This window comes from Juglans microcarpa x Juglans regia, chromosome 6S (genome assembly GCF_004785595.1).
Source record: "Juglans microcarpa x Juglans regia isolate MS1-56 chromosome 6S, Jm3101_v1.0, whole genome shotgun sequence".
Taxonomy (NCBI): Eukaryota; Viridiplantae; Streptophyta; class Magnoliopsida; order Fagales; family Juglandaceae; genus Juglans; species Juglans microcarpa x Juglans regia.
In genome coordinates this window covers 22,059,817-22,171,869 of record NC_054605.1, presented here as the reverse complement: position 1 = coordinate 22,171,869, position 112,053 = coordinate 22,059,817, and the positions used below count along the sequence as shown (strand labels likewise).

Below are 112,053 nucleotides of genomic sequence, written 5' to 3'. Positions count from 1 at the left end.
ATTAAAAAAATACTATATAAAAAAATTTTAAAATAGTCTGGCAGAGCCCAGTAGTAGGTGTAGACCCACCTTTTGGATTTGGGAGAGCAGCTACAGGAAAAGCTATTGTCTCGTTTGGAGAGTGGAGTGTTTTGAGAATATTTTATTATTTTTTTTATTTTATTTTTTTTATATTTTTAATTATTTTTTCTTATTATTTATTATTTTTTAATATTTTTTAATCATTAACAAAATATATTGAATCACACTGTTTAAATGCGACGAAGGCTTCATTTGGATCATTAATCCATCTCAACTCATTCTAATTTATCATTATAATTTTTTCAAATTTTAACACAAAATATAATAAATAATTCAATTTTTTTAAATTTTAAAATAATAATAATATTAAAAAATAATATTCTAACAATATTTTATCATCTCAATTCAACTTATTTTAACATCTAAATACAGCCGAAGAAGACTTTCAAAGGAAAAAATAATTCTCGAGACTTTTTTGGTTTTTGTGACTTAAATTATGAATTATTATAATTTTATAAAAAAAAAAAATTGGATACTCCAGACATTATTTGTTTGTCTCTTGCATCTAAAATTAATTCCACCTTTTAAAAGTATTGAGGTTCTTATATGTTTCTTTACTATTTTTAATTTCGTGATTTTATTCAAAGTTGTGTCTTCATAATCTAATAAATAATTCAATTTTTATTCTATTATTTACAAATATTTTTAATTCATCTCTTAATTCAAATTATTCCTTACTTTAGTTTTTACTCTTTTATGTCATGGTAGAGGATATTAATTAGAAAGATAAATAATAATTCTTTTTAAAACATGAATTATTTTTATAAGTCGGACTGACGCGATATTGTCTAATTATTTTCTCTTTTTTTTTTTTTCTTTTCTTGTTTTGAAAAAAGAAAAAAGAAAATAATTGGTATTGTAACTATTGTTTGCATTTTTGTGGTATTGTAAGTTGTAATTATTGTTGGTCCACTTCTGGACTGGACTATTGCACTGCATAGTTTTATGTTAGGGAGAAGCTACAGGCCGGTCGAGTGAACTTTTTAGTTTCACACCCATTAATAAGAATTTGACACATAAGAGACCCAATTCTCCTCTATGGCCTTTCCCCCAACCCCCAAAAAAAAAAACCCAATCTCTCACCACCCCTCCCGTCACTCGTCACTCGTCATCCTCCTTCTTAGAGTTACTCGTCGTCGCTCGTAATTTCTGTAAATAATGAAAATATTACATGAATATGATGATTTTAAACTGGACTGAGTGTATTTGTTGCTCTGTAATGGCAGAGGCTGGGGTTGTAGTTGATGCCAACGTGGATATATTTGCTCTATATTTGCAATTGTGGGTGTATTTACTTTGTATTGACAGAAGCGATGTTTAGAAAAAATAGAGAAATTAATCAATCTGATTTGCGTTACTTTGACTTCCATTTTTCGCGGTTGTATTGTCCAACATCTCAATATCTTTTTTTAAGAAGACTATTTACAAAATCCTGAAGGATTCCAAGTGTTCAAAGATACCCCTTATCCTTCTAACATGTTCATCCAGGCAAAATATTTGTAGTATCAAATATATGGTTCCAGCCCATGAACATTTTTTGTGACTGTATTGTTCAAAATCATAATATCTTTTTATTTTTTATTTTTAATGAGCAAAAAGAGTAAATAAGCTTTTACATTTTATGAATTATTTTGTTTTATTAAATAAAAAGGCAGAAAACCATATATCTACTATCAAGGAATAATTAAATAGTATATCTATTGGATTTGAAACAATATTCCCCGAGTTTACAATTATGAGAAATATATTGGTTTTACCTAAGACAATTGCATTAACCTTCAGGATTGGTTTCCAATATATTGGTTGTACAGCTCAATCGCATTAACCTTCAATAGCACTCTCACTTTAGCCACCACATTTTAAAGTTAAAGCAACTTCTCTAAAGTTATCATCTGTGACAAATGATCAAATCAGGATAAAAGAATGATTGCCCTTTGGTCCTATTTATTTTCTTGTTCTTTAATTTCAATTCATATCAAATAAGGACAAATGATCGAAGAGTCTCATTTATTTTTAGAGATGAGATGAGTTGAGATTAAAATTAAAAAGTTGAATAAAATATTGTTAGAATATATTTTTTAATATTATTTTTCTTTTGGAACTTGAAAAAGTTAAATTGTTTATTTTATTTTATATGAAAATTTGATAAAATTGTAATAATGAGATGTGAGATTTTCAAATTTTTGAGTTTTAGTCTTAAAAATAAACCAGGTTAGAACCGCATTGTGCTCTTATCCCTTGAGGTTTACCAATCAAATAGCATATTGTTAATTGGCAATCAAAATTGACCATGTTTGCTCCACTGGTAAGCTGAGTTACAAGTAACTCCAGCTAAAATTAATTAGTTGCTGTAAAGTTTTCCCAGCTAAAGGCTTGAAGCCAATGAATTTATGTTGCTTAACGCATGGTATCATAGAAGTCTAAAGTTGGATTGGCTTCAGAATTTCAAATCAATCTGTTTCATATGACTAAGAGCATTGGTAATGGACTAGCTAAATGTCAATGCAAGTCTAAACTTTAGCTAGATGTGAGAAAAAGCTTTCACATTGGACTAGCCAATGATCCAAAGCTTAAGACTTGAATTACAGTAAATCTTAAGTCCTCTCCAAACATGACTAGCTACTATTCAAAATAGAAAGCAATATTTTATTATTTCATCACTTTCCTCTCTCTTTGAATGGTAAAACATGCATGATATGTACATTATTTATTCTACCGATTGCGAATATTGATAGAGTAGACATATTATTTCTACAAAGTATGAAGATCTAGGAAATATATGAATTGTATTTGCAAAAAAAAAATATTATTATATTATTATTTTAACTTTATAATGGCTAATCTAATGTGAACTCACCTAGTCAAAAGTTGATATTATAGCCAATGCTCTAACTCTCTCATTTATTGCTAGTCAATAGGCCACGTGGCATCCACTCTTTCTTTAGATTTTCTGCTAAAGGTTTATCCCCTTCCTTCGATGCTCTTTAATGGAAAGTCGCGAGGGAATACACATATTATTATCCAACCTATTAAAGCACCATTGTGGCATTCTCTCTGGGCAGAACAAATTAGAAAATTGGGTACTCTCTTCCTCATCTCCAAAAACGGATAAAAAAAGGGACCAACAGAGACCAACGAACAAACAAAAAATCAGACATAACCAGAACTAACTCTTACAAAAATGTCATATCCACTAATTTTTCCCATCAATACCATAAGATTATTCAATACAGACCAAGCTTTATATATATTCTAAATAATACAAACATTAATCTTACCAGACAATATTTTAACAAGAAGATTGCAATAGAAAAAAGAGACTTACAGGTTTAGGTGGTTCAATGTGATTCAGTGAGTTCGACTGGGGAGTGGGTTCCAGAGATGGGATGGGATAGGTTCGATAGAGCTCCAGTGAAGTTTTCGACGAGTTGAGACCATTGGGTTGAGACGAGGGAGATTTTCGGGATTGAGAAGACAATGGGTTGTGGGGGAGAAGAGGATGGGTTGAGAAGAGGGAGATTAGTGAGGGAGAAGACGATGAGTTGAGAAGAGGGTTTACACTGGGCTCACACTTACAGTAAAATCTCATGAGTTATTACGTGTCTTAATTTCATTGGCGGGGTGTGAAACAAGCAAAGTCACCCATCCGATTTGAAGTTTTTCTCTTTATGTTATTATTTGTATGGTAATTGATAAAAGAGCGCATGTTGCCAACTCCTAATGCTACATACAATGTCGAGTGTAACCGTCACGTAATTATTTTGAAAAATAGTGGGATATATTATTAAAAAAAATTAAATTTTTTTTTATGTGGATACCGTATTTACTCATTTTTTTTCAAAAAAATTGTGTAACGCTTGCGCACTTTACAATTGTAAATACCATTTCAACCCATAAAATCCTCTACATTGTTTCCCAAAAAATAAAAGCTGTGCATTGAGTCAACCAAATCTTATAGCACACACATACTCACACTTGGCTACGTTTGAATGTTGAGATATAAATAGTAGTATTTTATGGGTTCTATTGAGATGGGTTTATCTTTTTTAGATTGATATGAGTTTAATTTTTTAAGTTGAAATATATAAACTGATTGAGATGAGTTTAAATTTGTTATGTAAAATTAAAAAAGTAGTAAGTTCCATAAATAATTATTTTGAAATGAATTGAATTTGATTTAACAACCAAACAAATCCCACACTTGGAGCCTAGAGTGCTGAAAAAATAAACCACAGACCACACCACACTACTCCTCAACACACCCATTTAAGGCGTTACTACATGACACTATTAGTTACAGTATTACACTCGTAGTTAACATTCTCCCAAACACACCCATTTGGCTTTCTGAATGTTTCATTATCTGAGATCGGTATTTATTATATTGATATATTTATAGGATAGATATGTTCCAAATTTAGCAAAAGTCCTTAAAATAAATGAAAACATATACACAGATTTTCAAAAGCATCAGACACTAGAGACAAGTGCTTAAATGGTATAAAATTTATATATATATACACACATATATACTTGCACTAGCACTGTTTAAAAAGACCCTGTAGTTTTTGGATGTGACTAATAATGTGCTTCAACACCCATAGTGCATGTATTAGCATAAATCATTATGTTGTGAATATTTCACCAATCACATTAGTATATTCTAGAAGATAACTTATTCTTTTTATTATTTTCTATTTGTAACTGAAAGATTTCCTTGTCGTGTGTATAAAAGGATACTTACTCATGCAATACAATGATATAAAATTCTAGAAATGTGCCTCTCTAATATGGTATAAGAGCTGCTTGACTAGCAGTCTTCTTAATCCATGGCTACACACACGTCTCCCTCCTTTGCTCAACCAAATTCCTCCATTATTTCATCCTTCTCCATGTTGTTACTATCAAGCTAACAACAAACAATTTTCTTTAATGGAAAGTTTAAATATCAGCTTACCTTAAAGGACAAGATCTCTATTGCTATTTTGATGGCACACTTCCATGTCCTCCTCAATTTCTATCTACTGTTTCTTATGGTCCACAAAAAAAAAAAAAAAAAATCCAAATTTTCTCTCTTGGACACGAACTAATCAATTGGTTCTTAGTGTCCTCTTTTCATTTATTTCCGAATCGATTATTGGACATGTGCTCTCTGTTGTTACAACAAGAGAATTGTGGCTTTCTCTAGCCTCCATGTTTGCCTCTCATTCACAAGCAAAGGAGTTTCAAATTAGGTTTCAGCTTACTAACCTCTCTCACGGAGATCAATCTACCTCTGATTACTTTAGGAAGGTTACGTCACTTACTGATATATTAGCTTCTACTAGGAACCCTATCTCAGACAAGGAATTTGTTATCTATTTGCTTACTGGCTTAGGTTCAGCTTATGAGTCCTTTGTGACTTTTGTTACTACTAGATTCGAACCACTTTATTCCCATGAACTCTATCAGCTACTGCTTATACATGATAGCCGTATAACTCACTCTTCCAAAAATATTTTTGAACCCTCTGTTAATTATAGTGCTAGTAGAGGAAGATATCAACGCGAAAGAACTTTTTCTCGTGGTGGCAGACAAGGCTGAGGCAGAGGTCGATCTAATGGTCGTGGTGGCAGGTACACTCTCACTTTCTCAGGAACTTTTCAACAAATACACGGTAGCCCTTGACTCAAATGCCAAGTATGCAATAAATTTAGGCATGTTACCCACCAATGTTGACACCGTTTTGATCATTCAAACCAAAAAGATGCACCGAGATCCTTCTCAACCAACTATACCACACCCATATTCTTCACCGACACCTCTTGGTACTCTGACTCAGCTACCACTCACCATATCGCCAACGACCTGAGCAACTTGAATTTATCATCTGAACAGTACAATGGTAGTGAGGCAATTCACATTGGAGATGGAGCATGCCTACCTATTCAACATCTCGGTGGCTCTACTCTCTCCTCAAACTCCTCCTCATATTTTTTTACATAATTTACTTCATGTACCAAACATCACCAAAAATCGATTCTCACTGTTGGTGACACTCCACTGGACTCGATGGGGGCGTATTGGCATAGACCATTCTGTTGTGAATATTTCAACAGAGTCACATTAGTATATTCTAGAAGAGGACTTATTCTTTTTATTCTTTTCTATTTGTAACAGAAAGATTCCCTTGTTATGTGCATAAAATGATACTTATGCAATATAATAATATAGAATTATGGAAATGTGCTTATCTTTCAACCTGATCTATACACGAATCGCCAAATACATTAAATTGCCATTACATAACATAAATTGCCTTAATTGCAAAACTGCACTGCTAAACCTAAAGCAGCAATATTATGTATGACACCCTACCATGTCATGATATCTATGACGTGCAACAACAACATCAGGAATTGTGCATTTGTCATAGGTCATGATTGTTTCTTTCGCTAAAATCAATCAATCCATCCATCCATCCATCAAAAGAATGTAAGAAAAAAACTAAGTACGGTGGCATCATGTACCATTTCCAATAGACCAGGAATCCCAGTTCCCTTTGCCATGATCTTGTAATCAGATAATTAACGAAAAACTTGGATCTAAATCCAAACAATAAACTAATTGAGAAAAAGATTAATCTATTTCTTATAAAAAGGTGAATTTTTTTCTTTAGATAAGAAAAAGGGCACGTGGATCGACTTTCAGGGGCAATCTAGATATATTTAAAAAAAAATGGATAGATGCTTACTTACTAGGGTTGGTTTTGTGTGTTTGGGGATTGCTGTTGATTTATTAGCTTGATTTAGATGAGATGAGATGAGTTGAGATTAGAATTAAAAGTTGAATAAAATATTATTAGAATATATATTTTAATACTATTTTTATTTTAAAATTTTAAAAAGTTAAATTATTTATTTTCTTTTATGTAAAAATCTAAAAAAATATAATAATAAGATAAGATAATCATAAAAATAAACGAGTTTATTCATGGTCATCACTCACAACTAGCCGATGGTTTGCCTAAATTACTCTTTAATGGTTTCAACATAACAATCTTTCACCAAATAAAAAAGAAATAAAAAGTAAAAAGTAAAAAAATTAGAGATTGCGACGGTTTTAAATGAATGAAGTACTCTGCAATATTTTAATTTAGAAAAATGCTTGTTGCAAGTGCTTGGTGTAAATGGCGTGTAAATGTGATTGACGTGGAGATACTTGATGAGAGAGAGACCGAGCTGATGAGAGAGAAAGATCGATCTTATGAGAGAGACCTAGCTGATGAGAGAGGAAAAATTTATTTTAAATATGATATGATATACACGATTACACGCTGATTATATTTATCGATTATATATAAAAGAACTGTTTAATTTATCACCAGACTGGAGAGAAGCAAAGCAATGTTATTTTCCTAACTGGACTCAACTGGTCGCTGACAGTAAACTCAATTCTTAATTCAACACAACGACTTCTTCAGAACTCTATCCGACTTCCCACTTCCACAATAACTATACAAAAACCTCGTGGGCTACGAAACCTCCAACCCTTTCCCTTTTCTTTTTTCTTTTTCTTTGTCCGGTCCCATATTTCCAAAGTACGGCGCTAATTCCTATAAAATACAGACGCACAGATTCACGGGGAGAAGTCAGATCCAATCCTATAACCAAGAGAGCGAACAAGATGAAGATCACTGTAATGACCGCAGACGAGCAGATCATTACCGTCGACGTCGATCCTCACGAAACCGTAACTCCAAAATCCTGTCTTTTTACACACGCATACATACCTGTACGCGTAATTATATGTATCTCCTTAACTGATACTCATTCATTAATTCCGGCCTTTTTTCTTCTTGAATTTGGTTTTTGGCTATAGGTTGAAAACGTGAAAGCGTTGCTTGAAGTGGAGGTAAGATCTATTTAATACGCTCTTTCTATGTTTTGGGTCTTGTGCTGTGTTTGATTGCTGATAAAATATTGGGGTGGAAGTTTGTGGCTTCGAGTTTTCGATCTTCCACTACTTTTTCAGTATCGCTTACTTAGCGTCAAGTTCAATATAATTGAAAAATACACGCGGATTGTGAAATAAGCAACCGCAATATGGATGTATATTTATTTATGTATGGTTGATCACCGGTTACTTGTTTTTCTAGAAAACCAAAGGGGGTTATTGGGGTGAGGGAAAGCTGCTTTTAGTTCTTGGTTTTATTTTCCAAAATGCTAATTTGATCTCAATTTGCATATGAGCAGATAAGTGTGCCACTTAAGCAACAACAGTTGCTGTATAATGGGAAGGAGATGAGGAATTTTGAGAAATTGAGTGCATTAGGTGTGAAAGATGACGATTTGGTGATGATGGTCTCCACTGCTGCATCTACGTATGTATATATTTTCATTCTTTATGCTACATTGCGTTACTCCCTTAGGCTTCGAATGTTTTGGCAACCCACACGACCAAGAGTAATAAAATATTTGTTTTGGTTTTTATTTTGATGAAGTTACAGGCAGCCAGAACTACAGTAGGATAGCTACAAAAGATGTTAGATTGATATTATTTGTATAGAAGTTCCACTTATCCTCTGTCAACGGTTTAATTCAAATGTAACATGAAATCTCCGTCTCATGAAGCACACTAATGTTTCATTTTGGCTTAATAGATGGCATCTTTTGTACATTATTTTAGGAAATCTTGTAAATTACTTCACTAGTATATTATTGTAAACTTTTCCCCTTTTTTTGCTATTGGGTCCTTGTATTCAAATAAATGTTATGTATTGAATCAGAGTCTAAAGCTTTATTCTATCCAACTCTTACAATTTAATGTTATTTCAGTCCGTCTACGAATAATTTGGGCTTCAATCCAGATGGATCTGCTGTGAACCCTGGTGCTTTCCAGCAGCATGTTCGAAGTGACTCAAACATTATGGCTCAGTTGTTTCAGGTAAAATGCTGATCTTTTTTCTCCAGATTATTCTTTGCTTTTTCAAATTGGGATTTGCTGCATGTAATATTTCTCAATTCTGACGATATTGCTGAATTTATGGATTTTTGTTCTTCTTTTATCCATTAAAGGGATAATTTCTTGTATACAGCTTGTGTACTAGGGTTGTGTGTCTGTGATCTTCAATGAAATGGATTTACTTATTAAAAAAAAAATTTATTTGAAGAGAAGAAATCTGCAATCAGATCATGTATGGGAGCTTAAGTCCCGGCTTGGTCCTTATTTTATTTGCACTTTAACTCATTGTGCATTTGTTTTCTTCAATGAGAAGGAACACTTATATTGCTGTTGATTTTCCCAATTAATTTCTGAGTTATGTTCTGAACTTATAATTTCTGACAATCTAAATTGTATATCAAACTTACAGAGTGATCCTGAATTAGCGCAAGTTGTTCTAGGGAATGATCTCAATAGATTGCAAGAACTTTTACGAGAGCGTCATCGCCAGAGATCTAAATTACGAATTCAACAAGAAGAAGAGCTTGTAAGTTGCTTATCGGGGGGCTCTAACTCATCTTCTTCTTTGTTGGCCTTTATTGTCTATGTCACATTGTTAATCATTATGGCATTTAGGTTCTTGGGATTTCTATATGTCTATGTACTTACTATTTTTTCTTTTTTTTTGATAATTAAAATATATTCATAAAATGCAATAGGCGAAGCCCAAGTACACAGGAAGTATACAAAAGAAACACTTAAATACATTCTAATACTAGAAAAACGAGGACAAAAACTCATTGACAGCCCCTCCATTGAGTACAATAGCTGAAAACCAACTAAACAAGGAACACATAAAAAGTTCCCAGAGTTCTTCTACATTGCGTTCCCTATTATTAAAACACCTCTCATTCCTTTACTATTTGTTAAATCATTATGGAATTTAAAACAAATCTATATATCTATGTACTTACTATATGCTAATAAGATGTGGTTAAATTATAATTATAGTTAAAGGGAGGGCATTATGAATACATTCTCGTAGAGGGAGTTTCAGGTGGAGTATTAGTCTTACGGGAAACAAGGGGTTGGGGAGGTGTGTTCTATTCCAATTCGGACTTGGTGTGTTTTGGGTAGTTTTTCACGTGCTTTTTGGGTTATTAGAAGCTCTCTAGTATGGGTTAGGTGTTTTCTTGAATACGTCCAGTGTACTTAGTTACTCCTATTGATATATGAATAATATTTTTACTTATCAAAAAATAAAATTTGTAAGTTCTAACAAGAGCAATTTAAGTTGTTGGCGATTAGTAGATGGAGAAGCTTATAGAAATCCTTGAAGTTTTTATTTTCAGTAGTTTTTTTATAGGTAAGAAACTGATATATATGTCCGTTTTATTTTGTGATATAGGCCCTTCTTTATGCAGATCCTTTTGATGTTGAAGCACAAAAGAAAATTGAAGCTGCCATTCTCCAGGTCAGTTTTATTATTTCAACATATGTGATAGTTTTTCTAGTGACAATGCATAAAATGCTTCCTCTCAACTGATTCGTTGGTGTGGTTGGTGGCGTGTGACTTTTGTTTGTACTCTTGCAATCTGCATCTTTTTCATACTATTGAGATGTTTAGGTCATTATGATTGTTGAAATTATAATAATTAAGTTTTCTATTGCACAACTACTCTAGGAGTAATTGCTGAAGAATTTTTATGCCTTTAGATTCTTTTGTTAATTTAAAATTTTACTATGTGTCTACAGACATCAGTTTTCTGCAAACAGTGTTAACATTGATTCAACATTCTAGAAGTCATGATTTGTAATTCAGTGCCATGTAGGATAAATTTGAGTAAATTTTAAGAAAAGGAATATGATATTCATGGTACCAACTAATATCTGTTTTTTAGAATAATGATATCTTTACAATTTTTACCATATTGATTCATAATGTTCTTATAAAAGCTTGTTTTTTAAGTGATTACATGAACTAATTATTGCTTGAAACTCTGTAATTTCGTTCATTCTTCATACTTTTGGAATATATCCTTTTATGTAATTATGTACATCTAATACACTCGCATATAATATTTTTGTGGACTGTATCCTTTTATGTAATTATGTATTCTCATATAATGTTTTGGCTTTCCACAAAACAGTGGATGCATAGTGCGGATATTTACCCCATTTTTTTAACTTCTTTTCAGAAAGGAATCGATGAAAACTGGCAAGCTGCCCTTGAACATAACCCTGAAGCTTTTGCGAGGGTGGTGCGTATTGTCTTGGACCTCCTGTTTCTCCTAATAATTTCCTTTTTAATTAATTTTAAATATTCTTGTTCAACTTTTCAGGTTATGTTGTATGTTGACATGGAGGTTAATGGTGTCCCATTGAAGGTAACTAGGGTGAAAAATATCTCAGGATGAACTTATTCAATTCATTGTTTGGGTTGCTTGGTCACTTTTCTTTACTTTTAAACATCTTACATTATTGGACTCCCCTACTTTCAGATGTGTTTCGATGAGATTTACGCCAGAATCTGATATGCAATGGAATTATATTGGAGTCATTTTGAATTATGCATTCCCCTTCAAATTCTCTTGTTAATCCCACCCTTCATTGACTGGGCAAAGCACTTTATCTGAAAACTTCTTTTCATTATGTTTCAGGCATTTGTTGACAGTGGAGCCCAATCAACAATAATATCGAAAAGCTGTGCCGAGCGCTGTGGGTATGTGCTTTTGTATATCCAATTGCTGTTATTTGCTTTACACTGGCAGTGATAATATCATCTTTTAGTATAAGAGTTAGTGGGCACGGTTAAAGTCATTGTCATCTTTCATTATACGAGTTAGGGGGCATGGTAAACAGGCTTTATATCTGATTCTCCGATTTTGATCTATCATTTTCTTATAGAATACCTGGTTTTGTTCTCATGTATACTTCCTGTGTACTTGGACTTGGCCTTCTCTTATGAATAAAACTTCTTGATTACCTTAAAAATAAAAAACCTGGTTCTGTAATGCTAGCTAATGGGGTAAATTGAAAACACATGAAATCAAACTTGCTCTGCTCCATATAAAATCTAATTCTTCTAAGTGTGATCTTTTGTTTCATAGAATATTTATATTTTCAAGCCTACTTATTAGCACCTATGAATCAATTGTAGAAAGGAATTCATTAGCATTTTTACCATCATTTTAACCTGGAAACTAGTTATATAACTGAATCCAAGTGTGAGATTTTCATTTCCCACGGTTTGCCCCAATGTCCATCTAATATGGTGAGATTGAATTCAAGCAGCATAGAATTTTTTGTATCGGTAAATAACAACTTTATTGATGGTAGAAAGTAGGCATAGCCAATCAGCATAGAATATGCTACTATCTGACACCTTGTAGAAGTAGAATTTATGCCACAAGAAGAGTTTGAAATTGAAAAGCCTGTTTTTGTGGCCATGGTGTTTTCCAGATTGTTGAGGCTTTTAGATCAACGTTATAAGGGCATTGCTCATGGAGTTGGTCAATCAGAGATATTGGGCCGTATACATGTTGCTCCAATCAAGGTAATGTATCTATTAGTCTTCTATTAATACTTTATGCTGCTTATTTTTGGTACTGTGCCAGAATATCTTTGTGCATTCTAGGTACTAGGGGTGCTTTGTCTCTCTCCCTTTCTCTTTCCGCTTGTGTGTTCATGTGCTGTGGTGCACATGTATGTTCATAGGTGTATACATATGCTTTTATGCATGCAGTTGCCTTGGGACTTTCCAGTCTCGTATTCTACTAGTAGAGAATTATCTTTTTTTTTTTTTTTTAATTGAGGATTCTAATTCAATCTCTTGACTATTAATTCAATCGCTAGGTTAGTTAAAGTTTTCTTTGACAAAACAATCTATTAATCATCCTCAATGCTGAGTCTAACTTTTTTCCCCTGTTCACTTTGTTCCTGTAGATTGGCAATATATTTTACCCTTGCTCATTCACGGTACTGGATGCTCCCAATATGGAGTTCCTCTTCGGGCTGGATATGCTCCGCAAGCACCAGGTAGCATCCTCAGTCTAATATCTTATGTACCTGCCCTCCATTTCCTTGGTTCCATTTTAAGAAGTTATCCGTGTTTATTATTCTTTTCTGACTCGGGCTAATGCCTGTAGTGCATTATAGACTTAAAGGAGAATCTTTTGAGAGTTGGAGGTGGAGAAGTTTCTGTACCATTTTTGCAAGGTTGGTCTTCTTAAATAGCACAACCAATTTCTGCGAATATGCTTGATTGCTTTTATTTACAACTCACAAAGACTCAACTATATTTTATGGTCAACCTCTCTGACAAAAATAAAATAAAATAAATCATACATTATTTTCAGAAAAAGATATCCCATCACGTTTTCTTGATGAAGAAAGGTACTCCAAACAAGCATCTAGCTCAGTAGCCCCGGTGAGTTTACTTTCAATCGCATGCTTTTCCTGAGAAAGTTACCATTGATGATGTACTTTTGATTGATGATTTGGATCATTGTACTGTAGGTAAAAATCTGGTTTTTTACACAGTAAAAATCTGGTTTTTTACACAGTAAACATTTTTTTTTTTTTATAAGTAATAAATTATTTCATTGATAAAGAAAGTAGGCATAGCCCAGGTACACTGGGTGTATACATGTGAATACACCTATTTAAGAACTAGAAACAGTTACAAGGAAATCATGGAAGCTGAGGCCATTCAAATCTAGAGCAATGGCCCACAAAAATAAAGTCTTCCAGAAAAAATTCCTAAACTCTTCCATGGAGCGCTCATGATCCTCAAAAAGCCTCTCGTTTCTTTCACAACAAATACACCAAAACATACAAATGGGAGTCATCTTCCACACAACCTTGATCTGTGGTGTTCCAGTGATCCCTCTCCAGCTTGCTAACAGTTCCACCACCCTACCCAGCATTACCCAAGCTATTCCCATTTTGCTGAAGAAATAACTCCAAATATCTCGAGTAAAATCACAATGTAAGAGTAGATGGTCCGTCGTTTCACCACTATTTCTGCACAAACAGCACCAGTGATGATAAGGTCACGACGTCTAAGATTATCTATGGTCATAATCTTCCCTAGAGCTGCTGTCCAAACAAAATGCTGCCTTGGTTGGTGCTTTACTCCTCCATATGGTCTTCCATGGAAAATTATGCCTTTGTTGCATAGTAATAGAGTCATAGAAGGAGCGTACCGAGAACTTCCCTTTCCTAGAGGGTCTCCATTCCAGCAAATCTTCAGTTGTGGCCGCAATAGGAGTGCTGTACAGCAAGTTCAGAAACTCCACCAAACTAGTCACTTCCCAATCATGAGCATCCCGAGTAAGGCTAATATTCCACTCTTGTGAACTTTGATTAATTATCCGCAAATCAGCCACCGTAGCTTCCTTCTCCCTTGCAATACTGAAAATTGTGGGATAAGCCTCCTTCAAGGCCGTGTCTCCCACCCACACATCCTTCCAAAAGCTGATCCTACTCCCATCCCCCAAACACAACCGAGTATTACTAGCAAAGGAGCACCAACCTTTCCGTATATACTTCCATAGCCCCACACCATAAGACCCCCTACCTTCTTTAGAAACCCAACCCCCTCGATCACGACCATACTTCAAGTCAATCACCCATTTCCATAAGGCTCTCCTCTCATTGTTATAACGCCACAACCATTTACCTAACAAGGCCTTATTAAAATCCCTCACATTCCTAACCCCCAAGCCACCATCTCTCAAAGGAGAACATACCTTGTCCCACCCAACCAAGTGGAATTTAAATTCATCTCCTATTCCACTCCATAAAAAGTCTCGTTGAATTTTCTCCATTCTAGTTGCAATGCTTACAGGAAGAGGAAATAAAGATAAGTAGTATGTGGGAAGGTTGGATAAAGTACTTTTGATAAGAGTGATACGCCCTCCTTTAGATAAATACAATCTTTTCCACCCGGCCAGCCTCCGCTCAAATTTTTCCAGCACCACCTCCCAAATTGTCTTAGCTTTGAAGGAAGCCCCCAACGGAAGTCCAAGGTACTTCATTGGCAATGAAGAAACCACACAACCCAATATGTCAGCCAACCCTCTGATATTGTTTACATCACCAACCGCAACCATCTTCGTCTTAGCAAGATTAATCTTCAACTCTGATTCCGCTTCGAAACAAAGTAGGATGGCCTTCAAAGATTGAATATACCCTACATTTGCCTCACAAAATTGCAAGGTGTCATCTGCAAACAAAAGGTGAGAAATAATGGTAAGAGCCGTGGATATCTCCTACTGAGAATCCAGAGAAAAAACCTCCCTCTACTGTAGCCGACACCATTCTACTTAGCGCCTCCATAACTAGAACAAACAAGAGGGGTGACAATAGATTACCTTGACGTAGTCCTCGCGAACTATTGAAGAACCCCACGGGGTCCCCATTTACCAATACTGAGAAGCGAGCCGTAGACACACAATACCTCATCCATTTCCTCCATCTTTCCCCAAAACCACATCTCCCCAACATATAAATCAGGAAATCCCAATTAACATGATCATAGGCCTTTTCCATATCTAATTTGCATATAATATCTGGAACTCCCGACTTGATCCTGCTGTCCAAACATTCATTAGCTATAAGGACCGAGTCCAAAATTTGTCTCCCTTTCACAAAGGCATTTTGTGACTTAGAAATGATCTTCGTCATGATTGAACTCATCCTAATAGCAAGGACTTTTGAAAGTATCTTATAGACACTACCCACAAGACTAATCGGCCTATAATCTTGTACCTCTATTGCACCAGCCTTTTTAGGAACTAGAGCAATAAAAGTAGCATTTAAGCTTTTCTCAAATTTGCCATAAGTGAAGAATTCCTGAAAAACCAACATTACATCCTCCCTCACCACTTCCCAACAAGATTGGAAAAAAGCCATAGTGAAACCATCCGGACCTGGAGTTTTATCTTTATTCATTTTTCTGATTACTTGTTGTACCACTTCCTCTTCAAAAGGTCTTTCCAACCAGGCCGAACTATTTTGATCAATGGCTTCAAAGGCTAAAACATCTACAGTAGGCCTTCAGGTCTGAGATTCCGACAACAGATGTTCGAAATGGCCAGCCACATACTCCTTTATCACAACCTGATCTGAGGATGCACCACCATCTATGTTCAGGGACTCAATGGAATTGAACCTCCTATGTGCATTAGCAACTTGGTGAAAAAATTGTGCATTTATCCCCCTCCCGAAGCCACAATGCCCTTGACTTTTGCCTCCACGAGATCTCCTCCATTAGAGTCAGATGTTCAAGTTCAGAAACTACTTGATCTTTTCGGTTGTTCACATCTTCTACACCCTCCAAGCTTTGTAATTCTTGAAATAAGCTCTTCTTCTGTATAGTTACATCACCAAATACCTATTCATTCCATGTCTTCAAATCCTTCTTCAAAGCTTTCAACTTCCCAACCAATACATTGCTTGGATTACCCTCAAAGCAGTATGAATTCCACCATTGTCTAATCAAATCCACAAACCCCTCCGTTTTTAACCACATATTCTCAAACTTGAACGGCCTTCTACCCCCTTGAATGCCACCACAATCTAACAAGACAGGGAAATGATCTGAACATATCCTTGGGAGTCTTTTCTGGCTTAAGTCTGGATATTGTAGCTCCCACAAGGGAGAAATGAGGAATCTATCTAATCTTGACCAAGCTTGATAATTCGACCAAGTATAATCACCTCCCATAAGAGGTATATCCATCAAATCTAACTCAAAAATGAAGTCCGAGAAGTCCACCATAGCTTGATTTTGTCTTCCCCCCCTGATCTTTCGTTGGGAAATCTTGTTACATTAAAATCCCCACCAATACACCAAGGAGCCTCCCACCAAGAGCATAAGCCAGCTAGCTCATCCCAAAGCAACCTCCTCGCACTATTTAAGTTAGGGCCATATACCCCAGCAAAAGCCCATACGAAGCCATCCTCAATATTTTTATAAAAACACCCCACCGAATATTCTCCCACAAACACATCAATGCTCTCCACCACCCTCTTATCCCACATCACCAACACTCCACCCGAGGCCCTTTCGAAGGTAAGTATGCCCAATCTACAAATTGACAACTCCAAATACTCCGAATAATTCTTCTATTGATAAGCTTCAACTTTGTTTCCTGCAAGCAAATGATGTCCAACTTCCATTGCCTTAATAAGGCTCTTATTCGAAGGCGTTTATTAATCTCATTCAGTCCCCTAACATTCCAACTCAGAATTTTTGGCTTCATTTATCAACTATTCCAGCCCTCCCCTTGTTTCTACCACGACTTGCACTTCCCTCATTTCCATCGTAATTAATGGACCACTTCAACCTCTTCAACTCCCTCTCCCTTTTTGACCCTGCACCTTGATGTCCTGCCTCCATGGCTATAATCAATGCCTTGAACTGCTCTTCATAGCCCTCACACGAAATTCCCATACAACTTTGCAATTTCAACACCCAGTCAGAGGACACACTAGGAGGGATCATACTTATAGGGGTAGGATCCTCTCCTGCTGACTCCTCCCCCTCTTTTGAGTTTACACAAGGATCATAAAGCATCAACTACTGCCCTTCATCTAACTCCCCCTTATCCGACGTACCCCCACACACCATAGTCTCACCGTGAGTCATATCTGCCCCCCCACACTCCAGAGCAGCAGAATGACCTTCTCGGACTCCCTCGAGAGGCTCACCATGAGCCATATTTGCCCCCACCACCTTAGTTGTACCTGACCCAAGGGAATCGACCGGTCAAGGTTTGTGACAAGGCTCGCCGGAATAGTCTGAGACAACCCACCCGACGACGGCCCTCCCTGAGCACCTCCTGAGCCTTCCACTTCAACAATACACAGTTCCTCTGCAACAATTTCCCCCACCTCCACTTCTGGCGGCCTTAAGACCACCGACAGACCACCACCCGAGTCGCCTGAAGTGGTCGGCCCTTTCTGTGTCAGACTCGACTCATCACTCGGGCCCGGAGTAGGAGTATCGGGTACCACTAGTTCACCTGATACACTGCCCGAAATCGGGCCTCTCTGCTTCCAGACCTTACGTGGGCCTCTACTTGGGCCCGGCCCATGAGCAACCTTCTTCCCCTTCCAGTCTTCTTCATGGCCCACGAAATTCTTCTTTCCAAACTGATCCCAACAAAAGACTTCTTCCCGTATGCTAGCTTCTTCCCCTGCTGGAACAAATTTCCTCTTATCATCACTTGGACCACAGCCCACTCCCAGTCCCAAGCCCATTCGTCTTTTCTCCTTTGCACACTGTAACAATCCATTGATATTCCGTTGCAACAAATCTATCTGACATTTCATCTCCTGTAGTGCACGCAACTCCTTTTCCTCAAACAAACCGACAACCACTCTATCACCTTTCTCTCGAGCCTGCACTCCCTCATAAGTGGCGACCCTCCTTTGCAGGCCTGCTCCACCTCTTGAGCATGTCAAGGTGTCAGAACTATGGCCTCCCCTTGTACTGCCTTTGTGTAGCAGTGCCTCTCGGTATGACCGAAATGGTGGTTGTTGTGGTGGCTGGGGCACAGGACCACCTGTCCATGCAACCTCCCTCATAGTCTCCCCCAGCTTCCTCCACCCCTTCCCTCCCTATCTTCTGGTATGAATAAGAAGTTTCGATACCCACCACTGCCATATTCCATCACTGCCATGAAGGAACCTCTTGAGTTGTGATGCCTCTGTGCAACATAGCCCCTATCTCCTTCCCTATGTGCAGAATAAAAGTCCTTCCTCACAGTCTTCAAGCAATCCTCCAACGCTTTGATGAACCACCATGCCGTGCCTAACCCCAGTCTAATCTCTTTCACCACCTTCCATCCTTTCTCAATCAAATAAACAAACCTCCCATCCCTTAATACCTCAAAAACTTTAGATTCAATGAGAATCTGCTTCACAGTACCCATAACTCACTACAATCAATCACTAACTACCACTACATACACCAGAAAATCACCAGAAGAAAAAACTAGGATTTTCCTTCATTAGAGTTTTTGGATGTACGGAGAGAAAAAGAGCCATTCATCCGTATCCCTTTTTAAAGCCGTGACAATTACACAGTAAACATTGAATGCACATTCAATTTTGATTAGGGGGAATGGTAATATGGGGCTATGCATTACGCAAAACTTTTTAAACGCAGCTGGAATTTTTATTAGCTCACTAAAGTGTGGACTTTACAGTTCAATTTGTGCAAAGAGGAAAAATGCATTCACATTCAATTTGTGCAAGTGGTAATATAGATTCAAGAAAAGTGAAATTGGCTGAATCTTTGTCGCCTTTCGGCGGCAATTTATTGGCTCAGTAAAGTGTGAACTTTACACAGATTCCCCCAAGGCGTTTAAATTGAAAGTAGTTGGTCTTGTCGATACAAGCCCACACCAAGATAGGAGTTAATTTTGGGTTTAAAATCTTTAGAATGACAGATCTTCGCAAATTAAGGAAGGCACTTGACCTTGGACATGTATTTCCTGAATCAGAGGAGAAGTCCTTGGGCAATTTGAAAGTCATGTTCACCTTAACAAGTTCCTTAATTTTGGGCTAGGATATTTATTGGAAAAAAAAAAAAAAAAACAATGGGGCAAATGATGTTTCAGAAAAATAAAATAAATATCATTATTGTCATTTCAAGCACAGCTACTGGAAATTATGCTTTAATTTTTCTTGTTTTCGTGGAAGATGGCTCCTTTATGTATTCTTTGCTGCATTTGGTGTGAAAGAAACGATAGACATTTTGAGGATCATGAACGCTCCTTGGAAGAGTTTAGGAGTTTTTTTTTGGAAGACTTTATTTATGTGGGCCATTGCTCTAGATTTGAATGGTCTCAGCTTCCATGACTTCCTTGTAACTGTTTCTAGTTCCTAAATAGGTGTATTCACATGTATACTTCCAGTGTACTTGGGCTATGCCTACTTTCTGATCCATAAAATATCTTATTACTTGTAAAAAAAAAAAAAATTCTCGTTTTCTAATGTACATTTGGTGATGTATAGTAGCAATGAGTAAAATACCATTTTGGTCTCTAACTATTGTTTTCATCTACTGCTCTTCAGGGGACATCAGGAACAACAGTTAGGAGCAATAATGTTGTCCCGGTAGGAGGTCAATCTTCTGGTTAGTCACGGTGTATAATAAAATATTTGCTATAGGATACTAAATTATGCATTTCTTGTTTGACCATGCAATAATTTTATTCATAGTCTTTTGTTGGTCATCTTTTGCGTACAGGCGGGTCTCGTGATGATGTGGCCCAGGTAAACTTGCTATCAAGAATTTTTCCAACCATACTGCATGCGGAATTAATTTGTGTTGGTTGTTATATGTTATTGCATGGTTAATCGCTGCAACTATCTATAGGAGAACATTAGCAGCAGCAGGGTTTGCAAATCCTATTGAATTTTGATTGTTGACCTCGATATGGTCTTGCTAACCAAGGGCTTACATTGATTGATGAACTTAATTTAGTAATTAATTTGGTGATAAATATGATATGATTTATATGGGTGCTGCAGGGACCTGTTTTTGAAGACAAAGTGGCAAAGCTTGTTGAGCTTGGGTTTGGAAGAGATGCAGTCATACAAGCCCTTAAATTGTTTGATGGTAATGAAGAGCAGGCAGCAGGCTTTCTTTTTGGTGGCTGACGACAACCTTCATTCATTTTTAGACTTCAATTTTTTTTTTTTTTTGGGGTCTTGCGGGTGATATTTGGTTTCAATAATTCAATTTCTGATTACAAATTCAAAAGATTCTGAACCGATAATCTTCTTCTAAGCTATTTAAACCCATTGACGAGTGGTACAATTCAAAAGGAGAAGTAGACTAATTTGTGCTACTCTATACGTGGTGTGCTTCTCACTGGCTTTTTTTGTTTTTTTTTTTCTTCTTCTTCTCTCTCTCTCTCTCTCTCTCTCTCTCTTTTTAATTTTAATTTTATTTCAATTCACTTCTTCTTGCTACAAGTACTTTTTTAATTTTGGATCTACCTATATATGATTACAGAAATGAGTTGTTGTTTTTTTTTTTATTATTATTCCCCGAGGTTTTATCTTTTTTGCTTTTCTAGAAGAAACAGGGGAAGAGAAGAATCCACTAAAAGTCGTATACTCGAATACCCAAAAAAATAACAAATAAAAATAATCATAATCATAACTTATGAATGAATACAAAGACGCCTATTTCATTTGTTATTCAGAAACAATGCATGCATATTGCATGCATAGCTAAGTACTTATAAATAATTTAATTTTGATGAAGAGGTAGCAAATAATTTAATAAATTAAATTCATGACGGCCTAGCTAATCTTTATTTGATCGCCAGTGGAGCTGACTGCAATAGGACTCCTGACGACGTGTTTGCCATCTGACCACACCAACTGTCCAAATACAAAATCTTCAATCTTAGATGAGGTCTTGAGTTTGAAAGTAGCCTTGAAGCTCTTCTTTTCACCGATTGATTTAAAATCCAGTGAAGTAGGTTCAACTGACACCATAACCCCTGCCGGTTCCTTCACACTAACCTTGTACGCACCACCGTTCGCAGAACCAACATTGGTTACTGTTCTCGTAACAGTCACGGGGTTTGCAATGAGATTAGGAACAGTGATCGAAGGGTAATTGAAATTTTCCAGGCGGAAAGACTTGGGACATTCATATGGCTTATCCGAAAATAATCGCATCAAGGTCTTGTTATAGCCCCGAGCACATAAAAAGTTGAAGTAGTCATCCACAGTGAGATCATAAACCAGTCCCGGGTCCATTGCACGGTTTGGTTGCACATGTCCTGCACCATAATCCAGTGGCGTGGCTTTCAGATTGGACGAGTCCCGAATTGGCTGCATGTTGTTATCACGGGTTTTTGCTGCAGCATGCATGCAAGCAAAATTAACAAGTCATTATCAATATTATAATAAATTAATTGATATTTTCATGCATGAAACTACGTGCATGAGAGATCATGATCAGATATTAATGGAGTAAGATGTTTCCACCGGTGGTCATGATTGCCGATTTGATAGCTGCTGGACTCCAGCTAGGATGGACCGATTTAATGAGGCCAACAATGCCAGAAACATGAGGGCAGGACATGGAAGTGCCAGAGACCGAATTGAAAGGAACACGGCGTTTATCAAATTCTATATCGGTTGGGCTTACTGCTTCGCTGTAGGCAGCCATTACACTCACCCCAGGTGCAGTTATATCAGGCTGAAATTTTAGTACCAAAAAGAAAAATATATAATATGTATAGTAAAAATCACAAAAAGTAAAAGAAAATCTATCGACCGAGATGATTGACTGTTATGCTTAAATATTAGCCAGACCTTGAGGATTGCTGGTTCAACGAGATTGGGTCCCACTGATGAGAATGAAGCCATTATTGGAGCTGGCTTTGTGTCTAGTTGTGTCATTACAGGAGTTATGGAAGCTACTGGGTTCCTACATATATGATACACATGATCGATCCATACATAAAATTAATTGTCGACTGGTATATATTGTCGATGGAGTTTCAAAAAGATGATGATGAGTTGTAAAAATGGCGAAAGACAGGGAAGGACAAAGTCGTATATAGCGCGTACTTGGTACTGCGAATGTAAGCCAAGACATGTTGGCCGTCAGTGTAACTAATATGTGAAGCAGGGAGCAAATGAGCATCTGCTAGAATTCCATTCCCATCGCTCACATTATTAGCCAATATCATACCCACAGCACCTGCTAAATAAGCCTGATACCCCTTGTCAACTCTTGCATTCACCCTCGAATACACACCAAAATCTTGCCTTTCACCTTCGTGGGATCAAGAGCTCCAGCCTGACACAGTAGACTGCATGCATGCAAGGGAATTTTAATCAAAATAATTCCTAGTTTAGTGATATAAGGAAGACAGGAGCATTAAATATTATTTGTGCTTACGCATCATCAGCGGATGCATTAGCAGCTTTAGCATCTGCAGCACTGGTCAATGGAAATAATTTATCAGACGGCAGGGCTGTAACAGAAAGGCTTGATCCCTAGAAATTAATTAAACGACCATTTGGATCAAATATGTCAGTAAAATTGCAGTTTCTCTTATGAATATATATGAAAGGCTAGCTAGCTAGCCGATATTTTGACGGAAAAAAAAAAATACCTTGATATGCATCTTGTTGCCAAGAGAAACATAACTAGTGAAATCTCGGTCCATGGTACTAGCTCCAACCGTGAGCATCCATGGCGCGATATTTGTAACAGTCCCAGGACCAGGCCCATCGTTGCCAGCGGAGGTAACCACAGTGATGCCATTTTTAATAGCATGGAAGGAGGCTAATGCTATCCCATCTCCAAAAAATTCCTGAGGGCCGCTACCCAGAGATAATGACATCACATCAACGCCATCGGCTATTGCAGCATCAATGGCAGCCATGATATCCGCGTCAAAACACTCACCGCCATCGACCGGTGGCCAGCAGACCTTGTAGGCAGCCACACGGGCCTTGGGCGATCCACCCTTGGCGGTGCCATTACCATATCCTAAGACATTAGCTCCCGGTACAAAGCTACCGCCTGCCGTAGATAAGGTATGGGTTCCATGTCCGCTGTGGTCTCGAGCTGTGAAGGTGGAGGCGTTCAGTTGAATATTGCGATTGGCTGCATATGCAGCATAACCTTTGTTGAAGTACCTTACGCCGATCAGCTTCCTGCATGCATGCATACATACATACATATATACATAGCTGTTCATTAATGTTTGGTTGGAGACACTAAAACAAAAGGCAAAAAACAAAAAAATTATATAAAATGACCTGTTGCAACGAACTCCATCATTGTTTTCACTTTGACAGACGCCGCGCCACTTCGACGGGATGGGACCCATCCCTTCATCGTTGAAGCTTTCCGATTCCGGCCAAACACCTACGTGTGTGTATATATATATATCACATGAACCCCGGCCATTAATAAGAATACATACACACAAAAAGAAAAAGTCCCCCAAGATTGTGTGCAAATTGACAAATAACAACAGCTAGGATTTTATATATAATCTTATTGATCTAGTCGAGAAGAATATATAACTCACCGGTGTCGAAGTTTCCAATTATTGTATTTTCCCCGAACTTGGCAATGTTCCATGCTGAATCGGCTGGAATTGCTCCATTTCTCTCAAGTCCCATAAAATCCCATGACCTTGTTGTGTGCAGTTTTCTTCCTTGGTTTAATAAAACTGATACTACATTTGGATCCTCTGCAATTGACAAAAACAAATCCGTTCTCACATATTGTGTTTAACTGTCTTAAATTCATTTATACTGCAGCAGAGACGCGACCACAAAAAAAAAAAAAAAAAAAAAAAAAAACAGAGCAAATTTGTGTCATCAATCCTCTTTCTTTCTTTTTTAAAAAAATTAAAAATATACACAGCAACGTATAAAACTGTATTGCTCACTTGCAATCTCTGCTGCTTCTTCCTCCTCGAGGTTTGCTGCAAATCCATTAATATATCTTTGGTACGAGTAAAACATTGCATCCTGAGCCTTCTGAGGGCTGTGCAACAAATTTACAAGCATCAAAACTGACATTCCTCTTCAATATGAAGAAAAAAACAGACTATTATTCACAACATGCTATCACATGATTTTATACCTTCCTAATAGTGATCCAAGAAGCTCGTAATGAGAATTCGTTATAGCTTTAACGTCAGCAAACGAAGACTCCAGGACAGTTGAATGTCCTCCCATGTACACTATATAAGACTGCATCGAAAGCATAAAAAAAGTAGGGTCATTGATGGAAGACTTAAGAACACAGATTCAATGGAACATACAGATGAATCACCCACATGTGCGCAGACATTCAAAACTTACTTACTCATAAAGCAAAAGCTTTAGAACCATCATATGAATCAAAAAATCAAAATGTAGTTACCTTTTTAACGGCAAGGGCAGGCGTTTGAAACATACAGAAAAGAACAAATGGAAGAAGTAAAGGGCGAATTAAAACACCCATTTTTATTTTTTATTTTTTTCCCCTTCGAATATAACTTAAGAATAGAGGTTAATACAGTTTCTTCTTTCCCCTGTGTTTTAAAGTAAAAAACTGCTCTTCTTTTTATAACCGGAAACCGCAGGATTTTTAATTTTTGTTTTTGCACTTGAAGGGAAAAAATTTGTGGTGTATGGTGATTTTGAGAGAATAACTTCCCATTAAAATCGTTCAAAATGATAGCGGAAATAGTCATTAGGTTGGAAACGATCCATTTGTAAGTTGATGGCAGAGTCAATGTCCTCGACAGGTGGGAGGGGGGGAATGGAGAAAAGAGTCTTTCCATATCATGTGTTGATAATGTAGACCCGGTAAACATAATCGCGATGACTCACTTGGGTCTTTACTAAATGTGGATTTAAAAATAATAGTTTCGATCTGGTGCATGGAAGGCTTAATTTTTTTTTTTTTTTTCTGTGGACTCAATTTTGTTAATTTATATTAACGAGATTACAGATTTCTTATCATCATCAGAAAGAAGAAGAAATATAACGCTTGAGATCCTCCTTCTATCTTTGGATCTCATATTTTGTATTTTCACCTTGAGAAGTGATTGGTCCAATCTAAAGAATTGATGTAATGCCCCATAACTGGATGGGTCTGAAAATTACTACATGTCACTTATAAACATGTCTTCCAACATATCTAAAATCTCCAAAGATCTAATAAGCAATAATCAATTTCATATTTTCTAAGTAAACACATTATAAACTTCACAAAGTCATTACTGCAATAATAATAAACCAAGAGGTCCACAATCTCCCAGTAGTCATAACATACCAAATTGATAAATCCATAAGTCCTACTAAACCAAAAACATAATTAAATCTAAACGATATCAAATTTAAAAGACATCAGAAATCCTTCTTTTAACAGTACTACCCTAGGGTACTCGACATCCTCTCCTCAGCTTAGTCATGCTCACAATTCCTAATCATGGTCCTCAGTTGGACTCTCCACATCATTTGAAAATATTATGAAGATAAGTGGGTGAGTTATCAACAACTCAATAAGCAGAGAACATATACTAACATATAAATATAAACATTTACAAAGTATAGTATGCAAAACAAAATGTTTTTTAGAGTTATCATGCAGCACAAAACATGTTTTTGAACGTAACAGAGCGATGATTTTAAGTAACATAAAACCCAGAGTACTTTGGCATAACATAACCTGAGCATCATCATCACATCAAAACAGAGCATCTCACAGAGTAGAGGCCATGTCTCCCGTGGTAGGATTGTACTAACCCTGGTGGCCAAACCAAGCAGAGACAGAGGTGAAATCTTTCCCTTATTACTCTCGGAACCCTGAGTGTGCACACATGAAAGACCACATAAAAATCATTTTTTTTTCTAAAGTGGGTGCACTCAGAGACAGAGAAGTTGGTACCAACCCAAACAAAGCAGAGCATAGCATAACAGAGCAGAGACAGAGTCAGATACAAAATCAGTATACCATGCCAAAGGTTTTCAGATGCCATATCAAAACAAAACAAAGTACCAAAACATATTCAAATCATACTCACATATTGAAAACAAAAGCCAGAGAATCTTTGTAAATCAATGCATAATATTTGAGATTTTCAATATCGCTCTTTTTCAGATTTCAGAAACAACATGACAAAATATAGCTCATGTCTACACAATGCATGCCAGAAATATTTTCTCTTCTTCATACAAATTTCATGAGTAATGCAAATACCTAGGACTGTTCATTCGGGCCGGGAAAAAACCCGGCCAGGTCCGGAACCTGGAAAACCGGGTTCCGGTTCCGGGTTTCGGCCCGGACCAAACACGGGCCGAAACCCGGGTTTGAAAACCCGGACCAACCCAGTCCGGGTACGGGTTTAACCCGGTACCCGGATTTTTATTTATTTTTAATAAAAACCGGTATCAAAACGACACCATTTTGATATCGGTTATATACTTCTTCCCCGCCCCTGTCTCTCTCGCTCGCTCTCTCTTGCTGTCTCGTTACGCTGAGAAGTGCGAAAACACAGAAACCCTAAGCCCCTGCCTCTATCACCGTGACTACGTGAGCCGTGACCCCATAACCGTTCGCCGCTCGTCCTCGCCCCATCTCGATCGCTGCATCTCGTACTCTCTCTCTCTCTCTCTCTCTCCCCTCCCTGTAACTATGATTCTGGACCTCCATTGGATGGGATAATCACTTAGTTGAGTAGAGTACTAGACCTCCATTGGATTTCTGGGTTTGGTTTTAATTGTTAGGGGAATACCCAACTTGATTTTATTTGTTGGGTTTGCTTGTTCTAACTAGCTTGATGTGTTTTAGGGGAATACGGCTATGGTCCACGGCTAATTAATATTGGTCTTCTTTTTAACTGAATTTAATTCAAATTTCTACTATAGGAAATTAATTAAGTGAATGCATATATATATATATATATATATATATAGTACGTAGGTACTAATTAACTCAGTGGAAACTTTGCACAGAATTCATATACTTTGAGTAGCTTTTTAAAAATAAAAAAGTAAAAAATAAAAATTCCAATAATAGAGAAATTGACAGTGTCACGCCTAAATAGTGTGTGGCCCAGAGGATTGTGAAGATTGGCTTTCCCTTTATGCTTTTGTATGGACACTTCAACCTGGATATTGATTTTTGTATAGACACTTCTATTATAAATTTTTTCTCTATGATCAACATGTTGCCCGAGTTACAACACTAGAAGATTCTTTGATGCATTCTATTGGGAATGATGTTGTTGTCAGAAAACTTTGGTCCTATAGTTTCAGCTTTCTATATTGATCTGACTCGTATTCAATAAACCTGTTTATCTCTTTGTTTTTGTCCCTTTTTGCCCTGCTATCCAGTCAACTTGGAAAGATTCATTGTTTTTTTTAACTGAAATGGCTCTGTTTGTATTCTCGATCTGAGACTTGGTTGCATTTTAAAGATTATAATATTAAGAGGTCGGTCTAATTGATCATTGAGTTCAAGTATATATAGTCATGCACTGAAGTTCAATTACTCATGAAAGTTCAGTTTGAATATTGTAAAATAATAAACAACCATTTAGTGTTTATTATATTTGATTATTAGTGTTATAATTTTATCTCTCTCTCTCTCTGTGTTATATTTTATTATTAGTGTTTGATTATTTATTATATTGTGTTTGGTGGTTTTTATTACTCAATAACAGATGGAAGAAGATTCTGTAAGTTGTAATGTCGGTACAACCCAAGGGGTTGGTGGTGACTCCTCGTCTATTCCAGTGGATGTAGAGGAGCATGGGAGTATTCCAACCCTTTCATCCACATATACACAACAACCTACCCATTTCATCCCACATTTACCCAAACAATAAAAAAAAACACCTAGTAACCAATCAGTGGTTTGGGAACACTTTACTAAAGTGCAACCTATTGACCAAAATAACCCAAAAGCTCAGTGCAATTATTGCGCTAAGCTATACAGTTGCCACTACAAGAATGACACTTCATCTATGATACACCACCTCCAGAATGCATGTAAAATTTCCCCTCTTAGATTTAAAGGAGTTGGAAAAAGTTAGTCATCTGGTGTTAAGAGGGATGCCGAGGGAAGAGTATGTAGCCCACAAAGTCTAGTAAAGTATGATGCAGAAAAACTTAGGGTATCAACTGCTAAGTTTTTATTAGGTGTGAATTGCCTTTTAGGCTTGTGGAGAACCCAGGGTTTGTTGAGTACGTGGCTGATTTAGAGTCTCGATTTACTTTACCATCCCGAATTACTTTAAAAATGGATTGTATTAAACTGTATAACGAAGAAAAGATACAGGTAAAAAAATTGTTGGATGGTCAAAGAATCTCTCTAACCACCGATACCTGGACATCGGTGTAAAATATAAACTACATGTGCATTACTGCACATTTTATTGATTGTAACTAGAAATTGCACAAAAAAATAATAAAGTTTTGCCAAATTCCCAACCATAGGGGCGAAACTATTGGGAGGGTGTTAGACTTGGGGTTGCATGATTGGGAGATTAATAAGATCTTGACTATCACATTTGATAACGCCTCCTCTAATGATGTTGCTGTTGATTACATGAGGAGGAGAATAAAGGATAGTGATTGTACCATATTGGGTGGTGAGTTTCTTCACATGCGGTGTGCTACCCATATATTGAATTTGGTTGTTATGGACAGCTTGAGAGATGTTTATGAGTTTGTAACAAGAATTAAAGATGCCGTTAGATATGTGAAGTCTTCACTGTCGAGGTTTGCCAAGTTCAAGGCTTGTGCGGTAAAGAAAAATATTAGTAGGAGGATGATTTGCTTGGATATTCCTACTAGATGGAACTCCATATATTTGATGTTGAGTGCCGCTGAAAAACACAAACAAGCCTTTAAACACTATTATATGTGTGTGGATAGTGAATTCGTGAACCCCACTGTTGATGATTGGAAAAAAGCACATATTTTTGTAGAGTTACTGAAAGTATTTTATGACGTTATATTGAACATTTATGGTTCTTTGTATGTGACGGCTAATGTATACTTCCAAGAACTTTGCACAATTGAAGATACATTAAATGATATGTGCAATAGTCATGATATTATCACTAGCACCATGGGCATAAATATGAAAAGTAAGTATGAAAAATATTGGGGCAGCACATATAGGTTCAACTTGATGATATATGTTGTTTTTGTGCTTGATCCACGATATAAAATGATAGCAATGAAGTTTTGGTTGAGTCAGTGCAAAAGGGATGAGTTGGCGGATAGAATAGAGGCCAAGGTTAAACTCTTGTTAAGCCGCTTGATTGAGCAGTATAACAAATTTCGTGTGGGTAGTGGAAGGAGTTCTAATGTGGCTCAAGGGAGGCCAAGCACTACTTCTACTTCTACTTCTACTACTATCTCGACTAAATTTGATATCAGGTTAGAAAAATTTCTTCTGGAGCAAGGGTTTATGGAGTTTAGATCAGAACTAGATCTGTATTTGTCTGAGGGGTGTGCACAAAAATCACCCAGTTTTGATATTTTGGATTGGTGGAGAGTTAATTCCACCAATTATCTTGTTCTTGCTGAGGTAGCACGTGATGTGTTAGCTACCCTCATTTCCACTGTTGCCTCGGAGTCCACATTTAGTACTGGAGGACGCATCTTGGATCCTTTTAGGAGTTCATTGTCTCCAGAGACCGTTGAAGCCCTCATTTGCACTCAAAATTGGTTAAGGACCAAACCTGTCGACATTCAGGAGTTGGAAGAATACGTACAGTCGATGGATCTTGAAGGTAAGTTTGAAACTTGAAATATTTTTTTAATATCTATCTATCTCGGTTTATTATATATCTAACTCATTTTTAATATTTTTTTAGATGATTATGTAGCTTCATTTTCAACAGAGGCTGCTGTGAGTCTCTCTTCCCATTCATGCTGAAAAAAATCTAGAGTAAGTTCATTGCTTCTATTTTGTTCTTTCTCGGATCTTGAATGTTGTTATTTCTTAGTTTAGAAAATGGACTTGGGCTGCCATGCTACCAACGGAAATTGCTTTAAAATTGACCTGCTACAATTGGTTGAGGTGAAAAGGTAGGAAAGTAAATTGAAGATGTCTGGTTGGGTACTTGGGTATGGGACGCTAGGGTAAACGAAAACCCTGCACACTACTTAGCCCGATTCAACTTAGCCCGATTCAATTATAGAATGGCACCCTTCTTTCTTGTAAGACTTATTTTCTATGTATGTGTGGAAGGCAGCAGAACAAGCATAGGATTTCACCACCACAAACTTGTAGGTTGTTACATGGCTGTACGCTAGGATGTAATCCTATGTTTACGAATTTACGAGCTATTAGCTTTAAAGTGAAATATCTTAGTCTGCTAATGTCACTCATTGACCTAATTTAACCTATTCTTATCAACCTGTCTCAGTGTCTTGGACCCAATAGTTCCTATCATGTTCATAATGTTTTGAATGATCCATCTGAATGGCTTCACATTCAGAATTAAACATATATGTTTTGAACTCATGATTATGTTGTGATATATTAAGGTTCCGCTTTAGTTATGCAACCTCTGGTTACCTAAGCGAGCTGATTGTCATTTTTTGCTTAATGTTTTAAAATATGCTTCAACTAGTTTAAATGACTTTCCATCTTGGGCTGCAGAGCTGAATATGACCCGAAAGACGATTTATTAGATCAAGAGTTCATGCTGAAAGGGAAATGGTATCAAAGGAAAGATCTGGAGGTAAGGATCCAGTCTTATTTTACCTCTTGATCTTCCAAGGAGCACAACCATAGTCACCAGTAAGATCCAAACTTGTTCATGAAATAGAAAGAAAAAATCTATTGAAGCCAGGAAATTCAAACTTGTATGCTCCTATTGTAATATGGCGTATGCTTATATGTTAGGATTGCTTGTTTGTGAACTTTCCAAGAAAGGTTAGCTAAATAGAATTTGCATGAAACTGTATAAATAGATGATTCTTTTACTTAGCATAATGGCTGCTGACAGCAATTTAAAATTTTCAGCATATAAATTATACTGAGATTAGTTCCAGAGCATTGCAGGTTGTAACAATCAGCCACCTAACAATGACATATTATATTGCTTCTAGTTTGAACAGGTTGTAACAAATGCTCCTTTCCCATATGGAGCGCAACAACATCAAATACTAGTTTCTGATTCAGCCAAGAGAGCTATCCTGTGATTGTTGGAAGAAGAGCTAATTGATAGAAAAATTTCTAATTTTTTGCAAACAATTTGTTGTGTATTAGAGTCTAATTAAAGCAATGTATGTGTTTTGTAATATTCTTAGCAAATTAATTCAAACAATGTAATATGTAATTGATTGCATCTTGTATGTCTCATGCATTTTTTACATGATGAATATTGATTTATTTATTTTTTACATGCATTTAGGTAAAAAGTTAATTAATTGCTTATATGCTTATGTTGTATTAAGAAGTAAGACTAAAAGAGATTTATATTGGTTTTTTATTGAGAATATGATTTGAAATTCTAAATGGAGACAAAATATTTGAAGTACAATTAATAAAAAAAAAAATCCGGGTTCAACCCGGAACCCGGAATCAGGGTTTTTCAAAACCCGGATTTACCCGAGTTCCAGCCCGAGTCTGACCCGGGTAAATCCGGTCCGGGTAGACCCGGGTTCCCGGGTTGGAACCCGGATGAACACCCTTACAAATACCCGACCGATGTTGTTTTCCCAAGTTCTCATTTCATAACAAAACATGCATAATTTTTAGAAAGTCAACCTCAGTCTCAATAATTTGTGTAAAGCATAGTATAGGAACTCCGCTTACCTGACTCTTGTAGTGAATTCTCTAAATTTTGAAACTGTACTCTAGCCATGTCACGATAACCTATATTATAAAAATTATGCACACGTTAATAACTATACCAAACTAATATACAAACTTAACTAACCAAAGCTTACAACTCTTAAGAGATAAAACTGGATAAGCCAATCAATAGCTAAGTTTATAATAGTCCAAAAATAGTCATAGCGTAACCTACACAACCCCAAATAAAATTCAACCCCAAATAATGTCACAACACATGGCACGCCTATCCAACCAACCTCTTCACACAAAGCATTCAAATAAACCATCCCAAAAGTTGACACCAACTAAAAAGTAACACCCAAAACAATCCATGTTTTTCCCTGGATAGCCACAAAATTTTATCATATCACCACTATAACTCTACAATTTACACATATTTCAAAATAACAATAAATAATTCACAAAAGCCAAACAACTTCCTCTTTAAAAATTTCCAGCACCCATACCTCTTACACTTAGGCTGGATTTGGATGTTGAACTGAATTGAGTTGAGATGATAAAATATTGTTAGAATATTATTTATTAATATTATTATTATTTTGGGATTTGAAAAAGTTAAATTATTTATTATATTTTGTATTGCAATTTGAAAAAGTTGTGATGATGAGTTGAGATGAGTTTAATCACCAAACGAAGCCTAACATCACCACCTAAACTTCCATAACAAATCTTTCAACAATACAGTTCCACAAGAATAAAAGAAGTTTCCAAAAAAGTATAGCTTCAAGAGTAGTGTTCGTGATTACCTTTCACGATCTCCAAAGTAACAAACTGTTGATTTGAGTAAAAAAAATGGCGCTGCCTAGGATTGAATCTACCCTGTAATTATCCATCAAGCAGTCCATAATAACGTAAACTCACTAAAATTTGGGATAGAAACTTTGAACAACAAGAGATAACAAAAAATCAGATTTAGAGAGAGAGGGCTTGGCTTACCGTCTGCGAAATCTCAGCAATCCAATTTGAAATTTCCACCAAAAATCGCAGCAGAGCAAGAGAGAGAGAGAGAGAGAGAGAGAGAGAGAGAGAGAGAGGATGTGAGAGGCTTCTGTTGTGAGTGAGGTTGAAAGTAAGGAAAAAAATAAAATACAAAGTGACGGAAGAAATCGATGAGATCATGGGATTCAGGAAGAGAGAGAGAACGAGAGAGAGAGAAAGAGAGAGAGGATGGAACCTTACCGATGTGAGGAGCTTCGGACCCAATCTAGACTTTCACCCAAAAACGCAGCACCAACACACTCTGAAAAATGCAGGAGATTGAGAGAGAGCGTGAGGCTAAAGGAAAAATACGGAACTTGAGTAACTGAAAGGGATTAGGGAGAAGTGGGATTTCGTGGGAGATAAGATGCAGGAAAAGGGGCTAATGAGCAAAAAAAGTTTTCAAAATTTCAGAAACTAATAAGGGGAAAAGAGAAGCTATAGGTAGAGGAAAAAGAAAACAAAAAAAAAAAAAGACCTTACCTGTCCATGACAACGTATTGCTCCTTAAAAGGGAGTTGGGTTTGGGCCAGGGCCTGGCAGCAACTGAGTCTTACAATTAAATCTGGAAAATCAACTCTACCATAATGTAGAGTAGCTGCTGTGTATTGTATATATATAATAGTTTGTTACAAGAGTTTACATAAGGTAAGTATGAAACTTAAAGTAGTTACACAAGCCTAGGATAATGTTAAGATGATAAGGCTGGTGATGATGTATGGTTGATGGACTCTGAGTGTTCAATATCCCCCCTCAAGCTGAACGGTACTGGAAGGACGTTGAGCTTGCTCCTGAGAAAGCTAAAACATTGAGAAGGTAGCAGCTTTGTGAAGACATCGACAAGCTGATCTTTGTTGGAGATGAAGCAGACGTCTAATGCCTTGCGCTTAACTTGTTCTCAGACAAAATGATAGTCAATCTCGATATGCTTCGTGCACGCATGAAACACCGGATTCACCGTGACATACGTAGCACCCACATTATCACACCAATTAGTGGGTGGATGAGAGAGAGAGATACTCATCTCACGTAGGAGGGACTGAACCCAGATGGACTCGGCAGTGGCATTGGCGACAGTTTTATATTCAGCCTCAGTACTAGGGTTGTAAAGGAACCAAGAAAACCGGCCGGCACCGATTCAAACTGGCCGCTAGAGCACGGAACCGGCCAAAACTAGCAGAGAACCGGTTGGCTGACAGCAGGAATTAAGCAAAACTAACATCAGCTGGTTCGGTCCCAGTTCGACCCAGGGAAAAACTGCTGAATTGGCCAACATCAACATGTTTTTTTTTTTTCAAATATATGTATATGAAACAATGTCGTTTCACTTAAATAAGTGAAACAACGTCATTTTGGGGACTCAGGTTGTAAAAAAAAAAGTATAAACGTAATGGCCCGTTTTGAATTAAGGTAAAAGACCCCTGACGAGCCCTTCTTCCTCATTCTTCCTTCGAAATTTTTCCTTCATTCTCAGTTTCTCCCCAGCAGTAGCCACCCCCCCAAGCCTCCCTCTCCGATGCGGCGATACCATATCCCTCTCTGATGGTGATGCCATTTCCTCTCCGATGCGGCGATGCCATCTCCCTCTCGGGCTCTCAAAGCCTCTATCTCAAGTCTCTCATCTCCCTTTCATCTCTTTCTCTCTCTCTCTCTCTCTCTCTCATGGGATAGTTGATGTTTATTGTTTGGATTTGTATAGTTGATGTCTATTGTTGAATCTGTATTATTGAGTGTTGAGAAATTTATATGACTCATGGGAATTGATGTTCACGCCGATGAACCGATGGCAACAGGCCGAAACTATGCCGGCCGGTTTTACCACTCCTCATCGACCGGTTACAGTCAGTTGCTCCTCCCCTTTTTCTCTCATCAGTCGGCATCGGTTTTGCCCAAAAATCGCACTGAAAGGGTCGATTTTCACCCCTACTCGGTATTGGATCTAGCAACTATAGGTTGTTTCTTGGAGCTCCAAGAGATAATATTTGGGCCGAGGAAAACACAGTAGGCACCTGTGCATTTGCAATCATCGACACAACCAGTCCAGTTGTCATTGGAATAGATAGAGAGCTGAGAGGTGGATCCACGACGTAGAAGGAGACCATGATCAATGGTATTCTTGAGATAGCGTAGGATTTGTTTAACGGTTGCCCAATGAGAAATGGAGGGATGAGGCATGTATTGACAAACTTTGTTGATGGCAAAGGAAATATCTAGTCTCGTTAGGGATAGATATTGTAAGGAGCCAACAGTGCTCCGATATAGATGAGGATCATCAAAGGAGGTGCTATCAAACTTGGAAAGGGAGGTGGATGTAGACATAGGCAAGGAGACCGGTTTGGCTTCGAACATCTTTGTTCTCTCCAATAAATTAAAAATGTACTTGCGCTGATATAAAAAGAGACCATTCGGAACTTTGGTAGCTTCCACTTTTAGAAAATAATTGAGTTCACCAAGGTTCTTGAGAGAAAAAACATGATTTAAGGCTCGGATGAAAGATTCCACAGAGCTTGCATGCGAGGAAGTGATGATAATGTTGTCAACATAAACAAGGACAAATAGGAAAACGCCACCTTGATGATAAATAAAAAGAGAGGAATCCGATTTGGAATAAAAAAAAAACCAAGGGAGATAAGTTTCTCATAAATATGAGAATACCAGGTGCGAAGTGCTTGTTTCAGGCCATAAATTGCCTTATGCAAATGACAAACATAGTCGAAAAGCTTTGGGTGGACATAACCAGGCGGTTGAGCCATATAAATTTCCTCAGATAGGAGGCCATGGAGGAAGGCATTGTTCACATCGATTTGGTGAAGGGGCCAGCCATGAGGGACATCATGGGAGAGAAACGTCCTAATGGTGGCGGGTTTGACTACTGGACTGAAGGTGTCAAAGTAGTCAATACCCGGTTGTTGATGATAGCCCTTGTCAACAAGGCGAGCTTTGCGCCAATTGCGAGTCCCATCAAAGTTGAGTTTGAACCGAAACACCCACTTGTTTCCCACAACATTCATACCTGGACTTTGAGGAACAAGAGGGTACTTTATGGTCCCATCAGAAAATTGTTTCAGTTTAAAGATGCCAACTTGCGAGCGTGTGGTCATTGGATGAGCTTAAGGAGTGGGTGAGAGCACCACGTCAAGACTAGGAGGGGGTAGTCACCGAATGGGAGTAGGGGACTTGGTAGTGGATGAGGTAGAGTGAGATACGAGTGAGTTGAATTTTGAATGATCCGGAGAGAGGAAGGCAGCTGGTCATGAGGATAAGGCCGAATTGTTATGAAAGGGAGAATTTGAAGATGGAGGACCACGAGAAAAGTCACCACGAGTGGCAACATTGGCAGAGCTAACTGCCATATCTACAGTTGATTGTTGTCGTTGAAGGCGCAACTCATGAGTAAGAAGATGACCGTAAATCTCATCTGCAGGCATGGGATCCACACGAGTGAGAATAGAGGTAACAAGGGACTCATAAGATGAGTCAAGGCCTCCCAAGAGGTAGTAGGTGTACTCAAGGTCATTCAGAGGTTGTCCAGCAGTGGTAAGAGAGTCCGAGTAGGACTTGACCTTATGATAGTATTTAGAAATTGAGTTGCTGCCTTTCTTGAGAGCTGCCAGTTGAAGTCGAGTGGTCATCACCCGAGCACGTGTGTTGGTAGAGAAAAACTTCTCAACGGACGTCCAAACCGCATGAGAGGTGGTGAGGCCAACCATTGTTGCCATAATGTCCTCAGATAGAGAATAAAGTGAAGAGCTAAGAATGACTTGGTCTTGATCCACCCATTGAGTATAAGCGGGATTGAGTGCAGATTCGGAGGTAGTAGAAGGCAAGAACTGGGCTAGGCAGGGAATGTTGCCATCAATATAGCCAAAAACCTTTTGGCCTCGAAAGTAGGGAACCATATGAGATTTCCATAGAAGATAGTTATCCTTGGTAAGGCGAATGGTGACAACATGATGAAGGCTGACAGTAGGTGGGGTAGAAGGTGTGATGGGGTTGGTGGTTGATATGGCTGAGGTGTTTTGAGTCAGCGGCCATAGGATCGAGGAAGACGTGAGTCAGAGGAAATTCTCTGATACCATAAAGAATTAAATTTGGAAAATCAATTCTACCATTATGTAGAGTAGCTACCGTGTATTGTATATATATAATAGTTTGTTACAAGAGTTTACATGAGATAAGTATGAAACGTAAAGTAGTTACACAAGCCTAGGATAATGTTAAGATGATAAGGCTGGTGGTGATGTATAGCCGATGGATTCTGAGTGTTCAATATAGTCATGTGTAGCCAGTCCAATTCGATGCATGCATTACGAACCTACTGTACTGTGGTAGGTAAGAGCTAGCAGAACTCCCCCGGAAACAATCTGTGCTTCTAAAATAATCAGAACATCTTTAAATCTAAGTTTACAGCAACAAATGAATTAATTGCATTTCATTTTATGAATAATATTAAAGAATGTGTTCCTCTCCCATCGAGTTAAAACATTCCTTTTATGTATAATTAATTCCATCCACTCCAGATTTTCCCAACAACTAAATACACAGACTTAACACACTTGTTCTTCTCCTTATCTTTTGTTGGCAGGCAGGGTTTCAGAAACCTTTCCAGGCATCTAGAACTTCATGGAAGATATCAGCTATCAGGTCCCTATCTGCACACTGCAATAAAGAATTGAAATCTTCTTGTATGTCAAATATCTTACCAAACCTCACAAGATATCGCATGCAGCTGGTCTTCAATTTTGGCAATTCATATAGATATGCATTCTGAAGTCTCTCAAGTACATTTTTTGCATCAATGTCTTCTACAAGACTCTCATGGCAAGCCTCTTTTAAGTCGGAAATATCATATTTATCCGCTGCACGAACAAGTGCCAGCCGTTGCTTGAGAAAATCTTCATGTTCAATGTCCCCATATATGTAATTGAGAAAAGCTCGGCAAGCATCGATTGACATGTCAGGTATATCTATGGAAGACATTTTTCTCTCCTTCAAGTTATGAGAGAACATGCTGTGGAAAACAGGGGATCTTGCACCAATAACAGCACGATGGGCTCCAATGCTTCCACCAGAGGCATTCATTCTAATATCTGTATGGATGTCGTCTGTCAACATCTGACCAAGAGATGCAAGAGCTGTCGCATTGGATCGTTTCTCCGTGAGTCTGTCAGCCCAAATAGAGCAAGGTTGTCGACCCTGTACATTCATTTACACAGCCATCATTCTCCGATCCAGGAAAATTTTCTAGAGTAAATTTATGGTCACTTTCTTTTAGGATAATTATGCTTTTCAATCAGTAGAGTAGAATGGTAGTTAAACTAAAAAAAAAAGAGGCAAATAGATGCTTACGTCTGAAGATGCAATCTTTAAGTCAAGGAATTCAATATCGATGATAAATTTCCCAGCTAATGGAACCTCTATTGCCCAGACAAAATCGTCGTTATTCTTGAGCTGCTTGTCTGTTATCTCTGCATGCATAGAAGACACAGTTACCTGTTCTGACTATGTTCCAATGCATAATATATGGGCTTTTACTGGGTCAAAAACATACCATGATATCAAAAAAGTCTTAATTTTCTAATTCCCCGAGAAAGAAAAAGAGAAAAGACAAACACTAAATTCTAATGCACCAATCCTGAGTCCAAATGCATTTTGGTTGATAAATGAAGGCGCCAAAGGGCATCATCCTCGAAGCTTTTCCTATTTGCAAATGCAAAAAAAGAAACCATGATCGTTGTTACCTGGATGAGTGAAGGTCGTCCTGCGATCTCCAACAGAAGTGACCACTCGGACGATGAAAGATGCAATCGGGGGATTATCTTTTGTTATATTCGATATCTCAGGGTATAACTTAACATACAACAAGCGATGCTTTTCCACAGATAAATGCCTTCAATACAAACACAAACCAAAAATTAAAATTAAAACTCACTCTGTCCCAAAGATGATTTCACTTTCATCTTCTCGAGAGTCGATCGAGAACATGCTTATAAAAGACAGGTAAAAGTGTCGGCTTCATGTAAGCACCTTCAATCCAATTGAAAGCATGATGATGCCAAAACATAGGTACAGGAGGATTGTTTTTGAGTTTTACCAGTTCCAGTTGCCCATCTTGAAAGGACCGGACTTGTGGTAGGAGCAGGAAGCCAAGTTGTCGATCCTCCATTGTGCGAGACGGGACGTGGTTTCAACTCTATAAGCGGAAGAATCGCTCATCCTAGCGAAAGCAAGTGCAACAGTGATCTCATGGATGCAATTGAAAATACCTTGCAACAACAACTCTCCGGGATTTCCCAGGTTTAATTCTTCCGAATTCAGTTATCAATTAACATAACCTGGAAGAAACTAAACACTTGGACATTCTTTTCTCCTAGCTTCGACCAGTGTGTATTTAGAAACTAGTGTTGACAGTTGCTGGGTTAAAGTTCCATTTTCTTTAAATTTTGCTTTTTTTCAATAAATTCCTATATATCATGGTTTGGTGCACGCAAGGATTTTTGGAGTTGGCGTTGCTTTACGCCATTGATGGTGATGGCGTGAGTTTTTGTCTGTGTTGGAGTAGTGGTGGTGGAGGTAATGTTGGCTTACACCCACATTGAGGGAATTTGGGGCTGGGGTTGGGGGAAGACTGGGGAATAGTAATGGACAATATATATACACACACTGAGTGACGTGCAATTCCTAGTGACTAATATCTACAAAATGTAAAAATAAAATTTTTTTAAAATAAAATTAATTAGTCAATAATTTAATGTGGAAGAGTAGAAAAATAAATTTTAACAAGCATCATAATGATAACAAAATGTTACAATAATATGAGTAATATGAAAATTAAAAGATTTTGGATATTCTAGCAATAGTTTTCTTAACAAAATATATGAATTGTAGAATTTAACCATACAACTCAATGACTCAGGGAGTACTAAAACAATCATTTTATCTAAATGATTTTAGTTAATTAAAAATATAATGAGATTTAAATTATATTAAAAATTATAATTATTTATATGATTTTATTCTCTTAAAAATATTTAACAAAACTCTATTTTTTATTTAATGATAAAATATTAGTATTTTATAAATTAAAATTGAATTGATATTTTAATAATCTATTTTAAGTTTGTTTATTTTTAATGTTTTAACCTCTACTGTTGGATCAATTCTGGAGTTTCAAGGGTTGAGATTTAAAGTTTCAAATCTTAATTTTTCTAATCACTGTTCATTATTATTGGCTTTTAACATGAACGGTGATTCTTGAAAAGTAATCACTGTTCATTATTGGTTTTAACGCAAATAGTAATCATTGTTTAATACTGTTGCTTTTACCGTGAATAGTAATTACTATTTATTACACTTTAACGTAAACAGTAATCACTGTTTATTACTGTTCACGTTAGATAGCCACTTTAAGTTAAAGGGGATATATATATATATATATATATATATATATATATATAAATGATAAGGTTACTATTTAACTATTATCCATTTACTATTCTTTTTGTTTTTAATTTTTTTTTAATTTTTTCTTAGTGATCAAGGATGTTAAAAAAATATTTAAAAGAAAATGATAAAAAATATAAAACAAAACTTAAAATGCTAGTAGATGGGTAGTAATAGTGATTGGAATGTTGGTTTGATTGCTTTCTCAATCTAATAATAAGAGTGAGGACGTATATGAGTGGCAGTGGGGGTGGGGGATCTTCAACTATAAGCAACCCGAGAATTAGAAAGGAATCTATCTATCTATCTATCTAATCACACGCTTCGTTTGGATCATTAACCTATCTCAACTCATTTCAACTCATCATTATAATTTTTTTAAATTTTAATACAAAATATAATAAATAATTCAATTTTTTTAAATATTAAAATAATAATAATATTAAAAAATAATATTCTAACAATATTTTATCATCTCAACTCAACTCACTTCAACATTCAAACACAACCTAATAGCCATAGGAATGAAAAGATTCTTATATATTTTATAATTTGCTTTGCAATTAAGAGATCCCTTCGCCTACTTTCATTTCTCTACAAAGAATGAATGAAATGTTATATATCTTAGAGATCACACTCTAATTACTAATAGATAGGAATTAGAATTAATTGGGAGGATGGCAGGCAGGGCGGGTAGATGCATGTTGGTCCACCCACTCACAGCATGGGTGCAGCCCAGCACTACTACTACTGCATGGTCGACCATCATCTGTAGCGATATTGCGCCCCATGCCAATCTTCTATTTCTTTAATACCCATTTCTCTTGGGAAATGCAAACTCAACTAATTTTATCGATCGGAGAATAAGATGAGCATGATGAATCTCTGGTTTTCTTTTTTTTTTTTTTTGGTTTCCACAAAATATTTATTTCATTTATTCGATGATCGATCTATGATTATTGCTTAATTAAAGTTGTCGTTATCTGCAAAAAGTACCATATATAAAGTAGTAGTAATGTACTAGTCTAGATGATCATGAGTGGGGCTAGTTAAAGATCATGTACATAGGTAGTTAGGTAGTTAATATCCAACCTACCTACCTAGCTAGGAAAGGGAATAATTAAAGTTGGAATGGTAGGTTGTTGTAATATTATATATCCAACCGTACGTCACTAGGATCAAGTGGCAGCCACAGATGATGAATGCTTACCCAAAAAAAAAACAAGATGGGGGTAGTGGGAAACCAAACAAGGTGGACCGACCTAGCTTTTCATTCAATATAGGGTCGGTTCATCTTTTCTTTCATTGGTTGGGAGCCATAGAGACATATAGATCCGTAGAGTTTTCATATCATGAATACCATATGTTCTACATTATTATAAGTTCCTTCCTTCCAAGCACTATAACAACTTTCACCTATTGATCATGACTATCTAGTTAATAATTAATATATAATCAAATAAGATCTCGTTTAAATTGAAAATTGATCTCAACTCATCTCATCTCATTTCATTGTTATAATTTTTTTAAATTTTTACATAAAATATAATAAACAATTCATTTTTTTCAAATCTCAAAATAATAATAATATTAAAAAATAATATTCTAACAATATTATATTCAACTTATCTAAAATCATCTCATCTCTTAATCTAAACGGGCTTAAGAATATAGATACTTTTTAAAAAAAACAAAACATATAATCAAATGGCTATGAATTACATGAGGCTCATTCTTAATTTTATAATTACTTAATTATTATATATTATGATGATTTAGCACTTTCAATTCTTATATATAACAAAATTTTGATCCACACTGGGAATTTAACGCCAGCTCGATCGAGTGCTAGTTCTAATCAACTCAATGCTAATGTACTACTATCGGCATTTTTTAAATGAGTAATGTTATATGTAGTCGTAGAGTACGCAAGTGCTATGCAGCCGCTTTGAAAAAGAGTGAAGTCTATTAGTAAAAGATAATTTTTTTTCATGTAAATCTAGTATATATTCACTTTTTTTGAAATGATTGCACCGCGCTTACGCATTCACAATTGCAACTATCATTTATCTTCTTAAATACACATAAATTTTGCATATCGCATGTGATTGATTTCGTTTTCATTTTTTACTTTACCTTTTGTTCTTATAGTTCCTACCATGAACTGTTGTGAAAAACACACCAACATTAACAAATAATTTAAAAGCAACAATCAAGCAATCACACGATACACACAATTCACGTGGTTCGGTAGCGTGTCTACATCCACAAAGGTGCAAAGATTTTTATTAATTCAAATGAGATTACAATCATACAATCTTAACTCACTCACTCACTCTAGGGCTTTTTCTCTCTCACAATATGCAATCACACTTTGCCTCTCTTTGTTCACTTTGAAACTGCTGAAAAACATGTGTAAGAGATCAAAATATTATATATTTATACAAAACGGCCCTAAAAACCCTAATTGGCAAAAACTACGTTCTTCACTCAAGCTGCATGTCGAGCACGCTCGAGCGAACAACCAATGAACATTGTCTCAAGTGGTGTGTCGAGCACATGAGCTCGAGCGAACACTAGGGTTTGTATTCCGCTCGAGCCCACTGTCACACGAGACTCAAGCGAACTCACGAGTTGCATGCGCCTTTTCTACTCATGAACCAGGCTCCACATGTAACCTAACACGTACTACATGCTTTGGTGGCATGCATGCATGGCAGTTGCTCAATCTACATTCAATTTCTACTACTTAGGGGTGTAAGAAAAAAATTGGAAAACCGGTTATATCGAACCTGACCGGACTGAACCAGTGGATTCCGTATCCAGTGTGGTACCAGTTCTTAAAAATGAAAATCGATCATAAATCGATGCGATACCAGTTTTCATATTTTGAAAATCGATTTAAATCGAACCGGACCAGTACATATATATTTTTAATTTTTTATATTATATATAGTTTTATATTATTATATATATCATATGCTCTATTTCTACTTAATATAACATGAAATTCTAATCATATTATTCAAGTCTATTAATCTTATAACATAAAATTAATATACTAGTATAATTAGACACTAATTATACTATTTTAATTTTATTATTCAAGTTTATTAGTCTCACTAATAAGTTAGACACTACTTATATTATACTACAATAATTGAACATTAAAAAATTAGTAATTGTTAATAATAATACTAAATTCTCACAATTACGTTTAGCATTAAGAAAATTATAATATTAAACATAAATAATATTACACATATAAATGGTAAATCGGACCGGACCTGATTGAAACTAGAAATACTGAAAGTTTCGATTTTGGTGATGAATCAGTTTGTATCGATTCATAAATTTTCAAAACCAGTATATATCGGTTCAGTTTCAAAATTTCTTCAAAACCGGACCGAACCGATTACACCCTAGTACTACTCCTTCTTAGAAGAAAGTAACACCCTATTATTGTTTCAATAATAGCACATCATGGATTGCTTGTGATTTTATAGAAATCAAATCACTCATGGATCTCAACCTTCCCCGATTGATCAGTTTGTAGCTAACACCCTGAAGATTTTTCAAGATCATAGGAAGATATAGGACAGATTTTGGTTTCATTTGATGTAGCGGTTAGGATTTCTGGTAGTGTAGCCGCTGCAGTAGGTAGGGATCATTTAGGTAAGATAGTGGACTCTATTACAGAATTTGCTTCTATTTGTAACCCAAATGGTGGGGACGCTTTGGCAGCATTCATTGGCATCAAAATGGCAGTAGAAAGAAAATGGAAAAACATCAAAATTGAAGGAGATTCCCAGGTGGTAATCTCAGCTCTACAAGGCACTCAACATGTATCAGACTGGTCCATTGAAGGCAAGACGAGATACTCATCTTTTGCTCAGTAGCTTTGAAAGGTGGAAAGCTGTTAAAATACACTTTGGCGCAATGGGCATCTTCAAATAATTTCTTTAAAGATATACCCCTCATCAAGCTTCCAGATTGTATGCTGGAGTTTCACAGTAGAAATTAAAGATCCACCGGCAGTTTTCTTTTTATAGCTGTTTCTTTAATTTTGTAATAATCGTTTTAACTCAACTATGTTGCTTTCTCTTTCTCTTGTGCTACTGTTTTAGCGTATCAATGAAAGGTTTTATCTTTCAGAGAAAAAAAAAAAAAAAAAGTAACACCCTAATTTATTTGTCCAATATTTATGTGGAGGGAGAATGACATGTCACTCGCGGCAGTTGGATTTTCAATATATGCGCGTAATGCACGGCCTTAGTTAGTTAGGATCGATCATGCATTTGATCAATTTACTAAATAAAAAGAGGTAATAATGAAAGCAATTCGATCAAGTACGTCCCACTAGGAATGAAAACAAATGGATCAACATTCCCAGAAGCTTCGTGGCAGCTATGAACAATGCATGATCATGAGCAGATCATCATGCATTCCTTTAATCCATGCATGCATGATCATCGATCAACGATATTCCTCTATATATTCCAAGGATACACTCATTGAATCTGATATAGTAGTAAAAACACAAAGAAAAGATCGAACAGAGAAATTAAAGAAAAGTAGTTTCTTTTTTTCTTCATTTTTCTGTTGATGTTATAGTACTATATATATAAGTATGGCAGATGTTGTGTTTCGCATGCAAATTAATCTTTATTTCTATACTGGTGCACTGAAAGATTTTCACGAGTTGAAGCGTAAGCTTATGGAATTGTCTTGTTTGATCTTCAAGCATGCAGCTGGTTGTTCCTGCAAGGAGGAGGACAACCCCAGCGCCAATAAAGAATCGGAGCTAGCGCTTTAAACACACGATCGATAAATTAATCATGGGCTGCACGCACTGATGATCATCGTCGAGGACAAAGTACGTATGCTCCCATGCATACATATAATATAGGTTTGATTACATTAATTAGTTTGGTTAAGATGTGGAATGGTGGTTATATATATGTGTGTGTGTGTGTGTGTAAGATGTTGAAATTTCAATTGAATACATCGATCATGAGAGATCGTCTGCTGCATTAATAAATATACCTGGGCTTCTTGCTTTTGTTATATATGATCATCAAATTAGAAAGAGAGAACAGTACTGGCCACCGAAGTTTATCATATTAATTAAGGATTTAAAAGCAGATTATAGCTACTACTCATGTACGTCTTTCATTCTGTGTTTTTTTTTTTAGTGCAGCAGACAGCACAAAGAATACACACACGCACACACATTTTGAGCGCGCGCGTTGTTATAGGTTTAAGCCCTGATCTTGGGGTTTGATCTTAATTTTGGGATTTTATTTTTTGTGGCAAAATTAAAGCTAGTTTCTTGGAGATCTAGGCAAGAAATTAATTCGAAAGAGATCAGGATTTCATTGTCATGGTATAGGATGATCAGATAAAATGCAGGTAATCAATCTATATATGATCAACTAAGTAATAAATTAAGGAATTAGGAAATTGCATTAATACAATTAATCATGGAGCAATATATATATATATATATATATATATATATGAAAAGTGATTAGAAGAATATGTACCAAAAGTAATAAAATTAGCACATGATGAGTAATTAAAGAGAGAACAGACTGATCAGAAAGATTCAAGTGAAATATTAGAAGATGATATTAATAAAATTGAAAAAACACCAGTACTGCTACGTACGTACCCCGCGCAGATAATGCATGAGTCAGGCAGGCCAGGCTCTGCTAGTATTTGTACCCCTTGACAAACAAACTCTCTGAAGCCAAACCACCAGCACTCCCCCCGCTATACTTTCCAAGAGTTGCCTCCGAATTGGCTTCGCACCTCCCCAAGAATACCTCCTGAGCTTTCCCCACATTCTCCTTCTTTCCAGCCCATGTCTTGAGCGTGCTTTGCTGTAATGCTCGCCCAAATGAGAATGATAGAGTCCATGGCTTCAGCACCTCCAACCTATTCATTGCGTTAAGATTTTGTGTTGCCTCTTCTTCGCTTTGTCCACCCGACAAGAACACAATCCCCGGTACTGCGGCCGGGACTGTTCGGTGGAGTGCCGTGACTGTGTACTCTGCAATCACCTCGGGTGGTACCTTTGCACGCACCAATACATACGTCCATTTTAGGAAGGAATTTATCGTTGAAATAACAATATTAATGAATTATATTATAATATATATGCATATTATTAATATACGTACCTTTGGGCTATCAGAGCCTGGCGTAACCATGTTTGGCTTTAGGAGTGTGCCTTCGAGGAGAACATGATGATCATTCAGTGCCTTGTAAACTGCTGCAAGCACAGTCTCGGTTACCGCAGCACATTTCTTAATGTCATGAGTTCCGTCAGTTAAAATCTCAGGCTCAACAATGGGAACCAGTCCATTCTCCTGACAAATGATGGCATAGCGAGCCAAGCCTTGCGCATTTTGTTGGATTGCCAATTCAGAGGGCTCGTTAGCGCCAATCTTAAGGACGGCACGCCACTTGGCAAAGCGTGCACCGGCCTTGTAGTACTGCTGGCATCGAGCTCCAAGCGAGTCAAAGCCTTGAGTGGTGGTTTCGCCATTGGTGCCGGCCAGCTCGACTGTGCCCTTGTCTACTTTGATACCTGGAACGACGTTGTTTTCTTGAAGGACTTCTACGAAAGGCTTTCCATCTGAGGTTTTTTGGTAGAGGGTCTCCTCGAAGAGTATGACACCAGAGAGGCGGGAGAGGGCATTGGGGGAGGTGAAGAGGAGCTCGCGCAGGGCTTGGCGGTTGGATTCAATGTTCTCCACGTTAATGCTGGCTAGACGCTTGCCAATGGTCCCGGTGCTCTCGTCAGCAGCCAAAATGCCCTTCCCAGGGGTGGCAATGTACCTGGCATTCTTGATAAGCTCCTCTGCATGCATGCATGCGCAAGAACATGAAATTAAACCCGGCCCTCCATATATTTGCGTTAATGGGTCTGTGTTATATATATTAAGAAACTCCACACACAAGTTGCAAAGAATATTAACAACAGAAGTTGGAAAGAATCTTAATTTGCTGCAAATCAGCTACTTCTAATTTCTCAATTGCAGTAGATTTAATTCTTACGTGAGAAGGCAACTTCTGGTTATTAATTTGATGGTCGATGCATGGCTCATCAAACAGAGAGTCGAGAGAGAGACAGAGAAGAATACCTGTATACTTTCCTACAAAGGCCGACATGGTTCAGGATATCGAGTGCTCGATGATCAAATTACAGAGATCAGGAATGGATAGATACAGGACGAAAGTGCAACACCAGCACCGACCTATATAGATTGGATTGGCTTCCAATGGGCATATACTCACTCCATGCCATTCATCAAACACGTGTCCAAAGATTAGCCCAACGAGGTTTATCATTCTCGGATAAAGCTACGAGTGATATATATCTCCCCCACCCAAGTGGCAACTCCTCCACTTCTTCTATTATCCCTAGTTACCTCGCGTACGTACGTGAAAATAAATAAAAATTTGTGTGGAAAACCTCTCTTCAATCATCCACTTTGGTTCTTCTCACAACTTGTAAGCTAACCGGTGCTTACGAAAAAGACACAAAACTTTGTGGCTCAGGCACGTCCATCCCGTCCCTAATTTTACATAAAATAAATAAATAAATAAAATCAAAGTACCTTTCCCACAATCCTTTTCTACTCAGGTGATGCTCAAAAATATTCTTATCAAAATTAAAGGGCACAAAATAGATACATAAAAACCCAGCATACACCATTACAGGGGAACTTTTATATGATAAAAGATCCCAGCTGGCTTCAAAAATACATATATATAACAATGGAAGCTAGGCCTTTAACTTGCCATCCTGCAGATTTATGCTGTAATGAAATGCCACTGAAACGATTGGATTTGCAATCAAACACCAACTAGTGTGCCATGAGTTTCTTAAAAATAAAAAATAAAATAAAATAAAATTTAAGAAGATGATAATTTCTGAAGTTCAACTCAGCCAAAATTGTTTGTTATATCTGACTGCATCATGATATTAAGCAAGCTCAGCTCTTTCTCCAAACCCAGTGCTCATCATCAAGTGAAAATGAGGGTTTGAACTAATTAGCAGCCCTGATGAAACTACTGGCAAGGGGCCGCCACCACTTGCTGATCGTCGTCATCCGTTCCAAAATATCTGTCTCCAAACTCACCCATGCCAGGTATGACACGGAAATCTTTGTTTAGACCAATCTCAATCTCAGAAGTCACAATCTTTATTCTTGGAAAGCATTTGCAGACCACATGTACACCCTGAGGTGCCTGGTGAGATAATAATATAGCATTACTAGGAGAGACTACGTGCATAGACATGGGGAAGTGGTAACTCAGAATGAAATTTGTTGCTAGGTAACGGGCTTTACAGAAACAATAACTTATGGACACACTTACTGATATGAGATTGAGAAATATAATGTTGGACTCCGGTACACCCTTCTTTAGAAGTAAGGAGATGGCTTGAACAGCCGAATTCCCTGAAGAAAAAAGGTAAAATTCTTACAGCTGATTTTATCATAGATAACAATATAAACTTGCAATTGTCTAAGCAACCTCATCTTATTTAGGGATTTCGTGATAGAAATGGACAATAATGACAGCCCACATGAGCATGAAAAATATGTAGAGGTATATAAAAACTAATAGCAACTCAAATAGGATAATAGTTTCCAAACGAGAACTAACCTGCATCTATCAAAAAATGAGAACTAACCTGTCCCTAGGATAGGATCCAATAGTAGCACATGCCTTTCCGAAATGTCCATTGGCAATTTTTCATAGATTAGCTTCTCAGTGATTGAAGCACCAGAAAAAAGTCAGAACAAAGGAAATAAAACACGTGCACACCCAAACACAGAGTAAAGAGGTACATACGTGCTGACCATTGTCACCTTCTCTATGAATAAGAATCTTCCCAATCTTGATACCTTTACAACATGCTCGCAAAGCATTCTCCATACTTTCACCACTAGCATCAGTTACATAAATCTTTTAACACCATACAGTAACGATGGAAAGGGGATCCAAAAGAAAATTGCACACATTACAAGTGCATAATGGGTAAATGACAAAATGGCAGAGGAAAAAAAAAACTAATTCTGAGTCTAAAGGATTGAATTAGTAATGTATGAAGTTTTTGTAATCTGATACTTCTACTTCAAGAGCATCCAAAGATTATTCATGGTTTTAACTTATAAGTGTGAAATAAAAAAAAAAATTAAAAATTGCTAACATATATGGGTGCCTTGAGCTTTTGGACTAGGTTAGTACCTCCTGATAACAGAGACACCACATAACCTCTTACAGAAATCCACACCAGTATACACAGACCCTGTATTTGCAGAAGGAAATGTTGTTAAAGCGGTAAATCATAAAGTAATATCTCATGATTTTAGAACATCAGCCTGACTTCCCATTAAAATAGCATTACAGAGTAAAAGTTAGAGCTGACAAGTTACCGCGTCATTTTACTTTAAATTTCTGTAATATCTTTACACACATGTACAAGGATAGCATAGATTTGGCCTTTGATAGTTTCTAGAGAACATTGGACACTGACCGACATTTTTCAATAATACAAGTAGTTGAACAATGAAAAAGCTTAATGGTGTTATCACAATACGAGCTCATTTAACTTGTATAGTAAATGTACAACCACAAACAAACATTTAAGTAACCAAATGGCCAACGAATACATCGTCCATATCACAATTATATACTGAAAAGCATAAATATTCACAGAATTATGTATGAAGAGTTTCTTCAGCTGACAGATTCAAGGTGAATAGGATCAACAACAAATAGAGTTCCCAAATGCACCGAAATCAGCATTTTGAGAACCTGTAAAGTATATTAACACCAACTTACCAGTTGGAGTCATCACTTGCTTTTCTGTAAATGGAAGATGTCCAAGGCCATGCTCAACAACCTAGTCAAGATTATATATATATATATATATATATATATATATATTGATAAGTAAAAAAACTGAGTAAAGGAACATTGGCTCAAAGGAACATATACCCACCAAACGGATCAACCGATCAGCATAAAAAACAAAGTCATGCTTTGTTGTTTGAGAATCACGTATGAGGGTATGCATACCCCGTATCTGGATGAGAACAAGAACAATCATTAGTTGCAAAGAACCATGATACATTAACTATTATAATCACATCAACCTCAGAGGCTGGAGCTCCAGCAAAGCTGTATCACTAGATCATAGGTAAAACTTGAAAAAGTTTAATAAATAGGAAGGCATACCTGAAAGGTTGATTGAATGACATATAAATTTGGGTATATTTTACAAAGATCATGCTGCCCAAGCTTTGTACGAATATGCTGTACGATCAAATCAATGGCTACATGATTATCCCCCCCACGGGGAATAATAATATCAGCATACTTCTTTGTTGGAAGGATAAAGTCATCAAAAGCAGGCTTCACAAATTTGGAGTACTGCATCAACACAATGCATCACCATATGTAAAACCAAAAACAGACATACACACTCAAACAATTAGCACAAAAACAAAATCCTTCGACCAAATTTTATATAGTTTGTTAAACAAATGTACGGAATAGAATAATCTAGTAAATTCAAGAGCTTAAATCCAAAATCTATATTTTTTGTTTTATAGTAGGCAATTAAAAAAACAGAGAGAGAGAGAGAGAGAGAGAGAGATCCAAGTACACAGGATGTGTATAGGAGAATCCCAAAATAATTTCCTAAAACCCCAACACCCATCCAAAGAATAGTATTTCATTCATTTTGCATTGAGGGGTTGCAGCATGAAGGTAACTCAAGCCTTATTGTCCACTAGTGCAGCACGCTTAAAACCAATAACAGATCAACAGATTATGACAATGATCTTTATGCCAGTGTAATTTAATTGAAAAGTTGCTAACCTGATCAAGTACTGCACCAATATCCCTACCCTTCTCACTGGTATCCCTTCTTATCCTCCTTGCTAAACGAACATCAGCATCTGCACTGAAAATTGTACAATATGAAGTAACAGTCCAACTTAGTGACACAATGAAGTGACATAAAGTACAATGTTAAGTGCACATTAAAAAAAAACTTTCTTTTGATGGACATATCAGAAATTGGTTTCAATAATTTGCAAGAAAATATCAAGAGAACCAAAGCAAATAACCATAAAATTTGTAGCAAGCATAAAGCCTGCATAATCTGGTGGCTTCAAATTCTTATGATTCCAAGACCATAACAGTTTAATCATAAGCACAAATCTTATGTATTTTCATTAGAATCAATAGATTCCACTCACAAGAAGTGAAAGTTCAAAGCATCAATACACTTTTTCAGGAACATACTAATGCAAAAGCACAAATTCAGGCAACAAATATTGAATAAAAAGAAGCAAGGTGACTAAAAGTTACCTTGAGCATTCCTCATAAAACTTCTTATGGCTGACAAAATAAAATACTGAGAACCTCAAATGCAAACTATAGGATATAAAACCACAATGTATTTTCTAAAATGTGAATGCTCGACAAAACCCAACAAGTGAGAGATGTACAATATATAAAATTACCAAAAAAAAAAAGGAAAATAGAGGACCTGTATCAACAAATATCTTCATATTCATCGACTCTCTGACACGTGGATCATGGAAAATGAGTATGCCTTCCAATAGTATAACATCTGAAGGGTTTATCTGCCAATAACAAATAACTTCATATAGTAAGTATAATATATTAATAATATAAAAAAATTATATTCATATATGAAATCAAGAATGGGGCTCCATAGAACTCTAGGAAGGAAAAGAACAAAAAACCAACATTTCAATGCAAGAAGTTGCCAGTCCCAATATCTCTCCAATGGGCCTTTGACAACTCTTTGTACAAAAAAAAAAAAAAAAAAAAAAAAAAACCAAAAAGAGCAATGATATGTAGAATGGTGCCTAGTGGACCCCCCACAGATATGAAAACAGTACCCTTCTTGCCGGAAACAAGTTTTTGTAACTCTTGAAATCGTAGTTTGGAATATCTACTGCTTGGCCATGCTTCAACTTCTCCATAACACACAACAGTTGCTCTGTGTCGAAAGCATCTGATAGAAAGGCAATTTTTCATTAAGAAGAATCAGTTGAACAGGCACAAAAGCTGAACCAAACAGCAAGCACCAGATATGAATAAAGAACACCATACTTATGTCTATTCAAGGCTACAAACGGATCAGATCAGATGTGCCTTGACCTGTTTTTTTCACAATGGATACCTTACTACCTAACTAATGAACTATTTGGATCATTTTTCCATCCAATGATAAATCCAATAACTAACGGATGGTGCAGGAATTGGCACTGCCAGTATCTAGTAGCCCTCTGATAAGTCAATAACAGGAAGCTACTTGATAATCTACTTGAACCATTCCCCAAAGGAAGGACAGAGCTCATTCAAAAAAAATAACAATAAGGAAATCCTATGCAGGTCATTGTTTCAAGGATATTCTTCAGACTGAAGTTGCAGAATTGCCCTCACCAGGATGGTCAAAATTGTATTCATGTACTCGTCTAAGTTCCTCCTCGTTCAAATCATGATAAAAGGAATCCTGCAACAAGAAAAACCAATACGAATATAATTTCCACTATCAAATGTAAAAGAAAGAAGAAGTAGAATATAATTATCCCAAAACTACAAAAGAGATAACTAGAAAATAACAAGCAAATTTAACAAAACAGAAAGAGCACGAGAAGATTATTTTCACAAATAATTGATGTTTATAATTTTTCTCACTTTCTCAATAATTCAGTATTGTAAGTCAGAAAGACATTTCTCCCACCTTAATGAGAACCTTGAAAAAGTTCTGTTTTGGAAAAAAAAAAAATGAAATTTGATCTGAAGTTTTGAATAAAAAAATATTACCTGGTTAACAAGTACAACACGTTGATCATGAAGTTGCTGGATAATCATATCGCAAACCGTTGTTTTACCAGATGCCGCTCCCCCAGCAACCCCTGTCATAGAGTAAGTACATCAGAAAACAGACGTGTTGAAGTATTTTTTATAATTGATGTGTTGAAGTATCAAGAGTGTGTAAAAGTTTTATGGTTCATTAGTCTGATAGACATTTAAAAAAAAGTTCACATACCAGCATCATGCACCAATTTTTTAAAGTTAAAACTAATACTGTAAAATCAGGTAAATTTTTCATGCTTACAAAACTGTATGAATATAAACTAAATAATTAAATGCACTTCTTCCATTAGCTTTAACCTTTCAGGACAATTGATAATTTAACCTAGTATTAGAGTAAAGCCCCGTTTGATTGTTAAACTCATCTGAATTCAACTCAATTCAGTCTAATTTTAAACTAGTCTAACATCCAAACACTCAACTCTCACATTACTAAACTCATCTCAACTCAAAACCTCTTTACATGTGGGACCCAAAACCTTTTCAATTCAGCACGTCTTTACACATGGGACCCACAATCTTTTTTAACTTCCCATAAAACATCTAAACTCATCCTAACATCCAAACACATTTAAACTCATCTCAGGTGAACCCCACAAAACTCACTCTACCATATCAACTCACTAATATTTATAAAGAGCTCAACTCAACTCAACTCAACATCCAAACGCAGCCTAAAGGTTCTGAGTTTGAACCCTGTTCCTACGCTTTAACCTTTATTTAATTAAATATTCCAAGTGAGGACCCACTTGTTAAGGGGAATCTGGTTCATCCCTGAGTTCGAATGCTGGAATATAGTTAAATAACTAGTCCTCTCTTACAGGCCTCCCCTTAATTTAAGCTTTTGGGAAAGCTGGTAACTTCACATACACATTCGGAACTCCACAACTAACTTTTTTAGTGTGCTTTGCCAAGGCTACAATTATTCCATTTGTTTCAAGTTTCTGAATTAGGCAGGAATGAAGACTGCCAATGGTAAAACCATCAATCTTCACCTCTGTGTGTTGGATTCTTCCATTTGCATACCAAACCAGATATACCAACCAACCAGTGTCCCTTTCTATCTTCTTTTTTTTTCTTTTTTTTTCTTTTTTTTTTTTTTTGGGGGGGGCGCACTTGATAGTGTTGCACCACCTTTTGATACCCCAAAAGCCATAGCATAAATTTTCATATATTTCCACCCAACAATTACCAATGACAAACGGCTGTTTATGCATGTTTTCAGTTGCTGATGTAGTTGGTGCTTCGATGTCTTTAATTCTTTGCTTCAGGGCGTCCATGTGAAATCCAGAAAAATGAACCCCAGAGGAGGCCTCCATTAAATCCATGACTGATTTAGAAGCCATTGCAGAGACCTAAAAATGAAAGTTATTAACGAAGGATAAATAAGGCCAGAAGCAGTGAAGAAATCAGCACAAAAGTTCAGCCTATACACAAATTGAGAAGTGTTCCACTCTCCCCTGAAAGTAAAGGTTGCCACATGAATAACTCACACACAAGTAGGCAACACATGCAATTAATTTATGCAAAAGAACTCATACTCACCCTCCTAGTTTGGTAAATGCAGATGGGTCAAACCAATAATGAGCTAAGCTTGCAGATCAAGATTACAATACATCATATGCTATGTAGCGGAGAAAAGAGGATGGGTGTTAAGTTAACCTTACTAATCACGCTTAGAAGTAAATGATGGAATTCTACTATGAGATTCAAGCAGATAGGAAAAGGTTCAAACCCAACTCATATGGTCCAAGCATGCAACTAAAAAGAACTGAAAGAGTGAGAAAGCATAACACAGAAAGCAAAAGACAGAAAGCATCACACCATTCAATTACAAATTTTAATAGTTGGTGACTTCTATTGCATGCGAGCCAGACAATGTTTGTAAACTCAATATGCTTAGTGTGCTCAGATTTGGTTTTGGTCAAGCCACCCAATGCCTCAAAGCCATACCCCAGACAACCTAAGGCTCAGTATTGGTCTTTTACTACAAAAGCCTGTCCACCTGGTTTATGATCAGGACCAGGAGTATCGCAAGTTCTTTCCTGGCATTTGGAAAAAAGTGTCTTTGGAGGCCTATTATCTTCACAACAGATTAAGAAAGCTTTATAGAAGAAACTGAAGCTAGCCCATATGTAGTACCTGCCATAGGCTAACATGGCAGTTGTACCTTATCCAAACTTTCCCCGTGATCACTACTAGAGAGATGCTATTCCTAGAATAAAAGGAATCATTTCTGCCCCCATATACAAACAATCTTCAACTAAATGAAGTAAAAACAAAGATGGGTATCACAACCTTCTTGTGATGTTTCGATGACATCATCTTATTAAGCATAAAATCAATCAGACAAGATCCACATATCACATAAGCAATTTTTATTCCTTGTACCGGAAGGCCCAATGTCCCAAGTTACATCAAAATAGTCAACTCGGCAGCATCCCTATTTATCCCAAACAACACAGAATGCAACACGACCTCCATCAAGTCAGCAGCAGCACGACACCTTAAAGCAACTCAGGAAACCTCAACTAACAGTACTTGTTTCATCATCGTGCATTTGCACTTGCAATGCAACATATCCACGTTTATAAATACAAATACTAATACACACGCATACATGCAGGCATATTTCTGAGACTGCAGTATCAAATTCCACTGATCTCCACCAAAAGCATCAGTTACTTGGGAAAAATATAAGTAAACGGCATTCTGGGCAACAAAAATTTTCAGATCCAATCAATAGGAAGTAAAAACCGAAAACTATAAGGTTAAATTGGAAAAAATAACAAAATCCAAAAGCATCCCAGATGCAGTTAAATCAACACACAACCCAAATCAATGAATGCAAGAAATTAACATGAGCCCGTGATAAAAGGGCAAAAAAAAAAAAGGAAAACAAATGAACTGGAGATGATTAGATATACCTGAAGATGGAATCGAGGGAGAAGTGGATCGAGAGGGGGGGGGGGGTAGATTGGAGGCAATTTATTGATATCTCTTTATTAGTTAATTTTATGCAGAACAGTAGTACGCCCCATGCGGACAAGCATTGGGTCAGAGTCAATCGAGGTGAGGGGGACATTTTAACTTGCACCCAAGTCCATGTTGACAAATACGGGGCTAAAGTTAGGATGAAATTACAGTGAAAGCCACTGCATAGATAGTATAGTGTATGTACTACGTCGTAGTAGTACGTAAAATACGTCGAGAAAGAGCAGCCATTGCCATTAATACATACATAATACGGAGATTTAGATTAGTGGTGGGCCAGGGCGGATTGTTACGAGATTGAGCTTACACGTCGTCTCTGAGTCGGGAGTGGTCACCATCCTTCTCTTCTTTTCTTTTCTTTTCTTTTACACACTATCAAATGAGCACCTCAGGATTAAAAGAATAATAATAATAATAATAAAACAAATCTTTATTTTAATTTTAACAACTTGCATGCAACATTTACATAGGCTCGGTTGGGATTGAGACATATCAATCAATCTTATCTCTTATAATTTTTCATGAATTTTTATATAAAATATAATAAATAATTTAATTTTTTTAAATTTCAAAAAATTAATAATATTAAAAATTAATATTCTAATAATATTTTATTCAATTTTTAACTTTCATCTCAACTCATCCCATCTCAACTCACCATTCAAACCTAACCTTAATTTTTTTATATATTATTAATTATCAAAATTGAGATATTACGTCCTCAAAACTTTTAAAAAAAATGAATAATGAAAAATTCAAATATTAAATTTAAGGGATGTTGTAAAGTGTTAAATTCATGATGAAAGTTCAATGTATTGGTGCATCCTTCCTTTTAACTGGTGGTTCCGCCTGTACGCATGTGCACAAGTGTAATCTTTCCAATTTGAGTCTTGATTGATTGGTGCATCAATATCGCTGGTTTGGGAGCTTGTTAACAGAAAACCGATACTCTGGGTTTGTAGTTGGACATCTACTAATTTCAATACATTCATATATCCATCAACTGTTTGCAGAAATTACTCGACCAAATTCCTCGATTGCACCCTGATGGGTAAACCAAACCAAAATGAATAACCAAAAACTTGCTACCTTCGTTTAGTTCGCGTAGCTACAACCAAGTAGGTGACACATATACAGGTCGGGAACCATAAAAACAAAAGGTCTGGATCACCTCCCAAAACATTTCATTACTGAAGAGGTAAGGGCAGATGAGAGAAATTTCATCCCAGCAGATCCACCAGGAAAGTATGAAATTGCGTAGTACAGGAGTGCGAGAACCTGCAAGTTCCAATGAAAACATCAATTTCATTGCTCAATTGGATGGCTCCTTATCTTCACGTTTAAGAGTTAATTGGTTGATAGACAGAATTGAGATCATCGTATTTCATTTCTCGGGTCTATGATAAATAACAAGTTAGAATCAATCAATGAAATGCCCAGAACATTGTTGCATCTTCTTCTGTGAAAACGAGGTGAAAAGATAAACCAAAAATTATGGGGACACATAAAGTACGACAATCCAAGGTCTAAAATCCAGTGAGAAAAATAAAACACGCTTAGTGAAGCATGAAATTTGATACCTGTATCACAGAGAAAAGCACAGAGAGTATGTAGCTGTGAAGCACCATGGAGACATATATGGTACCCGCCATACTGCAGATAAATCCCAATGTAAGAGGTAGCCTCTGGATAAGTAAATAAGAAAAAATATAGCATTAGATGGCTATGTTGCAAAAGGTAAAATAAAAGGTGTGTCCAAAGTAAGCAGAGAAAATACCTCCTTTGACGACATGTGAGCGAGCTGATTTGATGGACCCCTGAGTGCAAAGAACGACCCAATGATAAAGCCACACCCAAGGGTAAAGCATATAGCAAATTTCTGGGGCATCAGCACCATGATTGGAAGGAACATGGTAAATGCGATGAAAACAAAGAAAACCCCAGTTGCCAGAAGCAAGCCAAAATACATGAGTGCTTTTCCTGAAGGAATACTACTAGTGGCCGACTGTAGATTCCCGGGTAGATCTCTCACTCCTTTAGAAACCCTGAACAAGTATCAAACAGAGATTGCATAACTGTAAAAGAAAGAAATTACAAGCTTTCAATTCAATATCATGCCTAGGGGTGTAATCGGTACGGTCCGGTCATGGACCACCCTTTTTCCGGACCCATTACCCTCATAGACTGGACCAGACCGTTAGCTATCGGTGCGGTCGGTCCATTCAGCCTAATTCGGTCTAGGCTAGTGTAAAATGGGCCAAACATACAAAAAGCTCAAAACCGCTTCTAATGTGTATTTTGACTATTTCCGGCTCATCAATACAAAAATACAATGTTTACACTTTCGAATATCAACTATTTATGTTTATTTACACATTTTATACTTGAAAATAGCCTTTAAAAATTTGGAAAAATTATCAAAATTATCCATATCCATACAAGAGAATTAGCAATCATCATAATAAAGTTAAAAACAAAAAATAGAGAAAATGAAATTAAAAAATATATCATCGAAACTCCAAATACATATGTTCAATAGTGATAGGTTGGATGAAAATTACATAATTAACTTATATAACTATTATATAAAATAATACATATAAAAAATATTTTAAAAAATTATATATATACTTCAGTCGGTCCAGTCCAAAAAAACCAAATCCATGGACCGGACCGAATAACTTACACCCCTAATCACGCCCAATTGAACACGCAATCCAAAATTCAGAATTATGTTGCTTCGGCAATTATAATAACGAGACAATGGTACAAGCGCCTTTTGCCCAACCTCAGATTGTATATAAAGAAAACAAGATAACTTTCCTTTGTATGGACTCTAATTTCATACGCTACATCGTCTAATAAAAAAAAAAAAAAAATCACATGCTACATCCCATAGCTAAAACACGAATAAGAGCTCCACATTAAAACTTGAGTAAGGTTGTTTGCAGGATTTGAGGGATTCTGATCATAAATTAAAACTAGAGAGTATATATGATATTGAAACTCTTTGCCAATATTACATTGAACTATGTATAAAATGTGCACATCGTAGACCCTGCTCAAGCTAAAGCAAACTAAATGTGCACATCGCAGACCCTGCTCAAGCTAAAGCAAACTCAAAGCCAATTAGGATCCTAGCACCATAAATTGGATTTCCCCATAGATATGGCAATGAAATCCCCTCAACCTCTTAAGTTGATAAAAATAGACATCTTTGCATACTTTTTTTTTATTGGCACCAGGTGTCCGGGAAAAGCATCCCGACTAATCCCAGGGGTGCTGTAACACCCCGTTCCCGTAGGATAGAGATGTTATTAACATTTATAATATAGTGCCCGGTAAAGAGATTCATATCTTGAAATACCTCATTTATTGAAATTCATCAAAACGTTAAAACTGGATTGAACATGATTGTTTTAACAACTGAACGTAAAATAAAAGAACATAAACTAATCCTATGAATGACATAAAAAGGAATCTAATTCTTGTGTGAATATCACTTATTCATTCCTAAGTCTTTGTACTAGATCTATTCCTGGCCATCCAGCTCTGCATCATCATAGACATCATCTGCGAGAATTAGACATGGAAGAAAACAAGAAGACAAACAAACAAAATGAGTCGAATACTCAGTAAGTAGCACGTCATACCGTAAAATATAATTTTTGCCTAACATACATTTCATTTCTATGAGACTCTTCAAAACATACCTACAACTTCAAAGATTACAATCAAACACGTAACATGACTTTCTGAAGGATTTTACATACGTATATCGTCATAGACTCACATAGCATATGTTTTAATCATTAACCAAAAGCGGAAGCATACATAATCGTGGCAAACATGTAATCGTGAATGCATAATATCTTGTTTATCTTGTCTTATCATGGAGTGAAACACGCTTGGGTCCGTGTTTCACTTAACTTGCATAACATGGAGTGAAACACGCTTGAGTCCGTGTTTCACTTAACTTGCATAACATGGAGTGAAACAAGCTTGGGTCCGTGTTTCACTTAACTTGCATAACATGGAGTGAAACACGCTTGGGTCCGTGTTTCACTTAACTTGCATAACATGGAGTGAAACACGCTTGAGTCCGTGTTTCACTTAACTTGCATAACATGATGTGAAACACGCTTGGGTCCGTGATTCCCTTAACTTGCATAACATGGAGTAAAACACGCTTGGGTCCGCGTTTCACTTAATTTGCATAACATGATGTGAAACACGCTTGAGTCCGTGTTTCACTTAACTTGCATAACATGGAGTGAAACACGCTTGAGTCCGTGTTTCACTTAATTTGCATAACATGATGTGAAACACGCTTGGGTCCGTGATTCACTTAACTTGCATAACATGGAGTAAAACACGCTTGAGTCCGTGTTTCACTTAATTTGCATAACATGATGTGAAACACGCTTGGGTCCGTGATTCACTTAACTTGCATAACATGGAGTGAAACACGCTTGAGTCCGTGTTTCACTTAACTTTCGTAACATGGAGTGAAGCACGCTTGGGTCCGTGTTTCACTTAACTTGCATAACATGATGTGAAACACGCTTGAGTCCGTGTTTCACTTAACTTATGATTAACCACGCTTGAGTCCGTGGCACCGTAATATTTCTTAACTTCCTTAATGCATGAAAATTTATTAGGTTTTCATGAATATTTCTAACATGGCATATTCTTGTACATGGCATAGCATAACATGGCATAATATGTCATATTCTTGTACATATCATAGTATAGTATGTCATATTCTTGTACATGGTATAGCATAGCATAACATGACACTTTCTTATACATGGCATAACATAACATGGTACTTTCTTATACATGGCATAACATAATATGATCTGAATATTTTATGACATTTCATGGCATACATAATCTAAGTACTACATGAACATGGCTCGCATAATATGGCTATTCTATTACATGGCATACTTGACTTGAATTACTACATGAATATCTCATTGCTTTCATACGATTTTTAGTAACATTCAATTAATCAAACAAATTCATTCATTCAAGCATAATCTCATATTCCCTCAAGATCATGAAAGGAATCTAACCTTGGCTTGTCTCTTAGCGTAGCGTAGATATCCATCATAAGCACATCATATTTTCATATATGACAATAATATTCACAATACGCATACATTTATATGATCATACTATTTACTTTTTAGCGCTGCTTCCTGATTTCCAACTTGTAGCGCGTTACCGATACGAGGTTCTAAACGTTATTAATTTCCTAGCGAAACGTGTCGTAATGCTCTATGTAATTACATACGTATAATGGAATTTAACATATTAGTTATCTTGTTTCCATGCAAAATTAATGAATACTTGTAATATATATAATTAATCAAGAATAGATAGCTTAGTAGTATAATCGGGTTTAATATAAAGCTGCTAGATAAATGGCGTAAAACTAAATCTAAAATTTAGGGTTTTATCATGTAAAAATATATATATATAACTTAAAATAATAATCTAATTAACTCCTACATATTGTCTACGTAATATAAGGGAATTTGGCCTACTAACACAAGGTGCTGAGAGGAATAAGGATTGGGTCTAGTACAGGACAAAGCCCATATGATAGTTCAGCCCTTACAAGAATAAATTACCAGGCCTAGTGGGCCTCAGAGCCCAAGGCCCACTTAACATCAAAAGTAGTAAACATAAGTCTGAGAGGAGTTGTGAGAGGGAAGGTGTCGTGTGATAACATGAAACTCACCGAGGGAAGAAGGTTGAGGTGACGACGGCTCTCGAGTGGCTGGAATCGACCGGCGACGCGACTGGGACCTCGGAAGGGAGTGCAAGGCGGAGGGAGGTGTCTGGTCGGCGGGTTCTGTGGCTGTCATGAGGTGATCCGACTCTTCTAGTGGCCAACGGAGGGCGTCGGCGTGTTCTGTGGTAGTTTTCGGCGAGGTGGTTGATTTGGTATGAAAAGTAGTGCTAGGGTGGCTGTTGGGAAGTGGTTTTCTCTGTCTGCCGAAGCTACTATGGTGGCTAGTGTGCGAGAGTTTCCTCGTTTTTGCCAAGGGTCTCGTGGGTTTTATAGATGAGGGGAAGGAAGCTATCGTGAGTGACCTGGAGGGGTTTAAGTTTGACTAACCTTCGGAAAAATACTCCCACAAGGAACGGAACACTTGAGAGGATATTAGAGTTTTGAAGTGTTTGAATTAGAGATAATTTCAATTCAGAAAACTCCCAGTCCAAAAAGATAAAAGAGGCGTATAGTAGAGAAATCCTCTTCAAAACAAATTACTACCTCAAAACATATCTAATAAAATAATAACAATAACAATAACAATAATAATAATAATAAATCACACTTTTGGACTCGGGGTGTTACAGGTGCACATACCCTTGACAAGGAGTTTCCCACAAGTCCACATCGGGTAATTTAAGGGAAAAATCCCCCAGTCCAATGGCCCCTATATATTGTTTGCACCCAGTGGGATTCGAACCTTGGACCTTGGAGGGAGCGTACCACCAAAACCAAGGCCTTTACCACTTGAGCCAACCCCTAGGGGTTTCTTTGCATACATAATCCTCACTGCATACTTCACAAAATGAACAGCAAGCTGGGTGTACACGATTATCTACTTTAAGTACCGAGCTGCTGGTGATATAATATGCTGCCAAATAATTATTGGGCAACTCCATTGGTTCAGGACTGACGCATTCAAACCTGTCAAAAGAAGTCTCTAACAAGTAATTCACAATGAGTCATTGCCCAATGCTCAGCAGTACAACATATTTGGAAGCAGGGCTTTGTTTTAAATCTTCCCTATAACAGAGAAATGGATGCTCGATAAGATATATTAAACCAGAAATGCAAAGTAGATCCTGGCAATCTTTCATTGCATTAACTCGAGATATCAAGGCTAACACTTAATTTATAGATGAGACATGGGCGTGCGCAACTCTTGATGGTAGAGTATGACTAAGCATGTCCTTTCATCCACAAAGTGACTCGGACACCTATCTTAAATTTCAACCTGACAACATCATACAAATTGCTGTCTCGGGAAAGGCATACACTTAAGAGTTTACATGGTAGCACCACCTTTCATCGAACTTCACGATTATATTTATAAGATTTGCAAGTGCATCAGCTTACAACTAACCTAGCTCCCAACGCAGTTCCCCCTTTAAACGGATATCGCATACTTTATCCACAATCAGTGTTAATCTGTGAAAATTAGAAATCAAGACTCTAGGTTGATGTGATGCCCCTGTTTAGTTGTCCTAACTAAAACCTAGTTCACTTTTCTAAGTTGTTTCTATAATTTGGCCAGTCGCTTCACTTCAATGCACCTAAACAGAAAAATCAAGCCCAAACGCAGCAAAATGAAACAGCAACTTTCTACGACCTCCCTGTGGACAATATCGTTACTCCAGTACCCCCAATCCTTTAATCAAATTAAAATATTTTAGTAACCATCGGACTCCGGGATGTCACAGTCAAAAGCCCAGATCCACATACTGAGCGCTTAATTCAAACAACAAAATAAAATAACAAGCAGATAATAAAAAAAAAGGGGCTTAAGTTCAGAAATCAGAGGCTTACACATTGAAAGTGCCAGAGACAGTGTCGTTAGCGGACCTGACCGCAGCTTCGAGATCGAAACCCCGGCCCAGATCAGAACCATCCTCCGAATCTTGTGAGGCCGCATAGGAATTCCAATCGGCTAGCAGAGAAGACGAGGGTTTCTGCTGGTCTTCGCCGTTACTGCTCCCTGAGAACCATCCTTGCGCCATTTTCTGCATTATTTTTTTTTCATTTATTTTCCCGGTTACCAAACACTCTAGCTTTCTAGGAAAATATAATTAGAAAGGGCGCACTCCACGACTGTAGCTTTACTCGTGCACGGATGCCAGCCAAACAAGCGACGCTGCCTGCTTGAGTTCAACGACATTAAGGGTTCATTTTTATGCAAAAAAATGACTGACAAACCTCTCAAAATAAGATTTTTGCTGAATTATGTAAAATTAATATAAAATATATACAAGCTACAGTATAGTAGTATACTTCTACGTTTAACATGCATTATTCATTTATATAAATAATTTAATTATTTTTCTGTTTCTTTATTTCTCTCTCCATAGCACACATATAGAGTTCTATAAATAAACTATGAAGAGTTATAATATTATCAAAATTCTTTATTTTAATACAGAGAAATTACTCTTGATAAAGATTTTGCAAAACGTGAAGAAGTATAAAAATTTCACAAAAATTAGGATGAATGAGTTTTTTCTATCTTAATTTTCTTTTAAATTTTTTTATTGGACTATTAATGTCATTTTTTTTTTTTATGGAAATAGTCTCGTTTCATTACTGAACCGAAGTTACAACTGTGACTTATCAATATATAGAAAAATCCAGGCTATAAGCCAATTACGCATAAGTTCTGGGGCTTCTCTACACACAAATTTCTTTATAGCGAATATTGTCTTAACTTCTTAATAAACTCTCTCCTAACAGAGAAAGCGTTCTATAAACAGAACCTGAAGGCCCCTCTATCCTCATAGGGAGGAAAAATACGGGACATTGCTATGGACACTGAATCCAATAGCCTATTTCTATTTTATTAAAAACTAAAATAACAAGAAAACAAATAAAACACATTAACAACTAACAACTAAACTACAAAACCACAAGCCTCAGTGTGACCCAGACGTCACGCCCACCACAGGCATTGGCATCTCGAGCCCTGACGGCACGAGCACCCAGCTCATGCACGGACACAACAGCCTCTACTACGCAAGTAGCACCTATGCGCGAGCACTGGTCATACGATATCACTGGCCATGACATCGCCCCCCACTCTCGAATAGCTCTTGCTCCAAATTACAGACGATCCAAAGGAACAACACCTTACTTGGGTCAACAAAAGAAACAGAAGAACACAAAAACAAACATATCAAAAACTGGAATAGAACAACAAAGAAACAGAAGATCCAAGCGAATAAACAGTGCACGATGCGTCGGCAGTGGTGCGTGCAAGGTACTAGTCATTTTAGCAATAGAAAATATTGCAATCAAATTAATATATTAAAAAAAACATTGAAATATATAAAAATATTATAAGTTTAATGGTAGTGAGAGAAAATCTTTAAAATAAAAAAAATAAATAAGAAAAAATAATATTTAAATGATAAATATTAAAAAAAGAAGAAGCTTATATATGATGTATTATAATAGTTGTTAGCTAAAATAGAAAAAATAGTTTTTTTATTAATTATTTTAGATGAAAATTTAAATAAACTGTTGGAAATGCTCTTTCGAGTTCGATGGCAGATCTACTTGCTTTATATTTTAATGATTTAACATACAGGTGATATAGATGATGAGAAAGCTTGTTAATTGTGTTACAATTATAAAAGCTTAACAAAAATTTCATTCAAATTTGTTTATTAATGCATTCAATCGGTTAGTACAGAAAATAAATATTTTGTCTATAAATAAAGAAATCGTATAGAAGCAATTAATGGAGAGAAAATAAATAAAATGGTATTAATCTTGCCCTGGACTGGTCTTTTTGTTGGGCTTGCTGAGGAGAGAGAGCCTGTCGAGGAATGGGCAGCCTAGTTCTTGGAATGAGAAATGGCTCCTCAAAGCGACTCCATATATTTTCATTCCATGCAACTATATTTAGTGCCTTTTTTTTTTAATAAACTTATATTTTTATTTGAAAATTATCCACTTACAATTATTTGTTATAACTTTTATACAATTATATAACAAATAAATTATATTTTTATAAAATAATTTATAAAAATAACTTCGTTTTACACAAATATATTTATTTTAATTAACACGTAATTGTATAAAGATTAGATTATAAAAAAAATTATACGTATATCATTACTTATTTTGATTTAATATCACCGTCAACTTATCAAGGCAATTTTTTGTTTTAGATAAGTTGGAGTTGAACCGTAGTAAAGTGCGCTTGATAGATAAACTTCGGGCCTCTATGTCTAAAGTGTTTAAATAATCTTAAAAGTTTTTTAAAGACAAGATTATGTTATATGAGTGTTATATATTATTTTATTTTTAATCTCGAACAAGCTAAAAATTACATTTGAGGAAAATCATCATTTTGATCTTTTTCCTCAAATGTGATTTTCTAAATAATGCGGAACGTAATTTTAATTTTAAAAAGACTGTCAATAGACGAAAATATCTATACAACTTTAATATGTTACAATTTTCAATCTATAAAAAAATATGATCATAATCTTTAAAAAATCAAATGATATTTTATGTCATTTCTACCTTAAAAAATATTTTTTAATTATTTTAAAAACAAATATAACATGTTTGAAAGTGCTTTTAACATATGATTACCAAACACTAAATAGTTTTTTAATAGTATAACTTATTATTTAAACTCTAAGCTATAAGTTCTAAAATTAAAAGTCATATTACCCACTAGAATCCCAAACATACACTTTATATATTTATTTATAGATGTGGTGTTATATATATTTATAATTTTATTTACAATATTACACGTATGGACTATTCGTCTCATTTTATTAATTTTTTTAATTCAAATTTTAAAATTTAAAATATTTTCTATTTGAGTCTGTCATTGGTTTATCTATATGTAAATGCAAAATCATATATTTTAGAGATTGTCTTTGTCATTCAAGAAAAACTCACACATTGGATTATGCATATTTAAACTAAAATAATAATAAAATATTTTTTTATTATTATTAATTTTTCATATATTTTGCAATTAGCACCCACAACAAATATGTTAAAGGTAGAGCAGGTGGAGAGAGAAAAAATAATAATAAAATACACATTATAGAGAGAGTGAGAAGAGAGAAAAAAATTACTAAAATAGCATTTATAGACTGAAAAGTGCATCTGCAAAGATATACTGACATTGTTCATAGCTATGAAAATATTTATATATACATAATCCAATGTAATCAACTCAATAGTTTAGTTTCGCAAATATATATTTGCATTTATATATAGGTAAACCAATACCAATACTACGAGAGGTCAAGTGTAAAATTACAAGGAAATATAGTATTTTCGACAAATAAAATGGTTAGAAAAGTTGGTAGAGTTCTTAATACTTTTCAACAAAAAATCATGTATTTTTTAAATTAAAATCTCTTTGAACCTAGAAATCGTATTTTCGCTCTTTTCCTTTTCTCTATATACAGCCGCCTCCCTAAAAAAACTCAGATTAGGAGAGGAAGGGAGGAGCCAAAGCTCTCAACTCCCCTAAAAAAACTCACTCCCTCATCTCTCATCTCTCTTCCATCTTCTTTTTATTTTTTTAGTTTTGTTTTTTTTTTATCGTTCACAGTAGGGCGAAATACAAATTTGTTGTTCTCCAAAGACAAGTGACCACCACACGCCCCATCGCAAGATTTCCAAAGTGCCGATTCTTCAGACGGATGAAGAATCTTGTCGAACGGAACGACGCGTGAGCCACATGCACGGCCTAGAGTGCGTGCGTGACATTCACGTGCCACCGTAAGGAGAGCTTTATCGACGCCACACGTGACTTTTCTGAGACCGGTCATCTGTTTCTTCAGACTTGAAGTTCCACCGTACTTCTAGGGTGGCACGTGTCCCACAGCCTCAGTGTTTGCATTTTTTATTTCCTCTAAGGTTGAAAATGTGGATGTACAACTTTCCAAGCTACAATTCTCTATTTTTTCATGCATCTTTTACATTTTTTGTTTTTCCTTTGTTTTAGGTTAAAAAAAAACATAATCTCTTGAATTTTTGTTTATAAAGTGTGTCATCTACTCCATCTTAGACAGAGTATGTGGCTATTTAATTATGTCTTAGGACATAATGGTCTTAGGACAGAGTGTTGTCTCTCAGATGATTTGTCTGTAGAGAGTTATAAGAATGTACTAGACCATATCAGTCACAACAAAATTTATGTATTAGGGAGCCTTAAAAGCAGTAGTCGACTTGTATTCTGTATGTTTCAAGTCAAAGTTGTAATGTTCCGTTATTGATGAGTAGAGTTTGTTCTACTTAAAAAAAAAAAAAAAAAAAATCCTCTATCCTAATGTAATGTTTTACATAGATGTTATATTGTATAATTTTTGTATAAATAATGACAGGCTTACTAATTTCCTACCATTCTTTTTTTATTCTATAGAATATTTGAAATTTTTATTTATTTGTTATTTTTTTAACATACTTAATCATTAAGAAAAAAATTAAAAAAATATATAACTTCACTAATAGTTAATTTCTTAACCATTAAGTAATAAATAAATTAAATGAATAGTAAATAAGTGGTAAGAAACGGTAAACCTATCATTATCCTTTTTGTATACTTTATAGCCTTGTATCCATTTTTGTCAATCTCATTTGTTTTCGCAATTCATCTTATTTCATTTCATTCAATTATTATAATTTTTTTTAATTTTCACATAAAATAAATTAAAAATTTTAATTTTTTAAATATGAAAATAAAAAATATATTCTAATAATATTTATTCAAATTTTAATTTTTCTCTTTTTTTTATAAGCTTAATTTAATTTATCTTATCTTACGTGCGAAAAACGATTCTTAAATTTTCAAGCACGACCGTCCGTGCTACGGGACACCGACCACACAGGTAACCCAATGGAAACTTTCTTAAAAGTTAAAGGCACTCCGTGTCACATACACATTCCTTCAACCAAATAAAAAAGAAAAAGAAAACACTACTTTATTCATTTTATTTGATATTTTGATAGCTAGTTAAAAAAAAAAAAATTATTTTTATTTAATCATTAAGAAAATGATTTAAACTGTTGGTGTATTTTTTCTAAATATTTAAATATATTAAATAAATATGAAAAGAAAAAAAAAAAAAAAGAAAAAAACCTAAAGGCTGGCGCATAGTAGCCTCACCCAAAGTAAAAAATAAAAAAAGAGAAAGAATAGTTAATTTATTACGTATAATTAGGCAACAGAAGGATCTAGAAACCCTAGCGAAGTCCACTATAAAGTCTCGCTTCCTCCTCCCAATTGGCTCACCATTTCCTCTGAATCTCTGATCACCCGTCTATTTCTTCTTCTGCGACTTTAGGGTTTATTCACGGCGAGAAAGGAATGGCGGAGACCGAAACGTTTGCTTTCCAGGCCGAGATCAACCAGTTGCTCAGTTTGATCATCAATACCTTCTACAGCAATAAGGAGATCTTCCTTCGGGAGCTCATCAGCAATGCTTCTGATGTGTGTTTCTCCATCTCTCGCTTTATTTCTTTCTTTGGTGCCTTCCTCCCCTGAATCCCGTGATTTTATTTCTTGTTCTAAATGTTTCGTATTTTATGTTCTGATAAATGTTGACTTGGATCTTACGCCTTGTGTCGAGATCGTTTCGTTTCGATTTACTGCTCTGGATTCTTTGAGTTCGTTTATAAGTCATGGTTTGTTTGATTTATGAATCTGGCTTTTGGATTCCCAAGTTCGTAGCTTTTTGGTATCGTACCGTGCAATGTTGTGTAATTTTGTAGAATACATTATTGATATGATACAAAAATAAAATTTTCTTAAAAACTTTTTCTATATGCCTGTGTGCTCCTGGCGTTCGAACGGAGATGTAGATCGGCTACGTTTGAAAAATCAGAACGTTAATAGCCTATATTTCTATCCATGAATTAACTTTTTACCGATCAAAATTAATAAATCAGAACGTTAAGTTATGCTATTGTTTAGTATACATATTTGGAAACTATCAAATAATTGGACTGCTCTGATTTTTGTTATCTCAACCTTATTGTTGAATATATGCGGAAAATCTTAGTGTTTAGCTTGACTGCTGTGAATGGGCCGTGTTTGATACCGTATCGTTTGACTGCATGTTTGTTTTGATTTAACCAATTTGTGATAGTATCTAGGCTTCGTACATTTGTTTGTTTTATGTTTGTTTCTCGTCCAACATATTGAATTCAATGTTTTCAAGTTGTTTTCTTACCGAATGAGTTGCTACATGGATGGAAATGCATACGTATCCGCCCAAGCTTTTCTTTGGATTCAGTAAAATATAATGTCGTGTAGTGATATACGTTTTACTTTGATTATGGTTGTAATTTACAGAACATGTATATCGATTGACTTCGCACTTTGTGTATAAGTTATTTTTCGTCTTCATTCATTTGAAAGTGCCGGTTCTGAATGCCTTCGAATGGTTTGTATGAATATTCTATTTCTTATCGTGTCCAGGCACTGGACAAGATCCGATTTGAGAGTTTGACTGATAAGAGCAAGCTAGATGCACAGCCTGAGCTGTTCATCCACATTATTCCTGACAAGACAACTAAAAGCCTGACCATCATTGACAGTGGTATTGGCATGACTAAGGCTGGTAAGATATAGCAGGAGTTTGCCGCCAGTAATTACTTAATACATTCTGTTGCATGGTATTGTATCTCAGAATTTGCTAAATTGCGTATGTGCAGACTTGGTGAACAACCTTGGTACCATTGCTAGGTCTGGAACCAAGGAATTTATGGAAGCCCTTGCTGCTGGTGCCGATGTGAGTATGATTGGACAGTTTGGTGTCGGTTTCTACTCAGCTTACCTTGTTGCTGAAAAGGTCATCGTCACCACTAAACACAATGATGATGAGCAATATGTCTGGGAGTCCCAAGCTGGCGGGTCGTTCACTGTTACCAGAGACACCTCCGGGGAGAGTCTTGGTAGGGGTACTAAGATTACACTCTACCTCAAAGAAGATCAGCTTGAGTACCTGGAGGAGCGCCGCCTGAAGGACTTAATTAAGAAGCACTCTGAGTTTATTAGCTATCCGATTTCCCTCTGGGTTGAGAAGACAACTGAGAAGGAAATTTCTGATGATGAGGACGAGGAAGATAAGAAGGATGAGGAAGGAAAGGTCGAAGATGTTGATGAAGAGAAAGAAAAGGAAGAGAAGAAAAAGAAGAAGATCAAGGAGGTGTCTCACGAGTGGTCCTTGGTCAACAAGCAAAAGCCTATTTGGATGAGGAAGCCGGAGGAGATCACAAAGGAAGAGTATGCTGCTTTCTATAAGAGCCTTACCAACGATTGGGAAGAACACTTGGCTGTGAAGCATTTCTCAGTTGAAGGCCAGCTAGAGTTCAAGGCTGTACTTTTTGTTCCCAAGAGGGCACCTTTTGATCTCTTTGACACAAAGAAGAAGCCCAACAATATTAAGCTGTATGTTCGCCGAGTTTTTATAATGGACAACTGCGAGGAGCTGATCCCCGAATACCTGAGCTTTATCAAGGGTATTGTGGATTCTGAGGACCTCCCCTTGAACATCTCAAGAGAGATGCTACAGCAGAACAAGATTCTTAAGGTCATCCGCAAGAACCTGGTTAAAAAGTGCATTGACCTGTTTTTTGAGATTGCTGAGAACAAGGAAGACTACAACAAGTTCTACGAGGCCTTCTCTAAGAACCTCAAGCTCGGTATCCATGAGGATTCCCAAAACAAGACAAAGCTTGCTGAGCTTCTTCGCTACCACTCCACCAAGAGTGGCGATGAGATGACCAGTCTGAAGGATTATGTGACCAGGATGAAGGAGGGTCAGAGTGATATCTATTACATTACTGGAGAAAGCAAAAAGGCAGTGGAGAACTCTCCGTTCCTGGAGAAGCTGAAGAAGAAAGGTTACGAAGTTCTATATATGGTAGATGCTATTGATGAGTATGCTGTAGGGCAGCTCAAGGAATTCGAAGGGAAGAAGCTGGTCTCAGCTACCAAGGAAGGGTTGAAACTGGATGAGAGTGAAGATGAGAAGAAGAAGAAGGAAGAACTGAAGGATAAGTTTGAGGGTCTCTGCAAGGTTATCAAGGATGTGTTGGGTGACAGGGTTGAGAAAGTTGTGGTGTCCGACCGTGTTGTCGATTCACCCTGCTGTTTGGTGACCGGTGAGTACGGATGGACTGCCAACATGGAGAGAATCATGAAAGCCCAGGCCTTGAGGGACAGTAGCATGGCCGGCTACATGTCGAGCAAGAAGACCATGGAGATCAATCCCGAGAACCCCATCATGGAGGAGCTCAGGAAGAGGGCTGATGCGGACAAGAATGACAAATCTGTGAAGGACCTTGTTCTCTTGCTTTTCGAGACCGCCCTCCTCACCTCTGGCTTCAGCCTGGACGACCCAAACACCTTTGGCAACAGAATCCACAGGATGCTAAAACTTGGTTTGAGCATTGACGAGGAAGCAGGCGATGGTGACGCAGACATGCCTCCCCTGGAGGAAGAAGCAGATGCCGATGCTGAGGGCAGCAAGATGGAGGAAGTTGATTAAAGCCTTTTTTTATTAAAAACTGTCGCAGTTTCTATTTTTTTTAATTTTTATGAACATTTTATCCTCGTTTTAATATATATTCCTCTTTTGTGCCTCACTGCGAGGATCCGAACAAATTTTTGGCAGATGCTTATATGATTTGCCTTGGAATATCATGTTTGCTTTTAGATTATGGAAAATGCTACTTGTCCCAACATGGTCCCGTCAAATATATATATTTTTTAACTTAATGACTAAAGAAATGTTTTTAAGTGATGTTGTGAATTATTATTTTTTAAAATGTGTAAGGATATAAAAAAAGAATGAATGCAAAAAAAAAAAAATAATAATAAAAAGGCCAAATGACCTTATCGGATGGACTACACCTTCTGTGTGTGCGCGATTATCCTAAATGAGGTGGCATAGGGTTTTCGGTTTTGAAAATTTGATCGACTTCCCAAATTCTTTTAGGATCGGGGTGACAGTGAGCCAAGTCCACAACTCAGAAGGAGAGAATCATTCATCGGGGCATGACTCACGGTGCCAAGTCCCTTTTATCCTATAGCCTGATGGTGTTAGAGCGCACGCGTGCGTGTTTGAGATAACAAGGAATTGCGTGCATTTGTCTTACTGATTTGATGAAATCAGTAGGCTAGTTTCTCTCCTTTACCTCTGCGCGTCTTCTAATCCCCGGCGTACTTTGAATACTAGCTGCCTCTCTGCCTGTATGGGACTTTGCGACAGCAGAATCCACATCTAATCCTTGATCTGTCTCCGTCTAAGGCGTGGTCAAGCAATTATAGGGTGCCGCTATTCCTTCTGCTGATTAGAAAAATGATCCATTAACCATTGGGACCTGTAATTACATTATCTATTCTCGTACTTGTGATGTATGCATGGCGCGGACCAATACAATAGGAGCCGAAAGAGGTAGCATCATTTTCCTATGACAATTTTAACATGCTGCATAACTCGACGTCCCTGCGTTGGAGGGAAGAGGGGTAGCTAGCCCTTCCAATATTGGATTTGATCATTACTACCTAAAGTCGTGTCAACTCCCCTTCGGAGAACCCACTTACACAACACGGTGCAAGTTCTGCACCTTAATAATTGAGATCTTTTATTAAATTTGAACTTATTATTTCTGCAACTTGCAATGTATAACCCCACATCTATTGTGAGGTGAAAATCCAGTCATTGGATAAAATCCTCAATAAACAACTAAAATCTAAATGATGTAAACACTCTCTAGGCCCTCCATACGTGTGAGGGCACAAGTTTGTAGAGACAAACTAACCATGATTAAGAAAGCCTTCTGAATTTCAGTGCAATTCTCAAGTTTAGGTATCATCGACTTGTGAATGGAACACAAAGCTTGGGAATGTTGTGGTTATGTCCCTGCTCAAACAAATGAAGCAGATCTCTATTAAAAACTTATCCTACGCAGATGCATGAGTAACTAGTTAACTTCACGATGTTTAAAAAAAAAAAAAAAAACAGCTTCAGACAATTTGTTCACATGTTCTCTGTTAGCAAGGTATCATCAGATACCGAAGCAATAGCATAGATTTGCAGACACACAACTAGGATCACATCCATCCACGACGGGTTAATGTTTATGCTTGCAGCAGAATCATCAATAAAGAGTGATTATGAGTTTCCTTCCGTGAGGGAAGATTGGGAAATACCTGACCTAGGACTTTTTATTTGTTGAGTGGGAGGACAAAGACCAGGAGTAATGCACAAATTTCACAGGTAATCATTTTATAACAGTGAGAGAAATGAAAGATAGACACCGAAGTTCAGAACTTACTTCAGGTATTGAAGAGTCATATTCTTCAGGAGGGATGGATGTTGCAAAACAAGGCTTCTCCACTCTTCCTTGTCAATCTTCCCATCATGTTTTGTATCAGCTTCCTCAAAGGTCTGAAAAAGAAGGCTTTAGACCCTAGAGTTCATATCATAATACTATTTATTTTTTATTAGTTCAAAAAGTAACTATGCGTACACATTCTTGCAATGAATAACAATGAAACACCTGGACTTCCTTCAGCAAGAAGTGACAATGATAATGAACAATATAATTAAGCATTAAGCTAACCATGAGGTTGAGTGAGCACCTTGTCAATAATACTTTCTATAACATCATCTGAAAGATTCATCCCAGATTCAGCAAGCGTAGCGACTACCATTTGCTTTACCTGGACAGAAGGCAGAACATTTGAAAAACCAAATCTAGCAATTACAGAGATTACCCCTGTCAGAACAATATTTACCTCCTGTCGTTCGATGAAACCTTGCTGCTTTAGATCATATAGTTGGAACGAAACTGGAAGAAGACATTATAGTTAACGTAAATAAATTACTAGGCAGTTGTATAACTGAGAAATGATGATGAAATTTACTCTTCTAAGCCAATGCATTCATGTCACAAATATGTTCATATGATCAAAATCTTTGCCTAAAAGATGGGAACACAAGAAGGAAAACTCTAGCCAAGCCCAAACCACGTACAATCAATCTTATCCTCAATAGGGGCGTTTGGATGGAAAACAGAGAGAGCACGAGCAAACTCTTCAAAACCCAGTATTCCATTGTGCTTTGTATCAAACAAGTCAAACACCTGCAATAATGAGTAATGCTTAGACAGTGAGAAACTTATGAGATACACTCTTATTTAATAGGTGCAGTGGTAAAATGGTTTGTTAAGCAGAAAATATAAAATAAAAACAGGTTACCCGATCAGCAAACAGGCTCTCCTTCTTGTTTGTCTTGAATAACGCCAATTGAAACTCTTCCTGTCAAGGGTATACAATACACAACTTCAGAGAAGCTATAAAATGATTATGGAAAAGGGGATCATCAGTTTCATGTAAAGCACAATACCACAACGACATCCACTCGAATCATGTAAAAAATATATGCTTAGAGCATAAGTTGTCCAGTAGCCTGTACAAAACTACAAAACACATACAAACCTTGGTAATCAGCCCATCATCAATAACGGCACTACTGATCTTCTTAAAGAGCTCATAAAGTGCCTCTATTTCACTTACACTGACTGCATCCAAGTAAGGAAAATATCAATAATCTTCAGTAAATTGTTTTATTGTTCTGTTGAATAGAGAGGAACTGCATGATAAAATACATTAGAGCTACAATCGATTCTATATCTGCTTTTATTTAGTTCTACACACTGGAAAGCACAAAGTTAAAGCAAGATACAATCATACAAAAGCCATTCTAAACGATATGGCATTAATTCATAGGTATGTATTCATCTATCATTGTTAAAACTCATTGCTGCAATACATGATACAGATAAATAATGGCATGACAAACAAAAAACAGATTAATAGCATACAAACTGTCTCCCTTGCAAGAAGTTCAGGATCTTCAAGTCCTCTTGATTGCTTGTATAAATCAAGGTCACAACACCGCAGTAGGGAAGCACCTAAATGCTTAAATGCCCCTATGCACTGCAACATGATATTTTCAGCAAATCAAAACACTCCATACCTGTCTGAACAGAGGAAAGAAAAAGAAATGTTATTTAGGTCACTCTATGCAAGAAAATGATCCATATGCAGGCAAAGAGCAGAATGGACCTTTTAATCATTTCCAGCTTCTGCTGTCCAAATTAAAATTGCCAAAATCTGTAGAAAAACTGGAGCCGCCAAGATCTGGTTCCAGGAATGAAAGAAAATTGTTCAATGCGACCTGATGCAGCAAGAAATCCTCAACCATACATGAGACATAGCTTTTGATAGCTGTAGAATGTCAGGACAAACTGCAACATGTTTCGGTCAGGACATGGACATATCACATAGTGCATGATGTCTGTTGAAATATTTGAAGTTGTTTTTTCTGTTCCCTTTTGTCTTCTTTCCTTTTCTAGAATGTGGAGGAATATATATTTTTCTCTACCGCAATAGCATTAATTATCTAGACTCAATAGCTTATTTATATAGCATATTCCTGAGGGTGAAATTCAGAGATCTGTTTTCCTTTTTTAAGCCCAAATATAGGAGGCATAACCAAGTTAGACAGCAAGTGTACAAAAGAATAGCCAAACAAAAAACAGACTCCAGGATCAGAATATAATTCAAAGTTACAAATTATGGTAGATAACAATGTCTATGGAGTGTACAGGTTGATAATGCATAATCCAACTTAAGATTTGAATGACTGAGAGTGGTAATTGGTGACTTGTGAGGAATAACTTGCGTTTCAATCTTTTCAGCTGATACATCCTAACATTTTCATGGAAATTCATGGGAAAAAACAATAGAAATCTCCTGAACATTGAGGTTGAAAGGAAAAAATACAGTTTACTAGGTAATGAAGGGAGATACTAACCAAATTCAACCAAGTCATTCCCAAGATGGCCTCAAGCATCTTGCTCAAAACCATTTTTTGGAATTATTGCAATAAAAACCAGAATTGAATCACCAGGACCAAGAAAAACACGATTGCATGCACATATGCGAAACATTCATCAAATAAAAAACTGAATTTAATAAAAACAAAGCAACCTCCCCCCCGCCTTCCCCCACATTTTTCTTTATTCACTAGACCCGAGCTTAGAATTATGACATCATACGACTAAATTAGGCGTAATTACGACACTAACTCCACTGAAATTCCAGAGTAACTAACAAAATTAACAATGAGACGATCACAGATTGAGAATCTACTATTAACAAACTTCAAGAATTCGCCCCTACGACACGAACTTCACTGAAATTCCAGAGTAACCGAAAAGATTAACAATGAGAGGATCACAGATTGAGAATCTACTATTAACAAACTTCAAGAATTCGCCCCTACGACACGAACTTCACTGAAATTCCAGAGTAACCGAAAAGATTAACAATGAGACGATCACAGATTGAGAATCTAATCTGTGATCCAAATACCACAAAAGACGTCTATAGCAAGATCCGATCATCCAATTCCACAAGCAACAAGTAACCGAAACAAAATATAAGTTAAAAACAAAACTGTACGATAGAATTAGTTGCGTGAGTTTTCTACCGTACAGTGATAAAAGCTCCGAGATTTTCTGAATTCAGTGAGCGATAATTAGTAAATAAACTCGACGATCGGTTTTTCAGTTCAGAAGCCCATTAAAGCAAAAGAAACAAATAAAGACCGAATATTCTTTCTTTTTCCCATCGTTACTCTGCAAGCTAACGGCAGAGCACAAAGGGAAAGCGCTCACCTTGTTCCCGAGGAGTGAAGGGAAAGCTCTGCAACGACGCTTTTGAATTGTACACGCTTTCGTGCGCCTCGCGGTATTTGTATCAAATCTTAAGGAAGGTGATGTGAGAGAGAGAGAGAGAGAGAGAGAGAGAGGTGGGAATTCGAGGCTGTTCACAGGCAGCGTTACAAGACGTAAATTGTTTTATGATACAAATAATGGCAGTAATTTTGGACCCGAACGTGAAAGATGCTCATCCTAAAAGAAAAACAAGAAAAAAAAGATACGAACATGTTGAGAGGGAAGGGAGCGATCTACGGATTAGGAATATTAAAATAAGAATAATATTATATACAATAATAAAGTGTGAAAATGTCGCGATCGTTTTAAAAAATAATTGAGCATATTATAAAAAAAATTAATTTTTTTTTACGTACTTATCATATTTACTTATTTTTTTCAAAACAATTACGAGTTATACACTCTACGACTGTAATTATTATTTCTCTTAAAATAAAATAGTTACTTCTTCATTTTCTTTTAGTTGCTTTATTATTTTCTATAGTTACCATTTTGAGAAAAAGTTATTCTCCAAATATAGTTAGTGAAATCTAAAATATACCTAAATTTTGTATAAATAACTTGCATTAGACTAGCTAAAAATCTTAAGTCTAGACTTTAATCTACAATAACTCTAAAGGAATTTTTAAAGTTTGAGATTTATTATTTACTTATTAAATCTATATTTTATTCACAAATAATAAACAAGGCTTTATTAAATTCTTTTTAAAATTTTCATTAGTAAACAATGTTATATTATGTCTAGATTTTTTAGAAAAAATATTTTTTTGTAAACAAGGTTTTATTATGTTGGATAATTAGGTTGATATAAAAATAGGACAAAGTCGAGGCAAACCTTTGAAAATATTTAAAATAGTTGGGAAAAAATAATTTGGAGTAAAAATTAAATTATTAATTAATATATGAAGTGTATTTGTAAAATATAAAAAAAATTATTAAAATACATAATATCATATTATTATTTTGACTTTGGGATGCATAGTCTAATGTAAATTAATATCTTCAATGATTTTGGCATTAGCCAAAATCTCAACTTGGCAATAACTAAATCATTGCCAATGCTCTAAGGGAGGATTTGATTATTAAAAAATAAAAGTAAAATCTATTAATTTTTTTTAAAAAAATCTACAAGTTATAGGGGATTACTTTCTCCATCTAAATAAACATGAGTTATTATTTAAGTTAGATTAGAGCACTCACAATGGTTTTTTTTATCATATCCTTTAAAATATATTATCAAAACACATTTTTTTTTTTATTTTATATGTTGACTTTTACAATATACTATATATCAGTTTATCTAATTTTTTCTCTAAATCATTTAAATATTTGTTTATTCATTTCAAATATTTCTTCTAACTACCAATAAAATTTTTCATATATTTAATATTTACAATATCTCCCCAATCTCAAACCCTCCCTCATCTCTCACGAAACTCTAAACTGAAGCAATTTGTTTCCATTTCAAACAACATTGTTTGCTACCATTTTAACCTAAAGCTCATAAACAAAACCTCAATTGATTCAAGAGAATAACACAAAAGTTAAACCTTAAGACCCTTTTTCTGAAGAGTTAATCAGACCCTGAAATTAAGAGAGAGAAAATTAACAAATTGAGAAAATAAATTATATGAAGCAGTCTCTGCGATTTTGGGGTGTTTAAAGATAGGACAAACGAGAGGATTTTGTTACTTTTAGTGCTGGTGTTATCAGATGAAGACAAGGCAGCCATTGTTGCCGCGAGAGAAAACTCAATGATGACATCGATGAACAACAATTTCAGGTTTACTAGAGGAAGAAGATGGCGCCAAACAAAATACAGACTGATGAGTTTTCATAACTGAGTGAGAATGCTCTTAGTTATTTCAAATCAGATATCATTATTTTGCCTCATTTAATTTATAAAATTTAAAATTGTATACAAATTATGTTTTTATAACCTTCATATGCGAAAGAAAATTTTGAGGCATGTCATAAATATCTAAAATTAAAAGTTTTATGATTTTTTTGGGGGAGATGGAGTATCTGTTATACAAGAGAATACCTTGCATGTTTGGGCTTTTAGGAAAGAGTGGTGCTACTCTGCCACTCAAACTTAGAGCCTCAGAGTAGCCCACTCATTTTAGGTCAAAATTTCATTTTTATTTTTTTATTCATTTTGTTATCATTTTAAAAAAATATAAAAAAATATCAATACACTAATAGTCATTTCCTTAACTATTAAATAAAAAAATAAAATAAAATATATGAAGTGTAAAAATGAGAGGACAAATTAAATAGGCAAAGTAATATTTTTCTTTAGAAAATGGGATCACTTTCCTTTAGCGTAGGACTCCATGGTTGCGCTTGATTGGGCCTAAGGGCATTGACATCGGCTTCAGCAAAGTTATTTTTAAAATTTGATGAAAAATATATGATTTCTATAAATCTAAAACTTTATTAGCCATAACTCCACATTGAATTAGCTATTGAATTCATCAAAATAATAATATAATATTATTTTTGTAATAAAAATATTTTCATTTTTTTTCATATTTTATAATTACATTAATTATATGTTACTTAATAATTTAATTTGATTCTTACATTATTATTAGAAGACGGTTGGAGATTAAACGTGAATAAAAAAGACTTTTGGAGATTAAAAGTGAATAAAAAATAGATTTAATGAGTGAATAGTAGCCCTTCAAATTTGAAGAAACCTATCCATTTAATGTAACTCAAAGTTTCACACTTATATCTTTGACTAATCCAATGCAGCCCTATTTTAATGAAATTCATCAAATTTTGAATTTGGCTAGCTAGGCTTTTTATGAAGCCAATACCAATGCTCTAATACTGATTTGGATCCCTACCTATCAAAGTTGGTAACTTTTATTTTTATCAAATAATTAATCATATTAAAAAGATTTTTTTCTTGATAGCACATTAAAACAGATTGGTAAGTAAACATCATGAAACCCATTATAATTATTAAATTAATTTTTTCCTTTATATAATTATTAAATATATATATGTAAATTTGTTTTCCGAAAAAAAATGGTAAACGGGCTGGGGCTGGCCATCCAAAGTCCGGAGATGTGTAAAGTGAATTGAGAGTGCAAAGTGTATTGGGCCGGATGGTGGACACGCCATTGGCAAGCGTCTAAGCTCAAACACCCCGAATCGCGCCGCGTACTACTGCTACTACTACTACTCGTTCTCAGTTCAGAATCCAGATCACATCTATCAGCGTCTCCGAGTCCCTAACACAACACAACGAAAACCAATCGCAATTTCGCATACTCAAACCAAATCAATTGGTAAAATCGATGGGGAAGAGAAAAGAGCGTCGTCTCGCAGCTCTGAGCAACGCTGGTCGCCGTGTCAAGCTCGATCTCTGCGCGGAACCCTCTGGTATTCCCTCCCCTACCCCCCCCCTCTCCTTTGTCTTATTAGGGTTTTGTATCTGTTCACATTTGCACTTATTTCTTGTAAAGCTCTTTTGTGGTTCCTTCCTTATCTTAGGGTTTCCAATCGTGATAGATGACAGATAGTCTTTTTATGTGGCTGAATGAAAAATCACACTTTTTACTTGTAAAAGAAAATGCGCCTTCTGTTCGCTATGTCTAGGTTTTTCACCATATATAAGGTTCCCTTTGTTAGCAATTATTTTGGGAAAATTCCATGGCCTAAAGGAAACTATAAGTTTCAGTTTAGATTGATATTTTACCTGTAACCAAATTGAACAGATGTGCTATTTTATTTTTGAGGCTGCACCGAAATTATTGACAAGACTAAGAGAACTAGATCAATACGTAGTCGTATTGTAATAGCTTCTGCTTACGCTCTCTCATAAAAGCAAATGGGGGTGTTGTTTGTATCGTTATAAACTTGATCGGAAATTCAAAATTGTGGCTAGTTTTGATGTTGAGTTACTCTATTAAGTATCGACTGTTTCACTAATGATGACTTGTATGCTTCGGTAATACTGAAGCATCACTGGTTTGCCTTCAGTTGAAATAAATCGTATTTTTTATTTTTTTTCTATATTTCTTTTACTTTTTTTAGGAGATTTGGGTGGCTCCACTGAGTATGATGAAATTGGAGTTGATAAAGATTCGAACCATCATGATGGGTTACCCAATTCACCAGCTTCTTCAGGTGGGTTCCGTCGGTTTTCTTCAAAAGGACTATGTAGAAAGGAATTGAGTGCTCAACATTTTTTTGGTGGAAATATGGAACTATATGTGCAAGACTTGTTATGTTTTTTGCCCCCAAGAAATTGTATTCCGACTGTAGGGTTGCTGTGGTGTTGGGAGCATTCATCTCAGATCAGGTTGGGCCCTCCCCAAGTGAAATTATGAATGACTCCCAATCGATTTGCCCTTGGTGGTAGCATCAAAGGATTTTGGAGGTTTCGACAATTTTTTTTCTCATCGGTTCGTATGTCTCTGGCTTTATTTGCTTTATGCCCCACTGACAGTTTTATTCAATGTGTAACAGGTGGCTGTGAATAGGTCTTAACTGCTCACATTGAATTTTAATATCTGCCTTTTTACAGAATCTCTTGTTTTCCCTGATATTGATTCCAATCACTTCAGTTTTATCAGAATATTCCTCAGCTGTCTGTTTTTAACATTGGGATATATTGATTATAATAAGTATAAAATAATGATATTGGAAGTATCTCTGACATGCTAGCTTTTTGTCTTCAGGTCAACAACTACAGAATCCTCTACTGTTGCTTGGACAATATAGTGATGATGAGTTCGATGAGGAATCAAATAAAGGACTTAATCATGCCATTGCTGAAACCTCCTCACCTAATGAAGAGGTAATTAATTAACTCTTTATACTGTGTTTGTTAACTTGGGATCTGTTGTTTAGGTTTTCCAATGGGACAGAGATTAGCTTACTAGCGAGCTCTCCTTGATCAGGATGGCTTATTTGGTTTTTTTTCTTTTTTGATAAGTAAAGAGCTCATAGGCTTTTCTCATTTTATTTTTGAATATATATCTGTAATTCCCTCTCTCTCTCTCTCTCTCAACACATTGCTATATGTGAAAAACCAATTCACATCAGTTGGATTGTGTTAATTTTGATGAGATGTGGAGAAATGGATCATTTATGACTGTATTACAATGTATTGCTTGAATTTGTTTTGGAAGTGTAATTGTTTGTTTGGAAATTTTTATGTTCACTAGATGATGATGATTATTATTATTATTATTATTATCACTGCTATTATTTTGATATAACTAGTTATTATTTTGATATAACTATTTTTCATTAGATTTTCAAATGCCTGTTCTATGAAAAGCCCATGTTATGCCTACAAATTTGGTTTTCCTGAAAATATGATGTTTCATTATGATGTAACTTGATTTATCTGAAAATGTCCAAATGTGGTTAAATTTTACTTGTTCGTTCCCTTGATCATGGATAAATTTTGTTCCCTTCTCATGTTGAAAATCTGTTTCTTGTGCTTTACACTTGGGAAAAGGTTATCTATATTACCGAGGTGCATCTGTTAATAGAAGACAAGCTACACAGCAAATTTGTAGTGTCTGTTCACGTAATAGATCCCACACTTTGTCATTTTAATTTTTGTTTGCTTGGAATGCTAATTGCATCCTTCTTGTCTCTCAGGTTAAGCTTTTTCTTGATGAAGAATGCAAATATCTGGATGTCAATATTGGTGAAGACCTTTTTGTCGAGAAGGTCAAACAACAGGACAGTGAGCGGGAGTCTATGCCACCCGATATTACCGATAATCTGGAGAGCTGTGATAGGGGGGAAAGCAATCCTACCACACTAGGAGATTTACAAGAAGAAACAGAGTTGACGGAACAGAATTCCGTTTCTGGAACGTCTGATGCACAAGTTGTTGGTGATGTTATTTTGGGCTGGAAGATGGTAATGCATGAGGAGAGTAACCGTTACTATTACTGGAATACTGAAACTGGGGAGACTTCATGGGAAGTGCCTGATGTTTTGGCTCAGGCAACTGGATTGACCAATGGGCTGACAATCTCTACTGTTACTGAAAAAACAGTATGTGCTCCTATGGCTATAGGGGATTCCAACATCATTTCAGATGCGATGTTAGGTGTTTCTTCAGCTGCACACCTAATTGAAGGGATCACGGATGCCAATATGGTTGCTCATGGATTAGACGCATATGGGCATGGACGGCATGGACACCAGATGGATGATTGCAGTGAAGCGTACAAAAATGAAGCTCGAAAAGACTCAAATTTGAGCACCGATGTCAACTCTAGTGAATTAGGAGCTCGTTCTGAGAAGTACGTGCTTGACACTGAAGCTACTAAAGGATATGAATCTGGAGTTGATCTTTCTTCTCATCTTGTGAAACAGTGTGAGTGTTTGTTAGAGAGGTTGAAGCCACTTAAAGGGTAAGCAAATCCTGCTTCGCTTTTTCTCCATTTTCTCAGAGATTTGATTTTAATCATTTGATGGCCAGAAATTATTTTTAGAAAATAAAAAGAGAGGATTATGAAATTTCTAGTTCTTCAACTTAAAAATATTTTAATAACCCTCCCTACGAGAACATTCTCATGGAAGAACATATGGAAGACTAACGCCCCCTAAAAGCTTCTTTTTTTGTATGGATAGCTTCGTTAGGGAGATTTTCACCTTATAATCTAAGGAAACACGGACTCATTGTATTGGATTAGTGTTACATGTGTAAGAAAAGTGGTGAGTCTGTGGATCACCTATTATTGCATTGTGATGTAGCCATGAGTTTATGGAACGATATCTTTGCGAGAGTGGGACTTATTTGGGTAATACCAAGAAGGTTTGTTAACTTTTTGGCCAGTTGGCAAGGCATCCGAGGTAACTCTCAGATTGCAGCTATGTGGAAAAGATGATACTGACCTGCCTATGGTGGTGCATATGGATGGAGAGAAACAGTCGGAGTTTTGAGGGTTCAATTTTGAGGATTGTGAAAGGACAATGGATGAGCTTAAAACTTTTCTTTTTCCACACTTTATTCCATTGGTCGATTGTTTAATGGCATGAACATACATAGATAGTCATGCCTAGGTGTGGCTATTGTATATGTCTTGTGTAATTGGCTTCGCCTATTATCAATAAAATTCTTATTTACTGAAAAAAAAAAATTGTAATAACTTCATTTTATGTTTCAGGTCCCATCACATGCAAGGTCTTGACTGGGTATTAGAGTATATTTTGGAAGTTGAGATTAGACTTTCTGATTTGAAGTCACTTTCATACTACGGCTCATCATTGCTTCCATTTTGGACATATACTGAAAAGCAGCTTAAACGGATTGAGAGTGGAATTAATGATGAAATCTCTAAGATTGCTGAATCTGCACACATGGATGAAGTTGAGGGAACTCATGTTTCTACCTTCAATGGGAAGGGCGAATTGCAGGAAACTATGCGGCTTGAGTCTGAAGCAAATGGAACTGAAACTAAAGGGGTTCTTTCTGCTTCTGTTGATACATCAATGATAGTTCTGAAAGATTTGCACGGTAAAGCACCTCACGTAAATGCTGAAGACATTTCTTCATCACCTACTAGAGGTTTAAGAAGCGATGCAGGAGTTAGTGAACTAGTCAATGAGGCTGAATTGGGTGATGAGTGGAATCACAAGCATGGGTTTAATGCTGCAGAGGATGTTGACATGGATGTGGACATGGAAGTTGAAGATGCAACCTCTTCAGGCAACACAGCATTGAACCCAACACAGCTGAATCTACCTGCAGATTACCCCTCCTTGGTGCCAGAGGATGGGTTCACTGTGCCACCTCCTCCGGATGAGGAATGGATTCCCCCACCCCCACCTGATAATGAGCATATTCCTCCCCCACCACCTGATGAGCCACCTGAACCGCCTGAACCCTCATATCCTCCACCTCTGCCCTACATGGAGACAGGGCACCCTCTTACTTACACCGAGCAATACAATTTATCATATCCAGTTTCTAGTTTTGAATATCATGGACACACAGTAGCTGAAATCCTGAGCAGTAATTTATATGGACCTGCTGAAGGATCTCAAGTTGCTGTGCCCCATGCGCCAATTTACTATAACACTGTTCCTAGTACATTGACCAACATAGCTTCTGACCTGGTTAACCCTGTTCAGCCTATAGTTTACTATGAGGTTCAGGATGGAACAGTCCCTGCAGTACCTGTAGTTAGTGGTGTGGAGTCCTCTGGGTTTCAGAGTGAGCCAGCTCCTGTTAGCTATGACACCTTTTCTGCTGAACAAGTTGCCCCTGTCAACTCCTTTGTGGGAGCAGGTCATAATTCACTACTGAATGTGAACGCTAATATTTCTGGTGGTGGTGGTGAGACTGACAAGGCATCTATAGAGGTTCCGTCTACCTCAGCTACTATCCAAGCTCCTTCAACCATTTCGGTTAAAGACAATTTTCCCGTGCCACCTACTGATTCTACTTCAACTGCTTTCATTACAGCCACATCATTGGGTACCAAGGTTCAATCTAAAGGTATGGTTACTGATTACCTGGGTTACTTAGTGGTCTTCCTGATTTGCATTCATGTTACGTTTGTAAGCATACTTAGGGCCGATGTACGAGTTACTGGATGATTACCATTATAGTTGTAGTTTTTACTTTTCTTGGATATTTGGTTCTCAAAACGGTCAAATAGAAAAAGTTTTCAAGGAGTCAAGAATCTGTTAGATTGTGTTACTAAATTATTCGTCTTAGTGATGCTCCTGCTGGTACTATTGATGGATTCTGTATCTATATGTCAATGGTGTACTGGCATCATGCTGTATCTAGAATGGGACATATATCTTGGTGAATTAAGGGGATGCTTGGGGAATGAGATAAGATGAAAATTTTGTGAATAATAGTAAGATGGTTTGTGAATAGTAGTGAGATAGTTTGAGTTAAGTATTTATTAGATTTTGGAAAATGAGAGAGAAAAAGTTGAATAAAAAATATTATAAAATTAAAATATTGTTAGAATATAATTTTTTAATATAATTTTTGTTTTACTTTTAAAAAAAATATTGTTTTTGTTTTGGGATTTGAAAAAATTTAATTGTTTTTTATTTTTTATTTGGAGGTTTGGGAAAATTGTAATGATTAGTTTGAAAAAATTGTAATGATTAGTTTGAAAGTGCGTGTTTGAATGATGTTTGGGAAGGAAATGAGATGATATGAGATGGGATGAGATGAAAAACTTTTCCAAACATTCTTGAAATCTTTGTACTTGTCAAGTTATCTTTTTCTCTCCCATTTTGGGAGTAAGTCATGCCATATTTTGGGTTTTGTGTTGGAAAGCTTATTTTATTTATGACGAAAGAATGAGACTCTCAATTTCAGTTCTCTCTCTATCTAGGTAGTAAGCTTTTGGTTACTTGGTGCTCGTACTGTGGTTAAGTATTACATGCTAAACAGCTGTGTTTGTGTGGTTCAATGTGAATCTATTAAATACTTGACACTTTTTTTTTTCGGGGTTGGCGCGTCTTTGGGCTTGATCTAGATTGGATATGTTTCTAATTTCTCCTTCTTGGGCTTTGTTAGGATCATTTTCCTAGATGGGCTTAGGTGCCGTTTGGATAGTGAGTTGAAATGAGATGAGTTGAGATGAAAGTTGAAAATTGAATAAAATATTGTTAGAATACTATTTTTTAATATTATTACTGTTTTAGAAATTGAAAAAGTTGAATTGTTTATTATATTTTATGTGAGAATTTGAGAAAGTTGTAATAATGAGATGAGATGAGATGAGATGAAACACTTTCACTATCCAAACGGAGCCTAATGTTCATTATTTCCTTATATCTATTTCTGCTCCCTAGCTAGGTGTTTTCTCTTCTATACATCCAATGTACTTAGCGTTGATATTAATAAATTTGTACTTATAAAATAAAAACTACCTTTTTCTTTTGATCAGGTCTGCGCAGTAAAAAGCGGACAATAGCAGCTGCCCCATCCTTAAGGTCTAATAAAAAAGTCTCCAGTTTGGTGGATAAAGTATGTTTTTATCCTACTACATCCCCACCTAAAAAAAAAGGGGTCGTCTTTGTTTGTGGTTCTTTTAAGATTAATACATTTATTTTATCAGTGGAAGGCAGCAAAAGAGGAGTTGCTTGAAGATGAGAAAGAACCTGAAGATCCTTATGAGATCTTAGGAAGGAAGCGACAAAGGGAAATAGAGGTCACATCTGCTCACAAATTACTATAATTTTGGCCGTTGCTGGTTCCTTACATGTTTTATGATTGCAGGAATGGCATGCACGGCAAATTGCCACTGGAGAGGCCAAAGATAATGCTAATTTTCAGCCTCTGGGCGGGGATTGGTATGGGCCTAACACCATCTTAACGATTTTTCATTTAATGAAATTCTTAGGGCAATGTGCAGCACCAAGGATTATGTTATTACTTGGTTAATTCAAAAGAATTTCCTGAATGTTTGTTTAGTCTTTGTTCCACTTGAATTATCCGAGTTGCATTTGTGGGAAACTCCTTGCCGAGATTGTCTGTTCACCCCTGGGATTAATTGGGACGCTGTTCCCGGACACCCGGTGCCAATAAAAAAAAAATTGTTCATTTAGTTTTGCTTTTTTGTGGCAATTAGACATTTTTTGAACTTTTATTAGGAGTTTGGACTCTCTCTATGCATGCTCAGGCACGTGCATACACATCTAACTTATAATCAATTTTTATCTTATTTCAACTCCATGTGTTGTGTAATTCCTATTTATTTAGGCGTGAGCGGGTGAAGCGCAGGAGAGCTCAGTTAGCCAATAAGGCTGCAAAGACTCCGCCAGAGGCAAATACTGATGGAAACCAGCAGCCTGATTTAATAGAACTCTCGAGAGATCTTCCATCGGGATGGCAGGTGTGTTTGATAATTGTGGTGACATGCTTAATGTGGATTGGGATTTTCTTGTTTCTGAGAGAAGTGAAATTAGTTTACGATCTGCTCTATTTCTATGGTTATTATAACCCCTAGAGGTTGACTCAAGTGGTAAAGGCCCTGGGCTTGGTGCTCTCTTCAAGTCTAAGGTTTAAATCTCCTTTGGTGCAAACAATCACTAGGGGCTATTGGACTGGAGGATTTCCCCTTGCATTACTTGAGGTGCACTTGCGGGAAATTCTGTGCGGGCCTGTACACCCTTGGGATTAGTTGGGACATTGTTTCCGGACACCCAGTGGCAATAAAAAAAAATCTATGGTTATTACACACAATGAGGTGATGTGTTAAACAAGTATCTTCAGACCCTCCATTTACCAGCATGAAGTTGGCAAGCTTTTGACTCTTTTTTTTTCCTGGTATGGGAGAGGGAAAACGAAGTCTCGATCAGTGGTCCAAGTAGGGGGGAAATTAAGAGTCTCGATCACCAAAGCATTGAATGTCCAACAGGGAAATCTACTTGGTCGATAATGTTGGACATACGGAGATCATATACTAGTTTGGTTTTCCGGAGACTTCTGGCCACTTGCTAGATTTTCTCGTTAGAGTGATCTTGATTTACAGGGAGTCTCATTTGTTCCCGACACTAATTTTATTTTTCAATCTTCCACTTTTTCCCCCATTTTCAGGCTTATTGGGATGAAACATCGAAGCAGGTTTATTACGGCAATTCCGACACCGTAGAGACAACATGGACGAGACCGACAAAATGAGCCTTTTTGAAAGTAGTGTTGTGGTTCGGAAGTTCATATAGTTTTGAGTATATCGGGTTACAATTTTTCATTTGTTATAATTTTTACCCATTGTATGTATATCTGCGAACGCTGATTAGGAATCAATTTTATTTCCCTCAAATTATTTTCCATGCAAGCTAAAATACAGAGTTGCCTTTTGTTATTGCTGTGCGCTCGCGAGCTTCTCTCGTTTCTTATTTTTCCTTCTCTTTTTCTTCCCCCATGTATCAGGCGTGGAATGCTTGTGTTGTGTTTGGTTGTTTGAATTAAATTTAATTAATCTCAAATCAAATTTTTATAAAAACGATGGGTTCCGTTACTTTTTTAATTTTTTATAAAAAAATTAAATTTCATTTCAATCTACTTTATATATTTCACCTTTAAAATTTAAACTCATTTCAATCTAAAAAAAAAAAAATCCCGTAACCATTGAGAGGGAATTGTTCAAGTACTCTGTTACAATGTATCTACGAGGAATCTATATTACTACTACCTAGGATGTGACCACAAATAAACTCCTATATAAATTAAAGAGAAAAATTGCACCAATGATACCTGAAACATATCCACCAATTTGTAGTTAAAACACAGTCAATACACACATACAAGAAGTTAGGTTTGGAGACTGAGTTGAGATGAAATAAACTGAAATAAAAGTTAAAAATTGAATAAAATATTATTAAAATATTATTTATTATTATTATTATTATTATTATTTTGACATTTGAAAAAATTGAATTGTTTATTCTATTTTGTATAAAATTTTAAAAAAACTGTAACGATGAGATAAAATTAGATGAATTCAAATCAACTTTGAATCGGCCTTAATCTCATCTTTTCTATTAGCCAGAGTTGGCATGCTAAACTCAAGCCATCTACTTTATAGGAAACTCTTTTTTTTTTTTATAAGTTACTTTATAGGAAACTCGATACAGAAAGAATGCTGGATGAAAATACTCCCCAAAACTAATTAGGACTTCCAAACCTTTCCTCATCTTCTTCTTTCATCCCGATAAGCCCCCTCACTTTCCTTATCCTTTAAAAAGCCTAGAAAAGCAAGAAATCCAAAAAAGAAGAACCCACCCGACCAATTGCCTCTGCCTCCGCCACCTCCACCACCACCATCACCATCATCACGAGGTGGTAATCCGGACCCGCCGTCATCAAGTTGAGGTGACTTTTCCTTGCCTGAAATCACAGTTAACCATTATTTTTTTTTTTGATAAGTAAAATAAGTATATATTCATCCAAACAACTGTCACTTACAAAATCAGAATATGCCCTACTGAGCATTAGAAACTAAAAACTCATGAAAGTCCATGCCATTAAAGTCCACAGCAATGGCTCAAGTACAAAGGGTCCTAAAAAATAACATTTTTAGCTCCACCATAGATCTCTCTGTCTTCAAAAATCCTCTCATTGCGCTCCTACCACAAGCACCACATAATACATATAGGAATCATCTTCCAAACCACTTTGATCTGTTGCACACCTCGAATCAAGGTCCAGCAAGCCAAAACATCCAACATAGTTTTCAGCATAACCCACGCTAAATCCATTCTGCTGAGCACCTCATCCCAAATAGTCCTAGCTATCTCACAATGTAAAAGTAAATGATTCACTGATTCACCCCCTCTTTTATACATACAACACCAGTCTACTATGATTATGCTTCTTTTCCTCAGATTATCCGTAGTAAGAATCTTTCCCAAAGACGCTGTCCACACAAAGAAGGCAGCTTTGGGAGGAGCCTTATTACGCCAAAGCTTTCTCCAGAGAAATTGTATCTCAGTAACTTGTGTAAATACCTTGTAAAAAGAGCGAACAGTGAACACCCCTTTCCCTGTTGGCCTCCACCACAGATCATCTGCATGCTGGGTATTTGGGCGACAAGAATACAAAAGACTATAAAAATCTACAAAACTCCCCATCTCCCAATCCTGTGCTGCCCAATTGAAGTTGATATTCCAACGGATGTTCCTTCCTACGACTTCCATTACCTCCGCCACCATGGCATCTTTAGCATTTGCAATCAAAAACAGTGTAGGAAACAAGTCTTGTAGAGTACTAGTGGTACACCAAACATCCTTCCGAAATCTGATCTTGGAACCTGTACCCAATTGCAATCTTGTGTGTTGATGGAAAACCACCCATCCTCTTCTAATGTGTTTCCATAGCCCTCATTCCAGAGGCCCCTCTAACTTCTCTAGTACACCAACCCCCCCTAAACCACCATATTTGTTCTCAATCACAGTCTTCCATAAGGCTTCTGGTTCCTTGATATATCGCCACAACCATTGGCCAAGTAATGACCGATTGAACACCCTCACATTTCTGATACCCGAACCGCCATTGGAGATAGGACAGCACACCATCTCCCACTTAACTAGATGGAATTTAAACTCTTCACCTAAGCCCCCCCACAGAAAATCTCTTTGTAGCTTCTCAAGACGACCTGCCACACTTGCCGGTATAGGGAATAAGGATAAGAAGTAAGTGGGTAGATTAGAAAGGGTACTTTTAATTAATGTAGTCCAGCCCCCTTTTGACAAATACATTCTCTTCCAACCTGCCAGTCTCCTCTCTACTTTTTCAATCACAGTATCCCAAATAGAGCGCGCCCTCGGGGCTATACCCAGTGGTAATCCCAAATAGCTCATAGGGAGAGACGCTATCTTACGACCCAATATGCCAGCCAACTCCCTCAAATTATGAACTTCTCCAATAGGCACCAACTCAGATTTGTCATAATTCACTTTTAGACCAGACACTGCTTCAAAACAAAGCAGCAATGCCTTCACAGCCCTCAACTGATCTGGATCGATTTCGCACATAATAAGCGTATCATCTGCAAATAGCAAATGTGAAATGGTAGTGATACCCCTACTCAGCGATCCAATCTGAAAACCACAAATAAAACCATTAGTCACTAAAGCCGAGATCATCCTGCTTAGTGCCTCCATAACAATAACAAAAAGTAATGGAGATAACGAATCCCCTTGTCTCCATAACAATAACACAGAGAATCTTGCCGTGGATATACACCATCTGATCCAAGACCTCCATCTTTCTCCAAATCCACACCTACCCAGTAAACATAGCAGAAAATCCCAATTAACATGATCATACGCCTTTTCCATATCTAACTTACACATAAGCCCTAAGCTGCCAGCCTTCAATCTACTGTCCAGACATTCATTAGCAATTAGAGCCGCATCAAGTATCTGTCTACCCTTCACAAAGGCATTTTGAGGCTTAGTAACAATCTTCCCCAAGACCCCACTCAAACGATTAGCAAGCACTTTAGCAATGATCTTGTAAGTACCATTCACTAGGCTAATAGGCCGAAAATCAAAAATCTCAAAAGCCCCTACCTTTTTAGGAATTAAAGCAAGGAAAGTGGTATTGAGGCTTTTCTCAAATTTCCTTACTGAGAAAAACTCCTGAAACACCTTCATAAGATCCTCCTTTATCACCTCCCAACATTCTTGGTAAAAACCCATAGAGAAACCATCAGGGTTGGGGGCCTTATCTTTTGCCATTTTCCTTACTACATCATAAACCTCTTCCTCTTCGAAAGCCCTCTCCATCCTAGCAACATCCCCCGACTCAATAGTGTCAAAAACCAAACCATTCAGAGTAGGCCTCCACCCCACCTGTTCAATGAGGAGCTCTCCAAAGAAACCAACCTCGTGATCTTTTATTACCTCTTCTTCTCTACACTCGACCCCCTCAATTTTCAGCATCTCAATGGTATTATTTCTTCTATGAGAGTTTGCAATTTTATGAAAAAACTTTGTACTCCGGTCCCCTTCCTTTAGCCGAAGAGCTCTTGATTTCTGGCGCCATGACATCTCTTCTTGTAGAATTATTCTCTCAAGATCTGCAACCAGCAAAGTTTTCTGTGCTTGCTCCTCCTCAGTAAGTGGTCTCCCTTCTTGTAGTCTTTCTAACTCCTGTATTTCCTCCCACTTAGTATTTTTGTTATCCTCTATATTGCCAAAAGACTTTTGTTTCTACAACTTTAAGTCTCTTTTTAAAGCTTTCAGTTTATTTGCAAAAATGAAACTGGGAGTCCCTTCGAAATGATACGAGCTCCACCATCGTTTGACTCTTTCCACAAAACCTTCAGACTTCAACCACATGTTCTCAAACTTAAAATACCCTCTACCGCTGCGAATACCTCCACAATCAAGCAAAATAGGCCAATGATCTGATGCTAGGCATACCAAACGAGTTTGCCAGACATCAGGAAAATGGCTTTCTAGCTCAGATGAAATTAAGAAACGATCCAAACGGGACCAAGACTGATTATTCGACCATGTGGCTACACCCTCTGCAAGTGGAAGGTCGATCAAATTCAAGTCAAAAATACACTCAGAGAACTCCAAACTTGTTGGCCTCAATCTTCTACTTCCAGAACATTCACTTTGGAAACGAACCACATTGAAGTCCCCCCCAATGCACCAAGGGAGCTCCCACCAGCTATGCACCCCTACAAGCTCGTCCCACAACAATCTTCTGTCAACATCTTGATTAGGCCCATACACACCTGCAAATGCCCACACAAAACCATTTGATACACATTTAAATGAGCATGCTACCAAATATCTCCCTATGTATTCCTCCACTTTCTCTACCACACGCTTATCCCACATCACCACAATTCCTCCCGATGCCCCTGAAGAGGCCAAGTATACCCAATCTACATACATGGTGCTCCATAAACTCCGCACTGTCTTCCTACTGATCATTTTCAGCTTCGTCTCCTGTAGACACACAATGTCCGCTTTCCACTCACGAATTACATGCCGAATCCCAATACGTTTCTCTACCTCGTTGAGACCCCGGACATTCCAAGATACAATCTTGGGCTTCATTGGGAAATAGTCAGCCCCTTCCCTTTTGCCCTATTCCTACTAGAGCTACCCTCCGAGTTCATCGACCACATCAATCTTTTCAATTCCCAGCTTTTCTTCGATTCTCCCTTCTTATTTTGGCGATGTCCAGCTTCCATAGCAGTTAACAAAGCTATGAATTCCTCCTCATACCCATCACAAACAATCCCCACCACATGTTGAATTTTCCTTGCTTTATGTATAACCCAATCTAAGGCTTGATCTGGAAAATAGTAATTCAATGGGATAGGATTCCCTATTTGCTGAAAACCACCCCCCATCGAAAGCTCCTCCAATCCGCAAGCCTCAGGGATGAAAGGTTCATCCTCCACTGAGTGCATCAAGTCATCTGAATCCTCCTCCTCCTCAGCCACCTCAACTTCCTCAAAGTGTTTCACAGACAGGTCCATCGGCGATTTCTTACCCTCCTTAGGCGGAGAAAACCGAGCCTCGTAGCCCACCATAGCCTGTTGCGCACAGAAACAAGCTGACCCATCGCCGGCCAGATCATCGGCAGCCTCCTCTGTCACCGTCGGCGCCGTCGATGCTACCGACGGCTGACCCATCGCCGTCGGTTGGCTATCTGGCACAAACCCGAGGCTGTGCAGCTCGGGGTGGGAACATCTGGTTAGACCCATCGCCGGCCAGGTCATCGGCGGCCTCCTCTACCACCATTGGCTGACCCACTGCCGTCGGTTGGCTGTCCGGCCCAAACTCGAGGCTGTGCAGCTCGGGTGTGAACATCTGGCTAGGGCTCACGCCAGACGTAACAGGCTGGGCCTCATTTCTGCTGCTTTGGGTTTGGGGCCTGGGCTGAGACGACCCAGCCCCATTTGGGTTCTGTGACTTGGGCCTAGAAGGCCCTGCCCCACCCTTCTTTCTCCACACAGCCCATCCCTTCCCCTTTAATAATTTCTGCTGGGCCTCATTCTGGGTATTGCCAGGCCTGTGACCCATATCTTTAGATTTCCCTTTTAAAACCCCCGTATCTTCCTTTGCCTTTAATGAACCAACAAATGCCACTATTCCAGCCACGTCCCTCTGCAGAGAACGCAACTGTCCCTGCATTTCCAACAACCTCCTTCTGACTTCCCATGACTCCTGACACGCTACAGGGACTCTGCCAAGGGAGTGGCTCGACACACCTTTTGGATTTGACATTTCTTCCTTGCTACCTGGCCCTTGCCCTTTACCTGTGCCGTGACTCCGATAACCTCCACCAGTCAAACCACCCACTTTCGAGCCATCCTTCCCTTGCTCTAACAGCATGTCCTTCATTTTCCTCCATCCCCATCCACTTTCTCCTTCAGGAATACATATAACATTCCTCCTCCCCCCCTGATTATACTCTGAAATTTCAAGATATCTCCCTCTCCTATTAACACAACGTTGAGCAATAATACTGCTGAATCCATTTCGTGTTGCCGAATAAACCTCCATCTTCCCTTTGCTTAGGCACTCCTCTAAAACCCTCCCAAGCCACTAGATTGAAGGGTAACCCAGCACCACCGAGTGTTCTGTTTTCCATCTTCTCTCTGTTACTCGCATACCACCAGCCCCAAGTTTTGACAAAATAAAGCATTTAGATTCAATCACCACTTCTATATATTGACCCATTATAATCCTCAAAAACTTCCGAGACAATCAACGTAACATAGACAACGAAGGAAACATTACAAGAAGCAACAAGGAGAAAAAGTATGCATGTGTACAGAGAGAAAATTTTCAGAAGAGTTTGGCTGTCTTAACCAGTTTCTCTATCCCTGAATCTGATTATAATACTTAAAAAATGAATCGATAACCGGCATATTTGATCACTAAGGTAGCCTGCAAATATTCAAATCTACGGAAAGAAATGAGCGATGCTTTGAAGATAGGGAGCGCACAATGGCAGAGCTTCAGAATTTTTTTATGCACTTAACCATTATTCACAAGTGAAATTTTTATGTAACCACCCTATACCATACACTCATTTAAGAGTATTACGCAAAGCAAAAAGTACAAAGATCTGACTAATGGATTGGTAGCAGACACTGAATGCCAAGGACAGTCCAAATTACAAACAAGGTGAACTGAATAGATCAAAGGGGCAGTTATACTAGAGGGCTGAGAAATGAGCCCCGAAAAGAACCAAAGTTGCATTATGGCAAACAAAAAAGCAGAGAAATGAGACAACTTTGGAAGTGGGACGGAATGAGTGGTGAAAGACAATCAATGATTCAAGGCATGAGAAATAATTTGTACAAGTTCTAAATAGACAAACCTTGCGCAGAACTTCATAAAAATGTGGACCCCACCTTTAAAAAGTGTAAAAGAAACTATTCTTTTTTAGTGAGACCCAATTTTTTACAAAGGGCCTGCGCGAGACTTGTCTATTTGGGACTTGTATCTAACATTACTCTTTAGGGCATTTTGCTATGCCACTGGATCCCAGCAGCTCACACCCAACTATGACCTAAGGCAGGTGGCGTGATGTCTGGATAGCAACACCTTCACAACATTAGTAGTAGTTTAGCCGGTTGTTCATACTTAAAAAAAGCTATTACCAGGAATGTAAGTAATTGTTGGGGCCTCCCGTGTAACAGTTTGAGTTTGCTCTGCACCACATCTTGCATTCTGTACAAGAAACCAAAGATGAAGGTTGAAGAAAAAAGGGGGAAAAGAGAGCATATGATCAAACCTTAAAATCCTACTCTCAATTTTGCATGTGACCATAGTAGGACACTTGATATCAAAGGAGTCAAGTCCATCACAGCATGAGACAAGAAAAGCATACATGACAAGCAATGAATTTTTTTCTCTCTTGACAAGGACAAGCAATAGGAGATATGAAAGAAAAAACCTACCAACACAGAATAACATCTAACAGAAGCAGACTGTGTTCGAGAAGAATGCATGAGAGGTCTTCTTTTATCAATAGGCAAAATTTGGGCACTAAGCCCCAACGGTCTAGTTCTAGCAATTTCAGGTGGTCGCATTTTCCCATTGAGCTGTTCAAATGAAATGAAAACCTTCACGAGATTAGATCGAGTAAGCCGAGTATGCCTGCTGCATTGACCCTCTCTTTTCCCTGTATAAAAAAAAAAAGAACAGTGGAGTTGCATTATAAATAATCAGAATCTAAAGTTCAGGCATTTTACACAATTTTGGTATCAATCCAACTGAAGAAAAAGTCATCCTCCCCGCTCACTGCTCACTGCTCATTTTATTGTATGTATAATCAAACTGAGGTGAAAAAGAAGTCTATTATCCAGTTTCAAAGTAAAACAAACACATACTATATCACCGTACTTTTCTGCCAAAGTAGAGGAACAAAGTCATCATATTTACCTAGTACAAATTGATGCGAGGAGGCAACAATATTTGCAGTCAACATCAGCAACTTGATTTGTGTGGAGCAACAACCTGAAATATTAGTGTTTGCAGTAGAGCAAAATGCACCTGATGAAAAAACTGAAATAAAACTTGTTAAGTAAATGAAGATTGAACACTGCCGCAATTAAAAGCTGTAAAAAGAAAACAAACATAAATTGAAAAACCGGCTACTCTTTAGGTGGCATCCAAAATCAGTTTATCCAAAACATAGTAGACTTTTGTTCCCCAATGTTATATTCCTTAAAAATTGTTTGTAATATGAAAAATATATCATTTCTATAAATCTCAAATATAAGAGTCTTGTAAATAAGAAATACTGTCACAATAAAACCTAAGTCCTGTAACAATAAAACCTCAAATTGGAAATCCATTTAGAACTAATCATATTTTAGATCAGAGTGAGTTGGGTAAGACCTGCAATTCTTTGCTTTTGGAGCAAAGGAGTAGTTCATGAGAGTTCTTTAGTCCCCAAAACAAAAGGTTAAAAATAACTTAAAACTTAGCCAAGGGTCTTTGTTCCTAGTTGAAAATAAAAAAAAAAAAATGTATCAAACACGTCTTGAAAGCGCCCTTAAATTCCCAACTTAAAACACTCGTGAAAAGGAAAATAAGAAACAAAGTTCAATCCCCAAAGCACCATGTAGGGCTGAGCCTGACTGAGTCAGAGTCGGTATGCAGGAAATCTGACTCTGGTCCGAATCCGACTTACATAGGCTCCGATCCAAGTGCGAAGTCTGATTTGGGCAAAATCTCATTCCAACCAATTGCATATAGAAATCAATACAAAGTTTCTTTGACTGTTTTTAATTTTATAGTTTAAGGTATACCACGCAAATGGGTGCAAAAATCTCTTATCATCGATCTGCTTCAGCATAGAAATAAAAAACTCACAAGAGCTTCAAAAAATTCCAGACTTGTTCTATAAATTATTCAAAACAAGTTAGAACTTAGAATTAAACCCAAAAGCAGCTATAGATTTTGAGGCAGAAATCTACAATTTACACAAGAAAATTTACAAAGCAATATTTCAAAGAACTCATCCACAAGTTTTCCTCGTCATTAGCAAGCCCATATAAAAAAACTCATCCACAAGAAATCAATCTCAGGGGACAGGGAGATTACCGTGGATTGACTGAAATTGGAACGGACGGGGACGCCTATATTGAAAAAATACCGAGAGGAAAAAAAGAACCGACGGCGAGGGGCAGTTCTAGGTGCTGCGAACGCGTAGAGGGACGACCGGGATGAGAGAGAGAGAGGAAGAGGAGAGAGTCTGAGAGTGAGACTGAGTGAGGTCGGTGGTCGCGCGGGCGGGGGGGGGGGGGGGGGGGGGGGGGGGGGGGGGGGGGGGGGGGGGGGGGGGGGGGGGGGGGGGGGGGTGTGGTCGGGGGTCATTCTCTAAAGTTTCAAATAGATATACAGAACATAATTAACAAAGCTTGCCTTTGCCCCATTGCTCTAATACGAAAAGAAAATTCCGTCCTTTGCGAGATTCTTATCTTCACGAATCATGGCATTGTAAAATCAAATTAAAATCTATCAGGACCCTAAACAGAAATCTATGATCAGTGAACTAAGGTAATAAAGTTCTAATACGAAACTAAAGCTTTAAAAAACAAAAGCGTTTGCTTATACTGCGTTTGTTCGAGGAGAAAACCCACGGAAAATAGGACGATTTTACGTAGAACTGTGAATTCATAAAAAACGAGCTCACCTCAAGAAAATTGAACGCTCGGACTATAACAATTTGAAGGTGGGTTATCCTCTTGGTGCCGGAACGATTGGGAAAAGAGAAAAGAAGACAAAATGAAACTAGAAGTAGTGTTTGGATTCGCGTTGAATTTATGACAGCCAAACAGGGAGTGAGAGATGCAAGTACAAGCGGAGGAGAAGAGAGTAATAAGTTGGACTGGGCTACACTATGGATTAGGCCTTGATCTGAACCAATCAACGCAAAGAGCCCAAGTATAAAGTAAACGTTAATCTTGCGGGCCGGCTCATCTGCTTACGAGGGAAGGCTTTTGCTAATACTTTTTTCACCCATATTTAACTAGAATTGTCAAATCGTGTTTTCAGATCATATTCATGTCATGTCTTATCAAGTTATGAATATTTAATTATATAAGTCAATCCAAATCCAACCCAGTAAGTTAAACGTGTTAAACTTTCAAACCGTAACCCAATTTATTTAGAGAACAAATCGTGTCGTGTCACTCATTTTGATTCGTTTAATAATTAATTTAGAAATATGTTAACACAATACGACTCATTTAAATTCGTTTGTTTCATGTAAATTAGTTGAACTAAATCACATAACTCATTTGACCTAATTAATATAATTTCACATAAAAATTAAAATCTATATTTATTATAAGCACAATATCTTAAAAAATATATATCAATATTTTTAAAATTTTAACATATAATAAAACTAATATTACAAACTATATAATAAAAAATATAAGCATAGGTTAAATTATAATCCCAATAATAAAAACATAAGGATACATAGAAATTTCAATATTACAACTTAACAATAATAAAACTTTAATTTGAAAATAAATTCTAAACAGATCAAAATGGAATTGATTTTGTGTTAAACATGTTGACCCGTTTATAAATCGTGTCTTAATAGATCAATCTGTTAACATCAAACTCAAACCCGTTAATTTTGTATCATGTTCGTATTGGATTCACAGGTCATGTCACTTAATGTCACCCCTATATTTAATTTCGGGTGAGGAAGAAGAAAGTCAGCCTAAATTTGTTCAATCAAGACCTCATAATTCATAACAATTTTTTTTTTTTTTTTTTACACATAAGTTGGTCTTACTACATCATTTATAAGGAGACTCATTTTAATTTTTTTTTTCTTTTAAAAAAATCAATGCACCAATAATTTTTTAGCATAACATCAGCAGTGTGTTAAAGAACAGTAAAATAATAAATAGTCAGTAAAAGTAGGATAAAAGAATTACACTCGTGAGGCTAGTGTAGCCCAATATTGTATTGTATTGTATATTAGCCCCCCGGGGGTGTTTGGATTATATAATCAATGCCAAGATTTCTGAAAGGAAATATGAATTGAAGGACCAAATTGTGTCACTGGTGTCCTTTCGTCAATAATGATTTTAACACAGCTTGTACTGCTTTACTTGGATGAGCTTCAATGGATTTTACAAGCTTTCCGTAATTCTCATTCTCGTACTCCGCAGCCACACCCTGCATCATTACTAGTTTTTAAATTTAAAATAATAATAATAATAATAATAATAATTCAAGAAGAAAACCGGCAAATGACTATTGAAGGAAATTATATCAGTACTGATTGAGTCATATATATTATATATATATATATATATATATATATATATATGAGTAAACGCACCTTACCGACCACTTCAGGAGCACCAAAACAATCCTACAGAACAGAGTATCATTAACACTGCCACAGAAGCTTTGGGAAATTATCCATAAAAAAAAAAAAAAAAAAAAAAAATTGCACATTTACAAACATACATCCATACACGAACATAGACATATATGCATTTTCTGACAAGACATGCATGCTGGGAAAAGAAAGAAAAACTTGGCTATTATAATTTGCTGTTGAAACAGCAGCTGTAACGCTTCAGCAATCAAATGAAAGTATGGATTCCTTTTTGCAACAAACAATTACCTGTACTTGAAAATAAAATCCCATTTCGACCAGAATGTTCTTCACATTGATATGATTTTCTCCAGACATGAGCAATGCACAAGCAACCTGGATACATATATAGAGAATATTAGATTCACTAAATTTGGCATAAATAAGCACTTTCTGATCTCTAATGGGTTACATACATAGGTATAGTCTTCTTATATATAGACATAAGAGAGACATGTAAGACAAAAGAGAGAGAGGAAGGGGTTTTTCTCTACAAGGGTTTCAACTCATACAAAGCTGGTATTTGGATGCTTTCATGGGGGTGGGGTGTTTGGAGAGATCTAATATCATGACCACAGCATCCAAAATGTAAGTCCTGTAAGTGAGCAGTTTCAGGTGGAAATAAATTTTAACCGGAAGTGATCAACAAGTTCAAGGACTAGCACTACTGTCAACAGATTTACTTCAAAGAATCACCACCAGTTGCGAGTCCCTTTGAATATTGGGATTTAATGAAATGGGCTTCATACAAAGATAAAATATAGATTAATAAGACTAAGAAACGTACGAGAGATAGGAACATAAAATGAGAAAAGTACTCACTGAAAGGTAGTGTGAATAATAAGTGGTTTTGTAGTACTGAACAATGCGTAGGTGGTGGCTGCATGCATGACAACACAAACATCCTAAATTTTAGAAACATAAAATGATTGGAAGTTAAATTGTATATATATAAATTGTTACTTACAGACGCAGTGTCGACGACTTAGATAGATCTTTCTCTCCTATAAGCGTACTACTGGCAATTAAATCTGTCATTTTCCCTGACGCGGTCTGGAATTCCATCTGTACGCATGTAAGTAATGTCTTTGGTTAAAAAGAAGAGAACACTCGCTAATGGTACTTGTACTGCTTTACAATATATGGAATGATAATCCAACCTCATTAAATAAATCCAGCAGATCCACGTAATAAGGCTTTTCTCTAAAATGTTTTTTGAGAATTCTTGTAATGTGGTTGTGGAGAATTGAGCCATCATTTACAGCAATCATACCGACCTAAGATTAATATAATTTACACAAGTTGGGAAAAAACATCAACACGCCTTTTATAGCTAGTAAGAAGGAAAAGTATTCACTCTTTACTAAAAGTTCACATGACCATGGGTTGCTTAAACCAACTGGGTTGACCACGGCGCTTCACAGCATCTTCTGGGATATTGTCTGTGATATCGTCAAGAACACGAAAATATGCTTGAAGCTGCAAGACTCATTTTGAAGATAGGAAAATTTTTAATTTGATGGAAAAAAAAAAAAAGTGAAATAAAGTGGTCTATATGCATGGTAATTGCCATGGGTGGATTAAATCAGGATCAGCCAAATTAAAGAGCAAAGAGGTAGGTTGTAGTAGTCATATATACCCATTCAATGCACCAGCCTAGTGCACACGCGAGAAAAAACTCATCATCAGTTAGTTCCTTTTCTTCTTTCAACAATTTGTAGCTGTCAATGACACAGAGTCCTCGGTTCAGCTTTCCTGCCAATAGTCCAATCCAACTATTTTCATTTTCTATACATTGGAGGGCAATAACTAGCATTAGCACTAAGATTTCATGAGAATAAAGTAGACAATTTCTTAAATATCATATCTGCAGTCTGCACACCTCTTGGTACGTTGTGGTCCAGCATCTGCAAAGAGCAGGTGGCATAGACACGATTTAAGTAAATAGACTTTAAACCAGGGATAATATTCTGTTCATACCTCATTAAATTTATCGTTTTTCAAGCATGACAAAGACGGAAATGGCCTCCAGGGCTCAAAAACACCTCCAGGGCTAAAAAACAATCAGCAAAACTTCTACCCTCCTCCCATATTTGGCGTGAATACGACGTTTAAGATGGAGGATAATAGTTGTGATGTGCTCAGGTTTGCAGTTAATGCATGCACATCGAATAAGTTGTTGAGGAATAATTTCACATTATCTATAGACAAGGTTTTGGACATGTTTATAAGACAATCATATTTTGTAAAACCGATTTTATGATATAAGTTAGGCCCATAAATTTTTTCATGATATCAGAATTGTCACAGGATGAATGAGGCCTACACTACTTACTCCGATTAGAAAAAATACTGATTTGCACGTGAAACATTGCCCGTCGACAAGATCTTAGATATGTTTATAAGAAATTAACAATTTTCTCTTGTAAAATCGGTTTTATGAGATAAATTAGACCCATAAATTTCTTCCTAAGTTACAGGATTAAATAAGATTTTAAAGCTATTAAATAAGTTCGGGTTTGTACTTTCTCTTTTCTTGATCGAGCTCATGATCATACAATTATCTACCGGTTCGACTTCTATTTCGGAATTTAAATGGAAACAAATTTTAGTTTTCTTGATATTTATTGCGTTATATATATATATATATATATATATATACACACATACGAAAGAGAATGTGTACAGGGGTGTGCGCACGATACTTGGAGAGAGAGAGAGAGAGAGAGAGTACCCGTTCGACCCACTGGCGAGAATCTTCGGTGAAATCGAAAGCCGGGTCATGGAGGATCTCAGACTTCAACACAGAGTACACGTCCAAGAATCTCGACCTCAAATCGCCCATGGTTTCTTATTTCTCGAGGAAGTGACGCAGAGAGAGAGAGAGAGAGGTGGCGGGAGAGATGGAGGAAGGGGGAGTATTTAAAAGAGGAAAGGAGTAGTGATTGGGGCGGCGTCGTTTTGTATAATTGGTTGGGCTGGTTTAATTAAATAAACAAATAATGTAAGAGGGTCAGCGGCTCTTGTGTTAAAGGAGCCGCCGCCTCCACCGCCTCCGCCTACTACTACTACTACTAGTCTTATAGTTGGTAACTTTTTTTTTCTTTGTTTCCTTATATAGTTGGTAACTTACTTCAAAGAAAGCGATCGAGTGTAATCAATCGCCGCCAATAAAATAAATAAATAATATATTAATTGGTAGTAGCTTTCACATAATTTATAAACCGTAACTTAAAAGGCAATAAATTCAGGAGGGATTGAAAGTATTGTTTTTAAAGGAAAATAAGATAAGAGGATTCGTAAATAAGAATGAAATAATTTGTAAATAATAATAAAATAATTTGATTTGATATGCTTTATAGAATTTTAGAAAATGATAGAAAAAAATGGAAAAAAATTATTATAAAATTATTAGAATATTATTTTTATTTTAAAATTTAAAAAAATTAAATTATTTTTCGTATTTTAATTGAAAGTTTGAAAAATTTATAATAATTAAATGAAAAAATTAAAAATTAAAAATTAAAAAATATTTATATTTATAGTATTTAAATATTAACAGAAATGAGTAAAAAGACTTGGTGTCCAAGTTAAGTCTAAATAAATTGTGGCGATCTGAGCTATTGCTATAATAATAATAATAATAATAAAAATTAGCACCACCCTACATTCTAGTCTACTGCCGGAGGCTGAGCCCGAGCCTAAACCTGAGCTACTGCTACTACAAAACTTGAGAGGAGGGGGGGGGGGGAAATGAAAGTCAAACAAAAATAGCCCCTTTGGCCTTTTATTTAATTTAAAAGTCAAGGGTTGTCCAGAATGCATTAGTCAAAGGTTGTCCAGAATGCATTTCTCTTCACTGTTTCAACTTAACTAACTAATGTACTGACAACTTCCACATCTTGTCTGGGATGGATGAAGGGAGGAAGCCACTGAATCCCTCTTCCTCTCGTTCCTATTGATTTTTTTTTAGTATTTCCAAAATGGCGTGTTAGATCTATAATAGATCATGGCATGTTATCTATTTTTCCTTTTTTTTAAATTAATCTTAGCAATACAGTCTTAAAGAAGGGTGTAAGATGCAAAATGAGTGCTTGTTTGAGTGGCTACAAAGATAACTTTACTAGATTGGTGGTGATAGTATAAAAAGGATATCGGTATCTTTGATGAAATTTTAAAAAGTTACATACATGATACATTTTGTAAGATACACTGCTATACTCAGAAAGTGAGAAGACTACAACATTGATATCCGCCACTTTATATGTATACTCAAAGACGGTAGATTTTTTTTGTTTTTCAATGGTTACTGGTGACCTCCACTGTACAAGCAATACTCACTCAAGTAACCACGATAATCCATTTATTTCACACTACAGTGAGAAAAAGAAAAATGAAATATATATATATATATATATCTGTGTGTATATGTATATGTGTGTAGTAAAAATAGAAAATGAAAGATCGAACTCTGCTTGTGGGTGATGATGTTGCTTTCTACCTCTCTAGTTCTTGTTTACAAAGAGGACAACAAGATATAATTTGAAGCCATTGATCTACACACTTGAGGTGGAACACATGGGAACATGGCAACTGCCTCAATTCTTCCTTGTCCCTGTACTTGGCTAGGCAAATGCAGCATTCCTGTCATTCCCATCACAAACACAAAGAAAAAACAACAATCTCATCAGCACACCAATATATTCTTTTGACACAGAATCTTCTAAATTTGTTAATCTTTAAGTGTAAGTTGAAATGAGACTTACTAGATCTTCATTTGCAAGGTCGGGATTACAGTGAGTACCAGTGCAAGGCACTAACTTGGTGTCGACTTCTTTGTACCTCCAACTGGGAAGCTGGGAAATTTGATCGTCTGATGCTCCTTTATCAGTTGACCCCGTGTTCATGTTATATCCGACGAGGCTGCTAATCAGTGGCACGCAACAACATAGCAGCAAAAATAGCAGGAATGGAAATGAGTAGCATATTGCATTCCAAGCCAGCAGGGAGATGCAGAGCACGTGAAGTTTTGGGGCTCGATGAAAGGATCCAAATCGAGAGTCGAATACCCAAACGTTACCCATCACAAACCATATTGCAAAGAATAATTCTAGTGAAGTTCGGCATTTGTTCATTAGATGTGAGATCCTGTATCCATTGCATTAATCAATTAAAAGGCTTCGAAAAGCTTAAGTTGTCAAAAACTCTCGAAATAGGTAATTCATGAGTTTTTATCTTGTTTTTCATCATTTAAATATAGTGACCACCAACTATTATCGAATTGATTTGAAATTATTTGTTATAACTTGAGGCTTTTAATCATATCACTAAGGGTTCATCACTACTAAGTTGTTTGCATAATTCCTCAATAATTACACTCGAAGAACAAAATCAAAGACTTATCTTCAATAACAGTTGCATGATGTTTTATAACTAGCTCACAAATCTTTGTAATGACCCCAACAAACGAGTTGTCACTATTAGTACAGCGCATGGAAACCGATGATTTTGTTTAAGAGAAAAATATAAATGAATCATAGAAGGTGAATGAGAGAACTATATGTAAAGCTAACATACCTGGATTCTTCGTTGTCCCTCTGCTGTTCCACATCAGAAAGGACGAAACCATCTCCATGAGTGAGATGATGCCGGTAGCGGCCATAGAGTAGCAGTAGACTAAGAACACAGCCAATATTATAACCAACAATCCATATTCTCATTGGCCAAACAGGCTTTTCCTTCTTGGAAATGGTTATAGTAAATGTCGTGATGCTTATTTGAACCACCAAAGCTATAAACTCCATCAGCATCCAAGTGCTTGAATTGAAAGGATTAGAGCCAAGATCAGATCTTGATCCATTCTGGTAGTGGAATACTCTTCTTAAGAAAGAGAACCACCTTGCTCTAGAGATCCTCATCGCCATCCTTACCAAAGACGAAGAAGATAGAGCACGAGTAGGCCTGTGTCGGTTGCCCACAGCCATATGATCTTCTCCTGCTGGAAGATTTGATGAAAATGAAATCTCACTTCTTGAATTGCACAAGGAGTACGGTGGAAAGAAGTGCCGGGTATTCATTTTGAATGATTTTTGTTGGACTAAAAATCAAGCTCAAAACTCTTCCAAACAATAAACTACCGTTGATCCTCTACCCACTGTATCATCGCAAATAATTGAAATATATAGAGGAAACTTAAAAATCACAAAAATGATATTGTTGAATCACGAAAAAAATGACTTTTGGCTAATTCGTAGTGTCACGCAATTCATAAGATTTCATCTCTGCGCACATAAAGCTCTGGGGTGAGCTTGTCAGCAGCAGAATGCCAAAACCCCCAATCCAGAAGCCAACTCTAGTGAATTCCAAACCCCAGAAAGCCCACGGCTTGATATAATGAAAATCAAGCACCAACCATGGATGGGTTTCTTTAATTAAGCCCCTCAGACTAATGAACTCTTCTAGGTCTCCGAACACCACAAAAGCTTGTAACTTTTTAAGAACCTAAGATTCTAGACCCAAAAGCACACCAGAAGCACCACTCCTGGCACTAGATTTCAGAAGCTGTAATGGGTACTTACGTATAGACCTCAATATGAACATGATCAAAGGGATTTTCAACTGTATATAGAAGGAGCAGAGCAAGATGGGTGTAAAGCATATGTCAGGAAGGTGAAGTTGGGTGTCTCAGATGGTGACCAAGACTTCACCCGCAAAAGCTTTGCTTCGAGTTCAAGGGAATCAGAGGGTTTGGAGGGAAGCTAACCGTTGGCCTAACTTCCCTCTGGCTATTGTTTATTAAGCAAGCAAAGTTGAGAGAGCAACCGGTTCTTCGACTGCAAAACTCCTCTCTCTCTCTCTCTCTCTCTCCTCCCTGATTGAATATTGAAATGAAAGCGAAGATATTTCAATGTATTAGAGTTTGATTAATTTCACTTAGAAGTTGGAACTTTAATTGGATAAGACTAAAGAGATTATCTGATGAATTACGTCTACTTTTTGTCAAGTATTAGAATATAAAGGATTAGATTTGAATTGAGGCGGGTACGGTGGCTTTAAGATTTGATGGTGGGCGGTTGGCTAACGTTTCGAATCCAACTAGAACTGCCCATTTGTAATTTTGTACCAAGTAGGGGCAATACATGGCCCTCTTTATGGCATCTTGCTTGTTGATTTTGGTCAAAGCTCATCAATCAGGTAGGGTAGACGACTTGAGACCTTATAAAAGCAAAGCCATGTGTTAATAAGAGAAAAGAGAATAGCTACGGATCAGTCATCGTTCACAACTGATCACCTTACGTGTCATCTTTTTTTTTTTTTGGGTATGTATTTTAGATAAATTTAGGGTTTTTTCAAGTTATTATCATTAGATTAATTTTTTACTGGTTTCATCAGATTAATTTTGTATCTGGTTTGATTAGATTAAGTTATTATCATTAGATTAATTTTATATACTGGTTTCATTAGATTAATAGTTTGAATACTGGTGTTGGTATGCTGGAAAATAGTTCAAGTACTTTTGCAGAATTTATGTCTATTTCATGGGGTAAGGCTGTTGCAGTCTTGTGGCATTAGAAAAGTGGAACTGAAATGGACTCAATGATTGTTGTAAATTGGATTATTTCTTCCTCTTGTGCTGTGTGGTATCTGGAAGATTTTTGGAAGGAGTTAAAAGTCAGTTTGCAGAAATTTACATTCACCATTAGGCATGTTTTTCGACAGTGCAACATGTCAGCAGATTTCCTTGCTAGGTTGGGATCTCAAGGAATTACAAGTAGATAGGTTTCTATGGAGACTATTCCAAGCACGCTGAGAGGACTTATTTGTACAGATAGGAGTGGTATCCCTTATGTTAGGAACTTGCAGAAGTTTTTTCGTTAATCTTGGCAGCATCTGATTTTTTTTTTTTTTTTTCAATAACCTTTTGTAATAAAGCTTTCCTCTGTTTTTATTAAAAAAAAAAAAAAAAAAAAAAAAAGCTGCTTCATGATTCAAAGGAATATGAATTGAAGGACCAGCTTGTACTGCTTTGCTTGGATGAGTTTCAATGGATTTTACAAGCTTTCCGTAATTCTCATTCTCGTACTCCGCAGCCACACCCTGCATCATTACTAATTTTTAAATTTAAAATAATAATAATAATTCAAGAAGAAAACCGGCAAATGAATATTGAAGGAAATTATATCAGTACTGATTGAGTCATATATATATATATATATATATGAGTAAACGCACCTTACCGACCACTTTAGGAGCACCAAAACAATCCTACAAAACAGAGTATCATTAACGCTGCCACAGAAGCTTTGGGAAATTATCCATAAAAATATAAAAAAAATGCACATTTACAAACATACATCCATCACAAAAACCATAATTATCCATAATTCTTCTTTTCTTCTTGCGTACCTAAAAACCACCGAAAAAAAAAAACTCGTATTAAAGCAGTCCCGAGTACAATTACAGAGTTTATTTCCATCACTTTTCTGTAAATATGTCAAAAAAAGCTCCAGAATTCACTTCAAAAAACTGCTAATAATCATAGATTGCTTCAGGAACCTTTCAGAAACAATTGAAGTGTTTTTGAAGACAAACAGGTTCCTAAGAAACTATTCACAACAGATCATGATTTTGGTTTCAAAAGATTCATAAAACTACAAGCAGACACCAAAAGTCAAAATTTTAAATAAATCGATTCCTTATACAATAACTGAAAAAAAAAAAAAAAAAAAAAATCAATGTAACAATACATTAAGCTAAAGCCTATTCAATTCATCATAGCTCCTTCAAAATGCATTTTTTTTTTTTTTAAGTCCAGATAGCGGTACTCCACGAAAATTGTTCCTCATCTTAACTAAAAACAGAAGAAAACCAAAACTTTCTTCAATACACAATCCACAACAACGCAATCCTGTCAAATTGTTAACAATTCGCACAAGCTTGCTACGATTCCTTCGACTTCGATCCTCGCTCCAAGTACTGTGGCACTTGCAAATACCGAGGAGCCCATTTCTTCGAAAAGCTCGACATGGCAGGCAAAGGCTACAAAATCAGCCGATATTTATACGCAACTTCAAACATCAACCTCCCCAATTTCTTCCAAAAATCCAAGATGAGCAGCGACGAGGAAGAGATGATGAAAGAATTGCAAATGGGTGAGGGTTTTCGGTGGGCGGTGAGTGTCGATTGCAAGGAGAAGGGGGAAATTTTTTTCTTGTCACACGTATGGTGTGCTTTGGCTGATGTAAGACTTTTTCATGTTAACAATGGTCGTTATCCTTTGGGTAGTTCCCCCGCTGCCGACACATTCTAAGCAGCCTTCTAAAATATATTTCAAGATAGCTTATGGGATCTTCTAAGTTATGAGTATGTCATCATCAATTCCTTAATTAACAAGTTTGGATGTTCAAATTAGTCCTTCTCGTTATTATTATTATTATTATTATTATTATTATTATTATTATTATATAATAGGTAGAGGATTTTCAACCTAAATTTTTTATTTTCTACTTAAAAAATTGGATCATATGCGATCAAGTCATTCAAACTCTTGATATAATTATTATTATTATTATTTAGATGAGATAAGTATGACTTTAATCTTATCTTGACTGGAAAAAGGTCAAGCTATCTTTCCAAAATAAAAAAGGACTAATTTTAAATCATATTTAGAACGAAAGATAGGAAAAATATCATTGATGTTGAGCCTTATTTTCAATCAAAATTACACTATATTTAAAGACCATAATTGATGATTTGGAAATAGAGTTGGTGAAGACACGTTACCAACATCAAATCAAATTCTGATTTAAAGTTGTTACCGAAAATACTACTTCTGCTAACAACTCATTACCAAAATTTATTAAATTCCAGGAACTAACCTTCTTAAAACATGTATTTTTACGACAGAGACACACATTCAACAAATGCTGCCTGCCGGTAAGTGGTAACCGTTGGGAAGGCGTTGGGGAGATGTAGTGATTGATTTTTTGAGAAAATAAATGGTAAGTTATTGATTAAAAAGAGCAGCTCAATATATATATATAATTTTATTCAAAAATTTTTACATCACAAACCATCTACTTGATATAATTTGATTTGATAAATAGATTTTAATGTCGTGGCTGACTAAAAAAAACTTCTCATTTGTTTTCAGAGATTAGATGAGATGAGATGAGATTAATATTAAAAGGTTAAATAAAATATTGTTAGAATATATTTTTTAATATTATTTTTGTTTTAGAATTTGAAAAAGTTGAATTGTTTATTTTATTTTGTGTGGAGATTTGAGAAAGTTGTAATAATGAAGTGAGATGAGATGAGATGAGATGATATGTTTCTTGAAAATAAACGAGGCCTTAACTGGCT

The 112,053-nt window shown here is 36.5% G+C and overlaps 13 protein-coding genes and 2 long non-coding RNA genes across 27 annotated transcripts; 5 read left to right on the top strand and 10 right to left on the bottom strand.

Annotated features, from left to right (window-relative positions):
- Window positions 1-7,529: 7,529 nt before the first annotated feature.
- LOC121237214 (protein DNA-DAMAGE INDUCIBLE 1) lies at window positions 7,530-20,878 on the top strand. Of its 3 annotated transcripts, none has more exons than XM_041133847.1 (16): window positions 7,530-7,812; window positions 7,942-7,974; window positions 8,316-8,443; window positions 8,898-9,006; window positions 9,434-9,550; window positions 10,412-10,477; window positions 11,202-11,264; window positions 11,346-11,390; window positions 11,664-11,725; window positions 12,466-12,559; window positions 12,949-13,041; window positions 13,152-13,221; window positions 13,362-13,432; window positions 20,095-20,155; window positions 20,270-20,295; window positions 20,551-20,878. In XM_041133847.1, exons 1-16 carry the CDS (start codon window positions 7,747-7,749, stop codon window positions 20,680-20,682), a joined length of 1,236 nt encoding a protein of 411 aa, XP_040989781.1. In that variant the 5' UTR covers window positions 7,530-7,746; the 3' UTR covers window positions 20,683-20,878. The 3 variants fall into 3 exon arrangements, with proteins under 3 accessions (XP_040989781.1, XP_040989783.1, XP_040989782.1); XM_041133849.1 differs by lacking the exon at window positions 20,551-20,878 and adding an exon at window positions 20,399-20,534 and having other exon boundaries at window positions 7,531-7,812; XM_041133848.1 differs by having other exon boundaries at window positions 7,533-7,812; window positions 20,554-20,878.
- A 328-nt stretch (window positions 20,879-21,206) lies between these two features.
- Window positions 21,207-25,095, bottom strand: LOC121237213 (subtilisin-like protease SBT5.4). The gene is given in 12 exon segments (XM_041133846.1): window positions 21,207-21,899; window positions 22,030-22,243; window positions 22,360-22,474; window positions 22,618-22,792; window positions 22,795-22,862; window positions 22,952-23,049; window positions 23,169-23,715; window positions 23,821-23,929; window positions 24,096-24,260; window positions 24,462-24,559; window positions 24,659-24,768; window positions 24,941-25,095. Coding segments are annotated over 12 exon segments (2,346 nt in total). The 5' UTR covers window positions 25,022-25,095; the 3' UTR covers window positions 21,207-21,333.
- Window positions 25,096-33,922: 8,827 nt separating this feature from the next.
- On the top strand, window positions 33,923-37,250 carry LOC121237965. The gene is made up of 2 exons (XR_005935020.1): window positions 33,923-34,004; window positions 37,173-37,250. It is a non-coding gene; the product is annotated as an uncharacterized LOC121237965 (long non-coding RNA).
- Window positions 37,186-39,993, bottom strand: LOC121237964 (BTB/POZ domain-containing protein At1g55760-like). Its single transcript, XM_041134899.1, has 4 exons — window positions 39,462-39,993; window positions 39,109-39,257; window positions 38,717-38,835; window positions 37,186-38,563 (listed from the first exon to the last, which is right to left on the bottom strand). The coding sequence occupies exons 1-4, from the start codon at window positions 39,581-39,583 to the stop codon at window positions 37,961-37,963; spliced, it is 993 nt and encodes a 330-aa protein (XP_040990833.1). The 5' UTR covers window positions 39,584-39,993; the 3' UTR covers window positions 37,186-37,960.
- A 6,264-nt stretch (window positions 39,994-46,257) lies between these two features.
- On the bottom strand, window positions 46,258-48,122 carry LOC121236526 (fructose-bisphosphate aldolase, cytoplasmic isozyme 1). The gene is made up of 4 exons (XM_041132976.1): window positions 47,962-48,122; window positions 46,996-47,678; window positions 46,500-46,887; window positions 46,258-46,419 (listed from the first exon to the last, which is right to left on the bottom strand). Exons 1-3 carry the CDS (start codon window positions 47,987-47,989, stop codon window positions 46,525-46,527), a joined length of 1,074 nt encoding a protein of 357 aa, XP_040988910.1. The 5' UTR covers window positions 47,990-48,122; the 3' UTR covers window positions 46,258-46,419; window positions 46,500-46,524.
- A 406-nt stretch (window positions 48,123-48,528) lies between these two features.
- On the bottom strand, window positions 48,529-56,841 carry LOC121236525 (uridine kinase-like protein 3). 5 transcript variants are annotated; one of them, XM_041132971.1, is made up of 16 exons: window positions 56,680-56,841; window positions 54,945-55,107; window positions 53,702-53,793; window positions 53,318-53,387; window positions 52,771-52,886; window positions 52,392-52,488; window positions 52,211-52,240; window positions 51,716-51,795; window positions 51,071-51,265; window positions 50,835-50,918; window positions 50,675-50,735; window positions 50,078-50,138; window positions 49,682-49,775; window positions 49,521-49,593; window positions 49,202-49,284; window positions 48,529-49,072 (listed from the first exon to the last, which is right to left on the bottom strand). In XM_041132971.1, exons 2-16 carry the CDS (start codon window positions 55,096-55,098, stop codon window positions 48,893-48,895), a joined length of 1,470 nt encoding a protein of 489 aa, XP_040988905.1. In that variant the 5' UTR covers window positions 55,099-55,107; window positions 56,680-56,841; the 3' UTR covers window positions 48,529-48,892. The 5 variants fall into 5 exon arrangements, with proteins under 5 accessions (XP_040988905.1, XP_040988906.1, XP_040988904.1 ...); XM_041132972.1 differs by lacking the exon at window positions 56,680-56,841 and adding an exon at window positions 55,923-56,641; XM_041132970.1 differs by lacking the exon at window positions 56,680-56,841 and adding an exon at window positions 56,231-56,641.
- An 879-nt stretch (window positions 56,842-57,720) lies between these two features.
- Window positions 57,721-64,701, bottom strand: LOC121237260 (protein transport protein SFT2-like). Of its 2 annotated transcripts, none has more exons than XM_041133929.1 (4): window positions 64,341-64,701; window positions 58,524-58,791; window positions 58,327-58,431; window positions 57,721-58,024 (listed from the first exon to the last, which is right to left on the bottom strand). In XM_041133929.1, exons 1-4 carry the CDS (start codon window positions 64,538-64,540, stop codon window positions 57,914-57,916), a joined length of 684 nt encoding a protein of 227 aa, XP_040989863.1. In that variant the 5' UTR covers window positions 64,541-64,701; the 3' UTR covers window positions 57,721-57,913. The 2 variants fall into 2 exon arrangements, with proteins under 2 accessions (XP_040989863.1, XP_040989862.1); XM_041133928.1 differs by having other exon boundaries at window positions 58,327-58,399; window positions 64,341-64,686.
- On the top strand, window positions 59,893-63,302 carry LOC121237262. Its single transcript, XR_005934888.1, has 2 exons — window positions 59,893-60,025; window positions 63,122-63,302. It is a non-coding gene; the product is annotated as an uncharacterized LOC121237262 (long non-coding RNA).
- Window positions 64,702-69,778: 5,077 nt separating the features above from the next.
- LOC121236391 (heat shock cognate protein 80-like) lies at window positions 69,779-73,251 on the top strand. The gene is made up of 3 exons (XM_041132808.1): window positions 69,779-69,993; window positions 70,984-71,125; window positions 71,220-73,251. The coding sequence occupies exons 1-3, from the start codon at window positions 69,871-69,873 to the stop codon at window positions 73,055-73,057; spliced, it is 2,103 nt and encodes a 700-aa protein (XP_040988742.1). The 5' UTR covers window positions 69,779-69,870; the 3' UTR covers window positions 73,058-73,251.
- An 888-nt stretch (window positions 73,252-74,139) lies between these two features.
- On the bottom strand, window positions 74,140-78,337 carry LOC121237811 (calcineurin B-like protein 3). 3 transcript variants are annotated; one of them, XM_041134695.1, is made up of 10 exons: window positions 78,261-78,336; window positions 76,645-76,726; window positions 76,401-76,555; window positions 76,015-76,097; window positions 75,775-75,834; window positions 75,551-75,659; window positions 75,313-75,365; window positions 75,157-75,237; window positions 74,850-74,962; window positions 74,140-74,434 (listed from the first exon to the last, which is right to left on the bottom strand). In XM_041134695.1, exons 3-10 carry the CDS (start codon window positions 76,522-76,524, stop codon window positions 74,377-74,379), a joined length of 681 nt encoding a protein of 226 aa, XP_040990629.1. In that variant the 5' UTR covers window positions 76,525-76,555; window positions 76,645-76,726; window positions 78,261-78,336; the 3' UTR covers window positions 74,140-74,376. The 3 variants fall into 3 exon arrangements, 2 of the variants coding, with proteins under 2 accessions (XP_040990629.1, XP_040990630.1); XR_005934991.1 differs by having other exon boundaries at window positions 74,399-74,434; window positions 75,138-75,237; window positions 78,261-78,337; XM_041134696.1 differs by lacking the exon at window positions 78,261-78,336 and having other exon boundaries at window positions 76,645-78,051.
- A 3,079-nt stretch (window positions 78,338-81,416) lies between these two features.
- LOC121237177 (formin-binding protein 4) lies at window positions 81,417-90,148 on the top strand. Of its 2 annotated transcripts, none has more exons than XM_041133793.1 (10): window positions 81,417-81,716; window positions 82,371-82,463; window positions 83,018-83,136; window positions 83,952-84,718; window positions 85,475-86,808; window positions 88,229-88,308; window positions 88,400-88,492; window positions 88,561-88,634; window positions 89,044-89,176; window positions 89,881-90,148. In XM_041133793.1, exons 1-10 carry the CDS (start codon window positions 81,632-81,634, stop codon window positions 89,962-89,964), a joined length of 2,862 nt encoding a protein of 953 aa, XP_040989727.1. In that variant the 5' UTR covers window positions 81,417-81,631; the 3' UTR covers window positions 89,965-90,148. The 2 variants fall into 2 exon arrangements, with proteins under 2 accessions (XP_040989727.1, XP_040989728.1); XM_041133794.1 differs by having other exon boundaries at window positions 81,661-81,716; window positions 82,371-82,741.
- Window positions 90,149-90,864: 716 nt separating this feature from the next.
- On the bottom strand, window positions 90,865-100,130 carry LOC121237355. Its single transcript, XM_041134064.1, has 5 exons — window positions 99,973-100,130; window positions 98,214-98,288; window positions 97,730-97,953; window positions 97,430-97,499; window positions 90,865-91,173 (listed from the first exon to the last, which is right to left on the bottom strand). Exons 2-5 carry the CDS (start codon window positions 98,257-98,259, stop codon window positions 90,977-90,979), a joined length of 537 nt encoding a protein of 178 aa, XP_040989998.1. The 5' UTR covers window positions 98,260-98,288; window positions 99,973-100,130; the 3' UTR covers window positions 90,865-90,976.
- LOC121237354 lies at window positions 91,283-92,979 on the bottom strand. Its single transcript, XM_041134063.1, has 2 exons — window positions 91,794-92,979; window positions 91,283-91,702 (listed from the first exon to the last, which is right to left on the bottom strand). Exon 1 carries the CDS (start codon window positions 92,946-92,948, stop codon window positions 92,166-92,168), a length of 783 nt encoding a protein of 260 aa, XP_040989997.1. The 5' UTR covers window positions 92,949-92,979; the 3' UTR covers window positions 91,283-91,702; window positions 91,794-92,165.
- Window positions 100,131-101,260: 1,130 nt separating the features above from the next.
- On the bottom strand, window positions 101,261-104,764 carry LOC121237337 (farnesyl pyrophosphate synthase 1-like). 3 transcript variants are annotated; one of them, XM_041134038.1, is made up of 9 exons: window positions 104,423-104,764; window positions 103,571-103,595; window positions 103,328-103,476; window positions 103,069-103,167; window positions 102,849-102,965; window positions 102,656-102,741; window positions 102,511-102,568; window positions 101,938-102,024; window positions 101,261-101,480 (listed from the first exon to the last, which is right to left on the bottom strand). In XM_041134038.1, exons 1-9 carry the CDS (start codon window positions 104,531-104,533, stop codon window positions 101,361-101,363), a joined length of 852 nt encoding a protein of 283 aa, XP_040989972.1. In that variant the 5' UTR covers window positions 104,534-104,764; the 3' UTR covers window positions 101,261-101,360. The 3 variants fall into 3 exon arrangements, with proteins under 3 accessions (XP_040989972.1, XP_040989971.1, XP_040989973.1); XM_041134037.1 differs by having other exon boundaries at window positions 102,656-102,753; window positions 104,423-104,758; XM_041134039.1 differs by having other exon boundaries at window positions 102,656-102,753; window positions 103,328-103,443; window positions 104,423-104,753.
- A 1,056-nt stretch (window positions 104,765-105,820) lies between these two features.
- LOC121237928 (E3 ubiquitin-protein ligase At4g11680-like) lies at window positions 105,821-108,577 on the bottom strand. Its single transcript, XM_041134860.1, has 3 exons — window positions 107,266-108,577; window positions 106,455-106,836; window positions 105,821-106,332 (listed from the first exon to the last, which is right to left on the bottom strand). The coding sequence occupies exons 1-3, from the start codon at window positions 107,763-107,765 to the stop codon at window positions 106,186-106,188; spliced, it is 1,029 nt and encodes a 342-aa protein (XP_040990794.1). The 5' UTR covers window positions 107,766-108,577; the 3' UTR covers window positions 105,821-106,185.
- Window positions 108,578-112,053: the final 3,476 nt, after the last annotated feature.

What these genes read in the sequence shown, in the direction of transcription:
- LOC121237214 (XM_041133847.1), top strand. Translation starts at nt 7,747, where the DNA reads ATGAAGATCACTGTAATGACCGCAGACGAGCAGATCATTACCGTCGAC. An exon ending in CTGAAGCTTTTGCGAGGGTG is followed by an intron (nt 11,265 to 11,345) that starts GTGCGTATTGTC and finishes TCAACTTTTCAG; the next exon opens with GTTATGTTGTATGTTGACAT. An exon ending in ATATGCTCCGCAAGCACCAG is followed by an intron (nt 13,042 to 13,151) that starts GTAGCATCCTCA and finishes TAATGCCTGTAG; the next exon opens with TGCATTATAGACTTAAAGGA.
- LOC121237964 (XM_041134899.1), bottom strand. Translation starts at nt 39,583, where the DNA reads ATGAGCGATTCTTCCGCTTATAGAGTTGAAACCACGTCCCGTCTCGCA. An exon ending in AAGATGGGCAACTGGAACTG is followed by an intron (nt 39,258 to 39,461) that starts GTAAAACTCAAA and finishes TTTGTATTGAAG; the next exon opens with GCATTTATCTGTGGAAAAGC. An exon ending in GACGACCTTCACTCATCCAG is followed by an intron (nt 38,836 to 39,108) that starts GTAACAACGATC and finishes CTATGCATGCAG; the next exon opens with AGATAACAGACAAGCAGCTC.
- LOC121236526 (XM_041132976.1), bottom strand. Translation starts at nt 47,989, where the DNA reads ATGTCGGCCTTTGTAGGAAAGTATACAG. An exon ending in CTTTGTAGGAAAGTATACAG is followed by an intron (nt 47,679 to 47,961) that starts GTATTCTTCTCT and finishes GCATGCATGCAG; the next exon opens with AGGAGCTTATCAAGAATGCC. An exon ending in CAGGCTCTGATAGCCCAAAG is followed by an intron (nt 46,888 to 46,995) that starts GTACGTATATTA and finishes GTGCGTGCAAAG; the next exon opens with GTACCACCCGAGGTGATTGC.
- LOC121236525 (XM_041132970.1), bottom strand. An exon ending in GCAAGTGATGACTCCAACTG is followed by an intron (nt 50,139 to 50,674) that starts GTAAGTTGGTGT and finishes CTGCAAATACAG; the next exon opens with GGTCTGTGTATACTGGTGTG. An exon ending in GGATCCTATCCTAGGGACAG is followed by an intron (nt 49,285 to 49,520) that starts GTTAGTTCTCAT and finishes TTTTTTCTTCAG; the next exon opens with GGAATTCGGCTGTTCAAGCC.
- LOC121237260 (XM_041133928.1), bottom strand. Translation starts at nt 64,540, where the DNA reads ATGCAGAAAATGGCGCAAGGATGGTTCTCAGGGAGCAGTAACGGCGAA. An exon ending in GTCTCTGGCACTTTCAATGT is followed by an intron (nt 58,792 to 64,340) that starts GTAAGCCTCTGA and finishes ATACTTGTTCAG; the next exon opens with GGTTTCTAAAGGAGTGAGAG. An exon ending in CTCACATGTCGTCAAAGGAG is followed by an intron (nt 58,400 to 58,523) that starts GTATTTTCTCTG and finishes ATTTATCTGCAG; the next exon opens with TATGGCGGGTACCATATATG.
- LOC121236391 (XM_041132808.1), top strand. Translation starts at nt 69,871, where the DNA reads ATGGCGGAGACCGAAACGTTTGCTTTCCAGGCCGAGATCAACCAGTTG. An exon ending in TCATCAGCAATGCTTCTGAT is followed by an intron (nt 69,994 to 70,983) that starts GTGTGTTTCTCC and finishes TATCGTGTCCAG; the next exon opens with GCACTGGACAAGATCCGATT. An exon ending in TATTGGCATGACTAAGGCTG is followed by an intron (nt 71,126 to 71,219) that starts GTAAGATATAGC and finishes GCGTATGTGCAG; the next exon opens with ACTTGGTGAACAACCTTGGT.
- LOC121237811 (XM_041134695.1), bottom strand. Translation starts at nt 76,524, where the DNA reads ATGTTGCAGTGCATAGGGGCATTTAAGCATTTAGGTGCTTCCCTACTG. An exon ending in TATTGAGGATAAGATTGATT is followed by an intron (nt 75,366 to 75,550) that starts GTACGTGGTTTG and finishes GTCTTCTTCCAG; the next exon opens with TTTCGTTCCAACTATATGAT. An exon ending in GTTTCATCGAACGACAGGAG is followed by an intron (nt 75,238 to 75,312) that starts GTAAATATTGTT and finishes CCTTCTGTCCAG; the next exon opens with GTAAAGCAAATGGTAGTCGC.
- LOC121237177 (XM_041133793.1), top strand. Translation starts at nt 81,632, where the DNA reads ATGGGGAAGAGAAAAGAGCGTCGTCTCGCAGCTCTGAGCAACGCTGGT. An exon ending in AGGTTGAAGCCACTTAAAGG is followed by an intron (nt 84,719 to 85,474) that starts GTAAGCAAATCC and finishes TTTATGTTTCAG; the next exon opens with GTCCCATCACATGCAAGGTC. An exon ending in AGCGACAAAGGGAAATAGAG is followed by an intron (nt 88,493 to 88,560) that starts GTCACATCTGCT and finishes TTATGATTGCAG; the next exon opens with GAATGGCATGCACGGCAAAT.
- LOC121237354 (XM_041134063.1), bottom strand. Translation starts at nt 92,948, where the DNA reads ATGGAGGCACTAAGCAGGATGATCTCGGCTTTAGTGACTAATGGTTTT.
- LOC121237355 (XM_041134064.1), bottom strand. Translation starts at nt 98,259, where the DNA reads ATGTTGACTGCAAATATTGTTGCCTCCTCGCATCAATTTGTACTAG. An exon ending in CTCGCATCAATTTGTACTAG is followed by an intron (nt 97,954 to 98,213) that starts GTAAATATGATG and finishes TTTTTTATACAG; the next exon opens with GGAAAAGAGAGGGTCAATGC. An exon ending in AACAATTACTTACATTCCTG is followed by an intron (nt 91,174 to 97,429) that starts GTAATAGCTTTT and finishes CTGTGATTTCAG; the next exon opens with GCAAGGAAAAGTCACCTCAA.
- LOC121237337 (XM_041134037.1), bottom strand. Translation starts at nt 104,533, where the DNA reads ATGGGCGATTTGAGGTCGAGATTCTTGGACGTGTACTCTGTGTTGAAG. An exon ending in GGACCACAACGTACCAAGAG is followed by an intron (nt 103,477 to 103,570) that starts GTGTGCAGACTG and finishes TCCAATGTATAG; the next exon opens with AAAATGAAAATAGTTGGATT. An exon ending in ATTATTCACACTACCTTTCA is followed by an intron (nt 102,025 to 102,510) that starts GTGAGTACTTTT and finishes ATATGTATCCAG; the next exon opens with GTTGCTTGTGCATTGCTCAT.
- LOC121237928 (XM_041134860.1), bottom strand. Translation starts at nt 107,765, where the DNA reads ATGAATACCCGGCACTTCTTTCCACCGTACTCCTTGTGCAATTCAAGA. An exon ending in AGGGACAACGAAGAATCCAG is followed by an intron (nt 106,837 to 107,265) that starts GTATGTTAGCTT and finishes CAATGGATACAG; the next exon opens with GATCTCACATCTAATGAACA. An exon ending in ACCTTGCAAATGAAGATCTA is followed by an intron (nt 106,333 to 106,454) that starts GTAAGTCTCATT and finishes TGGGAATGACAG; the next exon opens with GAATGCTGCATTTGCCTAGC.